This window comes from Coffea arabica, chromosome 8c (assembly GCF_036785885.1).
Source record: "Coffea arabica cultivar ET-39 chromosome 8c, Coffea Arabica ET-39 HiFi, whole genome shotgun sequence".
Taxonomy (NCBI): Eukaryota; Viridiplantae; Streptophyta; class Magnoliopsida; order Gentianales; family Rubiaceae; genus Coffea; species Coffea arabica.
Genome location: NC_092325.1, coordinates 7,097,783 through 7,241,961, shown reverse-complemented (window position 1 = coordinate 7,241,961; position 144,179 = coordinate 7,097,783). Strand labels below are relative to the sequence as shown.

The 144,179-nt window shown below is 35.8% G+C and overlaps 9 protein-coding genes and 1 non-coding gene across 15 annotated transcripts; 4 read left to right on the top strand and 6 right to left on the bottom strand.

The window, feature by feature from the left end:
• The first annotated feature begins 14,331 nt into the window (after positions 1–14,331).
• Positions 14,332–18,242, top strand: LOC113706751 (uncharacterized). Its single transcript, XM_027228726.2, has 2 exons — positions 14,332–15,343; positions 17,630–18,242. The coding sequence occupies exon 1, from the start codon at positions 14,516–14,518 to the stop codon at positions 15,323–15,325; it is 810 nt and encodes a 269-aa protein (XP_027084527.1). The 5' UTR covers positions 14,332–14,515; the 3' UTR covers positions 15,326–15,343; positions 17,630–18,242.
• On the top strand, positions 17,012–18,268 carry LOC113705744 (glucan endo-1,3-beta-glucosidase 13-like). The gene is made up of 5 exons (XM_072062614.1): positions 17,012–17,086; positions 17,558–17,567; positions 17,630–17,703; positions 17,812–18,037; positions 18,132–18,268. Exons 1-5 carry the CDS (start codon positions 17,012–17,014, stop codon positions 18,266–18,268), a joined length of 522 nt encoding a protein of 173 aa, XP_071918715.1.
• A 1,174-nt stretch (positions 18,269–19,442) lies between these two features.
• LOC113706750 (WAT1-related protein At4g19185) lies at positions 19,443–32,266 on the top strand. Its single transcript, XM_027228725.2, has 7 exons — positions 19,443–19,924; positions 21,335–21,397; positions 21,493–21,609; positions 21,739–22,024; positions 22,935–23,090; positions 31,352–31,503; positions 31,665–32,266. The coding sequence occupies exons 1-7, from the start codon at positions 19,686–19,688 to the stop codon at positions 31,843–31,845; spliced, it is 1,194 nt and encodes a 397-aa protein (XP_027084526.1). The 5' UTR covers positions 19,443–19,685; the 3' UTR covers positions 31,846–32,266.
• Positions 32,267–39,770: 7,504 nt separating this feature from the next.
• On the bottom strand, positions 39,771–44,693 carry LOC113706389 (probable carotenoid cleavage dioxygenase 4, chloroplastic). The gene is made up of 2 exons (XM_027228294.2): positions 43,103–44,693; positions 39,771–40,297 (listed from the first exon to the last, which is right to left on the bottom strand). The coding sequence occupies exons 1-2, from the start codon at positions 44,584–44,586 to the stop codon at positions 39,937–39,939; spliced, it is 1,845 nt and encodes a 614-aa protein (XP_027084095.1). The 5' UTR covers positions 44,587–44,693; the 3' UTR covers positions 39,771–39,936.
• A 6,280-nt stretch (positions 44,694–50,973) lies between these two features.
• On the bottom strand, positions 50,974–51,080 carry LOC113707568 (small nucleolar RNA R71). Its single transcript, XR_003452291.1, has one exon. It is a non-coding gene; the product is annotated as a small nucleolar RNA R71 (small nucleolar RNA).
• Positions 51,081–57,915: 6,835 nt separating this feature from the next.
• LOC113705746 (protein ALP1-like) lies at positions 57,916–59,058 on the bottom strand. The gene is made up of 3 exons (XM_027227658.2): positions 58,804–59,058; positions 58,473–58,698; positions 57,916–58,385 (listed from the first exon to the last, which is right to left on the bottom strand). Exons 1-3 carry the CDS (start codon positions 59,056–59,058, stop codon positions 57,916–57,918), a joined length of 951 nt encoding a protein of 316 aa, XP_027083459.2.
• A 24,303-nt stretch (positions 59,059–83,361) lies between these two features.
• LOC113706289 (uncharacterized) lies at positions 83,362–109,063 on the bottom strand. Of its 6 annotated transcripts, none has more exons than XM_027228158.2 (26): positions 108,757–109,063; positions 103,842–103,922; positions 103,470–103,607; positions 101,062–101,172; positions 100,853–100,903; positions 100,645–100,745; positions 99,865–99,958; positions 99,658–99,789; positions 98,830–99,081; positions 98,653–98,731; positions 98,336–98,424; positions 98,163–98,246; positions 97,535–97,609; positions 97,403–97,450; positions 94,251–94,346; positions 93,868–94,097; positions 90,144–93,670; positions 89,966–90,045; positions 89,672–89,752; positions 88,513–88,584; positions 88,329–88,434; positions 87,971–88,025; positions 87,170–87,298; positions 86,973–87,090; positions 85,742–85,824; positions 83,362–84,064 (listed from the first exon to the last, which is right to left on the bottom strand). In XM_027228158.2, exons 1-26 carry the CDS (start codon positions 108,919–108,921, stop codon positions 83,650–83,652), a joined length of 6,492 nt encoding a protein of 2,163 aa, XP_027083959.1. In that variant the 5' UTR covers positions 108,922–109,063; the 3' UTR covers positions 83,362–83,649. The 6 variants fall into 6 exon arrangements, 5 of the variants coding, with proteins under 5 accessions (XP_027083959.1, XP_027083963.1, XP_027083964.1 ...); XM_027228162.2 differs by having other exon boundaries at positions 103,470–103,603; positions 108,757–109,026; XM_027228163.2 differs by having other exon boundaries at positions 83,362–84,061; positions 103,470–103,603; positions 108,757–109,026.
• A 3,793-nt stretch (positions 109,064–112,856) lies between these two features.
• On the top strand, positions 112,857–118,065 carry LOC113706560 (protein NUCLEAR FUSION DEFECTIVE 4-like). The gene is made up of 3 exons (XM_027228487.2): positions 112,857–113,467; positions 115,988–116,880; positions 117,086–118,065. The coding sequence occupies exons 1-3, from the start codon at positions 113,159–113,161 to the stop codon at positions 117,555–117,557; spliced, it is 1,674 nt and encodes a 557-aa protein (XP_027084288.1). The 5' UTR covers positions 112,857–113,158; the 3' UTR covers positions 117,558–118,065.
• Positions 118,066–118,447: 382 nt separating this feature from the next.
• LOC113705225 (B3 domain-containing protein Os04g0386900) lies at positions 118,448–121,230 on the bottom strand. The gene is made up of 4 exons (XM_027227010.2): positions 121,063–121,230; positions 120,087–120,235; positions 119,162–119,374; positions 118,448–119,023 (listed from the first exon to the last, which is right to left on the bottom strand). The coding sequence occupies exons 2-4, from the start codon at positions 120,132–120,134 to the stop codon at positions 118,718–118,720; spliced, it is 567 nt and encodes a 188-aa protein (XP_027082811.1). The 5' UTR covers positions 120,135–120,235; positions 121,063–121,230; the 3' UTR covers positions 118,448–118,717.
• A 5,436-nt stretch (positions 121,231–126,666) lies between these two features.
• On the bottom strand, positions 126,667–128,618 carry LOC113706600 (B3 domain-containing protein Os04g0386900-like). The gene is made up of 3 exons (XM_027228532.2): positions 127,983–128,618; positions 127,506–127,718; positions 126,667–127,213 (listed from the first exon to the last, which is right to left on the bottom strand). Exons 1-3 carry the CDS (start codon positions 128,028–128,030, stop codon positions 126,911–126,913), a joined length of 564 nt encoding a protein of 187 aa, XP_027084333.1. The 5' UTR covers positions 128,031–128,618; the 3' UTR covers positions 126,667–126,910.
• Positions 128,619–144,179: the final 15,561 nt, after the last annotated feature.

Below are 144,179 nucleotides of genomic sequence, written 5' to 3'. Positions count from 1 at the left end.
AAATCGAATTGGGTAAAAAAAAAAAATCAAGTGAACAAAATAAGAAATTTTTTCAAAACGTTCAGCGGGTATTAGTATAGTTTGCCCAATTTAGTAAGTCTCCTAACTGGGCCGTTGGCAAGGAGCCCAAACGCCCAAGGGGCCCCTGTGTTATTTACGATGGTTTTCTTGGTCTCAGGACATATAAAAAAAAAATTCTTGAATCTTGAACCTATATATAGGGGGTTTTCCGGCGGCTTGGGGGGGGGCTTAAGCCCCCACCAGCCCCCCCTTAAATCCGTGCCTGGAAGTGCAGTTACATGCATGAAAGTCAATCCAAAACATGGTCTCATGTATAGTTAGGTTAATAGTTACATGAAAGGGGAACAAAAGTGCATTTGGAATTGATTTGATTAGAGAGGTAATGTTGTCTCAAATTGGTATGATATGAGCAACATTCTTGTGTCTTGAAGAGAGTATTTTTCTGGTCCATTTTCAACACAAATGATGACTTGGTAATCCAACAATGCTCTAGAGAGGAAGACTAATAGATCATTTATTTTCTGCATGAGTTTGCTTTAGAAATTTGGTCCAGCCGTTTGTGAGATAGTTGTTGTCATAATGTGGCTAGGCATGGATGTTTTGTCGGTGCAGTTGGATGATTGGAGCAGTAGTATTTTTGTGTTTTTTTTTGTAGTGATTCTGAATGGCAATTTTTGTTGGGAAATGCAATGAGTTAGTTTGTTTCTAGTATGAGCAATAAAATGGACAAAGTAAAAGGACATTATACCAGTTGAAGGATGTCTTCAAGGGTAAGTCGATGGAAAAATGCTGCGGTTAGATCTTGTGTGAAGTTGTTTGGTAAGCCAGTGACAGTATTTTGATAGATGTAGGTAGATTTGTCAAAATGCATGAGTGCGAATGGATCTACTTCTGCTTTGTGTATGAGTTGGCGTGGTCCATGGATATGTTCATTGTTGATAGTTTTTTCCAAAGATGGTTATATTGAACTCCATGTTTGCCAAATGTTTAAAGAGAATGACATCACCTGTCTTGAGGTCATGGTCTTTTGCGAAGTCTGTCCAACCCTGATTGAGTTCAAAGTTGGTCAATGTAATGAGCCATTGTTTGTCCTTTTCTTTGATGGCTAGAAAGATTTGTCTGCATTGTCGAACTGTTTGGATCAGGTCATTTGGAACTGGTTGCCAGAAAAATTGCGATTTTACTTGTTTGGGATAAAACTGTCTATTTATGCAGAGCTCTAGTATTGTGTATTAGGGCCTTACCAGTCTTTTGTTCTTTGCAAAGCAAATTGTAAAGTAGCATGGTTGTGGTCCATAGATGTGAGGATTAGCGTAAGGAAGGCTAGCTTCTGTGTTGACAATAATAGAATTAGTGATTAGTTGTAGTAGTCGATGTAAGTAATGGATGAGAGAATGACAAATATAAGACTTACCTAGTGGATATGGCGAAACAAATAGCAGAATTCGTTCTAGCCAGCGGGGAATTGACATAGTGTTCTTAATTTCGAGGATTCCTACGTCTTCAGTTAGGTCGGAGTGTTGATTCTGGAATCTTCTGTATTTGTGAAGAATTGGAGATGAAGTGAGTGATGGCCAAAATTGTAGCGTTTCAATACGGTGATATATTGTGAAGTTAATTGCATAAATAATTAAGCAATTTTTGTGGTGGATCTATGTTCTTGATGTCTTTGGTTATAAGCACATGTATTATATGAAAGTCTAAAATCTTTTTTCTCAAGAATAATAGCTATAAATGGCCGAAACAAGTAAATGGATGGTGCATGATTTTTGTAATAACGATAAGATTTAGTATTTAGGTTAGGGTTTTTAAAAGGATTGTGAATATAAATTGTGGTAATTTTGATGAAGCAAGTATCAAGAAAAGTTTGGAAACTAACCTGGTAAAAAGTGGAAGAAGCGTCGTCTTCTGTGTGAAGCTGTAAACGGTTGAAGTCGTGCAAATGGCTGAAGCTGTTAGTGGCCAAAAGTTCGAGAAGAAAGGTGCAGTAAATTCTCTGATGTGGTTGATTTTTTTTGCTGGTAAAATGGTGCTAAGATTGATGGGGAGCTTTTTGTCATAAAGTGGTAGAAGTTGGGGCAGAGTTAATGACATTTATTGTGGATAGTAAGTGGGGCAAGGTAGGGTCGATACTTGTTGCTTGTAAATGTTTGTGTAGTGGGAGATAATTGCGTTGGGCTTGGGCTATGTATTTTGTACGTATTATTACAATTGTCAATTGACGAAAATAACCTCCACATCCAACAATAATTGCAGCATAACCGCTTGACCAAAAATTACTATTCATAACCCAACACTCTCTTTTATATTGTTAGATGTTACTGCTCGTTAATCTGCTCAATCAAGTTGTAATGAGGGGAAGGAGAGAGAAGAATCAAAGAGAGCCCTTGACAACAGTTCTACATACACTTCAATGTCAGTCTCCACAATCACCTTCTTTGACTGTCTCCATATTCTTATGTCCATCTTCATTTGGCAACCATTGAAATTACAAGCCCATCTTCATAAAATCCAACCTAGTTTTGACTTGAGAGAAATTATAACTAGTCTCTTGAACTAGCAAGAGCAGCTGCAAGAAAGAATTAACATCAATTCAAAGAAAAAAAAAAGAAACGAAGAGACAGAAACTTGGCTAGAGAGAGAAAAAAGCTATAGAGAGAGATTTTGAAACTTGAAGGCCTCAATTGAATGGAAAAATGAAATCTAATTGGGATAAAATTTTAGCTATGCGATTCTATCAACCATACTCTACACATCTATAAGATCAACTTTTGGATTTCTCTTTCAAGCTCACTTATTTGAAATTGTAATTTTTAAGAGATGACATTATTGTTATTGATCTATTTGGTTGGTTATTAATTTATTATTGTCCATATGCTCCAAATAATCCTATGTATTCTCATTATTTTGTAGTGGAGCTTTTGGGCGAATTTCTCAAAATATTGTCAAAATTAAAAATTTTTAAAAAATTGGTGTTCTTGGAGGATGGGTTCTGAATTAAGGATTGTCGCATCATTGATGTGCGGTTTCTAATAAAAATACTTTTAATTTTCATTTATTTTGGGTTACTTTATTATTTATTTATTTTTTTTGGGCAAAAGCTTCGCCGCTCATTGGAATTTATCCTTTGACCGGCACTGCTCTACACGAAAAATAATGAGTGCGTTTGGATTGTTCTAATCTGAATAAATTACTGATAATGCACCTTAGGATGTTTGGACAGGTTAAATAATCCAGCAAATGTACTCACACCTGATTTTTTTCCCAACGCTTGCCACGTAAGTATTTTTTTAGTACTTTACCTCAACTTACATAATGGATGAACGGCTGAAGATTACTTCCCGTTATTTTTGTCCCTTTGTGTATGCACGTTGTGCCATAGTGTGTAAGGCCCAAAACAACCAATGCAAAGATTATAAACGAAACAATAAGTAAATAAAAAGAAAAGGATTGCAAACCAATTAACTACCCAACTCCTCTTGAGCTTGTAGATTAATTGAAACAAGCTACTTCAAGTTGATGAATTACAATCACTCTTGTGTACAAAGGAAGGTTCACCTCCTCCTTGCCCCAAGCAGCACTCGGTCAAGCCAAGACGTTTTACTATCCCTCAGAACAACCCTCACAGAGCTACACTCATGAAAGATTCACTCACAAATGAAAAGCTTACAATGAATCTCACACCACTAAAACTACAAATATTCTTTTTGGAGTATTTTCTCACTAAAATCTCTCTAAATCTTTTGTATTTTCAGTGTGCCAAAGTTATATGAAATATCTGACCAACCACTATTTATATAGGACCAAGAAAGAGCCTCATTAAAGCTTCCAACGGATAGAAAGTAGATGAAGAGTCAACTAGCCGTTGGAGTGTCGGACGTCCGATAGCCCTGTTTTATGTGTCCGACAGCAGACAGTGAGTTTCAGAGATTTTCTTCAATTCTTTCGGACGTCCGGTGCAAGCTCTTTATGCGTCCGACAGCAAACAAACAGATTTGAGAAATTATCTTGTTTCTATCGGACTCCGGTAGAGACATATTCAGCGTCCGATAGGTCCGATAGTTTCGTCGACTTCGAAAGATCCTATCGGACGTCCGAAGCATGCGTCCGAAGTTGTGCAATGATTATCGGACGTCCGATCCTGACATCTTGAGCGTCCGACAGTTTCAGCATACTTTGTCATCTTTCAATTGTACTTGATCATGGAATCAAATAACTTCATAACTGAAAATATATCTTGAAAAAATATTAGTATCATCCATTTATTTTGTAAACATCAAAAGATAGGGATCAAGATCAACAATCTCCCCCTTTTTGATGATGACAAAACAATGGATGGAAAGAAACAAAAATAAGTATAAGCTCCCCCTCAATCATTGCAACCAAAACTTTTAAGAGCCAAACTCATAATCTCAGAATAACTCCCCCTTACACATTGCATCCATTTCTCCCCTTTTTTGTCATCATAAGAGTAAAAATCAACTGCTATAATCCAGCAACAATAACAGAGAATTCAATATTCTAAGAAAAAATAGAGAAATGACAGCAATAACAGCAAATCATCATGAGATCAGCATTATTCTTTTATCTTTCTTTTTGACATCATATAGATTCAGTAGTATTCAAAGATATCAGCGAAAACTCAGATCAAAGTATCAAAAGAAAAAATATTCTGAACAAGAATCACTGCAATGATTAGACAAAAACTCCTACTTGTTAAAATTAGCATCATGTCTAACTATCCACATGCATTTCATGCCTTTTTTTATATTCTTTCTCACATAGCAATCACTTTTCATGTGACCTTTTTGATAACAGAAATTACACATAATCAGAGAATTATTTATATGAACAGGTTTAATAAATCTTACTTGTCTTCTCCTATGGAAAGCAAACTCATTTGCAGCAGAATTTATCTTAAAATGAGGTTTTGATTTATTACTTTCAAAACAGTCCTGTTTTTTTATGTTGAAGCAATTCATTTAAATCATCCATTCTTCTTTTTAAATCATCTTGTTCCCTTTTGAACATTTCACAAAAACTTGTTTTTCTATCAAGATCCAAGTGTAAAGCAGTCTCACTTTTTTTGAAGTAATCATTTTCAGCTTTCAACCTTTTGTTTTATTGAAAAAGATTTGCATTATCTCGAAGCAAAAAACTAATTTTCTGTTTTAACTCCTTGTTTCTAACATAATATTCTTTCAAACTATCATGCAATTTTATAATGAAAGATTCAAGATCATCATCATCTTCATCATCACTTTCAAATTGAGAGTTAGAAGATGTTATCTCATCATCTTCAATGGCCATGAAAGCCAATTGAGCAGATTGATCTTCCTCTTCAAATTCTCCATCGAAATTGCATTCATTCCATGTGAATTGAAATTTGTTTATTCTTGGTTTTCTTCCTTCTTTCTTCTTCATCACTGGACAGTCACTTGCATAGTGTCCAGGTTGACCGCATTCAAAGCACTGATCAGTTTGCTTTTTGTTGAACTCTAGCTTCCCTTTATTTTTCGAGTTGTTGAACTGATTTGGGAATGAATTGCTAGGTCCACCATTTCTGAATCTCCTCTTATTGAATATTCGTTTGAAACTTCTTGTGATGAGAGCGATATCATTGTCATCACCTTCCACATCTTCTTCATCTAGGGAGGCAGAATCATTTTCATCTTGTGAGGCTTTTAGAGCAATATTCTTTCGCACTTTTGCATCCTCTTCCTCTTGCACCTTAGTCTTAAGTTTCAGCTCATAAGAGGTAAGAGAATTAATAAGAGATTCAATAAGCATAGTATTCAAATCTCTAACCTCCTCAATAGCAGTCACTTTATTTTCCCAATCATTGGACAAGGCATTCAGGATTTTTCTATTTTTCTCACCAAGAGAATATTCTTTTTCCAGCACCTCTAAATCTTTAATGAGATCATTGAATCTACAATACATTTGATCAACATTTTCATGAGGTTCCATCTTGAAAGATTCATACTTTGTAACTAGAATGGACTTCTTTTGTTCTCTAACATTCTCACTACCTTCATGAATTTCTTTCAGTTTGTCCCAAATTTCTTTAGCTGACTTGCACCCTTTGACTCTAATAGATTCATTTGAGTCTAATGCACAATATAACACATTCATGACTTTTGCATTTAAGGTGAGATGAGCTCTATCCACAGCAGTCAGTTCACTTCTTGTTTTCGGTCTAGATGCATGAGTATTTTCATCTATAAGAGAGGCATCATATGGACCTTCACTAATAATAAACCACAATTCGATATCAATAGATTGCAAAAAGATAATCATTCTTTTTTTCCAACTCATATAATTTGACCCATTAAACACAGGTGGTCTAATAACAGAATGTCCTTCAAAAAACATAGCATTATTGGTTGTCATCTTTACTCCAAAGCCGATTGAGCTTAATCTCTAGGAGACCAAGCTCTGATACCAATTGTAAGGCCCAAAACAACCAATGCAAAGATCATAAACGAAACAATAAGTAAATAAAAAGGAAAGGATTGCAAACCAATTAACTACCCAACTCCTCTTGAGCTTGTAGATTAATTGAAACAAACTACTTCAAGTTGATGAATTACAATCACTCTTGTGTACAAAGGAAGGTTCACCTCCTCCTTGCCCCAAGCAGCACTCGGTCAAGCCAGGACGTTTTACTATCCCTCAGGACAACCCTCACAGAGCTACACTCATGAAAGATTCACTCACAAATGAAAATCTTACAATGAACCTCACACCACTAAGACTACAAATATTCTTTTTGGAGTATTTTCTCAATAAAATCTCTCTAGATCTTTTGTATCTTCAGTGTGCCAAAGTTATATGAAATATCTGACCAACCACTATTTATATAGGACCAAGAAAGAGCCTCATTAAAGCTTCCAACGGATAGAAAGTAGGTGAAGAGTCAACTAACCGTTGGAGTGTCGGACGTCCGATAGCCCTGTTTTATGCGTCCGACAGCAGGCAGTGAGTTTCAGAGATTTTCTTCAATTCTTTCGGACGTCCGGTGCAAGCTCTTTATGCGTCTGACAGCAAACAAATAGATTTGAGAAATTATCTTGTTTCTATCGGACGTCCGGTAGAGACATATTCAGCGTCCGATAGGTCCGATAGTTTCGTCGACTTCGAAGGATCCTATCGGACGTCCGAAGCATGCGTCCGAAGTTGTGCAATGATTATCGGACGTCCGATCCTGACATCTTGAGCGTCCGACAGTTTCAGCATACTTTGTCATTTTTCAATTGTACTTGATCATGGAATCAAATAACTTCATAACTGAAAATATATCTTGAAGAAATATTAGTATCATCCATTTGTTTTGTAAACATCAAAAGATAGGGATCAAGATCAACGTAGTGCAAATCACACAAAGCTGCAGGACGCTTTACTCTTTACAAATCAACCACCCGACATGCTGAGCATTTACAAAACTGAATTAAAGTCGTTTCTCTCCACCAAATATCCATAGCCATCGAACGCATGTGCATCTGAAGTACCTTTCGCAGCTGTCGGCAAGCGCATGGTATAGGATGAAGAGTTGATTTCTTCAATTCAAGGCAAAGCACTGATCAGTTAACAAATCTTGAGCCTTCATCGACGGATAATTTGCTAATTCGGCAAAGGAAAAAAGGTTTTGGCAGACAAATTCCAGCTAAATCCAAGGTATTTCCTCAATCTTTCACTTTTATTTTCTCTGTGGGTCAAGAAGCCTTCCTTTTCTATATCTGCACAGCAGGTGACCTTTTTTTAGCTTGCTAGGAAGTTACTCTTCGAAACAACTAATTTGCACCGACCCAGATTTGCATGTTTTGACCTGTTGTCATGGGCTGATGTTCTGATGAAGTATAGACCAAAAAACCTATTTTTAGATCCAAATAGTGGCGGATCCATTTATGCAGTGTAGTTGTATTAAGTTGGTCATTTATGACCTGTTAATTGTTGATGCCTTAAAAATTTTGGATATAATTTTAATTGTTTAACTTGTTTGAATATGGATCCTGGTGCTAGAGTTTGAAAGATTTCTCTGAAGTTCATCAGTTAGCAACAAAAATAATTGGATCTAACAAAAGATCTGCTATTCATAATTGTTACGCAAAGCAATTAACCAACAATTACATATCAACGGATTTCACATTGTAGTGCATTATTTCGTTTTCCACAAGGAAAGAAAAAACAATCCGAAGTAGGCCATATCTGTACTTATTTCTGTGTTTTGGCTGCCAGATAAACAAATTAGTTGAATCAACTAGATAGAATCTTTTCTGATATTATGTGGATAAAGCTAATAATTTATTTCAATACCAATGGCTGTTTCACTAGTAGCTCCCCATGTTAGAATATCTGCTTTAGAACAGTTACTTATTAATTGGCATATGGTAGTATTAGGATTTTGATTGCCAGTGGTACATGTTACACATCAATGGGAGTGGCTGCAGTTTATTATGCTCAGTTTTCTCCTAATAGAATGGAGAGGCTAGATAGTAAATTCTATCTAGAATTGTGGCGGATTTTTTTTTATTTTTTTGTATACTGTTGCTCTATTTTTTTTATCTCCAAACGGCTCAAGATTGCTTGGTTGTCTAATAGAGAGTTTATAAATTGCACGCTACTCTGTGGTAGCATGGTTGTCCAATTATTTATCCTATACCATATTTATTTATCCTGTAAATGGATGTGATTGGCATGGGTGTCTGAGGGGTCATATTTATTTGCATGCAGCCAGGGAACGATTATCAACAGAAATTAAGAGACTTGAAAGATTGATATATTAGATCCATAGGTCTAGAAATGTATATGTAGCGAGATGGAACGGTTTGGTATTATTTCTGCACAGATATTTGTTCCAGGTCATTGAAGCTAAAATTGCTTAAAAGTTAATTGAAATTGAAGAGGCACTAAGTTACTGTTTTTGTTGCTTAGAAATGAGACTGTTGTAGCATCTGTTAAAATGTATTCATTCATTTCTGCTTACACTCATAACGAAAAATGAAAAAATTGACTTATGAAAATAAATTTCCTTCGCTGTATTCGTTCTTTAGCTTGAACGGATATTTGGTGTGGACTTTGTTCAAAAGTAGGCTCAGTAGTAAAAGTAAAAAAAAAATTGACATCTGTTGCACCTGTTTTGGATATAGGTATTGCAATTTGAGTTGTTATGTGTTCGATTGGCTCAATGCATTGCTCATTCAGCCAATGACCGCAGCTAAACAAAAAATTGACTCCCATTGTAAGTCCCTCTAACCTTTATAAGTATCATATATTCGTTCATGGTGTATAACTGAAATCAATTCTTCTATTTGTAGCCTCTCCTACTAGCTACACATCCTTTGAGTCTTCTAGCTCATCCATCGCTTCAAATAACTATCAACTGTGTATGGAGAACTACAATCAGCATGTAAATCACGTTTGCCCTTAACACTACTACTATTCTATTTACTAATTTTTGGGGCAGAATTAGTCACATTTACCTGCCATGTTTTAACTTTTAATTGCAAAATTTGTGTGCTTATATGTAGTAGATGAATGAGAAATTGCAGTGGACTTCTACCATGGATTTCAACTTCATCACCACCTATGTTGAGTGGAAGCAAACGAAGAAATGGGACAATCACAAGACAAACGACCAGAATTATGATATGCTTGCCACATGTTTGCGGGAACAATTTGAGATGCAAGTCATCGGAGGCCAATGCCAATCAAGAATGTATAGGTTTAGGAAGAAGTGGAACGTGTTTGCCAATCTTCGTGGTTTGTCATCGAAAGCGGAGACTGGGATTGGCTGGGATGAAGAGAATAACTGCTTTACGGCTTCCGACGAGCACTGGGTCCAAATGGAAGCGGTAAGCGACTATTGAAATACCTGCTGCTTATCCTTTCTTTTTTTTTTGTGCCCAACTTGCTGCCATACTAATAGCTATGCAAACTAGTCTTGAGCCGAAGTGTATACCAAAACACTTAATCAATTTTTAGATGATGGCAGTTAATAATCAAACCAGGTTTGCTGCGTTCACCAACCAGTTTCAGCGTGTTGTATCGTTGCCCTTTTTTTTACATAAGCATATTATTTGAGAAAGTTTCTATCATATTACATGGGCGTACATTCCTCCTACTTCTCATAAATTTAAATGTTGGAGAAGAACTAACTTTTTTGTTTTGTATTGTCTAGGTGAACAAAGAGTACAAAGACTTCAAATTGGCTAGAAGTTGCTTCCTATATGATCTGTATACTCCAACAACATTGGGAAAAACTGCAACAGGCAGCTATGCACAATCTGCAAAGCAACCTGTCCTCGAGGGCGAACACCGACGGCCAGTTGTTGGAAAGCCATAAAAGAGCAAAGGAAAGGCTGCAACCTCAAGCTCAGCTGCCTCTGGCTACTAGCAATACCCTTGGGAGGGAAAGGACGTATACTACGTACCTCCGGTACCTGGAGCGTCATCTGGAAAGTGTCCTGCCTCAAGTCTTGGCACTCCCGGAGATCGTGAAGGATCTAGAGGTGCTAAATCAACAAAATCATCTAGTGATAGGGAAAGACTAGATGATGCAATCAGCAAAATCTCTCGTGTCACCACCGCTTCGCATGAATTTAATCAAAGTCGGTATGAAGAGGAAGCACAATACAGTGTACCGGTAGTTCAAAACATGGTGAAAAATATGCAACTTCTAAAATTGGTTAAGCTGAAAGTGACAATGTACTATGCCGAAAGAAGAAATGCGGGACAAAGATGTGCATTCGTATGCTTTGATGATGCCGAGCGCAATGATTACATTGAACTCATTATGGAGGAGTTTCGCTATGGCAAGCCCCCACAGTGAAGCATCAGATCTGTGCACAACGGCTTCTGTCAATTTCCTTTGTTTGCTTGTGTCAATTTCCTTTGTTTGGTTGAAATTTCTGGAATAGTGGCTGAACTTTACTTAGCTTCTGTATCGGTTGCTTCTTTATTGTGTGTTCTGGACTGCAATTCCTAGACTTGTGTCTTCAGATGTAGCATTTGTTAAAAACAATTGAGTGTACTTTCTTGAATGAGTGTATGTTGAGTGTATTTATTTGGTTATTCAAAATGCTGTCATTGTAGAATTAATGGGTGGCACTGGACTATCCTATTATGTATTTACAATTGAGTGTACTTATGGGGTGGCTTTAGTACTGCCGATAGCTTGTTGAGCTATTATAAATGGGTGGCATCGGGCTTCTAGCCACCAATTAATTGTACAGGTTTTTCGGCCTTAATGAACGGCCACTTGTTGTGTATTAGTGTAGGTGCTTGAGTGAATTGTGAAATTGGTAAATAAATAATCACGTGGCTTATGTTTGCTTGGTCTTTATAAAGGGGACATGGGAAGGATTTGTGTAATCCCAATAGTACGGTTGCAAGTGTTAGGACATTTCAAGGCTAGATATCGTACAATTGCACCAAAAGTCCCATACCTTCAATATTTTAACTTAAAATGGCAATGTACATTAGTTTGTCTTTTTTCTTAAAGCACTCAAGGTACGAACCTCAACTTAAAATGACAATGTACATTAGTTTGTCTTTTTTCTTAAAGCACTCAAGGTTCTTAACAAACCTTGAGTGCACGCATGTAAAGTACTAGTGTTTTGTCCATTCTACAAAATTCTATATTATGTGATGTAGTCACGATAGTAAAAGTAGCCTGGTGGGAGTGGTCATATCTGGTAAGGCGTGGCATGTGAAACAGTTGTCCAAAGGAATGACACCGACGGCCACAAGTTGGAACATGCATTTCTGGAACGGTGGCCTATTCTGTCAACAAGGGCCCGAGTAGAAGAACAATAATGCGCCTGTGCTTTGAAAAGATAGCAAGTCTCCAGAGCTCTATATGTTAACAAGAGCCCGTGTCTATGCATATCACATATTACAATTCTCTACTTTGGGGGAAAGCAGCAAGAAGCACTGCTTCGAAGACAAAGCTCCCGTTCGTCGAACGACATAACAGAACGCCCCGTGAGTAGAAGGTTTAAGTATCGGCTCTCAGTTTTTTTTAAATAAAAGCTCCCTTGTTCAGTTCTTGCTTAACTCCCTTGTTGTAATATTCAAAGGACAAAGCCCACTTGGTGTAACTATATACTCTCTTGCTGTGTATTTACTCCAGGGGATATGAATCGCTTCCGAAATAGTAGTTCAAGCAATGACGAAGCATCAGATGACGACCAGGATGCCTTGCTACTTGTACTTGCAGCTGAGTTGATACTTCTACATCCGGAGGCAGAAAGGTATGGAGGTCTGAAACTCAAAATTCCACACCATGATGGCTCACTCACAGGGCGTCAATGGGTTGAGGAGCTGATCAATGGTCGCTGCAAACGAATTATCGAAAATTGTCGTATTTCGGTTGACAATTTCCTCCTACTTTGTGACATACTAAAGTACAATAATTACGTACCTCAAAACTATCAAAACCGAGTGGAAATCGAGGAGGCACTGGCCATGGCTTTGGTAATGGTAAGTCATAGTGCCCGACAACGAGTTTTGGCAGAACGTTTCAATAGATCAACGGAGATAATTAACGGTAATGTAAGGGAGGTCCTGCGCGGTCTTTGTATGTTTGCTTCACAAATAATTCGCTCTTTTGACTACGATCAGGTGCATCCAAGGATCGGGAATTCGACAAAATACTTCCTATGGTTCAAGGTTAGGCTGTGAATGATCTAAATTCAAAATGACAAATTTTGGCAGTGATCTTCCATCTCAAAACTCACAACGTATTTGTAAGAGAGAAATTAAAATTTTATCTTGTTAGGAAATGCAGGATGCAGTGGGAGCAATTGATGGCACTCACATTCCGGCGTGTCCGCCCTTAGGTCACCAAATGGCATATACAAATCGACATGGATTTCAGTCGCAAAATCTACTGGCAGTATGTGATTTCGATATGCGATTCACGTACATATATGTTGGGTGGGAGGGAAGTGCACACGATGCCCGAGTGTTAAACTTCCCAATGGCACCGTCAGGCTTCCCAATGGCACCTGAAGGTAACTCTCTTGTATTATATCTGCTGCACCTATTTAAGTATATGCTACTTTTTGGATGGTGTATATAAATCATTTACTACACTTTTGTCACACATAAGTCCATAAAATAGTGGATTTATTTGTTTGGCTTGTGCTATTAACAACTACTTACGAATATAGCATTTTTGAAAGGTAATTTGAGTACTTTAAAAAAATTCCAGATATTTCAGTAAGATGCTAATTTTTTAAATTATAAATCTGTGTTTGTTCTATTTAAATTAGCTGGATTTTAAACAAGGTAGTATATTTTTTAGTGGTACTTTATTGGTCAACATCTAGTATTATAAAGCTTTCATAAAAGGTAAACTGCCATCATAAAACTGACACCTATCGTTTTTCGATTTAAGGTAAATACTACCTTGTAGATGCTGCATATAAGAATGTTCTAGGCTTCTTACCGCCGTATAAGAATGCAGCACGGGCCGGTCCAGAAAAAATTTCATTTAATACGCGCCACTCGGAACTTAGAAATGTCATTGAACGAACCTTTGGAGTTCTGAAGAACAGATTTAAATTTTTGAAAGGACCGGTTCCAAATTTTTATATGACCACTCAAGTCAATGTTGTTATAGCTTGTTGTGTATTGCACAACTTTCTTCACTTACACCAACCAGGCGACGCCCATTTTCAACTGGCTGAGGACGGCAATGTTGGATTAGAGCACCAACAGGGTGGCGGTGAGTTACCTCACGTGCAGCCATTGAATGCATCCCAAGCTGAGGTTATGGCTTGGAAAGCTAGGCGAGATGCGATTGCAACTGAAATGTATGGCGCGCAACGTAGGAGAAGGCGTTAGAAAGTTAGGGGCATAATTTGGACTGGCATAATCCTAAATAATGGCTGCACCGGGGCTGCTCAGTTGCATTTCTGCTTTTTGCAAGGGACGAATGGTTGCCAAGCTTTTATTGAGGGTATAACGAATAAACTTCCATTCCTTCTACTATGATGTATCAATTAGACTTCCCCTCAAATCGTATAGAAGTTTCGGATGTTCCATGTAATATTCGATAAGATGTGTGTGATTTGTATTGGATTAATCTGCTTTTATCCAAAATTGAAAGTTTATTTATAAACAATTTACTTAATGTGCTCCAAAGTGAATGGAATGAGTTTCCCATTGCACTTAAATAATTGTTAAGCTATCCAAACACTTATTTGGAATAAATTCGACAAATAATTGTTAAAGTGCCCCAAACACCTATTTGAAATATACTCATGTTATCCAAATGATTATCTTTCACCCATACTTTTCAAAAAGTCAACAAATAAATATTTGCACAATTATTCCAAATAATCCACTGTCCAAACGCACTCAAGGAATTCTACTTCCTAAAGGATGGGGCTGATTAAAATCAGTAATTAAGGTATGCTTGAGAGGGTACTAATCTGTGAGAGCTATTAGGTATTATTATTCCAAACTGGCTATTCGGGCCAGCGGCATGGAGTTCGTAGACCACTATCTTGTATTAGGGCTTCCGACCGGAGAAGCCGGAACTAGGTTGTCGGAGAAAGAGATCAAGAAGGCGTACAAGTCCAAGGCCTTGCTTCTCCATCCCGACAAACGACCCGATGATGATCCGGCGGCCGCGCGTTCAGATTTTCAGAAACTCAAGGAATGTTACTTGGTTCTCAAGGATGTCGAGGCTCGGCGCCAGTTCGACACTCTCCTGTTGAGCCGCTGCTGCCGGAGGCGGCCACGATCGGAGAATGTGAAGAACGATCCCAAGCGCCAGAAGATGATGGCTGATTTGCAGGTCCGAGAGCGCCATTGTTCTGATGAGGAACTTTTTCGGAGGGCGGAGGAGAGTAGGATTGCTGAGAAACTGAAGGGTGAGATTGCGAAAATTCGTGAGATGATGGCGGCCACTAAAAAACCTCCTTTGGATAGGGCTAGGGTACTGAGAGTGTCTTGGGAGAATAGCTGTAACCCTAATTCTTATGGTGCTTACACGGCGGATAGGTTGCGGATGTTGTTTGAGAAATTTGGGGAAGTTGAGGAGGTTTTGGTCAGCAAGAAGAAGAAGAATGGGAATGGGGGTTGTTCAGCTCTAGTAGTGATGGCGTACAAGGATTCAGCTGTTGCTGCCTGTTGGAGTGTGCTCGGTGATGTGTCAAATCCTTTGTTGGTTCAGCCACTGGATTCCTCCCCTCCTCCTCCACCTCCACAACCAGAACCTGCCGATCATAGCAAATTTGAAGAATTGGTCCTTGCTAAGCTGAAACAGGCTGCTAACAGGCAAATGAGCTAGGTGGTTGTTTGACCGCATGTATGTCTTCCTTTCCAATCAGAAAAGACTTGCAATTTTTTTTGGCATGCCTAATCCTGATCATTGACAGTATTCACTTGTTGTGAATATTAGTTAGTTGGAAATAGTTGTTTTCTTTTTTAAACTAAATCTGATTAACCAGCGGTATGTGAGTTTCTGTTTTCTTTATGACCCCTTTGTTCAGTTTATGTTAAATTTTGCTGGTGGTAGAATTTTATTCAATTCTTTTAAAGCCTTTGCAGTTTATAGTTGACAAGCTTGTGTTTCTCTTCGTTTACAGAGTAGTAGTATAGATAATACGTTTTGAAATTTTTTATATGCGAAGATTAAAAGGTTAGAGAAATAGACAGGTATAAGAGTAATATGTACTCAATAATATCAGATATGTCCTCCCTTCTTGCCAGAACCTACAATTTGGTCTACATAGATGCCAATAGCTCTCTCCGTGTCTGCGTAGTTGTCTTTCTTTAGTTTTTTGGTCATCATTCAAGATACACAGTTCAGCTGTGATGTATTTAATGATTTTGATTCAATTTTTAGCTGAAAAGAATAAGTATTAGTAGGGTAATAGTTTCTGAAGTTTGTTCTAAGCCTATTTTCAATTTTTAAGTTTGACATCCCTAAATTCTCCCTCCCTCCATATCTATCTATCTATCTAACACTGTTGTTTGATTGCCTGCAAATTTCTTTTGCAAACGGACTCAAAACACCTGCTCTGCGATGCTCTATAACAAATATTTTGCTAGTTTTAAAAGGAAAGTACTGATCCCTTCATTTCCATTGACCTTTCCATTTTACGGACCGGAAGATGATGTTCACTAATTAGTTAATGTACTCAAATGCACCTAATCTAATGTGTTAAATTATGCTAAAACCTTAAGTCTTCTCTCATGTGTCCTTTCATCTTAATTGGTTTTAACCTGAGCTCAAAATGACAAAAAAGAAATTTGCTTCTTTTCTTCTTCTTTTGATTTGTTTTGCTGATTGTCTGATTGGTAGAATTGCGTTATTTCTTTTGTTTCTCCATTGGGAATGAAGGTAAGATTTTAAGGGAAAAAGAGGGATTAGCTTATTAAATTACGTTTCATTATCTTCAAGAAATCTAATTGACAGTATGCAGCTATCACATAATCCAATGTTCATAAGATGAAAATCAAACTGCTAAAAGGTAGTTGGTACCTTTTTTTGGTTTTTGGTTCCTGAATGCAGATTAGATTGTGCTAATTGGAGTCTTAGAGTTATAATGTCCAAAAACTGTGTTTCTCAGTTATGTTGTTCCAGTGTTGCTTAAAGCACTTTTGATTGTTTTTGCTTTCCAGTCATGCCGATAGTGCCACTCATCATTCAATTGATGGTTTTGTTTAACTATGAAAGTTTCTGCCATCAAAATTTTCATCAGATCTTTTTCAGCCTTGGGATTTTAAATTTAAGTTTCAGCTTTTCTTGCTTTTCATGACTGTATTTGCTTATCTTCATCAATTAAGCCAGGTTTGAGCTTTTTTACTTTAAGCACAACTATTTTTTAAATTTCTTTTGGCTTGTTTATGTTGGTCTCCATTCCGTGTTGGTTGAACTTTATTTGAATTTGAAGAGACTATGACATTATTTAATGCACAGCACAATTTGAAGTGTGAGCATCTAAGAAAATTAATCATTCAAAACCTGGACATGTCTAATTTGTCTGCAGGGTTTTATGTGGTTTATCTTTACATCTGTAGGAAGTGCTTTCGTGTACTTTCGAAGGTATCATACGATGTCTTTGCTAATTTGTCTGCTGGGTTTTATGTGGTTTATTTTCTATGACGAGCAATACAAAACACTTCTATTGTTTCTTTTGGTGTTATTTTATTGCCTTAATAGCCCTTTTGTGGGTGGTACCACCTGAATTCCTGAATTCTGCGCTAGAGTAGTTGATGTGCCTAGATGATGGGGGAAATTAATGTTCTCCTTCGAACAAATGCAGTGTAAGAGACTATTGAGATGCAAACAATGATTCTTGGATATTGGTGTACGTGTCTTGTATTAGTCCATGCATTTGTCAGTAGATCACAGTCACTACCTCAATGACACTTGGTCTTAAAGCAGTTTACTGGAGCTTGGCTTCAAAGTACATGCGCTGATGCCGATGCAAATTTCTGATTGTTAAGATGTTTGGAAAGCACATGAATGATTGTGGACTCCTTTTTTTACTTTTTCTTTCTTTGTCTGCTCCAGTATTCAAGAAGTAAGTCAGATTAAATGTTATTTTTCTTTTTCTACTGAGACGTCACAAACAAAATTTGACAGGAGTGTGCCATCGGAGCAAAATTGGAGTTTGCTATGGAAGAAATGCTGATGATGTTCCCACACCAGATAAAGCTGTACAATTGATTTCATTTAGTATGTGAGGATTTATGACTCTAACATCCAAGTTCTGAAGGCCTTTGCAAATATTGGAATTGAGCTGGTGATTGGTATTCCAAATTCAGACTTGTCATCTTCCATATTATCCAGCCACAAAGATCACACACATAACAGTTGGTGCTGAAGTCACTAAGGTTCCCAATAATGTCTCTGCGATGGAAGTACCTGCTATGCAGAATGTTTTAACTGCTCTGAGAGAGGCTGGTCTTCACAAGAAAATCAAAGTTTCCACTACTCATTCTTTGGGTGTTTTGTCCCAGTCATATCCACCTTCAGCAGGGGCTTTCAATGGTAGCTATGCAATCTTTCTTTGACCCTTGCTGGAATTTCTTGCTGAGAATCAGTCACCTTTCATGGTTGATACATACCCTTGCTATGCCTACAGGGATTCATTCCTCTAGCAACGTTTCCCTGGACTATGCTCTATTTGAGCCATCGTCTGAAGTAATCGACCCAAATACTGGTTTGGTTTACACAAATATGTTTGATGCCCAAAGATTGATGCTATTTACTTCGCTTTGATGGCTTTCAATTTCAGAACCATTAAAATGATGGTGACCGAGACAGGCTGGCCTTCCAAAGGATCTCCTAAAGAAACAGCTGCAACTATTATATTTTTAAGGATTATCTCTTTGCTATCAAAATAACTTTCAAAAACAATTAATCTTATCTTAAAGATTTTTATTTTTATAAAATTGTTATAAACAATTACTGTACACCTTCAAAACTCAGGACCATTGAAATACATTTCTCGTGAACTACTTCCTCTCATTGCCGTATCATCATAGCATATCATGTTACTATATGACAAAACATTCTCCTGATTCTTATCCAACTTTTAGTTTCTCGGTCCTACCTAACTACGTGACGACTTGCACAGATTTAATTTCTATCTTCCTTGCCAATTTTTCTTTTTCTTCAGCCAATTGGTCCATCTCCTCATTGCCTCATTCCCAATCTTCCTATTTTCAAGGTAAATTTTTAGAAACTGTTATCTTATCACATATTTTCATTATGATAGACTAATTCAAATCCTTGCATTTGAATTAGTGCTTTAAATCCTTCGACTCAACAAAAATAAATTAAAATGAAACAAGGCATCAAAGTATTTCTCAACTCTTTTTTTGTGTTTTATCTATGATTCATCATTATAAACTCGATGTATTCTCTAGCTCTCGATGCAGGTGAATAAGTAAATGATGTGATTAAATTTGGAGTAACCATTCCACTGTAATATTCTCTTACAAACTAAGATTAGGTGCATCATTTACTCCATACTTTCTCATGCAACAAGTCACTTGTGAAAGAAATTGACAGTACAATATACCTGCGTCACCTAATGATTATTTTTTTTAATGCAACAAACCAATCATATGAAAAAAAGATTCACTATATAATGGAAAATTTAGTTTGTAAATACTTGTAATAATGAGTAGGAAATATAAATTAAATCCACTGTAATTACTGCACCTAATATTTTCTCCAAAACCCCAAAATTTTCTCATCTTCTAATTGCCCCAATATGATCATCAACTTACATTACCTGTGTAATAAATCTGCAAATCACACGATTCATTGCACTTGAAAAAAGATACTCAGTGCCGCATTTTCTGTGCATTCTTTCCTTTGGCATAACGTGACACTTGTCTTCACTTGTAAGCATTTTGTGACCCGAAATGCTCCCTATGCCTCACCTTCAAACCCCACAACACATCTTGAAAACAACGTTAACAAACTGTACACGCAGTACACACACAAAGAGACAACAATCCCACCTTCCACAAATCCTCTGTTTTGCTGACTTAAAACTCCAATCCAAGGACCACCCATCTTCTCATTTGCTACCACCTATCATCCCTTTTCTCAAAATTTCCGATTAATCAGTGGATAATTCTTTTTCATGTGTTAACGGTAGAGGGAAGAGCGGAGGAGGGTTTATATGGTGTTGAAGATGGCAGCAGTATTACCAGGAGTTAGTGCTGGTCCTATTAATAACGCTAACAACAATGAAGCTTGGAGAGCCCATCTGGCATTGGCTTTGGTTCAGGTCTTCAATGGAGGGTACCATGTGATTACTAAAGTAGCTCTTAATGTGGGAGTCAATCAGATCGTTTTCTGTGTGTTTAGAGACCTTCTTGGTCTCTGTATACTCGCCCCAGTCGCCTATGTTCGTGAAAAGTCAGTCCCTTTTTCCTGTATTTTCAATTGTTTGCTTTTGCTTTCTGTTTCTTGAAATTATGCGAGATGTAATTTATTTTTCTACTGGTTTATATTTGGATTGGAGGTATATGATTTAGGGAGGAGAAAATTCTTGGATGATTAGTATAAAGATAGGTGTAAAGAGAGGCTTTTTTGTAGTCAAGGATAGATATTTATAGATTTAACAGAGACATATATAAAAGAACTTGGGAGTGTCGAAAACTAGGTATGGAATTCTATGGACGGATCGACAACATGAACATGCATAAGGACATATAAGACAAACAGTATCTGGAAATGTTTAGATAAAATACGGTGGATTGGTAGATAAGACGTGGATTTGAGGAATTATTAGAAGAGGTGAGATATAAAACGGCTACAGATAACTAATAAAGATGCGGTTGGAAAACCTTATGGTGAAGGATCATGATAAATAGTTATATTCGGTCAAGTGCGATTTTTATTGTCGGTTAAAATAGATCAGTAGGGTGAAACATAAGCTCTCTGATTGCTGAGAATGTCAGTTCATGTGAAGATTGATAACTTCATATCATTACTAATGGGCAAACTTAAAAGGTTGTTCCCTGTCAACTCAAGGACTTGAAGAGGATGATTTTGGAAGGAAATAACAAGAACTTGTTTATGAATGGAAGTCTACGTTTTTAAAGAGGGTTGGGGGCAAAAGAAAGCTATTATGCAGTGAGAGCAAATAAAATTCCAACAAAAGAGAGGGAAAAAAAATTTCTTTTCTGTAGTCTTTCTGTTGTATGTCCCTGTTGAGTGTCTTGTAACAATGAACTCTTCAGATTGTATGGACATAAGCATGAGCATCTTAATTAGAAAGATTGGTTGTCTGTTTTCAGCTATGTTTAGATATTGATCCTTCAGTGTTAGTTGTCAGAACTGGTGAGAGTTGTCAAGAAAATCTATTAAAAGACCTTTGACATATTCTTTTTGTAGTTCAGAAATTTAGTTTAATTATATGGTTATGCTATTGTTTCTGAGCTGAATTGCTTAACATGTCCTCTAGTCCCTTGTTTGTATAGCTTCTGAGACCTGGAGTTCAAGAGTTATACGGAAGTGTCTTCAACTGAGATATGAGGTTTTATTTATATGCTCTCTAGTGGATTTTTTCTATATTGGTTATTGCACTTGTTGTTTCGGTGAAAACCTGAAGGCATGCACTACTGTTTCATTAGTTTGGCTGGCATATTATGCAGTATTGACAGAAAAAGAGCTTTAATTCTCTTTTTAATTAGTTGTGCACTTCCAAGTTTTGATTTTATTCATCGTGGTGCATTATTCTCTCCAAACAATGGTTCTTTTTATTTGTAACTTGTTACAGTGCTGTGTCATGAGATTGATTTTCCATTGGTAATTTAATTGCAGAAGAGTTAGACCTCCTTTGAACAAACGTTTACTACTGTCATTCTTTTTCCTTGGATTAACCGGGTAAGTTTAATGTTTTGACCTTGTTTTTTTTTTTTCATTTCTTGGTCCCTATAGGCAAATGTGGCCAATGTTTAATAGTCTTTCAATTTTTACAGGATTTTTGGGAATCAACTTTTGTTTCTTATTGGCCTTGGATACACTAATCCAACATATGCAGCAGCTATCCAGCCTGCTATTCCAGTCTTCACATTTATATTAGCTGTCATGATGGGGTCCGTCTTGTCTATTCACAATCTGATCTTAATGTTTTGTGTGTACTTGTGTCTGTGTTGATGCAAGATCTATTCCCTTGTTTATACTAGTTTCTGTATCTTTGTCTCATCTTCATGTTGTTTGTGCAGTACAGAAACGGTGAATTTGCTTAGAACTGAAGGTCAAGCTAAGGTTGGTGGCACTATTGTTTGTGTTTCTGGTGCCATTGTAATGGCTATGTTCCGTGGCCCTGTTGTTTTTGGATCTAAGGAATCAGAGTTTACAGTACAAAATGAAATTAGTGCCAAAGGCCAACCAGAGCCTGTTGGTTGGCTGATGTCCAGTTTTTTGGACTATGGGATTGACCACTGGCATTTGGGTGTTCTGTGCTTGATTGGAAATTGTATGTGCATGGCAGCTTTCCTGGCCATTCAGGTACTTGATTATTATCTCTTTTTGAGACAATGGTTTTGAATTTACTTGTTCTTGACATTTAAAGGATACTTTTTTAGTTTTTTTTTTGGGGGGGGGGGTGTGTGGATAAATTAGCATGGTTCAGGACATGTCTACAAAAATGGACACTGTCCAAAGAATATCCTTCTGCCTTTTGTAGGGCTGATACTGACCTGTAGTGGAAAATGACTTGGTTCTTGGTTCATATTCACCAAACGGTTGAAAATAAATCCAGAAGCCTAGAAAAGGAAATTTGAAATATAAGAAACTACAATGGTTTAGATAGTGCTAGTGTAGGTAATTTGTGCATAACCTATTGCAGGTGAATGGAGATGTGCTAAAGCAGTCTAAACTACAGGACTACATTCCTGTTTTACAAGAATTGCTACTGATAATTAGTCTTTCAGTTTATACACGCATGCATTTGGGATGGAGTCTATAACAGAAATACTTTGGCGAGATTTAGGGTTCACTTGGGAATATATTCTTGTGGTTTTCTTTGGGTAAGTTATCTTATGTATAGTTTAATCTGAACTTTTGAACAAGTTTGCATGTTTTCATTGGGCCCAAATGCAGATTTCTGCACTAAGAGAAGTGAGAAAGTTAGGAAAAGTAGCATGTGGTGCCACTTCTGTAAGTTGCTTGACCATCAGAAGTAAATTGGTGCAATATGAGAGACTATGGAAGGATATCTAGTAGGCAAGTTGGCCTTGTATGTGATAGAATGATTTGCTTTGAGGCCTAAATCTCATCACCTTACTATTTGGTAGGATTCTATGTAATACTTAAGCATTTTCCCATCAAGCCTGATAAATTTCTGAAATCTTGAACTATCTGACTGCGCTTCTTGTTTTTCTTTCTCATTTGGAAAACCTTTTCGGATACTTTGCAGGCTCCAGTTTTGGCAAGATATCCTGCAAGCATTTCAGTTACGGCATTTTCCTATGCATTTGGTGCTTTATTCATGGTTGTAACAGCATTCTTTACAACAAGTGAATCAACGGATTGGCATTTGACGCAGTCTGAGATTTTTGCAGTATGCTATGCAGTAAGTTTCTTTTCATAATATTTATTTTATCTATTATTCTGAGGAATGTTGATGGTCATAGGTTGTCATAACATTTTGGATGAACCAATAATTGAGAACAGGTATTTTAGGAGGAAAATATCTAGTCATCATATTATGAGTGACCAACTAGTATTTATAGGAGTGCAAACCTAACAAACTATTTACAAGAATACCCTTACTAATTTATTATCTACAAGAATACTTATATTCTCTTAACACTCCCCCTCAAGTTGAAGCATATATATCATAAGCATCCAACTTGTTACAAATGTATTTTACCCTAGAACCCCCTAAACTCTTGGTAAACAAATCAGCCAGTTGATCTACAGACGGTACATGAGATGTCTTGATGACTCCATCAAGCAATTTTTCTCGAATGAAATGACAATCAACTTTAATATATTTTGTCCTTTCATAAAACACTGGATTACACGCAATATAAACAGCCGCCTGATTATCACACACTAAATTCATAGGCTGTTTATGCTCAAACCCAAGTTCAAGTAACATGCTCTTCAACCAAACCAACTCACACACAGTGTGAGCCATAGCGCGGTATTCAAATTCTGCACTTGATCTGGAGACAACTGTTTGCTTCTTACTCTTCCATGACACTAAATTACCATCAACAAACACATAATATCCTGTGTTCGATCTTCGATTTGAAGTAGAACCAGCCCAATCTGCATTACTGTATCCTTCAATATTAGTGTGTCCATGATTTTGATATAGCAACCCTTTTCTAGGAGCACTCTTAAGATACCTAAAAATCCGTATAACCACATCCCAATGACTAGTATGAGGGGTCTCAAGAAATTGACTCACGACACTCACTGTAAACAAATGTCAGGTCTCGTTACAGTGAGAATTTAATTTGCCCACAAGTATTCGATATTGTCTAGGATCATCTAGTAATACACCTTGATCTCCTACTAATTTTACATTAGGATCCATAGGAGTATCCACAGGTCGGCAACCTAACATTCCAACTTCACTCAGCATATCAAGTACATATTTTCTTGGACATACATAAATCCCATCTTTAGATCAAGCTACCTCAATACCCAGAAAATACTGTAAATGACCTAAATCCTTTGTCTGAAAGTTTGCCTGCAGATTGGATTTAAGTTTCTGGATCCCCACAACATTAGCACCTGTAATCACAACATCATCCACATAAACAACTAATAAAATCTTACCAGCATTAGAATGCCGATAAAATACAGAATGATCTATTCCACATCTTGTTAGACCGAGTTCCATGACAACAATACTAAACCGGCCAAACGAAACCCAGGAGATTGTTTCAATCCATATAAGGATTTTTTCAGATGACAAACCAACAGCGAATTCTCCCCTTGAACAGCAAAATCAGGAGGTTGTTCCATATATTCCTCTTCTTCCAAATCTCCATGTAGAAATGTATTTTTCACATCTAACTGATGCAATAGCCAATTATAAGTTGCTGCCAAAGAGATAAGAAGACAAACCGAGGTAATCTTTCCAACAGAAGAAAATGTTTCTAAGTAGTCTATTCCATACACCTGAGTAAATCCTTTAGCTACCAGACGAGCTTTCAATCAATTAATAGAACCATGAGGTTGCACTTTTATAGTGTACACCCATTTACAGCCAATAACAGGCTTATCAGAGGGAAGAGGGACAAGATCCCAAATACCATTTTGTTCCAAAGCAGACATCTCTTCTTGCATAGTTAATCTCCAACCAGGATGATTAAGAGCATGAGTAATAGACTTAGGAATGGAGACAGAATCAAGTGAAGCAACAAAAGAAGAATATGACATAGAGAGACGAGAATAAGAAACAAAATTAGAAATAGGATGAGAAGTACAATGTCGCTTACCTTTGCGTAAAATAATAAGAAGATCTAACTCAGAGGAGGGCGTCATACCTGGATTTGAAGATTGAGAATTAATTGGTGAAATGCGTGGCATATCAGGAGCTTTCTCAACCATGGAACGATGAGAATAAATTTGATGATTAGGACGAGATAATCGAGATATGGAATCTGGTGGATTAGATAACTCAGGTAATAAAGAGGAAGGGACTAGTAAAATAGGAGAGAAAAAAGAGGGACACTGGTCAAACTCACAAGGCATATCATGTTTCATAAAATATGGAGTAGATTCAAAGAAAGTAACATCAACACAAGTAAAAAATCGATTTAAAATTGGACTGTAACATCTATACCCTTTTTGAGCTCGTGCGTATCCTAAGAAAATACACTTAATAGCATGAGAATATAATTTATCCACCCCGGAAGCAAGCTGATGAACAAAACACACATCCAAAAATACGAGGAGGTAATTTAAACACAAGTTTATAAGGAAAAAGAGTGGAGTGAGGTAATTGGTCTCCAAGAATATTAGATGGCATGCGATTAATTAAATAACATGCAGTTAGAATTGCATCACTCCAAAATTGTTTGGGCACATTCATGTGCAACAAAAGTGTTCGAGCAACCTCGATTAATTGTCCAATTTTTCTTTCAGCAATTTCATTTTGTTGTGGAGTGTGAGGACAAGAGGACTGATGAATAATATCGGACTTAGTCATAAAGGTATTAAAAGGAGTGAAAAAATATTCTTTCACATTATCAATGCGAAGTATACGTACAAGCACATCAAATTGATTCTTTATTTTTGTAACAAATGCATAAAAAATGGAACATAGTTCTGAACAATCTTTCATTAAATAAAGCCATGTAACTCTGGAAAAATCATCAACAAAGATTACAAAATATTTAAAAGCTAATTTTGAAGTGACTCGACTAGGACCCCAAACATCAGAATGAACTAACAAAAAGGGTTCAGAAACCTGTTTATTGAATCTAGGAGCAAAAAAAACACGATGATGCTTTTCTAACTGACAAGACTCACATTTTAATGAGACAACTGACTCAAGTAGGAACCAACTTTTTTAAATTTTGTAAAGACGGATAACCCAAACGACAGTGAATTTCAAGAGGAGAAACAGTAGCAGGACATGCAATCGGACCATTGGAGTTGAGAAAATAAAGACCATTATGCTCTTGCCCTTTACCAATTGTCCTCTTTGTCTTCAAATCCTGAATGACAACAAAATCAGGAGAAAAAGTAACTGAATACTGTAGAGATTTAGTGAACTTACTAACAAACATTAGATTAAAGGGCAAATTGGGTACGTAAAGAACAGAAGATAGCGGAAGAGATGGGTTAATTTCTACAGTGCCTAGTCGATTAACTTTAGTGGTAGATCCATCAACTAAAGTAACATGAGAAAAGGAAGTAGACTCTTGAAAATTAGAAAAATTTTTAGAGGTACCTGACATATGATCAGTAGCCCCGGAGTCAATAATTCATGAGTCATTACTTTTTTGTGCTAAAGAAGCAGAGGGAAGAGATGCGTGATTTATAGTTTGATACTGTAGGAATTTAACATAATTTTCCTCGGATATAGTAAAAGTCTTCTGGGATCCATGTGCTGTAAAACTTGATTCAACTTGGTCAGTGGTAACCGCATTAGCAAAATTTTCAACCATAGCGAATAGCACTTCAAACAAAAAGGCAGTCAAAATTTGCGATGAATAGTATGTGTGAACAGTACTTTTGAACAGTTGCATGAACAGTATGCGTGAACAGTTGATGAACAATATCGCGTGACGCGATGACCAATATTACGTGAACAAGACTTTTGCTAGATGTTTAACCCTAACCCTAGGACTTTTGCTCTGATACCATGAGAACAGGTAGTTTAGGAGGAAAACATCTAGTCACCGTATTATGAGTGACCAACTAGTATTTATAGGAGTACAAATCTAACAAACTATTTACAAGAATATCTTTACTAATTTATTATCTACAAGAATACTTATATTCTCTTAACAATAATAATTCAGAATCTTCCATAGGCTCCTATTCAAGTATACTCAGAGAATGCTTAATCACTATCCTTTTGTTACTTGTTGTATAAAAAACGTAATTGTCAACATAATTAATAGGCTAATCTGTGCAATTGGATGATAAGCTTGGTTGCGGTTTACCTACATTGGCACGTGTGGGACAGTCTCTGTGTGCGTATGCAATTTTTCTTTTTGTGTTTATTTTTGTTTTTCATTTTTGCTTTTGTCTTTGTCTTTGCTTTTGTTTTGTGTTTGTGTGTGTGTGTTTTATTTTTCTTTTATGGGAGGCAGATGATAGCTACAAGTTGCAACCAAAGGATCAAGGAGATTGTAATGCAACAAATTTTAGGCATTTCAGCTTCTCTATCAATGTCACTGAGGGTGTTCATTTTTTGCCTTGAATGGAGGGCGGCTTTAGAATGATACTTATTTTAAAGCTCTGCTTGTGCCTACTGCGCCAAGTAAAAGATCCTCAAAATGAGATTAAATGCTTTCTCCATAACAGGTTTTTCAAAACCTGTGCAAGTGGTGAGACAGACCGGCAATAATATTTTAAGATGTAGACATGGGATGCCACCCTTTTTAACAAATTTGATTACTACCGTGCTGTTTGGGTAAATTGTTAGGAGCAGGTAATAGAATATTTGGGAGATTGGGTGGGGTATGGGGTTCTAATGTGATTGCACAAAGTTACATCCTAGGGATTTTTTTTTTCTTGTTTTGCCAAAAAGAGTGTTTCGATTTAGGCTTGAGGATCCTATTTTGTGTATTTCCTGAAGCTCAAGTTATAGGGTTCCTGGTGTCACGGGCCAACTGTCGTAGCTTCACCAACTTGTGCGGAACTAGCATTTTTTCAGCCTTTCTAGCTCAAAGATCACTAGTTCAGCCTTAACCCCTTGTGTGCCCAAGTAGTGTGGGTTGTACGGAAGCGATAGAAAACGTTAAGTAAAGTTGAGACTACGAAAGGAAAGCTAAAGAGAAAGGCTTTTGCTCAAAAGAGCTTGCTACTTCTTGATTGCTTGAATGGTTCACTAATTCAATGGTTACAAATGTGGAGGTCTTGCTCTATTTATAGGCAAGCTTCAAGATTCAAGATTGCTTTAAACTCTTATACTTCTAAGCTACACAAGCTTGCTCCCTAGAACGTTCCGCTATCCTCTTGAATGTTCCCTGGCTCTTTACTACGCAAGTGAGAACCTCTAGAACGTTCCGCACCATCCTAGTCCTTAAGTTTCTTATGTACAAAGCTTCTAGGCTCTACTACTATGTGTAGAGCATTCCAGAGGTTATTTACAAGACTCTAAACACTTCTACAAACATATTAAGGCCCCAAAAGAAGTTCCACATCTTGGTTGTAGCCTCCATGGCTTTCCTCTTATGCATTGCATCAGGTAGTGCCTCTACTTCTGGTCCTAATTTTTCACAGCATAATCCTTAGGATAGTGCATGTCTTGGCTGGTCAAGTGCACGGACTCGTGCGAACCGTGTCACTAGGATATTTCTTTCTAGGAGTTTTCATTAGCTAGGTACTCTAGTGCTCTTTGCCCCAGAGATGGGTCCGCACTTCATATTATCTGTGTAGAATACAAAGATACTGTACCAATAGGAAATTGGTTTTCGGATTTAAAGTAGAATGCAGTAAAAATGCAACAATAAAGTCTGAAGAAATGTAATTTGGATCTGTGATCAGACATATTAGGTGAGGGATTCTAGTAGGCATCACATATGCTGTAACTTTGAAAGTTACAGGCATATATGAAACTCCGTCAACCACAATCATTGCTTGTATTGCTTGAGATTTTAATTGTTCGCGGGAGTGTCTGAAAATCAAGGGTGGAAATACCTAAAATATAGGGATAAGGAGACAGGGTAACGATAGACTTGGAAAAATTTGTGGACAAGAGTGGTCTGCAAATTCCAACGTTGCAGTATCTGTAACATTCCCATTTTTCTTAGAAATATAATAAGTGAGTCCAGGGAGGATGTATGGAACTTCTAGCTTGAAGTACAATGATGAAAGAAGAGTTAAATAGCTGCAGAGTTGAAAAAGAAAATATATGATTAGAAACCAAAGTGGCAGAGGAGGAAGTATTTTCCTGGTGCAGCGGGTAACAATTTGTAGGTCGGTTGCATCTAATCACTAACTATGCCTGCCTGATGCTTCTTTCTGATTCATAAAACTCTACTTATTATTGGTTACTTTACATTTTATTTGAGTGTGGATTACAGCCTTCTGTTCATCGAAACACTATGATTGGCTTTATGTTTCTCTGCTTGTGGCCATTAAATGTTGCTTGTTCTTTAACTCTTCCTTGGAACTTCTGGCTGTGGATTGATCTTGTTCTGATCTTAATAGTCTATTTATGGGTGATTTTGGGTATTCTCATGGTCTTCTGCTCTTGCACTTTCAAGGCTTACATTGGCACAAAAGGATTTAGAGAACTGAAAAGATCTGACTAAATATGATCTTTTCACTTCTACTGCTTACTTTAGATCCTGCCTTATTAATTGTGTTTGGTTAAAAACCCGTGTTTAGTAAACCTTTCATTTTCCAGTTCTCTTGATTTTCCGCCACAGAGAGGATGATATTACAGGCAAAAGGTGTTACACCCTGTAGTTTTGCAAAATGTACTATTTATGAATATTCCAGTAACTTGGTTATGCTTTTGAAATCTTGCTGATCCCAAAACATTAATTTTACATTTGACTTGATGACATTTCGTAATACATACTAGAAAGGATATAGGGAAGCTTTAATGCTCCTTTGAATTATAAAATTACTGTATTGACTTTATTTGAAAAGTAGTCCGGATATTAAGGGCCCAGAAAAAGAAAACCTTTAATTGAGAACAAGCCTTGTTCTCAGCACATCAAGAAGGTTTTATCACCTGTTCGATAAGCAGTCTAAAATGGACAAATATAAACACGATGTGAATGGTAGTATTAATGATTTCAGGGTTTAATTCTTACGAGGACCGTTTCTTTATCCTGTTCTTCTCTGCTTGCCCACGATGGTGATTGTCTTCTTTATTCTCTTACCAATTCTTCCTTTACTGTACCTCTTATCTTTCAGTTCCTTTTGTTCCATAACTACCCCTCCTCCCCCTCTCTCTCTTCCTCCATCTTACCAAATCTAAGTCCCAATCCTACCCTCAATTTCCACCCAGCCTGCTGCAGTATAACCACTGGTCTCCTCCAACTCTTCCATTGATAATCCCTTTCCCTATACCAAAGACCCTAACACCAATCACTCTTTCCCCTTTAACTTTATGAAATCCTTTTTAATTCTCTTGTTAGAATCTTTGTTGATGTTGGACATAACTTTGTTAGTTTGATTATTTGGGTATTCATATGCAAATTTAACGGTTATTATGTTGTTATTTTTTTTGGGCTTTGTGGGTCAGTATGTTGAAATTGGTGATACTGCTATCTTTTTTGGAGCTGGAATTAGGTTATTTTGACATTGGCAACATTCTTCTTTTTCTTTTTTTTTTTTTGTGCCTTTTAGTTTTGTGGATTTTGACCAATCTTAGAGTGGCTTGGAGACAGTCTTGTGGTGCTTGAAGATTGATAAAGATTGTTTTCTTTTTTGGTAGCTGATTCTGGAATTTGGAGTACTTATTGTTGTATTAGTAATAAAAAAAAATTATTTCAGGGAAATTAAATGGAAAAAATGGAAAAATAAATAACAAATTTTTTCTAACCAAGCACATTTAGTTTCACCAGTTTACGAAACAATCACTTTGTATCAAGCAAGTTATGATCTGTTTTAGTAAAAAATAGAACGTGTTTCGCTTCATGTAGAGCAAAAGAACATCAACCAAGGAACATAGACATATTACCCAGAACAGACGCTAAGAAATGTCCTGTAGCTCTGTGAGAAAATATGGTCATTTTCTTACCGACATTAACCACCTTTTACTCGGATATATTAGCGAGGTTTCATAGTTGAACTTTTGAATAGCAAAGTCCGCTTTTAGTAGGTTTTGACTTCACTAATTGATGCTGCCATATTTCATGAAGCACAGTTGTTAGATTCTAAATGTGAGTTAAATTTCTAGCCGCTTGGGGTTGGATATTTATTTTGTGCAGATGGTCTCTTAAGTTTGGATTGATTTTGGAGCTCGTCACTTTGAGCATATTGTGATGAACTCCACTTAGTAGAGCTGGATTGGATATGCTCTCTGTATTGATATGCCTACGCAGCTGAATGTCTGATGTGGATCTAATCTGAATCTTTGAATTGATTTGCAAATTTTGATCAATTGAGCTGTTTTTGATCTCACCTAATATTGAAAGATGTAAAATCCGTAATCCCTCCCGATTTTCTCTCCTACAGGGAGTTGTTGCATCTGCCATTAACTACGGACTGTTGACATGGTCCAATAAAGTTCTTGGTCCTTCTTTGGTTGCTCTCTACAATCCGCTTCAGCCAGCTGCATCAGCATTCCTGTCAAGAATTTTCCTTGGGAGTCCTATTTATTTGGGAAGGTTATGCTCTCAAAACCACTCTTTTCATTTGTCCTTCCATTTTAAACATCAAGCTCTTTTTTGATAACTAAAATTGAAATGAAAACCCTGATTTTATGTGATAGAACATAAGCAATGACTTTGTACTGACACTATTGTGCAATCTTTTAAAATGGAAGCAGCATTTTGGGAGGATTTTTGATTATAGCTGGGCTTTATGTGGTCACTTGGGCATCCTATAGAGAAAAACATGGAGCCACAGGCACAAGTCCTCACACTTCTCGATCAGAACCTCTCATTCCTTACCAGATAGGAAACATTTTCAGAGGGCCTTCCACCTCAATTCCAAAGATTGTGGATTGATCTACACAGGATATACAGAGCTGTCGTTTAGATTGTTCCGTAGCGTACCAGCGATATTATTCATCAAGCTTTACGAAAGTTCTCTTATACAAGTTCTTGATGTGGGAAGCCTTTGTTGCAGATTTTTATCTTCAATATCATCATAATCATGTCTGCTTTCGGTTATGAGGAGAGGCCCCTTAACAGGGAATTAACCTGGGGGATTGTAATGTCTTTTCACTTGGTCAATTTGTTTGCCTTGTTTGCAGAAGGTAATCATGTCATTTCAGCATTGCATCACCTAAATTAAGTTCACCAGAGAAATGTTAGGTTACTCCTAGTTCCAGCTTGTTGCTTGGAGGAGTTCAAGAGTAATAAGCTTGATAATAAGATCTACCTTTTGCATATATATCATCAGATAAGCCAACAGGTTAAGCTGTCATTTGACTGAGATTTTTTTCATTTTTATGGCAGCATATTAAGCTCATCTTTCTTGGAGAGAGAGAGAGAAAAAAAGAAAAGAAAAAAGAGGAGTAACCTAACATTAGCAACTCAGGTGATAAGCTAACAAGCTGATTTGTGGTTTATTATCTCTGTATTAAACAATGGTCAAAATGCCACAGTTGGTTAAACCTAGTTTGTAAATTCGTGCCAGCAATATTCGTTGACTTCAACGTTCAAGCTTTGGCATGGAATTGCAACAGGTTGTCTAAAAACATGTCAGGAATTCTACTTCACTGTATCCTGAAATTCTCCTGAAATATTGCATTATAAGCTATTTCAGATTTAAAAAGAACACCTATATATTGAAGTTGAAATTTGACCAAAAAAAAAAAAAGATTTAAAAAGAACAATTTAGACCTGAACTTTTCAGCTACGTTCCGTTAGTTTTAGAGGGACTTAAAAATCATTTCCTTACTTTTGCTTGGTGGACTTTTTAATATGTGTTATTGAAAAACTCTCCAGCTACTTTTTTATCTCACAATAAATTATAAAGAAAAGTGATCTTATAAACTTATCAAACAAATGCCTACCAATACAATCTAAACGGTAAAACATATAGCTCTGCACGTACTTCATGCACTTATGCACAAATCAGCCAATTAGATAAAGGATTAATTTTTATACGCTATCAGTGCATACGCTATCACCATTGGATATATGATACGTGTAAAATTTGAATTTGAAATTTGAAATTTGTTCATGTGTTATCCATCCAACCATGATAGTGTATACACTGATAGTATATATAAAATTTACTTTTATATAAATTAGATAGCTTTGCATGTATACTCTAGTTACTTGATCGTTAATTGGCAGTCAAAACATGAACATTTATTTTTCCTGTTTTCTACTTCACTTGATTAATGAATGTGAAGAGCAAAACGCGAAAGGGATCGAGAACAAAGTGGCTGGTGCATACAACCTTATTTTAGGACAAGAAACAAAAAGACACTAAAAAAAAAAATTACTAGATTACATTTGATTCTATACCGCACTCGACTCAAAGGATATGTCTTTGAAGATTGAGAAGTGAATCGCTTTTTATTTTTCATCATCATCTTCTTCTTCTTTTTTGAACACAATGATGTTTTGAAAACTTTGAGAAGATCATTGCTGCAATTTCTTTTTTTTTTTTTGTCTCCAAAAAGATTGGGGTGTGAAATTGGTTACCCACCACAACAAATCTCTCTTCAGACGTAATTGATAAGCATAATAAATGCATGAAGCAACTAACCTGTCACGAGACATCACTACTTGATCATTGAACCTTGTGAGCTAGGTACCACTCACTTGAATCTATTTTTCTTTTTTTTGTTATCTTTTTTGTCATTTTCTATTCAATAGATTTTTTTTTCTTATTTTTGTGTGTGTGTGTATATATATATTATCTTGAGCTTGAATAAGATCCATTTATCCCATTTTCGTTGTCAAATCTTAAAAATCTTCCTGGGATTTTTGGAGTGTCCAACAGGAAAATAGGCCTGAGGATGAGAGTGGCTAACAGGTCACTAGTGCAGTTAAGATCATTGAATAAGCAAGCATAAGCAAGTGATTTTTTAGAAACTACATCTGGAATGCCAATGGAAATGGACCACCAACGACATGTCCAGTGGAAAATGACTCGTTTATCAAACGAAGCGAAGTGGTCCTTTTCTTTCAAGCAATAATACTGCATGATAATTTTCTTTCTGTCGTTCTTTCTTTCTTTTTTTTTGGTCAGAATCACAAAATAAAAAGATGCAACTCTCAGTAGAGATGATAATTGGTGTCGATTTGGAGTTGAAATCTCATTTTTCTACTGTTGGTACTATCCTGGTTTGAGTTATGGAGCCTTCAAACATATCTATTGAGACTCATATATAGGTAATTTGTCGTCACTAACCTTTTTTGTGACGACTTTTGGAATTTTAGTGACAAGATTCAGTTGTCACTGAAGGCTCATTTTTTTGTAGTGAATTAAAGCTTAGAGCTTGAATTGGGACATTTAGTTTTTTTTTTCCATGTTCAACATTTGTTTTTTTTTTTCCCTTATGATTCAACTTTTGATGTCTAATTTTATAGATGGAAGCTCCATTGAAAAATTTGCGCTGTGTGGCCATTAATCAATTTTTTTCTTTCTGGACCTCAGCTGTATTCTTTAACTATATCTAGTCAAATTAAAGCTAAACTGCTAAAGGGAAAACATTACACCCTAGGATATGTGATAGAACTATTTTCTCATAGATTTATAAAGGATGCATCACTTCTTGATATGGCTAACCCTTTAAAGTAAAACTACAAACAAATTCTTTTGAGCAATCTTGAAGGAAAAAGCTTTGGTTTATTTCCACAAATTGGATGGAAAGCGATTGCCCAACAAGCCCTACTGATTCAAGGCCAGTAGCTATTCTGCCTAATCTAATCATCCCATGCAAACTTACAGAATTAGTTAAAAAATTTCAGGTCATGCAGAGGGTGAATTGCTTCATATCTAGAGTTTTTATCTACTTGTCCGCAATAAAACTCGTCATTTTGACATATTATTAATATAGAAAAAAGTTTTTTTTTAGCAAAAACAAATTTATATTTGTGTAACATTCTAGGATTCAGAAGTCTGTAGTTTCAAGTGTTGGATTCTTGTAAAATTTTCCTATGTTTTTATGAAAATGCTAAGAGTTGGTCAAGATGACTAATTAAAGAATAAGGATCCTCTGTATGACTATTAATAGAGGGACAGATGATTTCAAGTGAAGATGCTCCCATAACGATATGATAGAAGGAAGAAAGTCCAAATATCTTTATTTAGGAGGCAATATGTTTCTGACATAATAATTGTGTCTTACAAGTTTTATTTGTGCGTCATATCAAACATTGTTGCCACTACAAATATCATACTTCTACATTCCCAGCACCACCAGTTATATGCCAAGCTTATATGGTGTTGATATTGTCATCTTTCATTGTTTGCCTTTCAAAACACTCCACAAAATTCTTTAAGTCTTTGTATGATTGAGTAAGAGTTTTAAAGAATAACTGGAGAGAACACATAAAAGAATAAGTAGATTAATCTTTTTAATACGAATAACATATCGACTTTTGCTAACAGGTTTCGATGTATGCTGCATGTGCAAAAGGAGAATTTTAAATATAAATACATGTTATGTACTCTCTCCATCCCATTACTATTGTCATATTTTCACTTTATTGATGTCCCAAAATAAGTGTCACTATTTCAAATTTAACACATGCTTTGCAATCTTGTCATATGAAAATGTAACTTTTCAAAATTCTAATACACATCTATCAAGAGAATATTTTGAATTCAAAGAATACATACGTAAATTTATCAATGTCACCTTATTTAGACATAATGATTATCATGTCTACACAAAAAGTTGGATTCTCAAAAAATGACTCTAATATTGGGACAGAAGGGAGTATCATGTATTTAGATTTACTAGTGTAAAAAGATTAATATGTGTAACACTTTTAGAAGCAAATGAGAATTATTGATGATACATTTGAATCAAGTTGTAGCCGTTCATAAAAGTAAAATGGTGTACACATCATCTTAGATCAAATTATGAATTTAGCATCCTTCTTTGCTATTATTCCTAATTACGGTAGATGGGAATCTAGCTTCTGTAATCATTGATAAAGCTGTCCAAGCAAGACCATCGAAATCACTTGTGATTGAAGCAATGAACTTTTTAACACTTTCAAAACAAGGAAAAAAAAAGTATATCAATTTCTTCATCTTTCTGTGAGTAAGTTCTTTGCCATCTGTTGGGTGTAAAATTCATTGTTCTGGCTGCTTTATTCTAGTTAAAAAAAAAAGTGTCGGGATTTTGAGATGTGATTTTAGATAGGGTCAGAACGGTAATTCTATTAAATATTCGCAATATCACACGATTCAAAATGAAGGAGAAAGGGGCATGAAGCAATTTCTGACATGATTGTTCTGAATAATGTACAAAGCATTTCAAACATTGTAAATAATGGACAGGGGTAGGTACAGGTACGTTGTAGATTTCGTGCAATTGTCCAATTTTATACTTTCTCTTGTATATGGTGTGTGTTTATATAACTTTGTTGTACTCTTAAATTTTATTCGTATCCATCTTATTAATGCATAAAATATATCCTATCTCTATAAGCGTATACCCACATTATACATATATTACACATACAGTACACCAACTGTACTTAACCAAGCCTAAGCGAACCGCATTTGCTCCATTCTGGTAAATGATCAAACTATAGTAAATATGGTGTAGATTTTGGTCACTATTTAGTGGGCTATATGTACTTCGTAAAAAACAAGGTACAGTAAGTTAATCACACGTCCCCGCGTGAATGGTCCAACGGTAGCAACTCCCACAGGTGACCGTTAGATCCCGAGTTCAAGCCTCTGCTCTGTTGGATTCCTCTGCGCACTTAACGTGCTTAGGTCGGGTTGGGGCGTCGGGTCCGGGTCGCAGGGGATTAGTTGAGCCCCGTAAGGATTGATCCGGTGGATTCCTCTACGCACTTAACGTGCTTGGGTCGGGTTGGGGCGTCGGACCCGGGTCGCAGGGGATTAGTCGGGCCCCGTAAGAATTGATCCGGATACCCCTGTGTCGAAAAAAAAAAAAAATCACACGAGTACGTTTTTGGAAAGAAGAAATTTTCGACTATTTCCTAGTAGTAAATAATCACCGACAATTATCAGTGTCCTTTGTCCTGAATAAACAGGGTTGAATTAGTTAAAAGTTTATTGCCTCTTGTATACACTACTCGTTCAGAATTTTGTCTCTTTAACGGATTCTAATCATGAAAAGTGTTGCAGTTGTGGCGTGGTTGTGAAGCCTCAGCAACACAAGGTTGCAAGCAACCAGAAGGGAGAAGCAACACAAGTGTCTGGAGTGCATTACAAGTAATAAATTGCCTCAAATTCTGAGTGCTTACCCAACAAAACTGATGTCTTGCAAAGGCCACCTTGTTGTTTGCTAGGATTTAATGTTATACTTCTTTTTCTCGATGAAGGATGAGACCCTAAGAATTAAAGGTCCTAAGTTTTAATTTTCTGCTCTCTTCTCACTTCTTAAATTCCACCTTTTTTTATAAAAAATAAAATAAAAGATACTTCTTTTTCTTTTCTTTCTAGTTATGACAGTTGTAAAAAAAAAAAAAAAAGGAGTAGAAAATCTTGATGTGGAAAGAATCTAATAATGCTACTTATATAGGGATGAATCCAGATAAGTTGACAAACAATCTCGTCCTTCCAAGGCAATTTGTTGATTGGCCAAATTCATCAGCATGCATGCTGATGTCATAATGGATGAAATTCCTATTATATTTGTCCAGAGAAAATTTGTCAACTCCTATATTTAATAATAAACTTGTGGGACTGAAGTAATTTTAGAGTCTACCTATAAAAAGTCATTACGATATTACTAAGTGATAGACAGAAATACGGAAATTTCAAAAATCAATGAGGTGGCTTATCCTTTAGTTGGTTTCTATCACTTAAGACTTAGTATAGGATTTTCCTTAATTTTAAATTAAGGATGTCCAGAGAAAATTTGTCAACTCCTATATTTAATAATAAACTTGAGGGAGATTGAATTTTAGAGTCTACTTATAAAAAGCCATTATCACATTATTAAGTGATAGACAAAAATACGGGAATCTTTAAAATCAAGGAGGTGGCTTATCATTTAGTTGGTTTCTATAGTATCGGATCTTCCTTAATTTTAAATTAAGGAAAACTGCTCAGATAATCCCTCACATTGTGTTTGTTTAAGTTCGTCATTTTCAAAGCGATGCAATGTATAGTCACGTACAGGTAGGGATGGCAACGGGGCGGGTCCCCCGCCCCCCGCCCCATTGTCTATTAATTCCCCCCGTCCCCCGCCTCCCGCTCCCCCCCGCCCCGCCCCGCCCTCGCCCCGCCTTGCCCCGCTTCCCCCGCCGGGGCACCTGCGGGGTTAATAAAATTTTATTATATAATTTTATTATAGTTAAATTTTAATAAATAATCAAGTACTAAAATATCAACACATCACCAAATTATTATTCATTGTAATTTTACAATTGAAACTCATAAAAACAATCAAACAGAAGTTATTTGAATACAATCCAATATGATGAAATAAATATAACTAAAATAGTCAAGTTTTCACTTTTAGTACAAATACAATAACTAATTCATTATTGTGTTTGTGCTTTTTTTGAGAAAAAAGTGTTATTCTATTAAGTGTAATTAGAAATTTAGAATAAATGTATTAGTAAATTTAGTATGACTAATTAATAAATTCTATTAGTAGACATGTATAATTATTCATATAATTGATAATATCAATTATATTACATAAACTAATATACATTATATAATACATCTAACTAATAATATCATTATCATAAGTTTATAACTAATTAACTTATATATTATATATAATTATATATATATTTTTTGCAGGTGGCGGGGCGGGGGATGGGGCGGGGGTATACTCCCCCGCCCCCCCGCCCCGTTTCTAAGCGGGGGGAATTAGAAACGGGGCGGAAAAAATTCCCCCCCGCCCCCGCCCCCGCCCCAACCCCCGCCCCGAGAGCCCTCCGCGGGGCAGGCACCCGCGGGCACCCGCCCCCATTGCCATCCCTACGTACAGGAAGTACATTATTTTAGTCTCAAGACCCATCTTTAGTCACATTTTAGCTAATAAAAAATACAGTGATCTCTAGTGATGCATGTTTTAGTGGCAAAAAAGATTAGCACATATTAGGTAAATGCCTAATCCCACTTAAAGTACAAGACCAAAACCTAAATAGCACACATTGGCATGTGGGGGTATATGGGACAGGAAATGGCCTGTTGAGGCCTAATTTGCTATATAGATTAGCATCACATGGTTGGGCAACATGTGTTCCAACCCAAAAGTTATATAACAAAAATGGTGCATTCTCCTATGTTTGATGGACTAAATTGCATGATATTTAGAATCTAGGGCTAAAATTTGGTAAGAGTTCCTTTAGAATTACACAACTCAAATTCGTTTATGAGGATTCCTCTTCTCTTGATCTTAAAGGTCGTAACTGTCTACCTACAACTAAACTAAGCTACTCTTCGCCATGCAACATGCCAAAATCAAATTTCATTCCACACCTATCTTTTTGTCCTAAAAATAGCAAACTGGTGCACTATAACACGTAGCAGCTTGATAAGCTGAATTGATATCAGTTATTATCATTATCATCATCATCATCATCATCATCATCAAATTGTACAAGTTAAACTGACTTATCCGTAGTAGAATGAAAATTTCCTTGAACGATTTATTGTGTGTCATAAAATGGTCACTATTTCAGAGAAACTATTGGCAAGTAAGATAATCCCAAACTAAAGTGTATATCCCTTTAAATTAATTCACAACCATGAAACAATGTATAATTTACATACCTGTTTTAGTTACTAGTACCTGGTGTATACTTACTATAGCTACTGTTACATCTTCTTTGGCAATGATAATCCAAGTTCTGTACAAAATAAGTTCAATCAATTGATGATGAAAGCTAGGTCCCTCAATCAATATTGTCCCGTTGTCCTTCTCTAGGGGTTGTTTTTATTCTTCATCTACAGAATCACAGGAGTCATAACTTGTTGAGGTCATTTTCACTGACAAAGAGGCCATGAAAGCCATAAGGCACCCTTTGCGGCAATTTGACAGCAGCCACAATTTCAAGATTAGGTGATTTGGCATCCATAACCAAGAATCTGGACTCTCCTGTGTTTTCATCATGGACATAGGACACCACAAAACCATCATCTTCATCTGTGTTGGGGTTGTTAGGCTCTTTTGCAACGAAAAATGGTTCGCCTCCTAAGCACCCTGGTCCATACAGCCGGCTAGCAACGATGCAGTCGCGGCGGTCGCCTTCGGACACTGATACGTCTAGCTTCACCAATCCTGATACCTTTGGCATAGGGTCTCCAACTGCTGCATACACATACCTACAAAAGAAAAATTAAATGTTTTGCGAGTTAATTTAAATTGCATATATAGATAGGAGAGCCTCAGGAAGTATTCATTTCATTTGTTTTTTATGTATGGATAGAAGCCAAGGAAAAATGAGGTGGGTAAGAATCAAAACTTTGTTTTATGGCAAAAAATAAAGATTATTGATCATACGTTATATTTGATTCTTATACTGTGAAAATAAACTTATTTTCTTTTTTTATCATAATCTTTTCTCCCTTTTTTTTAAAAAATATTTTCTTGATCCTTGACTAGATTCCTTAGAAGATTAAAAGGTCTTTTGGGACTAATGTTAATACTTTTGTTCTATTTTGCGTTTCAAAACGATGATTCTAGTATTTGTGGTTGTTCCATTACTTTATATGATCAATTGGAAAAAAAAAGAAAGAAGAAAGAAGAGAAGCAACAATGCCTTGGAGAAACATTTACAGAGCACTTAAAAAACCAACTGACGTTAACATAAAGCCGAACATTTACAAAGGGAAACACAAATTGACGTTAACATAAAGCTACTCATTCTAACCTTTTCCTCCCCTCAATCTTCAATCCAATAATTTTCTGGTGCCTATTATTTAGGATATTTACAAACTAGCCTCAAGCCATTAAGCACTTTTCTATCAACAATCTACACTTTCAACTAACTTTTTTTAATCCAATTTAAATATATATATATATATATATATATATATATATATATATATATATATATATATATATATATATATATATATATATATATATATATATATATATATATATATATATATATCCCAATGACCTCCGACTTGAGTGTGCACAAAACATTAGTACATGTAAGGGGAAACAAGAACCTTTGTCATCCTAATGAAAATTAAATTTCAAAAAAAAAAAATTTATGTATCATATGTCTAACCACTATGCAAAGTAAAATTTAATGAAGTTTATATTCACAAGTTGACTTTTATTTTTGAAAATTTACACATGAAAAGTAATTTCATGTATCCTTATTTCGTTTTATATTTCGAGTTTGAATATAGTATATTTACATAGGCAGTAATTTCAAGTCAAATATTGTACCCACTGTACACAAATTGTACATAGCAAGAACACAAGCATAGATGTGTTTGGCTAGAAAATTATTTGAAAATTTTTTAAAATAATTACTGTAATATTTTTTTTGTGATATATTGAATATAAAATAAAAAATAATTAAAAAGATCAGAAAACGATTGAAATATATATTTGTGGTGCGAGTAATTGTTTCTTTTTGTGGCAAGATAACGCCTCAGCCCCCAATTTTGGACCCCATCTTTCCCAGAAAAATCCCACCCCATAAATGCAAAGCAACTACCGAAAAAGCCTAGATATTGGATGTCATGGGGTGGGGTGTATGTGTGGTAATTGTTTTTTCTTTTTCTCTTTTTTTTTGTGTTTTTAAGATTTTAAATGGACGGCCATAGCCAGTGGCAAGTGCAGTCATTTGTTTCAATACATGATACTCGTGACAAAATAAAAGTAGCTTTTGCCTAGTTTTAATACCCAATTACTCATTTTATCTTTATTAGATATAGTCCTAAAGGCAATACACCAAAGCAAAATTATGATTCTTCAATATTTCTTCTCTATGAAATGGTATTTATCTTGTTAATTAAACCGCTTCTTGATGATCATGTTGATAATTTGAGTTCAGACATATGGTAAAAATTATGTTTCAGTCGTTTATTATCGGTATAAAAATGAGAGTTTATTAAGTGGAAAATTATGTATATGATAGTAAATACTAGTGATTCAAAGCTTCAAAAAAAAAAAAAAAACTAGTGATTCATGCACTGAAAGTGCCAATTAGAAAGATAAATAGTAATAAACAGGTTACAATTTGGAGCAAAAGAATCTGAACAATAAAAAGAGAATAGTAGTTAATAGTTTTTTTTTTTCAACTTCTAACTCAGGATCTTTTTATTATGCAAGGTGAAAATACTACTGATATGACATGTACGTCTTTGGAGTAATAATATTACTACTGATGATAACATGTATGCATTTGGAGTAATAATAGTACAACTTCTGATGAAAACTGGCCACAGTTGAAACTAGATCATGGGAGATAAGAAGAGATAAGTGAAATATGGATATATCTACACTAATATAACCCAAATCAACTTTACCTCCTGAGTTAAGAACCTAGAAATCTTGAAGAGTAGCTTTGGAGTTACAAAAGGTGACAGATTTGACAGCAAAGATTGGATATAAATAGCAAGAGATTTTGGCATAAGGATCCTCCTTATTGGGCACCCCTTACAGGGTGATGTCCTTTCCTTATCCTGGAAGTTTACAATTTTATCCAAAGGACACCTTGTATAACGAAAAAGATTGGCTAAAAATTATTTAAGGTTAATTATTATGGACTCAAATGATTCTTTTTGGTGATAAAAATTCTCAATTTTAGTCGTCATTATTATTATAACGATATCCAATTATAGATACAAATGATGTATTAAAAAATTGTAAAATTCCATTATTGTGCAGAACAAGAAGTTGCACTTTAATTCACCTTGTAATATGTTTATGTTGATGGAAATTATAGGAAATTGACAAACTTGAAACCACAAAATAATTATTATATGTAAATCCATATCCCAAGTAAAAGTCCTGCTCATCTTTAATCTTTTAAATCAAAGTATGCTATTTTTTTTTTGGATTATATAGGTAAAAATTGTTAAGAATATATATACGAGTATATAATTTGTGTAAAATAGCAAGGGTGCTTATCATCTTTATATATTAAGCATCTAAATACGTACTTGTTCTTCTTGCCAACATAAGCCGGATTTATGACTGCAAAATCCAAATTCCTCGTTGAAATTGGATGCCTCCATACCATTCCTGTCTTAAGATCAATCTTGATTTTCTCCACGGATGCATGAATCAAATCCATCCGCTCCAAGGTATGCTCAACAGACAAAATATTAGGTGCCACAACAACAACACTATCTCCATCGTCTTCATCCCAAGCATTGATTGCATGAATAAAATTGAGTCCAGGGACATCAAACCACTTCATCTCAGCCTCATCCATAGCATACCTCGGAATAACCCCGAGTCGTGGTACTTTTCCAGGATCTGAAGCCACTGGAGATCCTCCAGCAATCATAAAAAGAGGGTTCATACCAATTTGTATCTCAGGAAAGATGGCGTATTTCTTGGTGATAGCAAAATCATGCAGAAATGAAGGACGCGTCATGGAGAAAATCGGGATGTCGGGTTCTTTCGTACCATCAGGTTTGATTCTGAAGAAGTTTAGAAATGGAGGCATTGGCCCGTACCTGAATGCGAATGCTTCACCTGTTTCAGGGTCGATTTTGGGGTGTGCAGTCATGCTCACAATAAGCTTACCATCAAAGTCATGACGGCCTATGGTTAGCAAATCTCCATTTTGTGTTAATTTCACTGTATAAGGAAGGTCTGATTCGCCTAAAGCGAACAGTTTCCCACCGAACAGAGCCAAGCTAGTGTTGGCCAGGCCGAAGCCCTTGGCTAGGTTAAATTGGCCGGTTAGCATTCGGGCAGCAGCCAGGGCAACCCTGGCAGCAGAGGGTGTTAGGCCGTTGAAGCCGGAGAACACGTTGGGCATCACAGTAGAGCCCAAGTCCCGCTCGATCATGTACTTGTAAGTTTTCACGTACCGGCTACAGAGTGTGGCTCTTCCTTGGGAGATTTTGATGGAGTGTATCATTCCATCGCCGTCGAACAAGTGGTATGGCCCGCGCGGGAGGAATTGAGGGTTTGGGCCGTTGCGGAAGTAGGCACCGTCGAGGCACGGTGGAAGGGAGCCTTCAACCACCTCACATTCGGTCGGAGGGAGTTCATCAACCGGTGCAAAGTTGTTCGACAGGAAATATTTGGGATCAACAGAACGGCGAGTTGGAGGATCAATAAAAGTGTTTATGAAGTCATCAACTGCATTAAAGAAGACAGTGGGCAATGATGGTTCTACTAGCTTTCTTGAAGGTTTTTGCCGTTGTGGTGATTGCGTTTTTGGTGGTGTGGATTTTGCAGGCGTATATTTTGTTGGGATTTCTTTTCTAAGGGGCTTAGATGATGGTGGTGCTGTGGTGGTGGTGGTGGTGGTGGGATTGGCATTGATTGTAGCTTGAGGCCTATCTTCAATTCTAACAGCTGAAACGTGTAATAAAGCAATGTTTAGTGATGAAGGCGTGATTAGAGAAGTTGAAAGTTTGGGATTTTGGGATAGTCGAGATAGGAAAGAGGAAGAGAAAGCATCCATATTAGTGTCTTTTGTAGTTGTTGTTGTTTTGGAACACTATTAGTATAAGGATGGATGATGAAGGGGAAAAAGGACCAAAGAGAAGGTGGAGGGGTCGAGTCTATAGTTTTGGGGGGGGGGGGGGGGGGTATTTATGCTGTGCTAAAGCGATTCGAATGGGAAAGTAACAATTCAGGCATTCAGCTCAAGTTTCCTAAGCCACAATTATTTTGATGTTGACGTATGGTTTCATTGATAGCTCCAATGGTCCCCATAGATTTCTGAATTGTTTTGTTATCTGAACATGAAGATGAGGTACTTAGCTTATTCCCAGAGTTATAAACTGGATTGTGATGAGCTGGGCTCGAACCACATGGTAAGCCTGTACATGAACAGAAGAACGCAAGGACAAAACTTTTGTACCGTAAAGTTCTTAATTCAATTGGACTTGGAGCCTTTTTAGCAAAGGAATTTTTGGTCAAGTTTTTTTTTTCAATAAGTTTTTTAACAACTTTAATTAGAATAATCTCAAAAAAAAATTTAAAATTTAAAAAATACACACTTCAAAATATTCAAAAACAAAAAAAAAAATTTTCCTTTCTTCTTCTTCTCCCCAACCTCAACCCACCTGCATCTGTTGCCGCCAGACCAGCACGTCCACTAGTGCCAGTGACCTTTTTTTTTTGTCCTTTCGTATCCCCTTTCTCTCTCTCCCCCTCCTCCTTCCTTGGTCTCAATCAAATTGAAGCCTTGGTATGTTTCAAAACTAACACAAGAAATTATAAAATTTCAAAAATTACACGTTTTATACACTATATATACGTATGTACATAAAAAAAAAGTTTTGCAACTTTATTTGCATGTAACGACGTAATTTAATCGAATTAAACTCGAATACCCATATGCTCGACTTTGAGTACAACTTTGAAATTTCTTATTTGAATTTGAACTTGAGCTCATCAAGCCTTTCAAATGTAGGCTCGATCTCACCTCGCATATTACTCGATTTGCGTGCAAATTTCCATTTTCTTCCGTGAAATCTTGTTCAATTTCAGCGGTCCACAAAAGTAGAACGCAAGTACGGTGATAATAGATATTTTGGCATTAGAGCTAGCATCCTCATGATGTGAATCAGTGCCAAAAATTGGCCAAAAAAATATCTGTCTCTTTACTTAACTGTTAGTTTTAAGATGTGAGGACTTATAAACACTCCAAGTAAAGTGCATTAGTTAATATCTAATGGTAGATTTCCTTAAGAAATTGTAAGCAAATTTCTTAATTTGTATAGCAAATTTCTTAACATACATCATTTGGCCTTGTTTCTTTATTTCTTAATTTGTCTTCTAATCCCAACCCAATTTGGTTATTCCTGCATACATCGTTCTCTTATATAACCTTAATAAAAATAATAGCCTCTTAGAAAAATTGAAGTTTTATTCTGTACAATTTCAAAACTACTGTTTTTCTTCCAATTACTTCTTCGTCCCATCAGCAAAACAGAGTACACTTCATTTTTTTTTTTTTGGGTTCTTTTTCTTATGCAAACACCAAAACCTATGTCGTTGTATTCCATGTAAAGCGTCAGTAAAAGATCCACATTTGAAGGCCAGTAGGTTATAGACAAATTACACTTCAATAAAGGCAACATTATCATATGGTATCCAGTTGCTTCACAAAACAAACTAAAATTAAAACCATAGCTTTAATAGTTAAATGACTGAAATTAATATTAGTTGAAGCTAAATCCTTAGAATTCTTTATCTTCCTACCTTTTTTTCTTGAGAGAAAGTCCTAAGAAGAGGTTGCAGGATGGGAGAAAGGAGGAAGGTTTGCAAGTAAGAAGGGACTGCCAGATGGAGGAGGGTGGCAATGGAATGGGTAGGGTAGCAGGTGGGATGGTAGAGGCGAGATGTGGTTGCGGGCTGGGAACTTGAGATATTTTGATTCATTAGGGATACAGTATGATAGAAGAAAGGTATTTTTCCAGAATTGAGAAAAAGTGATAGGTTGTAATTTTATTATTTATTTTATTACTAATTTTCCCTATTATCTGACTTGATATGGGTTAATTGTTGGATTCTACTTACTTTTCATAATTCACATTTATTTCAGGAAGTAGATCAAAAATATCACAATCAATATCACTTTGACAGTCATCGAAAAAGAAATTAAATAGAAGACTTGCAACAGCATTTTTTAAAGAAAAGGGACACAAGCCCTTTTCGGTCACTTTGGCCGAAATGTTATTTTCCCTGGAGCTGCCGCACATCAGAGGAAAAAGGGGAGCAATAGATAGGGGCTAGAATTAGATTAGCAGGACGGCAGCACTAGCTGAAAAACTTTTGTTGACTTTCTCCCTTAGGATTTACTTTGGCTTCTCTTACGCATGGCAGAGGAGCACTAGCTTAGCTTTTTGGGTTGTTGACTTTCCTTGGTTTCTTGGTAGTGGAGTTCTCCTGCGGATGGCAGGGGCAAATAGGAAGACATTGGAATTTGGAATAAAAATTTCAGATTTTATCTTGCTTGCATCATACACACAATTTCCAATCACCTTTTATTTCATATACTCCCTCCGTCCCACTTTGATAGTCCCGTTTTCCTTTTTCGTCTGTCCCAAATTGTAGTCCACTTTCTAATTGAAGAATGCAGTTGTATTTTAATTTTCCTAAAATACCCTTATTCAATGTAAGTTGTTGTTACTATAAACCTACCCCATTTAATGAGAGTTGATTCTTTTTTTACTATAAACCTACCCCATTCAAGTTTCCATAAAGTTGTACCATATTTAATGTGAGGGTATTTTAGGAAAATAGCAATCTAAATTTACTTTTCCAATAAAGTTAACTACTTTTTCTTAAACTGTGTGAAAAAAGAAACAGGACTATGAAAGTGGGACGGAGGGAGTACATCACATCACAAAAAGTGCTACAGTAACATGATCAAATAAATCATCCAAATAAATTCTTATCCAAACAAACTCATTGAATCCTACTCTGCAACTTTGTTTTGCTTTATTTCTTTGACCGAATTGAATTCGTGCATTTCTCAATTGATGGCCGCGTCTCTCTCTTCAATTTTATATGGGCTTTGTTCATCGAACATGAACTAATTTCACCACTTTAGTCAAGGAGCAACGAAGGCTCTGGTTCGCCTAAAAATTATGGGATCGATTTAATTTAATCTTTTCCTTTTATTTATTGGCATTCGCATATTCCTTGACTATTATATTTATGGTTATTTAATTAATTGATTGTCTTGGATCCGGATAATTAGTTGATTTGGTAACCTATTGTCAATTAGGGCATTAAATCCATAATTATTTAATTGTCCTGAAATAGTGACAACTGGCACGATTAGATTCGTGTCAGGGGGATACGCGGGTTAATCTGAAATAACCCTGGTAGTGCGTTATTTGGTTAGAATAGGCCTCCTCTAATACGTAAGGTAATTGGGGAATTAAATCTTACGGGCGTACCTAAGATTATTTCCTAATTAAAGCAGTGATTAACGGACGTACCTTAATCACCAACACAGTAAAGAGGGGTTGACTGTCATCGCATATTTGGTAGTTATAACCTATTTATTGATAAATAATTGGAATTGCCTCTGCATCGATGATCAATCAGGTGAACCATTGCTAAAGTTATTTCTTGATTAGATCTTTAATTAATGAGTCCGTTTGGATTCTTGTTTTTGGGCTTATTTTTGAAAAACTGTTTTTCACAATCCAAATGCTACAGTAAATGTGTATTTCAAAAACAACTCCAAAAACATCATATCCAAACAATATATCAAAAACAACTCCAAATACATATTTAATATGTTTATTTCAATTTATATATTTCAATTATGTATAGGATATATATTATATTAATTTAAATATATTTATTTATACATATTATAAATATTTTATTTTACATAAAATATAATTTTATATATTTATATAAATATTATATATTATATAAATTATAAATGTGTTATTATACATTTATATAAATGTTATATATTATATATATTTAATATATACATAATATATATTATATATATTGAACATTTATAAAAATGTACATTTAAACATAATATATATATTTATGTATATTTATAATATACACTTATATTATATTATATATAATATAATACATTTATACATTTATATTAATATACATAATACATAATATATAAAGTTATTTATTTATATAATATATAATAAATAAATATAATACACTTATTTATTTATATATAATATATAAAGTTATTTATAAATATAATACACTTATTTATTTATACATAATATATAAATATATTTATTTATAAATATTTATAATTGTATTATAAATGCATAAATGTATATAAATATAAAAACATAAAAATTATAAATTATAATATACGTTTATATAATATTCATTTATAATTTATACACATTTATAATAATATACATTTATACATTTATAAATATATTTATGTTATGTATTATATATAATATAATACACTTATAATACATTTATATATTTATTTATAAATATAATATATAATAAATAAATATAATACACTTATTTATTTATATATAATATATAAATTTATTTATATATATAATACACTTACTTATTTATAATAATATATAAATATATTTATTCATAAATATCTAAATATATTTATTTATAAATATTTATAATTGTATTATACATGCATAAACGTATATAAATATAAAAACATAAAAATTATAAATTATAAATTATAATATACATTTATAATTTATATATTTATAGTAATATACATTTAAACATTTATATATAAATATATGAATATATTTATTCATAAATATTTAAATATATTTATTTATAAATATTTATAAATGTATTATAAATGCATAAATGTATATAAATATAAAAATATAAAAATTATAAATTATACATTTATATAATATTCATTTATAATTTATACATTTATAAATATATTTATATTATGTATTATATATAATATAATACATTTATATATTTTTATATAAATATATTTATTTATAAATATTTATAAATGTATAATTGTATATTGTTATAAAAATTTAAAAATTATACATTATAAAAATACTCGAAAATATGTTTTAAAAATACATCTAAAAATAATCCATAAAACATCTACAGTAAAAGTTTTTTATATAATTTTTGAAAAACAACCCAAAAAACAACTAATCCAAACGGACTTGTATTTGAAAAACGAAATGCTACAGTGCTGTTTTCGAAAAACAACCCCAAAAACAACTAATCCAAACGGACCCAATTAACTTGATTTTAGTGAATTGCCATTTGACTTTTAGATGCCTACTTTATCCTATTTTTAATTGTTTTCTTTTTTTAATTGATTTAGCCCTTTAATTATTGTTACTCTAAGTTCAGTGAATTGTTGTTTAATTTCTAATTAGTTATTTATTTTTATTTTCTTATTTGAATTTATTTGATTGTCGTCGTTCCTACAAAATCACCCCCTGTGTTACTTTGGATTTCTTAAGAGACAAATATACACAATTCCTGAGAATACGACGCTACTTGCCCTGTTTACAAATTCATAATTATTTGTGAAAAAAAAAATCATCCCATTCGGGTATATCGGATCAAGCAAACTCTTCGGGAACAGGGTGAATCAAGTAACCCATTGCACATCTAGAGTCCCTGCTCCAGTATTTGGAATTGGGTTTTGGTCATTTTAACTGACAATTAGGTTTAATTTTATTATTGTACAGGCATCGACAACCTGTCAATTTTTGGCGCCATTGCCGGGGACTGGTGTCAGTTATTTGCCTCTTTTTAAATTCATTTTTATTCTAATTTTCTGGTGCTTTTCAAGTGTATGCCTCGTTCTTCTCGTACAGGTGAATTAATTTTTGACCTCAAGGTAGAGAAGACTGCGTGTAGAACAAGAAAAGAGACCAAACAGCTTAGAGAGGAGCACTCGAGTGCTGCATCTCTGAGACTTGAACCCGAAGTTGAACCAATAGATTCGTTTGGTGACATTTCGAGTGATTCGGAGCAAAAAGAAATCCCTATGGCTAATGCACGGACATTAAGGGAGTTGGCTGCTCCTGATTTAACTCAGCAGCCTTTATGCATCACTTTCCATAGTTTGACTGATAACACTACATTTGAATTAAAATCTGATATAATTCATCTTTTACCTTCTTTTCATAGTTTACCAGGTGAGGAGCCGTATAAGCATCTGCAGGAGTTTGATGTCGTGTGCAATAGTATGAAACCCTCGAAAATCATAGAAGAGCAGATAAAAATGAGAGCATTCCCCTTCTCCTTGAAGGATTCAACAAAAGATTGGTTGTACTACCTACCACCAGGTAGTATCACCACGTGGGACCAGTTGAAGAAAAAATTTTTAGATAAATATTTCCCTGCGTCCAGAGCTGCGAGTTTAAGAAAAGAAATTTGCGGTATCAAGCAGCATCCAGGGGAGTCGCTTTATGAGTACTGGGAGCGATTCAAGAAATTGTGCATTAAGTGTCCCCAACACCAAATAAGTGAGCAGTTACTTATACAATAATTTTACGAGGGGCTACTCTTCAGAGACAGGAGTATCATTGATGCTGCGAGTGGAGGGGCACTGGTGAACAAGACCCCTCGAGCAGCGTGGGAGCTAATTGAAGGAATGACAGAGAATTCGCAGCAATTTGATACAAGAGAAGATGTCCCGATACGCAAGGTGAATGAGGTAGAAACATCCTCTATCCAGCAGCAGTTGACGGAGTTAACCTCGTTTGTTAAGCAACTGGCTGTAGGGAACGCATCTCAGGCCAAGGTGTGTGGGATTTGCACTGGTATAGGTCATTTAACAGACATGTGCCCAATGATCTAAGAAGAAAGTATGGAGCAAGTGAACATGGCTGGTCACGTGCCCGCGCCAAGAAATCAATATGACCCATATTTGAACACCTACAATCCTGGTTGGAGGGACCATCCCAACTTCAGTTATGAAGGAAATAGGCAGTCCAATTTTATGCCAAGTAGACAACAAGAGTACCAGCAGCAGTATCAATTTTGACTACCACCACCTCCACCGAGCGCCAGTCCATCTTTGGAAGATATGATGAAATAATTGATGGCTAGTACTGCACAACACCAGCAAAAGACGGACTCCGAACTATGGAACATAAGAAGCCAGATGGGTCAGATACAAGCAATACAGAATCAGATAAGTCAGATAGCAATATCAATCAACCGTCTTGAGTCTCAAGTGAATGGAAGATTGCCATCCCAACATGAACTGAACCTGAAGAATGTAAGTGCAATGACTTTAAGGAGTGGGAAGGAAATTCAGGGGCCCGAACTCATGACTCCAAAGAATAAGGACGAAGAAAAAATTGAGAAAGAACTTCAGGCAGAGAATACAAGCACCAAAAATTCAGTAGTACTCCCTGACCCGATCATAGACGTTAAAACTAATCCCCCTCCATTTCTTTGCAGGTTGGAGAAATCGAAGAAGCAAGACAAGGAGAAAGAGATCCTGGAGGTGTTCCGCAAGGTAGAGATCAATATTCCCTTATTAGATGCCATCAAACAAGTGCCAAAGTATGCAAGGCTTTTGAGGGACTTATGTGTCAACCGAAAGCAGCTGAGGGGAGACGAAAGGATCATTGTTGGGGAGAATGTGTAAGTAGTTCTCCAAAGGAAGCTTCCACCAAAGTGTGAGGATCCAGGTAGGTTTACTGTCCCATGTACGATAGGTAACACTTTAATTAGGAATACCCTGCTGGATTTAGGAACATCGATCAACGTAATGCCTAAATCTATGTATGCTTTTCTGAACCTTGGTCCATTAAAAGAAACCGAGATAATAATTCAATTAGCTGACCGAACAAATGCATACCATGATGGGTTGGTAGAGGGTGTGCTGATTAAAGTTAATGAATTGATATTCCCGGCTGACTTTTATGTACTTGACATGGATGATGATCATTCTCCTGACCCCTCACCTTTGCTACTAGGTAGACCCTTTTTTAGTACAACACAGACAAAAATTGACGTTAATAAGGGTACATTGTCCATAGAATTTGATGGAGAACTAGTCCACTTTAATATTTTTGATACAATGAAACATTCTGTTAACTCTCACCCTGTGTTTGTTATTCATGCTATTAATCCCTCTGTGCAAGAATTTTCTGAGTTTGCTTGTAGGGACAAATTCAAATTTACTGAGAACAAGTATAAGGGGATGAATACACTGTATGAGGTGAAAAGGAGTAGGAAATTAAGAAAGAAAGCTGCACTCAAAGGCTATTTGGATCCTGGATGAGGGCCACCGATTTCCGGAAAAATTGAGTTACACCCATATTGAAGAGTGGTGTTCAATGTCTAGCCAAAGACATTAAAGAAATGCGCTCATTGGGAGGCAACCCAATTGTTTCTTTTAATTGTTTGTTTGATTTCGTGTGATAGTTTAAATATGTTTTCCTTGAATTTGAATGATTTCGAGTTTCAATTTTCGTTTTGATGATTTGTAGGTGTCCTTCTGTCATGATGCGCCCGCGTCATAACGTATGGAGAGCTCATGATCAGAATCGTCAGAAGGGGTTCCTGCCCTCATGACGTGCCCGCGTCATGACATATGGAGAGCTCATGGTCAGAATCGTCAGAAGAGGTTCTTGTCCTCATGATGTGCCCGCGTCAAGTCCCATGAAGATCTCATTGTTAGGGAGCTCTCTTGCTCTCATGACGCGGCCACGTCAAGCGATCTGAAGAGCTTCTCATCCCGTGCCTTCTTGACGTGCCCGCGTCAAGTTCGCGGAAAAGGTAAAAATTCAAAAGAACTCAAAAAAAAAGGGTATTGATTTTCTATTATTTTCTAATTTTTAATTTCGAAAATAAGTTATGTAATAATAATATTTTCCAAAAAAAAATAAATTAAAAAATAAGAAAAACAAAAAAAAGCCTTTCTGTAAAGAAAAAAAAAAGAGAAAAAAAGAAAAGGAAAAAAAAGAGAGGTCAACAATTTTTGAAAAAAAAAATCTGTTTTCTTTTTCTTCTTTTCTTTTTCTTTCTTTTTCTCCTTCCTTTCTTTTCTTTTTTTTCTTTCTTTCTTCTTCTTTCTTTCTCTTTTCTTTCTTTCGTCTACTCTGTTTTCCTCTGTGTCACCCGAAGCCACACCACCGCCGCCAACCAGCTCCTCCTCATCGCGAGCCATCGCAACCAGCAGCCCGCCGCCAGTGCCCTGAGCTCCCTCATCTCCTCCCACTCCAGCGGCCGCCACCACCAACTCACCTCCAGCTGTTGTGCCGCCGCCGCTGGTCCTCTACACGCCAGCCAGCTCCTCTCTGACCACGCGCGTGCCACCAGCCGTAGCAGCACGACCCCACAGCCCTCCACCGTCACCCTCCACTTTGACTCAATTCCAGGGGAGTTTTGTTGCCCTCTCCTCTACTTTTTTATGTTTACTTGCTACATTGAGGGCAATGTATCGTTTAGGTGTGGGGGGGTTGGATCAGTTGTGGTTCTCATTTTTCGTAGCTTCTAGTTTTTAGGTGTTTTTCCTTTATTTTTAGTTTGTTTTTGTTTATTTCCATTCAATCATTTTCTTTCTTTCTAGTGATGAGCTCTCGTGTGACTGTCAAAATTTGCTGGATTATTGCCTTTAATGCTACTATTGCCAAGTTTTAATAATAATAGTGTATCAAGTAGATGTGGCTGAATTTCAATACATCTCCTTGGTGAATATCAGTGATTGCTTGACTCTTTTGATTTCTTTGTTAACTTTTCCAGACATAGGAAATTACTGTTGGCATTTTTATGTGAATTAGTCCAGTATTGACTTTAGTTCTCCATATTTGGCGAAATTGAGGCTAGCTGCTCCTAATTTTTTGTTCCTAGCGATGTTAATTTGCGTTATGGTGTTATTTGGTTGTGAATAAGTTTAACTGAACTCCGCTATTAGTTACTACTGAGTAATCGGGGATCTTCACCTAAAAGTGTCGATGCGCGCGTCAAAAGGTAGTAATTTTTATGAGTACGTGGTCGTATAACAATAGGAGTTGAGTAACCGGGCTCCTTCATCTGAAAAATGTCGAAATTCACGTCAAAAGGCTCCAATGGCTAGCGACTAAATCTGTTGTTACCATTGAAAAAAAATTCAAAAAAAAAAAGAAAGAGAAAAATGTGATAAAAAAAAAGAAACGAAGAAGTGGAGGTTGTGTTAGTTGAGGTAAAAGTCGGCTTGCCAACTTATGGATTCGATATGGAGATTTATGGTTAATATTTGGACCATTTGCTGATAAATGCTGCGCGTCATTCCGTTTTCTTAGATCAGTTAACTTTGAATTGAAAGAGTTTGCGATTTAAAAGTTAACCGGAGTGATGTTCCTTGGACTTGGCCATTGATGCTTGATTATTATTTTTCTTGATATCTTAGCAACTTAGTAGATAGAGCAATAGCCATCATCAAATTTTGGTGTTTGTGTACTTTTCTTATGCTTGAGGGCAAGCATGGTTTAGCTGTGGGGGAAATTGATAGGTTGCAATTTTATCATTTATTTTATTACTAATTTCTCCTATTATCTGACTTGATATGGATTAATTGCTGGATTCTACTCACTTTTCATAATTCGCATTTATTTCAGGGAGTAGATCAAAAATACCACAATCAATGCCACTTTGACAATCATCGGAAAAGAAATAAAATAAAAGACTTGCAATGGCATTTTTGGAAGAAAAGGGACACAAGCCCTTTTCGGTCACTTTGGCCGAAATGTTATTTTCCCTGGAGCCGCCGCACATCAGAGGAAAAAGGGGAGCAATAGATAGGGGCTAGAATTAGATTAGCAGGACGGCAGCACTAGCTGAAAAACTTTTGTTGACTTTCTCCCTTAGGATTTCCTTTGGCTTCTCTTACGCATGGCAGAGGAGCACTAGCTTAGCTTTTTGGGTTGTTGACTTTCCTTGGTTTCTTGGTAGTGGAGTTCTCCTGCGGATGGCAGGAGCAAATAGGAAGACATTGAATCCTACTCTGCAACTTTGCTTTGCTTTATTCCTTTGACCGAATTGAATTCGTGTATTTCTTAATTGATGGCCGCGTCTCTCTCTTCAATTTTATATGGGCTTTATTCATTGAACATGAACTAATTTCACCACTCTAGTCAAGGAGCAACGAAGGTTCTGATTCACCTAAAAATTGTGAGATCGATTTAATTTGGGCGTTTGGTTCGCAACTTGGAATCGGATTCGGATTTGGAATCGGATATCCTGGGTTTGGAATGAAATCATTCATTCCAATACATCTGTTTGGTTCAAGTATCTGAAATGGGTATCATTACTATACTTGATGTTTGGTTCGTTGGTTCTTTCGGAATGGAATCTAATAAATTTCCAATTTTAACCCTACCTGTAAAATTGACAATAAACTTTGTCTTAAAGTTTCAAAAGAAAAATTACATAAATCTTATTAATAATCTTGTCATATGCTGGGGAGAGTTATGCAGGTTTTTGTACTTTTAATCCTACTGTGGTGTTCATTTTGTCAAAAGTTCGCATATGCTCATATCCTCCTTGACATGTTATAACAGGCAAATACGTAGTTGGCCGAACTTATCCATGACGAGAATAAAAATTCTTCACTTTTCATTGATCTTGGTGGCATACTGGTAGAGGCTGTCTCAATCATGGACGGAACTTAGGCCTCTTGTTACAGCAAATCTAATGCACTGAGTGACAATCCTATGTATTTCTTGCAAGAGCTAAAGGAGTCAAAAAAAAAAGTCCACTTTCAGTGAGAGGGTAACTGTGAGCATTATAATGTAACATAACAATAATTATTTAGAAATAATCAAATGACATAAATAATATATTGTCATTTCATTTTATCAAAAGTAGAAGATATTACATAGAATTCAAACAAAAAATCAACATGTTTATGGCATAACCCAAAAAATCATGAACAGAGTCACTTCCAAGATAGACAAAAAGTTCCCATCGAGTTTATCACCATGTTTACTAGTCATACTTTTCCAAACATTCATAATAAGGAGCCACACTTCATAAATTAGACGAAGGATAGAGGAGATTAATGACATATTGCCTTCTCATGTCAGCAGGAAGATTAAAGAACATATTTAGCTTTGCTATATCTGCTCCTATAATGTTGCCTGCTTTATAAACGTCTCCACTCGGTAATCCAAGATTGACCAACTCAGTAGGCAAATTATTGCTTCTATCTACAGCCAACTGTTCACGTTTATCTTCATTTGCCATGACAGCTGCCATAGTGGTGAAGTTAGTGGCAATACCTTCCATGAAGGATCCAAATTGTCCTGTTAATTGTCGAAATTGAACATCAATGGTTGGCTGTGTTGAAGTTGATTTCATCTTCTTTGATGGATTTCCTATTGTAGGTGATGCTTTTCTTTGCTTCTTTGATGAGTTTCTTGTACTTGTTGAAGCTGTTTGTGTTACTGAATTTGCTTCATCATCATCATCACCGTTATTATCATTCGTTAAGTCTATTTGAGCAGCAACCTCTTCCACTTCTTTTTCCATATTGTGGACAGCATCTGCAAAACCTTCAGCAACATCTCCAGTAGCTCTATCTCGCCCATATACTATGTCAAGATCATCCAAGTATGAAAACTTAACATCCCAAAGGCCTTTTGCTTCTCTATGCATCTAAAAAATAGTAATCAAATAAATAAGCAGAAGTTTAAATCTTCATACCATTGAAAATATAAATAATAGACTATTACTAAAAATTTATGGTTAGAAGTTTTTTTACCTTACACCAATCTTCATACCATTGCCTTTCACATTGAATTTTTTTTTCAACATCATTCCATTGACAGCCACTTTCTTTACACATGTCAGTGATTGCATGATATCTAGATTTCAACCATTTTACCTTTGACTCCAAGTGTGGAGAAACTTGTTTTTCAAAAGTAGGCAGCTTGCGTTGTATTATCTTGTGTAACTCATTCATGTAGTTGTTTCTGAATCCACCATCCGTCTTCCATAAGGGATCACAAGCTAACTCTTGTAATGCTTCAATCAATACCTTTACTTCATTATCATTCCAGAAGCACTTGTTTCTTCCTCGTCCCCGAATACTTTCATCTTTCTCCATCCTATCATAAAATATCACTCTAAATAATTATAAGAATAAACCGTAATGTCAACAAATAAACTCTAGTTTAAAGTAAATATCAATTCGATATATTTACATATTTATTACAACAAACTTTCAAGAAAGAAATTGTCAAATTATGAAGCAAAAGTTCATTCAAACTACAGGTAAATAAAAAATTTGAAATTGTAACAAATAATACACCAAAGATTGCATTCGGGGCTAAATTGGCTAAAGGGTGATACACTTTAAAAATCAACCATCAAATGTAGCTCGCCAGGTGGTGAACATTTCTTCAGCTAAATTGTTTCTAAAATTGGTCCAGTCATCACTTGGTGTAATAGTTGTTATATACTCCATTTCTCCATCGTCGACATCACTTTCATCCTCTTCACTGTCTGACACTTCACATGGCATTTGTTCTTGTGGATCATAGGACATGAACTTTCGAATCAAGTTATGCAATAAACAACAAGCCATTATAATTCGTACTTGTGTTCGAATTGTAAAAAATGAAGGTGATGCTAGAATTTTCCATCTTCCTTTTAGTAGTCCAAAACATCTCTCTATCACATTTCTCGCTTTGGAATGCTTCATATTATAAAATTCTTCAGGTGTCTCTGGTCGACGACCATGAAATTCATTAAGGTGATATCTTTGCCCTCGAAATGGGGCAAGAAATCCCTTTGCATTGCGATATCCAGCATCCACCAAGTAATAACAACCTTCAAGATTAAATCATATAGAAATTAATAAAATTTTTCTTGAAGATAATCATATTAGGATACTGGATATTCCAATGATACATTTACCTTGTGGTACTCTAAGACCATTAGGTCTAGAGATAGCATTTCGAAGCACACGACCATCATGTGCAGAACCTTCCCAACCAGGCAAAACATATATAAATCTCATGTTTGGGGAACAAACTCCTAATACATTTGTTGCAATACTTGCTTTTCTTGTTCGATATCTTGGCTTCTGATCACTAGGTGGTGTCACTTTAATTAAAGTCCCATCTAAAGCTCCAAGACAGTTCTATTATAGAACCAAACATATCAAATTAGTAACAAAATATGTCGTAAATCAAAGAAAATTTCATTAAAATTCAAAATATTTATGTCAATTTACAATATACAGTACCTTAAAATATTTCCATCTGTCGTCTGTGCACTCATCAGTAATAGGCTCAGGATTCTCGAGTAGCAAGTCATGTAATTTTAATACTGCTAGAAGACAAAGATTAAATTGGCGACTCACTGTTTCTCCACTTCGGAAAAATGTAAGGCCAATCGTTCTATTTTTTTCATGGTGAGCCAAAGTGTACACAAACATGGCAACAATTTCTTCTAAACTCATGTTTCTTGTGGGTCTCAAACCCCCAACATCTCTAACCATGTCACATAATATGCCGAATGTGCGTCTATCCATGCGAAGTATACTCACACAATGAATATCACTTTCTCTAGTGATTCTAAATAACCACTGTATTCTCTCTTTTTTTTTTCTTCTTTAGATTTTATTGTACGCCTCACATTGTACAAATACACCAAAGTCACATGGTACCACATCATGAAAACCACAATGAAAGTCATAAGCATTGCCGACATAATTCGAAAATTGCGCATTCGTTTCCGTCTTCTATTTGTAAAAGGAAGACGTGCCATTTATCTACAATAGAAAGTTACAAGAATAAGTAAAATTCTATTTCAAAAAATATATAATTCTATGATCTAAATGATTGTATTGAAGAAAATTACATGTCCAAGGAGGATTAATGTCCAAAGAGAATGATACATACATGGAGAGTAAATGTACCCTTCAGGAATTTAGAAGAGCAAAGCAGAGAAACATAGGAAATTTAAGCCGCAAGTGCCAGCCGAAAATTCAGCACTTGTTGCATTTTACTTATTGCCAGGCTGTTCGGAAACTATATTAAAATAATCCCTGAAGCTAAAACACAGATAATGGCAGATGACATTTTAGGAGTCAATTCTCAAGTTCAATGAACTTAACCATAGATGCATCACCCAATAACAACTTCCAATTAGTGGGGTCTGCCGAGCAAGTCCCTGCCCAATTCACCGCGGCCAAAGACTTATCTCCGGTCAGTTAATGGTTGGCTACGTATGTTGCTTTGAGTACGAAAATGTAATTTATAATATTCCACGGTCTGCACTTCTAATCTTGCACCAATATGAAGTAGGTGGGTTTCAAGTGATAACTCCACTCACAAAATCAATGGTTTGAGTAACGCCTAAATTCCAATTCGATTTGCGAGTGGGGAACCTTTGGTGATATGATGCAGATCCGTACTTCATCCGTTCGATACAAATCTGATGCTTATTGGTTTTGCATTCAGAGCATTTTTTGGGTTGCATTTGAGATCAGCATTCAAGAAGATGATGGAATAAAATATGATTTTCATTTTGACCCCACAAAGTCAATAGCGGAAGACAAAACAAAAAAGAGCCAGAACCCACAAAAAAGAAGCACTAAAGCTCAAGAATCATGAAGATCTCTGCTAACTGCTAATATCAGAAGAGAAAACAAAATAAGAAAAGTGTGCAGATTTGCCGGACCGTACAGAAAGCATAGTACGTACTGCTCCCAAGAGCAAAAAATCTAAAGAAACTAGAGATACAAACCTTTTAAGGAGCAATCTACAAGGGAAATGGAAGATTGAGAATCAGCAGAAGAAGAGCCTGAGTTATGCACAAATTATTCTTGTTTATGGACTTGGAGAATAGAGAACTTGGGACAAGAAAACAAACAGATCCAAACTTGCGTACCTCTCTAGTAGCACAGATGTGGTTTTCATTCGTTTTTTTTCTTCTTCCCACGGCAAAAGCTCCAGCTTGTCGTGTTTTTAAGGGGTAATTAGGGCAGAGAATTGGGGGGAGAAAGGCGACGGAGATAATGAAAAAGAGAGGAAGAAGAGGAACCGGGAATAAGATTTGGGTTTTGGACAAAACCCACGAACTTAGTCAGGAATTGAGAAATGACAAATTTTTAGATATCATTCCAATATTTCAATTCCAATACCAGTAAACCAAACATGAGTTATGGGGTTTATTCCATAACCCCATTCCGATACCCTCTTACCAAACGCCCCATTAATATTTTTCTTTTATTTATTGGCATTCGCATATTCCTTGACTGCTATGCTTATGGCTATTTAATTAATTGATTGTCTTGGATCCGGATAATTAGTTGATTTGGTAACCTATTGTCAATTAGGGCATTAAATTCGTAATTGTTTAATTGTCCTGAAATAGTGACAACTGGCACGATTAGATTCGTGTCAGGGGGATACGCAGGCTAATATGAAATAACCCTGGTAGTGCGTTATTTGGTTAGAATAGGGCTCCTCTAATACGTAAGGCAATTGCGAAATTAAATCTTATGGGCGTACCTAGGATTATTTCCTAATTAGAGCAGTGATTAACGGGCGTACCTTAATCACCGACACAGTAAGGAAGGGTTGACTGCCATCGCTTGTTTGGTAGTTATAACCTATTTATTGATAAATAATTGGAATTGCCTTTGCATCGATGATCAATCAGGTGAACCATTGCTGAAGTTATTTCTTGGCTAGATTTTTAATTAATATTACCTTGATTTTAGTGAATTGCCATTTGACTTTTAGTTGCCTACTTTATCCTATTTTTAATTGTTTTCTTGTTTTAATTGATTTAGGCCTTTAATTATTGTTACTCTAAGTTCAGTGAATTATTGTTTAATTTCTAGTTAGTTAGTTATTTTTATTTTCTTATTTGAATTTATTTGATTGTCGTCGTTCCTACAAAATCACCCTCTGTGTTACTTTGAATTTCTTAAGAGACAAATATACCCAATCCTTGAGGATACGACCCTACTTGCCCTGTTTACAAATTCATAATTATTTGTGAAAAAAAAAAATCATCCCATTCGGGTATATCGGATCAAACAAACTCTTCGGGAATAGGATGAATCAAGTAACCCATTGCACATTTAGAGTCCCTACTCCAGTACTTGGAATTGGGTTTTAGTCATTTTAACTGGCAATTAGGTTTAATTTTATTATTGTATAGGCATCGACAACCTGTCAAAAAGATAGGCAATTTTATGGTACATACATTGATACAAGGGATAATTTCAGAAACCTCAGGGGAGGTTTCTGACACTTGAACTGAGACCCTCCAGGTTTTAAAAATTTCACCTAACTCCCTTGCTTTTCAAATTTGGTAACAATTCAGTCCAATTAGAATTAAAATATTACTATCATGATAGAGATGACATTTATATTCCATGAATACCCTCTTCCTCCCTGTATTAGTACAAGATTGCTTGTTAATAAAAAGGTAGAGATGATTATGAGTATTTTATTCTGAATCATTTAATTTATGTTAAATATATAAATATTTGCAAATAAAATTCAAAAGCCGTTACACAAATATTTTTACGAAAGGAAAACTAGCATGTTTTGTATTTAATATAAATGAAGTATTTGAAAGTAAAAAAAAAATGTCCATAACATACCAGTTATTTACGAGTTTCTTCCATTATATGAATAAAGCACTAGTTATTTATGAGTATTTTACTTTGAATCATTTAATTTATATTAATTACATAAATGTTTATAAGTAAAATTCAAAAAGTGTTACACTAATATTATTACGAAAGGGAAACTAGTAGGTTTTGTATTTAACATAAATTAAATACGTGAAAGTAAAAAAAGAAATTACCCACTTTTTACCAACTCTTTATGGGTTTCTTCTATTATTTGAATAAAATACTAGCTATTTATAGGCATTTTACTCTGAATCATATAATTTATGTTAAATACATAAATGTTTGTAAGTAAAATTTAAAAAGTGATATACTAATATTTTTACGAAAGGAAAACTAGTAGGTTTTGTATTTAACATAAATTAAATACGTAAAAGTTAAAAAAAAAAAAAAGAAATTGCCCATAACATATCAGCTCTTTATGGGTTTCCTCTATTACACGAACAAAGTAATAGCTATTTATGAGCAAAACGAAATATCCCATAAAGTACCAACTCTTTATGGCCTTTGTCTATTATATGAACCAAGTACCAGATTTTTATGGGCATTTTATTTTGAATCATTTAATTTATGTTAAATACATAATTATTTGCAAATAAAATTCAAAAGCCGTTACACAAATATTTTTACGAAAGGAAAACTAGTATGTTTTGTATTTAATATAAATGAAGTATTTGAAAGTAGAAAAAAAAATTGTCCATAACATACCAGTTCTTTACGAGTTTCTTCCATTATATGAATAAAATACTAGTTATTTATGAGTATTTTACTTTGAATCATTTAATTTATATTAAATACATAAATGTTGATAAGTAAAATTCAAAAAGTGCTACACTAATATTATTACGAAAGGAAAACTAGTAGGTTTTTATTAACAAACAATCTTGTACTAATATAGGGAGGAAGAGGGTATTCATGGAATATAAATGTCATCTCTATCATGATAGTAATATTTTAATCCTAATTGGACTGAATTGTTACCAAATTTGAAAAGCAAGGGAGCTAGGTGAAATTTTTAAAACCTAGAGGGGTCTCAATGCAAGTGTCAAAAACCTTAGGGGAGGTTTGTGAAATTATCCCTACATACAATAATTAAACACACATGTTTTGGCCCATTCTATAGTTTGTTAAAGTGGCGCTGTTGCTTAATTACCCTCAATGTGTGGGTTTTTTTTTCATCACTTTTATTTAAAGTGGCACATTTCGGTAAAAAATAACACCCTAGCTCTTGAAGTTTTGAACTTTTCCTTTTTGTATAACCTTTTTTTTTTCACCAAATAATTTTTGTTTAATATAGAAACCTATGCATAACACGGAGTAAAATGCTAGTTCAAGTGTACTAACATAGTGAACCCCCATTAGAAAATTTTATCTTAATTTCAGAAAATATAAAATGCAAAATCCCATCTAGATACTTTAATTCCGAATTAATCTCACCCTTCTAGAAGATTGGCAAAATGAATTGTACATTTTATACTTATTTTACACGTGCATGTGAGGGATATGAAGTATTCAATTGAATCTTGAGGGGTTTAGGATAATGTCTTAGCAAGTGTCCTCACTAATAAAGTTTTCTAAATCTGCCATTGTTGCAGTTGTGAAGTGGTTGTGACGCCTCAACAACATAATATTCCTTCAGCCACGAAGGAAGCAACACAAATGTGAAGCAGCAATACATGCAACAACATCTGGAGTGCATTACAGGTTGATAAATTGCTTCAAAGTCTGAGAGCTTACCCAACAAAAGAGACGTCTATTTCATCACTCTAGGCAGAAACAATTATATCATATTGCAAGGCCATTTTGTTCTTTGCTAAGTGTTTAATGTTCCACTTCTTTTACTCTTCTAGTTATGAAAGCTGTTTAAAAAAAGTATAGAAAATCATAATAGGCAAAGAATCTCATGCCACTCGTACATAAATGAATGTTGATAAGATGATAAAGAATCTCATCCCTCCGAGGCAATTTGTGGATTCGTCAAGTACATTAGCATCCAACCACTAAGCTTTTGCTCAGTCACCACCAAAGAAGGACAAGTGTAGGTCGAGAGTTCGAATCTCACCTATAGTGAAAAAAATTTAAAAGAGGTGTCGAACACTCCTTTAATCTAATCAGATCTATATAGCTGCTAGCCTGTTACAGAGTCTATCTGTATATCTGCTAGCTCCTTACACAGTTTCTTTAGCCCCCCCCTTCCTACAAAATAGGATAAATTAGGTTACACAGTTTCGTTGCCAAAAAAATAGTACATTAGCATCTACTCATTATGGATTAAATTCCTATTATATTTTTCCAAGAAAAAATTTCAACTCTTAGAATTAATAATAGACTTGAAGGACTGAATTAATATCGAATTAAGGGAAAACTGGTCAAATAGTCCCTCACATATTCACATTGTGTTCACTTAAGTCGTCATTTTCAAAGTGATGCAATAAATCACTCATGCATATGAAGCATATATTTTTTAGTCCCAAGACCCATCTTAAGTCGCATTTTGACTTGTAAAATTACCGCGATCGCTAGGTGTTGCTTATTCTAGTGCAAAAAGGCACCACGATTATTTTGACCCAAATATTAGCACATTTTAGTTACATGCCTAATCCAACGTAAAGTATAAGAGCAAACTTAAAGTGGAAATTTGTAATCAAGCAAAATTAGACTTGTCAAGTTGGGGAAGAAAAAATTTTAAGAAATTGGAAATTTTCATTTTAATGGATGGTAAATCCCAAAGGCTTCCCTCTGCAAGGAGGTTCAAGTGACAATGAAATATAAAAATGGAAAAAGTAATATACCATTTATCAGATTCCAGTGATTTTTACCCTCCCCTTTTTGATGTTATAAGGTTGAATAAAATACCTATTGTAAAGTTGAAACTAAAAATAGTGATATTACTCAACTAAATCCGAAGTTTTCCCAACCATGCATGTATTTAATGCGTGAAATGTAATATATACTAGATTTATTAACATGAGCTATAGCTCATTGGCACTTGAGTTTTCTTTAAGGGTGTGTGATCTCAAGTTCGATTTTTAATTGGAGACAAATGTACCTGAAAAAAAAAATTTCGGCACAATTATTGGAAACAGGAATCTCACATAGAAAAGAAAATTAAAGTGCATTTCTATTTTAATTCATAAAATCTTTTGATTAAATTTTATATATACTATTAGTGTATACATGTATACACTATCACGGTTGGATGGATAATACATAAGCAAATTTTGAATTTCAATTCAAATTTTACACGTGTCATATATCTAATGATGATAGTGTAGATACTGACAGTGTATATAAGATTAATCTAAATCTTTATGTATAATAAAGAAGAGTAAATCTTGTATACACTGACAGTATATACACTATCACGGCTGGATGTATGACATGTATGCAAAATTTAGGTTTCAAATTCAAATTCAGATGATATGTCATACATCTATTGGTGAAAGTGCATACACTGTCAGTGTTTAGAAGATTAATCCAATAAAGAAATGCATATTAACATACCAAAGTTAATTTACTTACTACTTGATAGTTGCTACTCTAACATAATCACATGAATGCTGAAAATTTGGTCCGCCAAAGTCCCATTGCACTTCTCCTGGTGTGGTTTTTATTCTTCATCTTTAGAAACACAAGTCTTACAATTTTTTGAGCTCACTTTCTCCGACAAAGAGGCCATGAAAGCCACTAGGCACCCTTTGAGGCAATTTTACAGCAGCCACAATTTCAAGACTGAGTGACTTCGCATCCATCACTAAGAATCTTGACTCTCCCGTGTTTTCATTATGGACATCGGACACCACATAGCCATCATCTTCATCTGCATTAGGGTTGTTAGCCATCGTCTTCCAAAGCACTCTGGTTCACACAGGTGGCTAGCGATGACGATAACCTTCCGACTCTGATATGTCTAGCTTCACCACTCCTGACATCTTTGGCAAAAGGGTCTGCAACTGCTGCATATACATACCTATGAAGAAGAACAAATGTTTTGAAAATTAATCTGGATGGCCTAGAATTTAGTGGTGGAGCCAGGATTCAGCAATGGTTCAGAGATAAAGAGCAGCATATATGTTATTCTGTAACATAGAATTTGCAAATTTTTGTATTTGGCAATGTTAAAAGCTTTAATTTTGATTACTGCATTAGTCAAATTGAGTGTTTTTCTAGACACAAAAGGAAAAAAAAAAAAAAGAGTACAAATATTACACCCGTGGTAAAATACTACATATGGAAGTACAAAAGTTGCACCTACGGTATCAGACTATATGGTTAAAAGAAGAAAAAAAATCCTTTATGGACAAATTAATGATACAAAGAAAAAATCATTCAAAGATAAATTTAAAGAGGAGAAAGAATTGTAATATTTATGAGGAAAAGCTTAGACAGAGAAGGGGAGGGAGGGCACAAAGTTTCACAAATCCTTTGGGGGGACAAAATACAGAGTTGAAATAAAATTCCATGAAGTGTACTAGAGGTAAAACTATAATTTATGACGAGTATTCATTTTATTGATCTTTCAATAAAATTTCCTCTGCCACTAGTCGTATGGGAATATTCATTTTATTAATCTCTCAGAGACATTGACTTGGGTAAGAATCAACACCTTATTGAAATACAAAACTTAGGATTCTGCTTAAGAACTATCAAGTTCTTTATCATTTGACCTAACAATTATTGGTCATCCTATTTCTCTTTTCTTGTACATAAATACGGTACAACATGATGTATTAAAAAAGAGCAGCAATTAAATAACGGATACATAACATACACCGGAGCTAACCCCAGTTTTGATAAAATGGGTTGAGTTTGGAATAGACTAAAGTTAAGGGCCTTTTGACAATTTATTTGCTAGTATCAAGTTCCATTGCTTTGTGTGACGCCCCGAAAAAAATGAGTTTGAGAACCCGGAAATTTTCTAATTTTCTAGGGTTTATTTTTTAAACGCCCGCCTTTTCTACATTTTCTTGATTAGAAAAATTCCCCAGATAAAGTTTATGAGCAAAAATAGTTTTAAAATGATTTTTCTAGTATCGGTTAGTTTTTGAGAAATTAAGAGCGTATTTTGGACATGGGACCCGCAAGTGGGGTAAATGCATTATATTTTTGACAACTTGTTGGAATTTTGTATTAAGTGATATTATTTTACAATGTGTTAAGATATTTGTATTGGAGAGACAAAAAGATAAGTTTTGAACCAAAAGGTGACAAGTGTCACCTTGTGATTTAATCTTGGACTTTGACCATTTGACTTTACCTTTACCTTTACCAAATAAATACAAAAAAATTGATCAAAATAAGCTTCATTTTGCAAGCTTCTTGGCCGAATGTTCTTGCTCAAGAAAGAAAGAAAAGCTCTCAATTTCTTCCTTCTATTTCTTGCTCAATCTTCAAATCCAACCAATAAAACTCCAAATCATTCCATAAAATCTCTTTGCTAAGTGGTCTTGAGGTGTTTTGTGGAGTTGTTTGGAAAGCTAAGGTGGCTAGTTGCTATATCTCTTGTATTGCTAAGGTGAGTTGTGAAGGACCCCTCTCCTCCCTCTAATGATATTTAATTGATGATTAGTGGTGGTATAAGGTGCAACTTTGATGGATTATACCTTGATTTTGGTTGAATTGGTGAAGTTTTATAATTATTGGGGATTTTTCTGTTTTCATATGGATATGATTATGGGGTCATGAATGATGATTGTAAATGATGTTTAATGACTCTAGGAGGTGGAAAAAGTGATTAATTGCAACCAATTTCTGTTTTGGACCAAAAATTGAAAAGTGAGGGTTTTGTGATGAACATTCTGTCCGAATTTTTAGGTCCTAGATAGAGACCGAATTGGCCTTTGCTTAAAACATGAAAGTTGTAGGGAATGACATTTTAGAGGTGCCTACAAAATTTCAGGTCAATCGGAGTACCGTAGAGTGAGAAAAGTCAAAATTACTATTGCTATTCTGGTTTACCCGAAATTGGGATTTGCGACTGTAATTGGTTGTTTTGGCTGGAATTGCTTTCGAATTGGATGTTGAGGCCTTCTGATGAAATTTAGCCCTGTTTCTTAGCTTTCATCTGGTTTTGGAATTTCTGGATTTGGACTTGGAGAGCCTGAGTTATGATGTTTCCGCTAGAATGCGTTCTGTGAAGTTGTTTTTGTGATTCTGGTGTAGTTTCTTGTGTTTTTGACCTGGTTACACTCGAAACTGGGTTGAGTGACCTTCTGCAATATTGTAGCTCTTTCTCTTAGCTTCAAAACGGTGGGTCTTGAACCTTCATCCAACAATTGTAGCACCTTTGGTACCATTACCGCAAAATGACGTCAAAACTGTTTTTCTGGTTTTGAGCTTAACTTTCATTTCCAAATTTTTCCCTAGTTTGACTTGTACTAGTACTACTTGGAGTTTGCTGAATAGCTATTGGATGAACTTGTTGTTGTGTGTGTACCTTTGGGTTGGAATGAGGAAATCATGAAGCCATGACGGCTGGAAAAGTAAGCAAATTTAGGGGAAGTGCTGTCCGAACTTTTAAAGGATTTGTTTGCATTGAGTTTGTGATCTAAGACTTGGGTTTGAGCAAGGCAATGATACATGATGGATGATTTCTGAGCCATGGAGGTGAGTGACCTCAAACTATTTCTGAAGTTATTTATGAACCGTTTCCTGCATTATTTACTTTTGAGCTGTTTTCAAAGTTACTTTTGTACCGTTTTCTTGCATTATTTACCTTTAAACTGTTTCCAAAGTTACTTTTGAACTGTTTTCTTGCATATCATGCGTGCTTGCATGTGAGTGTTCCTTATTTGCTATATTTTCTTGACTTCATGACTTGTATTATTGATTGATAACGTGTTAAGTGTTTTGAATGATTTCCAAAACGAGCTTTCTAGACGAGTGTGTACTTTATCGCACTCGACCTAAATAACTGTGCAATTTTCAAGGATTTAATTATTGAAATGCTAGTTGAGCATGAATGTAAGCCGTTTGGCTGAATTGAGCCCTGCCCTTCGTTACCGATCGACTCGAGCGAGAAGCGGACTCGGTCGGGCGATATGGTGACCCTGGGTGAATTTGGTATACTCGAGTATTATCTTGTAGTCCGGCTATGTCCGGATGGGTGGAGTCCGGCTACGTCCGGATGGGTGGAGACCGGCCAACGTCCGGAAAAAAAAAAAGATGAACGAATAAAAAGATGAACGAGAGATTATGTATAAAAAAATGAACGTATCCTTTTCATGAATGTTACTCCCGCTTTCCATTGTACATGTTTCTTGAATTATTGATACTCCATATTTAATGTTTTGTAAATGCTGTAATCGTTTCTGGACTTATCATTTGATCTATGACATCATTGATTTATGACATCATTGAAAAGAAATATTGTTAAACCGATTTGATTACTGATTTTAATGGTTACTCGCTGAGCTTCTAGTTCACCCCAAAAATATTTTATTCCCCTCCACAGGGCTCGTGGCGAAGGAAGGACTTGTAGTACTTGTTTACGTGACTGGATGGCATATATCTTGTATAATTTGGATTTGGAATCATTTGATGTATAGTTGGGAATTAGTTTCCGCTGCATTTGTGACATGTAATTATTGGAAACTTGGATGTATATTTGTGGACCATGTGATGTATATTTGAGGTTTATTCTTGTAATTCATTTGAGGACTTTAGTGAACGACTAAATCCCGACGAGAGTCGGGCAGGCGGCCCGCCGAACCCTCTGGTTCGCCTTAGGGGAAGGTGAGGTCGTCACACTTTGAACCAATAGTCATTGGGGCAATTAGCCAGGGGTTTCATGCCCTGCCTTACAGATCAAGGTTCGAATGTCAGTTTTGGGGGCAGGAAGAGCTTAGGGGATGGGGGGCGAATTTCTTAGAATATTGTTAAATTTGAAAAAGTTCAGAAAATTGGGGTCATTTAGAGGGAATTGCCGGATAAGGGATCGCCGCAAGTGAGAAGTGAGGCTACTAATAAAAACAATTTTAATTTTCATTTATTTTGGTTTCATGTATTTTGGGTTTTTTTTTTTTAAACCCCTTTGCCGCTCATGAATCTTGGTCAAATTGCTTGATGAGCGGCTAAGCTTTTGTCCTTATTTGCTAATCCAATTTGGTGAATTTGGTGATGGGACGGAGGAGGTGACTTGCTCAAATTGCTTCGCCGCTCATCAGATGAGCGGCTAAGCTTTTGCCCTTTTTTCCTTTTTCGAAGCATTCTTCCTAACTTTTATTATTTCATATGTAATTTTTAATAAGTTATTTAATGTTTAATTTCATATGTAAAAAATTATTTATTATTTCATATGTAATTTTTAATAAGTGTCCCACTCATTCTAGTTTATTTTTTTTTTTGCGAAGCATTCTTCCTACCTTTTATTATTTCATATGTAATTTTTAATAAGCTATTTAATGTTTAATAAAAGGCAGAGCGACCAAGTTTTTCCTGGCATTTTTATGTAACTTTAAATAGGCGTAATTAGGATTTTACATTTTACATGAAATACTAATTTTCAAATTACAGTGTAACACTTTTTAAATTAAAATTCTTAAATCATATTACTAAAATTCTATTATAAATCAAAATTATAAAAAGTTTAAAATATATATTAGAATAATGTGAAATTTATAAATTAACATGATAATCGAGTATGCTATTAAACAATATTTATAGATTCTATAAATATTGCTAATACATAATGCAAATTATTGCTAATTATTACATTCTATAAATATTGTTTAATGTTGCATTATTTATTATTATTCAATTTAGCATTACCATTAAAAATTTTAAAAATATGACTTAGGTAAATTTTAGAATATTTTTAATACCATACCAATTATTTAAATCCTAAACTCTAATTATGCCTAATTTATTATTATTTAAGTTTATATAGTAATTATTACATTCTGTAAATATTGTATTATTTATCATTATTGATTGCAATAATAATATTATAAAATTTAAAAATATGACTTAAGTAAATTTTATTAGTAATTTAATAGCATACTCGATTATCATGTTAATTTATAAATTTTTCATTATTCTAATATCATATTTTAAATTTTTGATAATTTTGGTTTATAATACAATTTTAGTAATATGATTTAAGAATTTTAATTTAAAAAGTATTACATTGTAATTTGAAAATTAGTATTTCATGTAAAACGTAAAATTCTAATTACACCTATTTAAGGGTTACGTAAAAACGGCAGGAAAATACTTGGTCGCACTGCCTTTATTAAACATTAAATAACTTATTAAAAATTACATATGAAATAATAAAAGGTAGGAAGAATGCTTTGCAAAAAAAAAATAAATTAGAATGAGCGGTGACACTTATTAAAAATTACATATGAAATAATAAATAACTTATTAAAAGTTACATATGAAATAATAAAAAGGTAGGAAGAATGCTTAGAAAAAAAATAAAAAGATAGGAAGAATGCTTCGGAAAAAAAAAAGGAAAAAAACTAGAACACAAGGACAAAAGCTTCGCCGCTCATCAATTGAGCGACGAAGCAATTTGACCAACACTCCTTCGCCGCTCATCAGATGATCAGCAACATTCATGAGCGGCAAAGATGTTTTTTTTTTTTGTTTTTTTTTTTAACAAAAACTAACCCAAAATACATGAAACTAAAATATATGAAAATTAAAAGTGTTTTTATTAGTAGACTCAACTCTCAATTGCGGCGACCCCTTACTCAGCATTCCACCCCAAATACCCCCAATTTTGTGAACTTTTTCAAAATTGACAATATACTAAGAAATTTGCCGGGATGGGGAGAGGTAAAAAAGCGAAAAAAAAAAAGCATTGGTGAGTCGTGGACCATATTTTTCCATAACTTATTCCTAAGTTATGGTCCGCCATCTTAACATTTTCCATTCAAAAATAGTACCTAGTAGCATGATAGATGTTGTAACCTTAAGAGCTATACATTTATATAAAAACTTTCTCTTGTTATGTATATCACTTGGGACTTTAAATATTTGAAAATTGTCTAAAAAAGGTTAAAAATATCTAAAAGATAGGGATAAGCAAATACATAAATATAGATTTGAAAAAAAAATAGTGCTTAAGATTGAGAAAATTAATGGTTAACATTGAATTGTAATTTTCACAACGTCTATCGCATTTTTTTCTAAAGAATAAAATGAGTTTAATCAAGCCAGATACCCCATTAATGTTTCCAATTTGTTTATTTGTTTTAACTAGTTTGAAACTGTATATAAACTGGATTTGTCTATATATTGAGTCAAGGTCAAACAACGTTTTATTGAGCCTAGTCGAGAACAAGTAGCTCGAAATTTTTTTATATAAATCTCAAATTTCAAGATAATCGAGCTAAGTTTAATTCAAACTCGAAAGTTTAGCAGCCAAAAAATGATATTCATATTTGATTTAATTAATAGATAGACCAAATTCAAACGAACTCTTATCAAGTTGAACTCTATCAAAAGTTCCAATAGCTTGGTTCGAGTTTCATCCCTAAATATAATGAATAAAATTCCAGTATACAGTAATTGACCTCGCTAGTATGCTTTTTTTTTTTTCGAAACGTTAGAAGATATTCATTCATTTGGATAAGAAAAATTACATGTACAAGCAATGGCTCGAAATCACTTTACAACTAGTGCACATTAGGCACTGAGGAAATTCCATTCCTCATCCACTAAAATGCCAAAGGCATGAGAACTTAATTCTCTACTTCGTTTAATACTATCTTCAGTAGCCAAACTAAACAAGCACATTCGAAACAACTTTTGCATGCTTAGTATGTCCTCAATCAAGGTAGCTAACCTACTGTTAGAGGGGCTGTTGTGCTTTATCTGTCGCATAAGGTCCTGGCTTTGAGAACAGATCATGATTCTGCTCCACTGATGCTCTAAAGCTTTGCACAAAACCAGATGGACAGCCACTGCTTCATCTATGACTGAGTCCCCTTTACTTCGCTCCTTGAGTGCCCATTCCGCAATCCTAAAACTTGGGTGTTTTGTTGCAGTGACTCCTATCCCCAGTGTTGTCTGGCCATTCTGGCTTGTTGTAGCCACTTCTAGCTTAATGGAGCCGTCTTCATTACCCCCCTGGTATTGCTCTTCCTGATTCAAAGATGTTTCTCTTGTACTCAGTCTAGTTTTTCCTTTCATAGCTTCCTCTTGCTCCAGCCACTCTTTTTGAGCTTTACCAATTGTCAGAGCTGGAGAGCAGCTGGTCTTGTTTTCAAATTCCTTACTATTCCTTTCTTTCCACACCTGCCATAAGATATTAGCAGTCAGGCCTATGTGTTCCATCCCCCCTTGCCTATTCTTTGCTTCTGAAATTCTGATCCACCACCTTTTGAAGTCCCCTTTTTGATCAAAAGCACCGTCCCATTGTATTGGAGCTGCCTTCCAAATCTGCTGCGTGTGTTGGCAGTTTAGCATTAAGTGTTCAACTGTTTCCTGGTCTTCTCCACATAACCTACATACTGGATCTCCCAATCTTGTTTTCCTGAAAATTTCTGCTCTTACTGGCAGTGCTCCTGTTATACATTTCCAGATGAAAATCTTCAGTTTATGTTTGATGTTGAGCTTCCACAAGGTGTTCCACATTTGTCGAGCTTGCTGACCCTCTCCTGTGATGCTAGGGCCTGCTGCCTCTGGTGTGCTCTGCTTTGCCTTGGTACTCTCTTTCATTATACATTTGTAGCCTGAGCTAACAGTATAGATTCCCCCTGGGTTGTGTTGCCAATAAAATTTGTCCTCCCTCCCCATCAGACTTAAGGGAATATTCAGGATCTTCTCAGCATCGCTTGGACTAAAATGCTGAAATATGGTGTTCCTCTTCCATCTATGGTGACTTATCAGCTCATGCACCATCTTCAAATTGTAGCTCTGAGGTCCAAGAGAGGTTGGCCTACCAGAACGGGACCCTGGAATCCATCTATGACCCCAAATGCTCGTACTTCTCCCGTTACCAATTCTTCTTATCACCCCTTTCTCTATTGAACTTCTAGCTCCTATCAGTCCTTGCCATATCCAAGAAGCATTCTGTCGAGGTCTGCAAGTAAGAATTGACTCCTTAGAGAAGTATCTAGCTCGCATCACTTTACTAATGAGAAGGTTTGGTTTGGTGAGGATTCTCCATATCTGTTTACCCAATAAAGCTTTGTTGTAAGCTTCAATGTCCTTAAAACCCAAACCTCCTGCATTCCTGTTCATTGACAATTTCTTCCAAGATAGCCAATGCAATTTGTTTTTTCCATTTGCTTCCCCCTACCAGTAGTTAGCCATCAGAGCGCTTATGTCTTTACATAGCTTTCTTGGCAGCTTGAACACAGACATGGCATAAGTTGGCATTGCCATTGAGACTGCTTTTAGCATTACTTCCTTGCCCGCTGTGCTCAGTAGCTTGTTCCTCCAGTCTTGCATCTTCCTCTTAATATTTTCCTTAATGAAACCGAAGATTTGCTCTTTTGTCCTAGAAATCACCATAGGCAGACCTAGATACTTTCCTTGTTTCATCTCTGTCATTCCACCCAGTGAGCTGCACACATCTTGCCTTTGTCCCATGTCCATATTTTTACTAAAGAAGACAGAAGACTTCTCCAGGTTGATCAACTGACCCGAGGCCTCCTCATAGGTTTTAAGTATCTTCATGACTTCTTTAGCCTGCTGTTTGGTAGCTTTGCAGAAGATGAGGGAATCGTCTGCGAAAAAAAGGTGAGTAATGATTGGTTCTCGTCTACTTATCCTCAGCCCTTTTATATCATTTCTCTCTTCAGCTTTCTTCAACAAATTTGAGAAACCTTCAGAGCAAATTAGAAATAAGTAAGGGGACAGTGGGTCTCCTTGTCTTATTCCCCTCTTTGGAACTACAAAACCTCTGTTTTCCCCATTACAATTGAATGAATACGTTACAGTCTCCAAACAGCTAGTTATCCATGTAATCCATTGTGCACAAAAGCCCATCTTTTGCATCATTGCCTGTAAGAAATGCCACTCCACTCGATCATATGCTTTAGCCATATCCAACTTGATTGCCATGTATCCCTCTTTTCCTTGCCTTTTGTTTTTGAGATAATGCAAGTACTCATGAGCTAGGATTACATTGTCTAAAATTTGTCTGTCCGGGATGAAAGCAGATTCTGTATTACTAATGCACTTGTCCAGAACAAGCTTCAATCTGTTAGCCAAAATTTTGGAAATGATTTTGTAGATGACACTACACAGGCTAATAGGTCTAAAATTCTTCACATTTGTTGGATTCATGATTTTTGGGATAAGGGAAATGACAGAATGGTTTATGGATTTAAGCATGAATCCTGAACAAAAGAAAGACTGAATTGCTGGAACCAGATCTCCTTTGATAGTACTCCAAAAACGTTGGAAGAATAGAGGGGTCATGCCATCTTGGCCTGGGGCTTTATCAGGTTGCATGGAAAAAAGAGCTAATCTGATCTCCTCTTCCTCAACTGATTTAGTTAAATTGGTGTTCATTTCCTGAGTAATAGAGTGGGGGATACCTTCTAGCATCTCAGTCATATCACTCCTTCCTCCACTGGTAAACAACTCACTGAAATAGTTAGAGATTTCTGTGGTAACTTCCTCCTCATTCTCTGTCCATGAACCGTCGTCCCTTTGCAGATTTCTAATCTTATTCCTGGTTCTTCTCCCTTTAACATAAGCATGGAAGTACCTAGTATTTTTATCCCCATCTCTTAGCCATTCAATCCTTGCCTTTTGACACCAGAATTGCTCCTCCTTTTTGTAAGCCTCCTTCAGTTGATACTTGATCCCAGCTGAAACTTCTTTTTTGTTACCAGAATCCGAAACTCTCACCTCTTCCAGCTTTCTTCTTAGTTCCTCAATCTGACTTCTAGAATTTGCTTGGAAAGTGTTCCTCCACTTCAACAGTTCCACTCTGCAATTTCTGATCTTCTTAGTAATCCTGAACATACGTGAACCAGGCTCTTCCAACTGCCAACCTTTCTCCACCACCTGTTGGCACCCTTCCCTTTGAAGCCAACATTTATCAAAAAAGAACTTCTTTTTCCTTTTTTCCTTGTGTGGCTCAGTATCTAAAAAGAGCATACTGTGGTCAGAGGCAAAGGTATCCAGGTGTTGACATTTAGTCTTATCAAAAGTCTGGACCCATTCATAGCTAGCTAAACATCTATCTAGCCTCTGTCTGATTTCTCCATCTTCCTCCCAGTGGTTACTCCAAGTCCAAGGATGTCCATCATAGCCTAAATCTATCAAGTTATTCTGATCAATAAAGTCCCTGAAATCCTTAAAGCTTCTTTCTTCCCTGAGAGTTCCACCCCATTTCTCATCATTAGACACAATATCGTTAAAATCTCCTGCAATCAAGAATCTATCTCCCCACAGCCTACTTCTATTTCTGACAACTCTCCATTGTTCCTTCCTAATCTGAGGATCACAGCTCGCATAAATTCCTACAAGCCACCAGTCACAATGAAAATCTTGATCCTCTATTCTGATCTCTATGGTGAACGCTGTCTGATTGATTTCCATGATCTTAGTGTCCTCTTTCCACATCACAGCCATACCACCTGACTTGTGCATTGCTTCCACTACAACACTATTATCAAATCTTAACCCTTTAGCCATCCTGTCTACCACTAATTTCCTGTTCTTTGTTTCACACAAAAAAATCACATTTGGGGAGAGGAGGTTGTTAACCTCCCTCAGGTGGGGAACTGTCAAGGGGCTCCCCACTCCTTGACAATTCCACACCAAAGCCCTCATTTCCTTTGGGGGGCCCCATTAGGGAAGGACCCCACCTCCACCTCAGTCATCGCTGTATATTCAACTATCTCCAGAGCCTTAGCTCGTTTACCTGAAAACTCCTGCTGATGCGCATCTTCCATATCCTCATCATATAGCTGAACCTTTCTTTTCCCTCTTCCTTCAATGATAATATCTTGATCATTCCTCTCTTTCAGAGCCCTTCTTGTTTTCATAGGGGACTTCAACTTCTTGTAAGACCTTTTGACTTGCTTGTTAATAGCATCTTGCATCTTAGTAATACCTTGGGACTCTCCCTGCCTCCCTGCCATCTGAACAGGAATGTCTAGTAATCTATTCTCCTGTGCCAACCATCTTGTGCAAAGTTCTCTGTCCTCCTCTATATCCTCCATTTCAACTACGGACTGATTCTCAGCCACATTCACCTGAGCTAAAGGGGGGAAAACCAGATTCTCCTTGTTCAAAGATTGGGGATCTTCTATTCTTCCATGTTCCTTTCCACTAGTTTCCACACTTATATAGGAATCACTATGATTTTGCAGGACCCTTCTCTCATCCTCCTGTTCTTTCGCAAGCTCCTGGGTACTGCTATTCCCTAGCCCTGAGGTTCTAAGTGCCTTTAGAAGCTCCTCACCAGATTGACTCCTACTTTTCTCCCTCTCCACCATTTCTCCATTCTGAAACTTCCAGTATCTTTTATCCTTTACCATTTCATCCCTTACCACTCTTTCCTTTGTAGGGCTTTTGTTAATCCCTGCACGCATCCAAGGGCCATATTGGTTCTCTAGCAGCCCTTCTGGAATAGTTATACGTTCCTTGCAAGTCCGGTCCCCATGTCCTACTATTCCACACTTATAACAGAAATCCGGGCACCTTTCATATTTAAAAGCAACCCACTTAAGTGTCCCTGCTGCCTGCACCAAAGTACCTCTGAGCAAGGGTTTTGACAGATCAACACGCACTAAAACTTTCAAGTGCCTACCATCTTTTCCCCCTCCCTGAGGGATAACAACGTCCTTCACATCTTTAAACACAGCTCCTATTTTCCTGCCCACCTCTTTGGAGAGCCAATGCACTGGAAGGTTCCAAAACTGAACCCATAACGGAGCAGTAACAAAAGCACCATAATTCTCTTCTATCCCTTCAGACCATCTGTTCAACACTAAGATTTGATTATCCATTAACCACGGGCCCCCTGTCACTATTTTTTCTTTATCTTCCAGGTTTGGAATATTGAATTGGAACAGGTTTGGTCCCAATTCCATAACTGTCAAATTCTTGGGGTAACTCCATGCTGCAGTAACAAAATTCTTCACCCCGGTGAAGTTAACTATTTTCTCACCCATGATTCGTCCTATCAGACTTCCTTTACAGTCCTTAACTCCACTGCTTAGGTCCTCCAGCTCCAACTTAGCTCCAGAGATCTCATTCCCTTCCAGCGAAAATCTTTGTAATAAATCAGTTAAGTCACCCTCCATAGATATATACTGAGATGCTAAAAGGTAATCACGCTCTGAACTTAGAAGTAACACCTATTCAACTACCAGCTAAGAAAAGAAAACAGAAGAGCTCAAGAGTAGCTATTAAGTAAAGAAGCGAAGGGGAAAAACAGGGGACAAAAGCAAACACTTCTAGACCAAAACTTTCACAGTAAAAAAGGACCAGCGAGACTAACGACAAAGAACCAGAAAGCACAGACAAAAGATAAACGCTGTAAAAAACTAATGCATGTGTACCGGCCTTACCTCTGAAAACTGGAGCAAGGAAAAGAGATAAATCAAGTTTTACCTTACTTTTCTCTGATCATAAAGTGTAGGACTCGGCATATTTTGTGTTCCCCCTGGAGAGACATCCTTAAACATCCTTGAGTACGATGATAAAAGCTGCATTAATCTTTCCTTGAATACAGCCTCGGATTGGTAGTGGTGATGGATGGAATAATGTGTGAAAAAAAAAAGTGCGGGATCGTGAGAAATTTGAAAAAGTTTGAAAAAACATACTGAAACCCCCACCAAGGGGAGGTTGGCTCTTACCCCAAGAGAGAGCTTCCTCTACTAGAGAGAGGATTCTGAAATTCCGCTAGTATGCTTACTTTGAGGGAAACTATAGAAATTTGACAAACTCATAACCAAAGAATAACTATATTTATTTTTCATTTCCCAACTAAAATTCCTGCTTATCTTTAATTTGTTTTATATCTTTTCTTTCTTATCGATAGTATACAATTTGGAATACATACATATATAGAAAATGTTTTTTTTTCCTAAGGATATATGTGAGTTTATACTTTGTTAGAAAAAGGAGTGCTCATATAAGTACGTACTTGTTCTTTAAATTAAAAATTTTAACTCTCCTCATCTCCAAACAATTTAAAACATGTATTGTAGTAAATTTGATATAACATTAATTTCCAATATAAAAACAATTAACTAAAAAAATTAATTCCAATTTAAATTTGAACTTCATTTTTGTGAGACCTATTATTAGTGAATACAAGATACTACAAACTAAATCTTTAAACATTTCATTGCAACTCTGGTCAACAATGATAAGAGCGTAAAATGAGGGTCTAAAACAAGAATGAGCTATCCTTGCTCCAAATGTATCTAAACTTTACATTTATTTACGTTTTTCTTGCAAACTATATATACAAGCCCCTAATAACTGAGTTTTAGGGTCCTAAGTTTCGATTACCCCCATTTTAAAATATTTGAGCTACGGTGGTCATTCAAGAATTTTACATTTCAAAGTTATGACTTTCAAATTACTGATTGCAGTTGTAACAAAATGTTTAATGTTATACTTTTTAGTGACTTTTGCAAGTTATAATTAAAATGCCTTACATTTAAATAGAGTAACATCTCAACGATATGGCATATATGTTATATCTTTGAATCTAATATTTGATACCCAAATTTTTGGTGCATGGCATGTTTAGTGACTTTTGCAAGTTATAATTAAGATGCCCTACATTTGTATAGAGTAACATCTCATGGGTATGACATGTTATATCTTGAATCTAGTACTTGATACCAAGATTTGGTGCTTCACATGTTTAGTAACTTTTGTAGATTATAATTAAGATGCCTTGCATTTGTATAGAGTAACATCATATGGGTATGACAAAAATTTTTAAAAAAACAAAAGACATCTCATGGGTACGCACTATCGTCAAGTTTTCTTGCACTCAAGTGCTAACTATATTTGCATGAAAACACAAGGGACAAATACGTTTGTCCCAATGTCTGAATTTAGAGGAACTGTGGGAGCACTATCCTATCATTCTTTGGGGGATTGTTAGTTATTTGAGAGGGATTAGGCATAATAACTAAAAATGACCTGCCAAACTCAAATAATGCAAGGACCATGGGTTGGTAAACATCACCTATTTCCACCAAACTTGACCTCTGCAACAGCTAGTGTTGCTAAAGGTCATGTTTATAACTGAATTGTCACTTCATAGATTTTTGGGAAAAAGTAACGTCAAGGGCTCGTAACCTTTAAAGAGAACGTAATTTGAATGGATTTTAGTTTCCTTTCCCAATATAAAAATCTAGGCCTATCATACACCTAATGCAATTTTTAATAGCTCATGCAATAGAGTAATTTTTTGTTTTGAAGTTCCACGGATACAGCCTTTCTCCAAATTCTGAACTCCAAAAATTGAAAGATTACGCGTTTCTACCCTTTATATGTTCATGCATTTTCTAGTTGTCAGCTTTGGATTTTTGGTTTCTTGATTAATATTGGAAGAAGAGGCAGTTTTAGAATGTAACTCTATGATTCGTTGACATAATGTTAGTTTGGCTGGGGACACGGTAATGTTTCTTTGCTTGGCAGTCTAGGGACCAAAATCGCTACAATATTGTATCAAGAATTGAACAACTACAGAATAGAGATTGGGAATGTAGATCAAGCTAGCTTTAATCTGTAAATGGAGCTGTTTTGGAATCCACCAAATATGATTAGAGCAGTGATGTACAATCCAAACTTTTAACTCTTGTCTTGAAACTTATTACTAATGTGCAATTCTACAACCAAATTGGGATTCAGCGACAAAAATACTTGGCAAGCATAGGTAGAATGGCATCTAGAACAAACAAATTGTGACAAAAAAATACCTTTCGTGGCAAAAGTATATAGTATGAAAAGTATTAGCAATGGAACAAAGATCTTGTTCGCCAATACGGTCACTAAAACTGTTGTGGCAGACTATTCTTTTCCTCCATCTCATTTAGCAACCATTGAATGGGTATGGCAACCAAATTTTAATTGCCGAATATTTGGCTTTTCAGTCACCAAGAATTGTGGTTCATAAAAATCTTGTGTGTGTTTTTTTATTAATAATTTTTGTGACCAAAATAAAGTATTCACTAAAATTTTTGCACAAAATCTACTTGAACTTATTTAATTTTTAGTGAGAAATTTCGCACTTGATTGCTGCAATATCAAAAGATGGTGGTCGCAAAAAAGGAATTATGGAGCTATATTGGCAAATAAACACAAGGTTGCGTGTGCACAAACATCTTTGTCCCACTGTTTGAATTAAAGGACAAAAACAAGTACCATCCTGCTATTCATGTGTGATTGTTGGGTTAATTGAGATGTATTTGAACCAATAATTAAAGATTAGTTGCCAATATCAAATCATGCAAGGACCACGAGTTGGTATAGATCACCTTTTCTCATGAAATTAATCCATGCAAGGACTAGGTTTGTAAAAGATCATGCTCACAACAGAATGCCCACTTTATATGTTTTTGGAAAAATTATAGGCTTACAGATTGAAGCTTTTAAGAAGGACATAATTTAGATAAAGTACTATAAAAAATGATAGTTTCCTTTCCCAACCCGGAAATTAAAAAAATTAGGCATATATATCCACCAATTTATGTCTGCCTGCCTTCTAACTAAAGAGAAAAGAGTTTGCTTGATTGAACTGATAATTATGCCTTGCCACATAAATAGATGATCCAGCATCAAGTCATCAACACAACGGTTATATGGCTCAATGAGGATCCCAGAGTCCAAATAATTTGTAGTGAATAATGCGTTATGTAATATACAAAGCAATTCACATGTTAGTACGTCTGTACGTTGTAGAACACGAGACACTAGTTGTAAATGCAAATACATGGCCATGGAAAATTTCACTCTATGCTTGGATTGAACAATTGATGTAGAAGCCACCAAAAGAAGAAGAGAAACAATTTTTTCTTTGAAGTTTAAAAGAAACTTAAAAGCAGGCAGGTGCAAAATTTTCAATGCAATTGAGAAGCTCAAAGGGAGGGAGTGCAGGGAAAGGAAGTGTAAATGAGAGGTTCTGAATTCGAAACCTCCTGCTTATACTAAAAGAAAATTTATTGATAAGAGCTGGAATATTATTCTAGTAAAAGACATGGGGTATAAAAACTCAATACACACCCTAATGTCATAAAAAAAAAAGTAAAAAACAAGGAAAGTATTATGAAAATAGGAAAATGACCTCAAAATGGGCAAAATTTGGCAACAAAAACTGGGATGCAATGAAATTTGGCTATTCCATTGATGTAGGGCCATGGGAGTGTGTTCCAAGGTTGTATTACAAGCTCAAAAGTTCCTCATAAGCAAAAAGTTATATTGTGGCCATTCAAAGTTTGGTGCACATTTTAGATGTCTTCTCACCAAGACTCACCTTCAAAATAAATTCTGCAAGGCCTACAAACGCTTGATAACTTTCTTGTACGTGAACAATGCACACATGGGAGCATTTTACAAATTTTGTCATGACAACTAAAATTTTTTACAGAGATTAGTTTTTTGGGCCAATCTTGGCCATTTGGACTTTGGAATGATGACCATGTCTTACAAACATTCGTACCCCGTTTCAGCCCCACAATAATTCATAGTAAACAAGCATATTTTCTGCTTCCTAGAAAAAATAGAACTAAATTTGGAAAGTACATTATTCTTACTAATCATGCTTATCTTCTGTACTCTTGACATCGACCAGTGACTTGAATACAGTTGAAGAACATTTTGCTTGCTGCCAAAAAGGGGGGATTGAGAAGCACAAGGGAAAGGAAAATGAGGGAATCAAAATCTTTAAAGAATTAAAGTTGAACTCGGGCATCAGTGCTTGCAGGACACATTTATATTTTCATTAAGAACAAATGATTATTTGAGTTAAGTTGAATGATGATGATAATTGTCTTGAACAAGTGAGGAAATTTTTTTGTATAAATCAGCTGGAAAAAATAAATCTAATAAATATTCAGTACACAGCCTGGTAAAAAGTCATTAGATGTATCAGTCTATCAATTATTATATGACCTGAGCATAGAGATTAAGAAGTAATTCACATGAAAAAAAAATGCTGCAACACCAGATTTACAAGTAAATCTATACTTCAATCAAGACACATGCTTAGCTAATCCTATATTTATATTTTACATCACAACAGCGAATACAATTTAATGTGTATTATACAGCACCTATAAACACAAATCAATTGATTGAAAGAAGAATTGTAACAAAATCTACCAAACTAATTTCCTAAGCTCATGAAACTTGCCTCACCTTGAGACGGGCATCTGCTGATATGGTCTACCACAGCAATGCATCATCTCTTTTGAGGATACAGAGAGAGATCATGGGAGTTAATTGCAGAAACTTCAGGTAACAATACATACATACAATCATGCAAATATCTTGTCAATGTTTTCTTTCCCATTTTCCTTCTCGTCTGCTCTCTCGTTCTCTTCGCTCCATAATCTGCCGAGGTTTGCCACCTCTAGATCCATGCCTTAGAGAGGACCCCGAAACAATCGATTGTCCCTCAAGAGCTGAAACCAAATCTGGATCACCGATGCTACCTGAGTCACCTGAGTCCTTGCTTCCATCAAAATTTTCTTCATAAGTACTGCTGTAATCATCTGGCCTATCTTGTGATTGTAGAATGGTTGGTATTTGGCCTGAAAATTGCCTACCCCCTGATAGAACAACTTTCGGCATTGTTGCCATGGAAGAACTTGTAGTAGCAGTCTCAGATTGCATACTGCCAGTACTTCCTCTCAAGTTACCTTCACCTACTGCTCTGCCATTTTCTCTCTCCCGATATCTTGGTCTGCTGCATAAAGCAGTTAAAGGTAATTTTACCAAATTTAAATTCATCAACCTTGACTACTGACCACCCAATCACTTCACGTCAGCACTAATAGTTAGATCACACCGTGGATAAAATGCATGCTATAAAAGCTGTTTACAAGTGCTTGCAATGTCTAAGAGAGAGAGAGGCTATAGAGCAGACAAAAGCATAATTTCTTTGCGTTGTTAAAGTAACAAACAGCATCAGATTTCTAAAATTGTATCTACAAAACTTTAATACCTGATGACGTAGGTCATTTAATATGTTCCGGTATTTCTACTTGTTAGAATAACCAACATCATTCTAGCTGGCATGGGAAAAAGCAGTTGTTCTAAACACCACAATGACAGGCAGAAAATTCATAGAATAATCCATTTCACAACTATTTGTTTCTGGTGTTCTAATTTCTAAATCTGTAAAATAAGAAATGCACACTGGTTTAATCCTTCATCCTTTTATTTTCCAAAACAAACATAGAAGGAAAGAAAATGTGGCAAAAGGAAAAGCTGCATTTACTCGAGATGTGAAAATGGAACGAGCAAACACTAAAATTGCCTGCCTTTTAAAATTTAAAAACAAAATTCTTGGGCTCCTTCGGAAACCTCACAGCAGAGCTCCCCTGTGGTTGCAGTTGCAGGACCCTGCACCTATCACTCGTTCTGGTGGCCTATAACCACCTTGCACTCCAGCTCCACTAAAGCCCTCCTTTGTCTGTCCTCACTGACAATTCTAATATCAGTAGTAGAACAACCACCCTATTTCTGCTCAACCAGAGCTCAAACTCAGTAATCCGTTCCCCCTCCAAAATCCGCTTTCCCAATAATGGGTATTATTGATGTCCCAGTGTAGATATAAAACATTAAACCTTCAGTATGTAGCATCTATACATGTATGTATCTTGTATACGAACAAAAGATATACACAAGTAGATTCAAACAAGAAAATCACAGGCATGCACCAAAAAGGTGCATAATACATGAATGTCTATAAATAACATGTTTATCTCAGATTAGGCGAATACTTAGTGTATGATGCGTATACAACTGTATATGTTATATTCAAATTAATAGCAATGCTGCAATTGCAGAGAGTTCCAACTGTGACAATTGATATCATGATTCACTGATGGCCTTTGCAGTTGCAATAGTTGGTGAACTTTTTATAGCATTTGTAGCAATGCCGCAATTAGCCGAATTTTATACAGCATTTGTGCTCCAGAAAACTTGTAATTGATACAAGAATCAAGATATATCAACAATGGCTATGGTTAAGTTTCATAGGGGGAAGACATATGGAGATGTTTCAGGAGACTTGCAATTCTAAATTTACTTTAGTCTATCATTTTGCTGTCTTTCAAAAGGGGGGGAGGGGAGGCAATTAGAACAAGTTTTTCTGTTTCTTCTTTTCTTTGACACTATACGTTCCCAACATGTTTGTTCTCATGCCTATAAAAAGAGAAATCCTACTGAAGGGCCCAATATAGCACGCAGTTTATTGAAGGATGCAACCTCAACCATTAGCATCAGACAATTGAAGAAAAGCTAATTCCAAATTTTTAGGAGACAGTCAAACAACGAACAAACAATTATTAACAAGCACGTGAAAGTAAGATACTTGAGAAGTTATCAGATGTGGTCGTGATATTTAATGAAGCCCTACCTACTATGAGTGGACGAGGGAAATTCCCGCCGTGATGGTCGGTTTCCAGATTCCACTTGTTCAAGCTCCCGCTGGAGTTCTCTCTACAAGACAAAACACTCATCCGTATCAGATAAACATGTATCCATGTTCATGTACGCAGTCTACCTTTGGCACATATGCATGGTAATCTTTCAAGCAATCTTCTTCAAGAGATCAAGAAGAAAGATGGTTTAGTTCCATTCAAAAGGATTTTAGAGGCTATAGCAAGGATGCAACTGTAAAGTCTACAGCCTAATCAGGTATAAACTTGCCATCCACTCCTAGATCAGTAGTCCAAGTTAAAAGATAACGAATCCCAATAGCTGAGGTATACTCAGAATAAAAAGCAAAAATTGATACTGAAACTCCATTTTAGCCCAGCATCCCAACCAATTTGCCAAGATATTGGATAACTGAACGCCAACCCAAGTAAATACACTTAAGAATTAAAGTATAGATGTATCTACAAAGCATTATCAAAATGAGTTGTCTGTTGACCTTTTAACCAACCATTTCCCAAATCATTTCAGAGGACAAGCTTATATGATCATCTGCTGAGGTAGTCAAACAGTGAAAAAAGGAATTACCAAAATCAATTTAAAGATCAAAAGTTTCAATATAGACCAAAACAATAGTGTGATTAAGCTAAGGAGATCACACTAAGCTTTATATCTCCACTATTACAGTTTACAGCTTCACAGAGGGGTGAAGAAGATTGTCTTCAGAAACACGCTAAAGGATTTTGGTCAAGCAACTAAAAAGCATCTCAAAATTGGATTATTTATCTTACCAGATGGCAGGTAAGTAAAAGGGATCCAGATACAACTGAATAGGGAAATCCCAGATTGAATGATACTGATAAACTCACAAAGATGGATAACAGAAATGAGGCAATTCTTTCCAACAATAAATACATGGCTGGAAGAATATGGATATTTCTCCGTCACTAGGAAATTACACCATTCATGTGCATCATTATGTCAGAAGGCATTGGGGGAACTACATGAGATGCTTGACTAAGTTACTGACAACTAGAGAGAACATGGTAGTATGAGAAAGAATTATCTATGCAAATAAAGAGTTTGAGAAAGAACTAAAGATGCTAAAAATTGCTAAAGGGCTACATATCTCTGAATCAGGCGACATCAGATCGGATTACCATATGTAAGAACTGATGATCAGGAACATATTAAATGATCTTACAACTTACCTGTGTATTCTTCTCCCTCTCCATATCAAGATTATGCTGCAGTTCCCTGGTTTTTGCACGCTCAAGTTCCAACAGCTGCTGTCTCTCGACGTCCCTTTCTGCTTCAGAAGTCCTCTCTCTGATATGGATTCCAGCATCAACATATTCAGAACTGAACTGGAGTGAAAATAATATAAACAAGGAAAAGGAGGCAGAACCTATCAAGTTCTTGAAGAAGTTCTGCTTCTCGTAAAGCAGCCTCTTCTATGTACTTCTGACGGGCACGCTTTAGAAGTAGCTTCCTTTGCCTGCGAGCTATAATCTCCTCTCTGAGTTTTGTCTTCTCTCTGATTAGAGATTTCATACAGAACTTTAGCAACGTAAATCCATCAAGAAAAAGTGAAGCTAATACATCATTTGATAATAGTGAAACAGAAAAAAAAAATGCAGCAACATATATGTATAAAGTTGTTTTAATTCTGTGATTCCCATTGGTGAATTATCTAGAACCAGAAATCAGCAAAAGAATCCAGAAAGTATCATAGGTTCTCAAATTTATGGGAGACACAAAAATAGAGAAAGATATGGTAGAGGGAATATTTAAAGAAGGAATCAGAAGTGCATTTCAGTCTTCACATTTTCAAAGTACCAGTTGTTGCTGATTCCAAAATGGAACATAATCCTCTTGAAGCATTAAGTTCCTCAGTTCCTTTTCTTCTTTTCTATCCGGCTGCTTTTAGAAGAAGATGTTGCTCTTTACCATTTCAGGAATGTGATACATCTACACTATCTTTTTCTTTCACCAATGACAAATATTGTTAAAAGTCTTTTCACAAAAAATCTGAACATACAAAATAAGACATTGTTTGAAAACATTGCCTTCTGTTGCTCTTTCTAACAAAATGGGGACAAGAACATCATAACATGTTTCTGGATAAGAGATCCAAGTGATACTAAAACCTCCCTAAATACTAGCTACTAATCATAAAAATCCATAGAAATAGCAAGCTGGAGCATACAGAGATCTAATGTGATTCTTGATTTGCTGCAGACGGTTATCATCCTTTGCACAGTCTGCAAAGAGCAAAAGAGGTTGAATAAATGCCAGATCAACTTAATTAACTCTCACTGAGAGATTAGGTACTGTAAACAGCAAGCATTACACTATTAGTAAACAGTGTAATATAAGAAACAACAACTAAAAGGTCATTGATTTTAAAAGGGTCATCTAGTACACTATAAAAATAGTATAATGTTCATCACAACAACAAAAGGTCATCACTCGAAAAGAGCCTTCATTTGGTGCGTATGCCAAAAGTTACAAACAAGGTATAGTAGATTTCTATTATCGGACTATCTAGCAGAGAACTCCATTACCAGCTAGAAAAGGAAGCCGATGCCAATCTTTAATATCATTAGCTGATTCTGGTGAGGCATGCTCTTTCTGAAGAAGTTCCATTTCAATCTCAGCTTCCTCAAATTCCTAAAGCAAAACGCATATTTAGCTACAACAAGAGAATTGGCATATGAAAAGAACTTTTCCACGGATTTTAAGACTGACCAAGCACTTTTTATCCATTTCTTTATGGAAGAAATCAAAGTATGATTGGACAGATGTAAAGTTGGACATAACCTGTAAAATTAGACAAAAGGCGCAAAAGAAAGAGTAAATAATTAGAAAAAGTAACAATTTAGCGAAGTATTTCAGAAAGTGATAGAAAAAGTATGATGTGAATATAAAACAAGTCAATACTGCAATCACAATCACCAAATACAAATACGTTGAGATGATACCAAGAAAGGAATGTGACAAACTGGTGAACAAAGGTAAGCTACCAGTTCAACTTTCTTTCCTAAATAATTGTCTAATCCAAGTAGACACAAGAAGGAAATCATCTCACAATTCAATACTCCAAATCTTCTATCTGAATAAGAACTATGTGGAAGCATGAACAGATGTAAAGTAAAAAGTAATTCAAAATATGAAAGCTAAATAGCCACAGCAATCAGGTCAAATCCAGAAAAACAAAATTTCTGATAAGGCATGATAAGAAAAAAAAATAAACCAAACAAAAGATTTTCCAGAGCCCAGTTACCATGACAAATTCTCATTCCACATGAGAAAGATGATACAAAAGAAATAAACAACCCTCTAAATACAAGATCCTAGTTAGCTAAAGCAGTTGGTGAAAACCCCTAATGTACTGTCTAAATACGGTTGTCATCCATTATTCAATAGTATCTGTGTTCTGAAGAGAAGCTTCAAATGCCTCCATATAAAGATCCAATTCATGATCCAACCTACCCCCCCCTACAAAAATATTAACACCATCGCTGCCACTGCCACCAAAGAAAGGGGCAAAGAAAAAAAGGGTTATCTGCTAGGCCAGATCCTTGCATTTGTGCTAAACTCAAGGATTGGATCATAATAATTTAGCCCATTAAACAATGAGGGGCGAAAAAAAAAGAAAGAAAAACAACTAGGATAGGGTTTTAATCATTTACAAAGTAAAAGGCATTAAAAAAATTCCAAAAGAAAAATAATAAGTCACAGCTACAATACCAAGGTTCATTTCAAAACCTCATTCATCTCAACTCGCTAAACAACCTATCCACGCAAGAAAATAGGAGGTAAACAAAACGCCATTTACCCCCAGGGCATGATAATGGTATTCCACACTCCTGAATTGCAAGATGATAACCAAATAATGCTTCTGTACCTGGAGGATTGATTCGCGTGTACTTCTAAAGTCTGGATCAAGTTGTTCTGGAGAAGCTGAAGAGAGCACCTCTTGCAGCATCTTACACAGACAAAACAAATTTTCCCAGGGGTTAGGATAACATTAAGGCTGAGGTCTCTATGAAAACTCATCGAAAAAGAAAAAAGCTCTCTACCTTGGAAAATTGGACTAGAAGAAGACAGAGAAATAAAACATTGGACCATAGAAAGCCTTTGCTGCCTAAATTACCAACCTAAACCAATATGCCTCATCAAACCAAAGTCAACTGCTTACCTGCTTAGCCTCATCCCCTTCAGCTCTCAACCTACATAAGGCTTGGCAAGCCCTTCTCTCCAAGCTCAAAGGACAGCTTTCTAAAAACAGAAATGGAAATAAAAGCAAAAACATTAGGGACATGCTTAAACTGCTTCCATCTTTTCGGAAATATATAAAGGTAACCAAGAAACAATACCATTCTCCAGCACTCCAATAGATTCAATGTTTTGCCAAACAATTTCAGGTATAAGAGAAATATCTTCAGCAGGAGAATGCAAGCAACAATTTGCAAGGAGTGCTAAAGAAAATTTTGATACGGGGCCTTGACAAGTGGACCGTGTCAGATTTGCTAGGCTTGGGAGAGCCTGATCAGCTGCTGCAAGAAAAGACTGCAACTTCTGCCGCCCAGCAAAAGGTATGCAGTTCAGAAGAAGCGCCATTGCATGGGTTCTTAAAAGAAGTGATGTATCAGATGACACTAGGCAAGCCACCTGATCCCACATACCAGCAACCAGACTTGATAATATTGGCACAGGAGAAATAACCAAGTCTGAGTAAGCTACTCCACCAGTTGGCTTTAAAGATAAAGAAGCTGCTCCACCATTTGCATCTTCACCCATAAGTTTCCTCAAGTGTTTAAGTGCAATAAATCGTTGCTCTGGTTCCGGATGCTTAAGCATGGAAGCAAACACATCGTTTATAGGAGTTTCACAGTTGGGAAGAAGGTGGGTACCTCTCCTTAGCAAGAAAGACAGCCATTTATCAGTCTGCAACCGCCAGGCAATATTTGGTGCCCTGGAAGAAAAGCTTATTATTGCAGAACAGAGTTTATCAATCACACCATCTAAACTGAAGCATTCAGGCACTCCTAGTAGACAATCAAGCATCACTGATGCAACTTCCCAGCAATGTTTTTCCTGAAGCACCAGTATCATTTGTGCATATTCTTGTAGACTGACGTTCCAGCAATCCATGGATACATATTCAGCACTGGTTGGCATAATACCTTCCTTATCAATTTGCGAGGGCACAAGTAACCTTTGTCTGAACATTGACAAGCATTTTGAGTACACAAAGCACTCTGCCGAAGTAATAGCCAACCTTTTTGCCAGTTTACGGTGAATCTTGCAGCATTCATCTAGCGTTGGAAAAAGCTTATTAATGAGGCACTCTAACTCCTCTGAAAATTCAACTATTTCTTCAGAAGTCAATTTACAATCCTTTTCATTTATGTGAACAGCAGTATCTTTTTCCTTTTCAAGGTTCTCAGGAACCTCAGTCGAAGAAGCAAGGTTACAGACATCACCAAGAAACCATGAGCATGACTCAGAGCTGTCATCGAGAGATTCACATACTCTTCCATCACAATAGAGGGATGTCTTAAAAGGAATGATACCCAAGACTCTGGATGTCCCAACCAAAAAGTTTTTGCAACTTTCCATTAGGGTCTGATAGGAACAAAGATAATCATGAAATGAAGTCTTCAGTTCAGAAGAAGCAAAATCAGCCCAGCAGAGGGAGGACTTCAAAATTGTCATTTTGCAGTGGAAGGATAGATCAGGAAAAACTGTGGCTAAAACGAAAATTGTTAATGCCCTGGAATAAATTTTTTGATGTCCTTGATCATTATTGTTCTGCCTAATATCATCAAGAAGCTCATCAAAGCATAGAGACTCAAAATTAGAACATGAATCATCACTCAATTGGATTTCTTCTTTAGAGACCTTATGTAAAGAATGTGCTATGATTGGCTTTAGTAAATGCAATATAGAATCAAGGAACGTCACATCACAGTAATAGCTTCTACAAAGTGACGCCAGAACTTGCACCAACCTAGGTAATTCTGGTACTATTGCTTCCATATGCTCAGACAAAATGGATTCAAGCACAAACAGGATAACAGCCTTTGAATTCTTTGCCACAAAACCTTTCAAATTATCAGGATTCTTTTTAGAATAAAGTTGACCTTGTTCTTGTCCTAGAAAAGGCCATGAACACAAGTCAGAAAACCAACACATCAGATCAGGCACCACAGCCGATGATAGAGATCTCAGCTGCAACCTTACAGCCTCTAGTATGGATTCTCCAAAAGCTTCAAACTCTTTCTTTAGATCGGGAAAGAACTGACTAATCTCAGGGTATATAGCATGAAATGATAGATCCACATATTCTTGACTGGAATGTCCTAGCACTTGCTCATTGCCTGTGTCCCTAACTCTTGATTCTTCAGTCTTCTGCTTGTCGTTTTTCTGATCAACAATATTGTCTACAAGAGAAAGTTCATCAGAAAATATTGATATCAAATATGTCAACTGGGACAGATCTGAACCAAGGAAAAGGCGGTCTTTCAGATATTGTTTGGCATTACGAGACACTGCCATCCAACCAAGATATCTAACCAGAGGAGAGGCAGAACAAGAGAATACAGATACTTTCTGCAGCCACGCTGATGGTGGAATAAGGTTTGCAAGCCGGAAACCATTTTGAACGCTTATGGAGGTACTTGATTCCTCATCGGTGCCACTTGAAGCAATTACCAATCTCCGAAGAAGCACCCATCGACGTTGTACCTCATGCAGCTTGCTCTGATCCAACTGCAAATTTCCTTCTTTGAACTGATAATAAATTGATTTCAGTAGCCCATTGAAGAATTCAGCAAAGTTCAGTATTATATCAACTATACTCTCAGGGGCACAGAACAGTTTGGTTGCTGAGTGCAGCACAAACAAAACACATTGCATGAGAATCTCATGCACAGACTGCTCGTTCCTTTGTAATCTCTGAATTAAGAAATTGCACAAAAGTGCTTGATTCTGCCGCACTAAGGTGATAGCATCTGCAAACAGAATACCATCCGGTGCCAAACTTATGACTTCCTCGCGCTCTTCAATATGTGAAGTATCAATTTCCGCATCCAATGCTGTTTTCTGATACTTTCTATCCAACTCTGCTGCCTCAAGCAGGAGTTCAAGAACAGCTTTATCTCTTTTTCTTTCAAGACCGTCTACTATTTTCAACTCGGTATCTTTCTTTTCTAGAACCCTTCTGACATCTGTCAGTCCATAGCTTTCAGAGTTCCTATTCACATTGCCTTTGTTAATATCCTGAGAAGTGTTCCTGAAGGGCATCATAAAGTAAGGATTAATATAACACTCTGCTGCCAAGAGCAAAGCATCTATGGCAGTATTATGACCTTCTGGAGCAAGAGGACTTTGAGACTGCAGATCAAGAGCAAAACGTCTAAATTCAGAAGCCCTCAACTCACAGTCTCGATAGTTGATAAGCTGCAAATAATCAGCTTGTAAATTAGAGTATTCTACCACAAAAATGTTATTTGGTAGAACATTATCTTGTGATTGCTTGTTTGAATCCTTTGGAATATTGTTTCCCTCCATATTAACATTGCAAGAGTCGGAATCTGACTGTTTTAGGTCTACACTGCACGAAGCATTTGTGAGAGACAAACTAGCCAATTCTGATGGGGCAAAAAGAGCATTTAACTCCTCAGTAATATCCATCTTCCCTGTGATATCAAAATTATCTGTCCTTCCATCACTATCATCTTGACTGTTTGACTTGGCAGAGGCTCCTCCATTTTGGGAAACAGATGCATAAGATGAAACAGTTAATGACTGTGTCTCTGGTGATTCACTAACAGGAAATTTGCGCAGGTCAATACCCACAGGTAGCTGCATGTGAGGCTCTAGGATTGAGAGAAGTACACTGCAGAAATATTTATCACACGAATATGAGCTTATTACCATGGAGCAATAGAATAATCAGTGAAAAGTTCTTGGATACAATACCAAAGCCATCCCACTAAATCATAAAGATTGCAAATTGTATATAAGAGGAAACAAATAGCGAAATCCTAAGAAAAAGGATTTTCACAGAAGATTCTTAGTAAGTTTTCCTATTACCTGGGAGCAACTGATCCTCGCCTCCACTCAGCTTCTAAGGATGGAAGCACAGCAGGTTTTCTCGTGGCAGCACGGATCACGTTCAGTGCTATTGCACAGTTATGCTCCTGCTTTTCAAGAAATGTAGAAGAGACATTTCCAAATGATATCACACTCTTCACTGGAGTCATGGCCGGATCCAGGAAAGGTTCCAGCATTTCTACCAGAAAAAGAATTTGGTGCTTCACATCCTGGAAAACACAGTAATTATGACAGAAAATGGAAGATATGACATTTGGAAACCATGATGCAGAATAAAAAATGTCAAGCACTATTGAAATATCAAAATAACCGCAGAAACTATAGGAGGACTAAAACATCAGGAAATTTTACCAAAGCCCAACCTTGTATTTGGCCATTATATCATCCACTTTCCCAGATAATGCCAACACTAAATACTTGAGGGCTGCACGTGCACGAGCAAATAAGACTTGAGCACCCTGACAAACAGGCCAGATAAAAGGTGTAGGTTTAAGATTTTTTATTGTAGGAAAAGGTCATTCTGCAAAGAAAAAAATTGTGATGACAGAAGCTACCCAAAACAGTTCAAGCAATAGCAAAGATGGTGTTTATTTTGCAAGCAAGACACCAAGGCAGCTGAGGAAATTTGAACAGAGCTATTCAGGTACAAAGAACTCAAGTGAGACAAGCAGCTATAGACTTTCAACATCTTATAATAAGCTACAAGCAGCATTTTTTATTTTGGAAAAAGCTGATCTTGGGAAGCAGGCCTTAGTTGATTTCCAAAGACAGCTTTTAGCTTTTAAAAACATGAATAACAGAAATATGTTATTAAATCTTTCAACAAATTTCCAAAATTAACTTTCGCTATGTTTGGATTGTTATTTTATATACTGTAACAATTTGATATATGTGAGATAAAGAGGTGATTAAAAGATGTATTCACAGAAAAAGTAGAAATTTTTTGACAAAAAATCACAATCCAAACAAGGCATTTATTTTTTCAACAATAACTTATCTCTTGATAGTTTTTCCTAAGCTGTTGAGAACAAGCCCTCCAGAAACTTTGAATGTGTAAATAAGATGTGCATGGCTCAGCATTGGCTCCAGATTGCAGCACATATATGATTGACGAAATATCTTGAAATTTATGTCAAAGTAACAGGTGTAAAGGTAAATGAACTTTATTCTGGTGGAGTAAAAATAAAAGGAGCAATAGGTTCTGACATATTCAATTTTGGTTGAGCAAATGATTGTAATTGCTTTCTGTAACACCAGATATCTGTTAGCAACTTTCGTGTTCAAATATCCATGTTCACTGAGTGTACACCAGGCACCCAAAGGTCAGCAATGGAAGGCCATGATTTTATCTTTCTTCACCTGTCCCTTTTCATAGTTCAATTCAAGATAAAGGCCCGCCAGATGATTTTGTCCGTCCAACAATCAAGAAACATGAAAGAGCACCTCTTCCCACATGTAAGTACTATTACACACCCTGACAGATAATTTTGTCTGCATACTGTAAATTCTCAAAACCCAAATGTACAAGAGTTGAAAAGGACTTCATGTGGCCAAACATTTAGAGTAGGGAGCTTAGATGTCTGACCTAAACATGCTAACGACACGACAACCCAGAATTACAGATTATTTAAAATCCTGAGACATTTGACATGGCCATAAATTTAGACACTGGTGTTCTAGATGTGTGATCTAAAGACACCCATGAAGGGAGACAATACAGACTTCCTACCAGAAACTTCACCCATGTGTGATCTAAACATGCTAATGACACAAGACAACCCAGAAGTACAGATTATTTAAAAACCACAGATGTCTGACATGGCCAGAAATTTAGACACTGGAGCTCCAAATGTGTGATCTAAAGACAACCATGAAGGAAGACAATACAACTTCTTAACGGGAGCTTAACAGAAAGAAGACTGGAGGTGTTACAATTGGATGGTAGTATATTTTAACATATTTGCTCCTATGGGGTAAAAGAAATAACCATGCAGCATCCCTCAAGCCAACCAAGGTCAATAAGTTAGTTGAAAGAAAAGGTTATAAGCTTTTTTTCCCAAGCTTAAATACAGTTTTCTTATTCTGATATCCGGAATCTTCATATTGGTCCATTAAAGATGAATCTAAGATATGTCAACAAAGTAATCTGAATATTTTATGCAGTGGTATACCTTCCACAGTAATTTTTATTGCAAATCTTTGTCTATAAAAGACACAGTTGTCTAACAAAGACACAGAAGAAACGGTCATCCTTTTCGTTTAACTTGATAAGCGTACCAGCATGTACCAACATGGCATTACAAATGTAGAATTTTTTAGCAATTATGCAGAACAAAAATCCTTAGTGTAGAAATTTGTTGTATATTTAGTCTCCATATCAGTACTTGTATCTTAAAAGGGAATTCATAATGTGCAAGACTAGCAGAAAAACAAATTACCATCACATGCATCTTAAACAGATCATTCTCTGGTTAAGCATTTTACTGTATTCCACAAAGCAAAAATTAGGAAAATGCAATCCATTAACATATGCCAAAGAAACCTAATATCAGACCAGAAGACAATTGACTAATTAATGGTAGATAAAAGAATAATGCTGAAAATCTAGGGTAGGGGGTTTGCCATGGATTGAAAAACATGTGAGGCCGCAAGGACCTATCGATTTTTGGAAGATATTGTGCATGAATCAGGTATATCATGGTAAATTCTTCAGAAAATTTTCTCATCCACAATGGAATGTGACAAGTACTAAAGTATTCAATAAGCAAAGAAAATTCTTCATTATTTCCCCTACAATTTAAGTAATATATAAAAATAAAAAGTGTTGATGGCCAAAAACTCAATGAAGCAATTGTGTTGCCGCTCTCATGACTAATATCCAATACGCAAATAGAATTTAAGGAATATATAAAAAATAAAAAGTATTGATGGATAAAAACTCAATGAAGCAATTGTGTTGCCGCTCTCATGACTAATATCCAATACGCAAATATAAAAAATAAAAAGTGTTGATGGCCAAAACCTGAATGAAGCAATAGTGTTGCCACTCTCATGACTAATATCCAATACGCAAATATAAAAAATAAATAGTGTTGATGGCCAAAAAATAAATGAAGCAATAGTGTTGCCACTCTCACGACTACTATTCAATATGCAAACCATAGTATAAATGATCAAATGTGCAGGACAAAATGTGACTGCACACTATCATAATGATAGAAAATAAACCATTTACACTGAAACAGAACTATCAAAACAGTCAGAACGTTTTGGAGTATTCGTGCATGAACACACGACATGAATTTCCATGTGTTACAGCACTATATATGCATGTTAGTACATAGAGAAGGAATCAGCATGGTTCTAAATTTATAATGCAAGTTGATAATAAAGTTCAAAAATGTAAAGACAGCTCTACTCTTATCTGATTCTTATAATCATACTAATCAGTAATTCTAACTAAAAATTATTTTCTAGCTACTAAAATTATTGATAACTCAGCACTGCCATATACCTGTAATTCGGTGAAAAGGTCTTCCACAAGCTCCACAGCTAAGTCAATCTGCATTAGAACCAAACTATCACTTCAGAGATTTCACTAAGAGACCAAAAAATAATGGATGCAATGGATCAATGCATATCTTACCTTCGCAACCACTTGAGCCATCCATGGTGCTAGCACACAAGAGCAGAGATCAATAAGGACACATGCTGCCTTAGCCTGTAGGAAAAAATGACACCAAAATGCTTTAATTTCTGGAAAGTAATGAATCTGTTGACCAGCAAAGCTAAGATGTACATGGCAAAGTAGTTCTAGCTCCAAGGAACAATAGTGATATTGTTTACAATTGCATATATCATGCATTTTAATCTTTCTTCCCTCACGTTTACATGGAAAAAAGTATCACAAACTACTTATGCTTGTTTACAGCAAACGTCTTCAAATAATTGAGATTGCCAAGAACAACAAAGACCTAAATCTACATATTACACGAAAATCTTATGCAATTCACTCTCCAAGAATTATAAATGGATATAACATTCTACTCTGATATGCTCTATGGGCTACTTCCAGATTAATAAAAATAAGATCTAGGCTTTTGGATGCTCAGGCCCACAACATGTTTAATTAATAAATGGATGTATTGATGTGCGTATGGGTGCATGAGACAAACAAGAGGCTTCGAAGATGAACCCATATTCTCAAGCAAAAAGTGCATCATCACCTCCAAAACTAAAATTTAGATGAGAAAAGAAACAGGAGAAAGACAAACATGTGAAGGGGAAAATGATGCCAAGTAGCCTGCACAAGCACGAAGAAGAGGACGATAAACTGATGAAGATGACATTGCCACAACCTGCAATTTTTTTTACACAAAGCCAAGAAGGTTCTTTCATAGGGCAAAAGAATAGAAAAATCATATCAATATCAAAACCACCATAATACCTCTGACAGGGCACGTTGCACAAAAGGTTGTTTCCATTGTGAGAAGGAATCATCTATTTGATCTGGACCATTGACAATTGGACGAAGTGCTACAGAAGAAATATAAATTTATGTTAATAAAAAATGTCCAAAACTCTCCAACAAAAAATTGAAAGACTATTTAGATAGCACAAAATAGTGACATTCTTGAAATTGTGGGAAGAATTATAGAATAAGGATATGCACTTGAAAAAATTTTCACTATCAATTGGCATTGCTGCTAATCTCATGCATTTGTTATCCACACTCAGACAGATCCAAAATATGAGGTCTAAAACCTGGAAGCAGTGCTTGTACTAGAGGTAGTGCCAACCAAAAGTCCGAAATGCTATCCGCCAATTTGCTGCAGAGACGAGGCTGTGAGACACCAAATTTAAGTATTAATTGACGCCCAAAATAGGAGGCATTTAGCAGTAAATAGTATTGGTTACATATGACAGGGTGTTGCAATCTACCTGGGAGGCACAAGCATACAGTAGGTGCAACAGTCCTTCTTCCACTGTTGCAATATCCAAGATATTCAAATAGTTAGGCTCAGGATTACAATCTGGTGGGATTATTTCTTCTCCGAACAAGGTCGAGTAATCAACAAAAGAGAGAGGCCCATGAGTTTCAGATTTAGATGCTTCATCAGAGGCTATATCAGAGGCAGCACTAGGACCTTCTTGCTCTGCAGGATCTGTCAACTTCAACAGAATTTGAGATGCCTGAAATAGAGCATGAGAAAGGCCATCAGGATGAAAATTTAGGCCATTCAAAAGAGCATACAACTTTCCAAAATAAATCCCTTAGGTCATGAGTGTCAGCTTATTTGCATAAAAGCCTTGCTAAACCATACAAGTGAAGAAGTACAAGACATCGAGGGAGGAGACAAAAAAATTGGGGGAGCAAGTAGTGGAGCATTGTTTCATTTTGCATGTTGACTTCTAGATTCCTAGTCATGTTTCATTGAGTTAATCATCTTCCTTTGCAAAGCCATCACACGAGGCCTCCAAAACAGAGCCTTTTTCATCTTACTTTGTTCCAAAACTTACATTTGATTATATGACTTATGGCCCTATGATATCAATATATCATCAGCCTCATATATTTCGTCATACTTGAGAACCATTCAATTTTCATGCAAAGGTCAAAGGGATATTTAAAAGATGCGACTTTAACATATAAAATAACAGACATTTAAAGTTAGACTCCCAAGAGAAGTAACCTAAAATGAAATTCTTTTAGTTTTTCAACACAATGTACTTTTTTTTAACAAAATAAAATGAAGAAAGCATAATTACCATTGCACAAACTTTTCCCAGGTTCTGATCTTTATAAGCTAGCCTCAACAACATGAAGATTGCATCTGGGCGAAAAACCAAGTAACTGGAGGAGGGCAAGGTAGACGCAGATGCACTACGTAATCTCCTTGGCTAAATGGATGATTAAAAAAAAACAGTAAGTCACAATTAAATAAAATTTAAGAGGAAGCAAGAACTCAAAATCACCTCAAAGTTAGAGGAAACAGTGAAGGCCACCGAAACTTGACTATTCTTAGAAGCTTCATAGTCTGAAACATTGCCTGCAACCTTAGCAGCTTCCCTGCAAAAGTTGGAAAAAAGTTGCAAGGAAACATCGCTTCCTGAAGTTAAATCCCCACAACTCTACTTTTCAGTATGCAAAGAATCACTCAAAACAAAGGCCAATCATACAATCATCATCAAAATCTCATCCCTGGATGCACTCAAGCCAACAAACTTTCGCTCCCCTTTCTCTAAAGGAAATGATATCTGGAACAATTAACTCTAATTCAAAAAAAATTTTAAATTTCTATAGAGAGTCAAAAAGAAGGATAAGCAGCTCCTCCTTTTAGTTGAAAGGCAAAATAAAGGCATGTGACAAAAATATGAACAGACCGCACTTGATGTATATTAACTTTTCACTTTAAAAACAAATCAATATTCAGCAAAATAGGTCTATTTTTGAAAAGGATAATTACTAATTCCAAACGTGTGCAAGAAGATATAAATACATATCCAGGTTGACATACAGATATATGTGCATACGTTGATGTATGTGACACCGTGACTATACACACAACACAGACACGAAGGAAGAGATATACATATACATGTGTGTATGCAATGATGCGTGCAGCGTGCCCATAAATGTACTCATGTTCATGTGATTTATCTGTGTGGGGAGAGAGAGAGAGAGAGAGAGAGGAAAGCAGCTGATTTGAATGTCATCACAAAATTTTTAAAAACATGGAAAGCAACTCTACCGACCTTTCATTTACAACACGTAGGATTGGATAAAATGGACCAACGAGCATAGCAAGAAACCTTAAAGTAGGTTCGGCAGCTTCTGAAAAGCCATTAAGATCCACCTGCATGCAATCAAATGGCATTCTGAACACAAATGAAGAACTTTGGATGGAAGATCATGCTTATGAAACTTTAGATGTCTAAGATTTACAAATTCAGAAAATTGTACCTCTAGCTGAGGAAGGAAGGTCACCAATCGGCTAGTCATCCCCTGAAGCAACTACAAGGAAAAAGTTTAGAAAGCAACAAGAATTAATGATACATATGTACATCTGTAAGTACATATGCAACTGTTTTGCATGCAATTATATATTACAAAATCATGAACAAGATCAAGATTCATGCTCACTTTAAGTTATGTTCGATTAAATGTCTCACCTGGAGATGCATATCATGAGCATCCTGCTTGTGAGACATTATGTGTGGAAGCAGGTAATTAACAATTGGTTGAAACTCTGGTTCAAGACCAGGTATAGAAATCCCAATCAACTGCAGAGAAGACACAGAAAATAGTCAAGTAGTAGAAGCTTAGTCAGCATGCAACCACAAGTATAAAGAGTAAATGGGGATGATAAGATAAAAAAGAGCTGCTGAAAACTTCATTTACTTGGAGGTAAAGCTAAAAGTAGGAATTAAGTGGTGTGACAACAAAAAATGCATCCAACCGAGGTTGCAAAAAGCTTGCAAACTCATATAATGGAAGGAGCCAATTTTTGTTTAGTTCCATGATAAAAGACAGACTACTATACAAATTATATCCATGGCCAGAGACATTAAGAAGCACCAACGAACTTCATATGAAAAGAATAAAAACCGGATTTTGCATCTTCAATGAATTTTTTTTTATAAGCATTGATTTGATTTAACGTTCTAAGCATAGCACTTTAACCATTGACTTTATCATATGCAATAAATTAATCCTAAATAACAATCTTACATTGTAAGGGAACTGGAACTACAGCTTTTCAACAATGATACAGGTAGCCAAACAGATTTCCAACAGTTACAAATCAATACAGTAAGATACCCTATTTAACATTAAAAATAACAACAAAATACAAGGCACAGTTTAAAAAGAATAAACCACCAAACCATCAGTACAATACAATCAATTGCTTGTTAAAGATGGCCTACACCTATGGCTGAAATATTGCTTGCAATTTTCCATCTAATACTCAGTTTTAAAACTTCAAGATAACTCGACCTTTTTCTGCTATGATCATAAGATACCTTTTTGAAGTTCCTTTGTGTAACATGCAGCTAGTGGAAATAACATTAAAAATAACAACAAAATACAAGGCACAGTTTAAAAAGAATAAACCACCAAACCATCAGTACAATACAATCAATTGCATGTTAAAGATGGCCTACACCTATGGCTGAACTATTGCTTGCAATTTTCCATCTAATACTCAGTTTTAAAACTTCAAGATAACTCGACCTTTTTCTGCTATGATCATAAGATACCTTTTTGAAGTTCCTTCGTGTAACATGCAGCTAGTGGAAATGGATGAACCTTTTCTGGTCATTACACAAACTTAGCAATTCTGTGTAAAACCCAGGGAACATTAATCTTACCAAACAAGCTCATGAATTAATTGGATGCAAATCAAACACCAGCCACATAAACGAGATTTGCACAAAGTTGATTGACTTTCCTGATGAAACAACAAAATTCTTATTTTTTTTGTGTTGTGGGGGGGGGGGGAGCAGGGAGGGGGGAGGACACAATTAACCTTCCATGAAATTAGGCATCCTTCGCTTGATCATATAAGCAGAAGGTAGCAATTGAAGAGAACCCAATTCTTATAGAAATATGCACCCATCTTGATGCACACAGAAAGCTAAAAAGATTGTGCCACTCAAAATCCCAGTAATCCATTCACCATAAGTTTTTGGCCCAAACGTCATGAAAGGTGTTAATAATCTAGAGCAACTGAGACAGGTATATCTGGCTGGCACCAGAAAACAATGGAAAATATTTTGTTTCTGTTTGTTTTTTCCTACAAGACAAGTAAACTACAAAACCCTAAGCACAGCCCAAAATAAGCCAAGAGAAAAGGAAACTACAATTATTACACTACACTGACTGATTGAAACCAATCAAGGGCCCATGTACAAGAACTCAAAAACTATGGATCATGAGGAATGCACATCCTAACCTGCAAGTAAAGATGCTCTTTCCATTATTTAAAAAAAAAATTCCACTTTTCTTATAACCGCATGCAACAGCTCCGAGGCAGCAGTGTAGACAAACCCATTAGAATAAGTTAATTTAAGCTATTTTATAAGCTTCAAGTAGTTTTAAGGCGTTGGGGTTTACTTATTTAAGCTATTTTATAAGCTTCAAGTAGTTTTAAGGTGTTGGGGTTTACTTATCACCTATTTTAAAATTATTTGAGCTCAAAAGAAAATATCTGGAGATGCTTTCAGAAGCTATTTTAAAATAGCCAGATAAGGAAAAATAACCTTCTCTTAAAACAGATTCTTCAGGAAAAAAATTCTGAATCAGCTAAAGAAACAGGTAAAATCCTTAAACTCTTTCTACTATTTGACTTAACAATGATATATATAAACATGGGGAACTGTAAAAAAGACAAATGAATCCTCAAATGTAACACTGCTCAAGCTATCAATTAAAAGCTCAAAAATGCTGTAATAAGAAAGGAACAAAAGCAGAGAAATGCAAAGAAAAGCAATTGACAAATAACTATGCACGATCAATACACACACACATATATATATATGTGTGTGTATGTATGTATATGTATAAATCCAAATCTGACCTGAATGAAAAATATAGCAATCGGGTTTCCCCGCAAACAAGATATTCGAACAAAGCGACAGGGACTGTAGTTCATTGGGTAAACGATGTCTCGCCGAGGTGCTTCACAGCGGGGTCGAACTTTTAGAAATGTCTCTGGCTATGAAGAAAAATTCATAAGACTCCAATTGCAATTCAGGAAGGAAAGAAAATTGTATTTCTGAATCAAAAGTTTAAAGGGGTTTCTGTAGCCACCAAAGAGAGGCAATAGAAGTCTTGTACAAACAGCCACTATCAAGTACACAAATAACCATTAAATTACTTTCTTTGCTGGATTTGAAATTTAATTCAATTATTCAATCAATTCATAGGTGAAAGCGTATAATTAACCAACCTTGTATCGCAAGCCCACTGAAATTTCCCATTCCAACACGGATTTATTGTACATCCGTACATGTGAAAGTAGGCATGGTTCCTGCAATAAAGGCAACATCAGAAAACAAAAGATGACATCTAAATGGGGATCCCTTTAGGCAATCAACAAGTGCAACCACTGGAATAAATGAAAGGAATTACTTTCCTTCAAGGTATAATAACATCCTGAAGATGCAAAATCATTCATACAATCATCACCAGATGACTATAAACCATCTAAAGCCATTTATCAAAAGTCATGTTAGGACTTATCCATATCTCACAGTGTATTCAATCTAGTGAAATATGAATTTTTGCATCAATAATATTTTGCTCAATCAGCATTTACTACAAAATAACTGCTAAGGGGAAGCGCACACCATTTACAGCAGATACGCTCATGCATCAAGCAATTAATTGGAAAGCAAATTAGTTTTTCTAACACAAAGGGGGGGAAAATTCCTGGAGCACCTCAACTGTAGAGTTTTTAGCATGATATTCTCCTTTCTCTTTCTTTTCATCTTTTTCCACATCCTCCTACTCCACTGATACACATGCACCCTTCACTTGGCAATGTCTAGAAATGGTCGACATGCTTGTTTTTTCAGAGCTACTTCAAATCAATCTTTTCTGTCACTAGTTTAAAAACAGCTATGGCACACCTCTGTAGTAGCAATTGCATCAGCCACAATATTTGTTACAATAGTTAAAGATACCTTGCTTCCATTCAATGGAAGATCTACATCAGGGGCATATGCACAGAAAATTATATTGCTATCCACAAAATCTTAAAACAATTTAATTTATTTCCCCCATTAAGTTGTTGAGAAGTAAACATATACATATGACTGAACTTGTAATTTGATGGAAATGGAGCATCAAAGAATCCAAAAAAGCCTCTTGCTTCTGCCATAAAGTTCTCTTAAAACTTCTTGTTTTTGCACTCCATTGGTGTGGAAACATATATATATATGACTGAACTTGTAATTTGATGGAAATGGAACATCTAAGAATCCAATAAGCCTCTTGCTTCTGCCATAAAGTAATCTTAAAACTTGTTTATGCACTCCATTGCTGTGGAATTTTTTTTTGTTAAACTCCATTGTTGTGGACTTATTTTAATTTAAAAAAAAAAAAGTATTATTATCTTAGTATGCCTATAACTCCAAAGGAGATATATCACTTCTACTTGTTATTTGAATATTGTCACTATGTCTTACTCCTAAAAAACAAAAATAAATAATTAATATTGTTATTGCCCCTACTTCAAATCATTCTTGGCTCTACCACTAATTTCATGTCAAATGAAAAGATGCTCATGATTGTAGTGGACACTTTTTTCGTCCCTTCTGAGAAGGAAGGACACATAATTGTATCAACAGCATTGATGATCTGAGTTAAGTATATTTCTTGAGTGTCTGTCTGCCAGATAAGGCAAATTTGTTAGGAGCAAATTATCTTGATAGCCATTAAATTTTTCGAATAATCGAGTTTTGACCATTCAACTATTAATAGTATGTTTTTACCCACTAAACTATTAAAAGTATAAATTTTGGGCCATTCTATCTGATTTTCCCTTTAATTCTATCAAATCTAACAATTAATAGTATGTCTCGTAACTCATGCAGACCCTTTGATCTAACAGAGTTAACGGTGAAATCAGACGGAATGACCCAAAATTTACACTTTTGATAGTTTAATGGGTAAAGACGTGCTACTAATAATTGAGTGGCCAAATCTTGACTGTTGAAAAAGTTTAGTGACTACCTGGATAATTTGCTCATTTGTTAGAGTGGGGTCATTATTGGAAACAAAAGGTAAAATGACTGATCTTTTAGGTGCCAAGTATTAGAGGACAATTCAGAAAGGCTAATGAGGCATGGGGAACAGAAAATTGGATATAAAATGTAAAATGACTGATATTTTAGGAGACAAACATTATGAGACAATGTGAAAAAAACAAATGAAATAACCAACCTTAAAGGGATATACAAGTAGATAAGGTTATAAAATCATGTAGGACGACTTCAAAGTTCTTAATAAACAGTGTGCCGAAAATTAAAGAAGAGAAGCAGTGATAATAGCAGTCTTTCTAAAGAAAGGAAAAGACTAAAGGCTTGACCAACCTAGTTTCAATCATTAACAAAGAATTTATCAGTACCTGAATCAATGATGGTGGATTTTTTTTAAATTATTTGATATTCATGCAACTAAATTGTGATTGGAAGAATTCTATTTTAATGTGCTAGGTCAGAATTTCTTTTGGGTTGTTCAAAAGGGCAGGATTGCCGGACTTTTAACAATCAATCTGTGCGTGCAGAGTTACTGTAGAATAGAATCAACTTCTGTATTTGCCATAGGCATTAGAAAATGTGATTTTTGAAACATCTCGCTAACATATTTGTAGAACCATGGCAAGCAATACGCGTACTACCTTTTGGATTGTATTTTAGTAATTTCTGATCCTCCCATTTTCATCTCTTCTCCAAATCAATTGAATTTCCTCTTTTAAAGAATAATGAGTTAAATACTTAAATAATAAGAACAGTTTCACAATCCCAAGTCTCTGTTAAGCAAAACAAAGTAAATCTATTTGTAAGTTATGGCTTTACCGTGAACTTCAACAGTTTCTCAAAAGATTCGAAACAGAAGTATAAACATCTTCAACTTTTTCCGGTCAAGTAATATTTTCAACCAAGTAAATCAACAGCTAAACCATTATTGTAAAATCAATACAATCATACAAATCTCTTCCTTAATTTCTCTCCAGTACTTGGTCTTTGTTTTGCTTTCCAAAACCTACCAATGACCATATATGGAGCAAAGATATCCAGAGATAATGACAATATTAAGGCATAACAGACCACGTAGAAAAACTTGATTGATACAACTTGGAATTTACATTGAAGTGCATCTAGTTAGTTAATCATTTAAATAAATAAAAAGGGTATAGTCTGCAAGAAGGAAGCACTAGTTCCAAGTTTTAATTACTTAAACTCAGAATTTTTAGCGCAGCAAAAAGAACAGAAAAATCAGCTTTTGGCTGAAACAGATTACAAATAACATTAGGGTTGTCTCAAATTATCGCCTTAAGCTTCACTAGTCACCTGTCATATTGGAAGTATAATAACAAACAAAGGACATTATTCGCGAAGAAGAAATGAAAATCCACCAATTATGGTATTCAGTAGTGTCCTTGCAAATAGGAGATGGAACAGCAAAGTAAATAATACCATGACTATTCCTGTCCAGATAGTAGCTTTGACAGCCATGTGCCCATTTATGGTAGCATTTGAATGGTATTTTTAACAACTGATCTGTCCAATGCAGCATACTCGTTACCAGTATTCTAGATGGTGACATTGGGGTCAATTACACTTGTCGCTGGACCTCAAGTGAAAGGCAAATTGCCAGAGGGCACGTGATTTTAGATACTGAGGCAACCTCCAAGGAATGGAAGATGAGTTCCTTGTGCCTTTCAAATTTAAGGCGCCCACCACGACTCATTTCATAATAATTTATATGCATTGAAATTTATCATCATAGTTTTCATAATAAGCCGGCATAAACCTCTTGGAACCAAGCAAACTACTGGTTATAATTCTTCTATTAATACTAATTGACTTGCAAACCTATTCATAAAGATAGAGAAGCTGAGTACTGATGAAATGAAATTAGGTGCTACTGATTAAAAAAGAAAGAAACAGGAATACATGGATAATGTTCTTAAAAAATTGACCATTACACTATTCGTTGGCTCTGTATAAAGAGTTTGAATTTCTCCAAAATAGACAAGCAGTGAGACTTCAAGCTAAATAACAGACAAGCGTACTCACAAAAATTCTGGCATTTATTAACTTTCATTGTTCTACTTTGCAATATTTCAAGGAAAGCATGTCATCTCTAGTACATAAGCTTACATCATGCAATGATTCAGTATCACCATTGTCACTGCTTGTTCAACTTCTCTCAAGATACTAAACAATGCATACGTAAATAAAAAGGAGCAAAGACGAGTACATCTATTACTTAATTATTCAAATCTCTTAGAGACAAATCCAAGGCAAAAAGAATATTCAGTAAATACAAAACCAGAAGCAAGATTTTCACCTGATACTACCATATTAGCAGACATACTCTTAAGTTGACAACCGTACACCATTTGCATCAAAAAAAAAAAAAAGACAATCATACACAATCGGCATGATTCAATGTAAAAAGACCAATAACACCTGCAACATGAAAAACACCTTTAAAAATTTTCTAACGATAATTGATGATATTTAACAAATATCAGCATAACACTCAGAAGTTCCATGGGTAGCAAATCAGTTCTTCAAGTTTGAATCCATAAACCCTACAACTCCAGAATTAGACTTCCTTTGGTCAAGCAATCGACACCAACAAATATGGCAATGTAAGATGATACTGGAAATGCTGATGGGTTACCAATAAACGTTGGTGAGCATGTGGTCATTGTCCAAAATAAATACCTCTAAATTCAGTGCCACCACAACTTTGATACAACATTTATCTTTTCAAATTCTGGGAGCCTTCTCAAAGCTTCAGGGAACTTAATTCGCCATCTTATCCTATTCACTACTAGTTTTCACAGCCTCCATCAACCACCCGCACTCAATCCACTTCTACTTAAACTCCAAAACACGCCCGTCACAATTCAACTCAATCAAAAAAGAGATAACCGCTTTCTAACCCAAAAACCCTAAACTTTCACCAACATTAACTAAATTTCAATCAACTCTACCCTTTACGATCCATCAAACAAGAAACAAAACTAGCAAAAACCCAGTTCAAATTAACTATCTCAAAGCAAGACAACAAACTCAAACCAAAAAATTCAACCGAAAAATCAGATTAAATAAGTGTATCCTTACATCAAGTTCAAGAAGGATCCATTCCTTGGTGTTGGTCCCCGTGGACCAGTGGTTCCGGAGGTCGGTATCCAAGACATGGCTGGCCTTCTGGGAGGGTGATTCTCGCGAAATAGCCTTTACTTTGAATGGTAAAGGCTTCACTCTTGGCTCCAATTCCACCTCCATTGGTGAGCTTAGTGTGTGTCACTGTGTATTTTATGGCAAAGGGTTATGCATGAGGAGAATTTGGGGGAAACGGGTCGAGTTTGGTCTGAAGATGATCTAAAAAACCCGGATTGATATTGGACTTGAATTTGGGCTGTAAGAAGTAAGGACAAAACTGTAGAGTAGAAATTTTTTAGTGCGAGTGATTTACCTTGATGCCTCTCAGTTTCACTTTATTGCACATAAGGCCCTTGGGTTCTTGTCACTATTTCCATGTGCAAGAATCAAGATATTTTTTTTTCTTTTCTACTAGGGGAGATGTGGGACTTAAGAAGCGAAGAAAGAAATAAAGGGATTTGAACTAAGAATCTCTGATTCTTGAGGCTGAATCAAGATCAGAATTTCTATAACCCGATCTAGTGAATGGATTATTGTACCTAACTTGGTTAAAATTACTAGTAACTTAGGCTCCGTTTGATAACACTGAATCTGAATTCTGAATTCTGAACTCTGAATTCTGAATACTGAAATAATTAATTTGCTGAATTTTAAGCACTGAAAAGAGATATATGAATGTCTGAATCTTAATGTTGAATCTATTTATACTGTTTGATAAATATTCATAACTTAATGCCTAAGAAGCTAAATTATACAATTTTGCCCTTCTATCTTTTAATCCAAAAAGGAAATAGAACCTATGATTTAATTAATTTAAAATTGTTAGGTATGAAAATGACAATGATTGTGAAGAGCAATGCATACAATGACAATATTTCTTTGTGTGGGAAAAGGGTATGGTTTCATCGTTTTGAAAATAGGAAAACGAGTTTTTAATACTCCAAAAGCATGTTCAATTACATTTCTCAATCTTGCATGTGCTTGGTTAAAGCGTTATTCTTTTGATCTTGGACGAGAAGCATTTCGAAAATCAGACAACCAATATCTAATATTTCGATATGGTGTCATAAAGCCACGTGTGTGTGGATAAGTTGCATCACATAAATAATATTTATCTGCACAAAAAAATATATATATCAAAATATAAATGTTTGTGGATGAAAATTATTACAAAAAAATACTATTGTTAAAAAAAAATTTTGAATAGAGAATATCAGGTTGTTTTGTTTAATTAGATAAGGATTTTAAATAGGAAATATTAGGTTGTTTAATTAGATAAGGATTTTGAATGTAATTAACAAACAGGGATATATTTGGTAGATAAGATAAAGTAGTTGAAGTAAATCTTTTGATTCTTATCAAATTAAGCATTCAGCTACGATTCTTGTGCTGAAAAAAATACATACAAATTCAGTACCACTTAATAAGTTCAGCAGATGAATTTTTATTTATCAAACACCCACAACATCTGAATGCCTGAATGAATTCAGTTTCAGCACTTTTTTATGTTATCAAACAGACACTTAGTTTGATTCACGTTAGAAAATTTGTGTACAGTACAATCATAGGTTTGATAAAAACGATTATGAAGGTGCACTCCTCTTTGTATGAGCTTTCTCTCTCTTGGAAAGAGTGCTTTTTTTCCCTTTAGCTATGTTTTTTTAACTGTTCCCTCTATCTCATTAATAATGTCGTGCTTTTCTTTATGATCCATTCCAAAATATTTGTTACATTTCCTTCCCCATTTGGCAAGTTTGCAGTTTACCCCTACTTGAGGAAATAATGAATGGTCCAACTAAAGCAATTTGAATTTGATAAATGCAAATGGAGAGTGAAAAGATTGACAAGTCGGGGAAGGGATATGTTGAGTAATACGAAAGAGAACGAATGTAAGTGAAACTTCTCAAATTCGGGGGTTTCTACTTAAAAAATAAAATAAAAATAAAGTTAACAAGTTAACATGTGGCCTAGCTTTGCCGGTATTTCTCACTCTCACTGGAGGATGTGAACTGCTGTTTGCTGGCATATTCATGTGGGTTCCAGTAGTTACCACTACTGCATTAGTATTGTTGAAATAAAGGGTAAATCTGAAACAAAAGCTTATCCTTATCCATGGGGAATTAAATCACTGTGCCCAAAAAAAAAAAAAAAAGAGTTGGAGTTTTGAAAAGCGTCAAATTTTTCGGGACGGAGGGATTTAATATTTTTCAAACTTTTTTTTTAATTCTAGAACCAAAACTTAGATCTTGTAGAAATTCCATTATATCAAAGCTATTAAATACTACACATTTAAAACCTTTACACTTTTAATCCTTATTTCATCTTACTATGCCCTTGTTTGGCAAATAAGTTTTTTCCTAAGTTTATCTGTTACAAATTTTTTAACAACTTTAACTATAGCAACCTCACAAAATTTCTTAAAATTTTTAAACTATACACTTTAAAATATTTCAAAATTTACATACTTTAAAAAAAATTTATAACTTTTACAATAAATTATAATAAAATTTTAAATAAGCATTTAAAAAACTCACTTACCAAACGGAGCAGTCTCACCCTTGCTTTCGACCCTATGTAATAAATCTGGTCAACTACTCCCTTTGGTCAATCCAGAGAACCCAGCTGAGTGGAATGGAATGTACTGTTGCTAATGCAGAACAAATTTACTTCCTATAGGACTAAAGGAAGCTAATTTTACAACTACACGTTACAATCTCCATCTGGCGAAAGTGTTTTTTTTTATGTTTTGTTTATCTTTTAAATTAATTTTTGCTATATTGTCAGTGTATACATATATATATATATACTGACGGATCTGAATATATGTCATAGAATTTGAATTTCAACATTAGAGTTTGTATATATAACATGTATCTAGACCTGCTATTATATGTATTGTCAATACATAAAAGATTTACTCTTTTTTTTTGTACAAAAAAGTTTGAGCGGATTCAACTTTGATCACCATCATGTGTCAGAGCATGTCTCTAGTAACATACAAGGTTCTCTCAAATTTCCGAGTAATACAATTCTCATATCTGTAACGAGATTTGAATATATTACCTTTTATGAAGAAATAGCCCGTGTTCGTTAACTGAGTTAATTTATGTTGACCGCAAAACTGTGGCTTCATATCGGACTGGGGGAAGCTAATTTCACAACATATGTCATGATCTCTGACTAGCCAAGTTTCCTTTGCTTTTTTTTTTTACAAGTGTTGGATTTTTATTTTGTTTGCCTTTTTTTTGGTGCCGTTACATTTTCATTTTGTGCAATTGCCTGCCGCCGATTGCATTTACGCTGACAAAAATGTTGCATTTATAGTTTTTCCTTGCAAATCTCATTAGATTATTGTCATTTAATGTCAATAAATTATGAAGCCCCAAAGTAACTCATTAGATAATTGTCATTTTCTAACATGTTAATTGATTTAGCTGATATTATGCAGAGACTTTTCCTTTCTAACAAAGAAAAATGGGTGGTGATCTAGCAATTATATTCTATGGAATAAATATCACATAAAGACAATGAGAAAAGACAAGATACAGCTCCGTTTGAATTAGCTGTTTTTTGTTGCATTGATAATCATACCATGTTTTTCCATGTTGGAATTAGAACGAAAGCTAGAGCTTTGTCTTTGAGCAAATGGCAAGAGAAAAAATGAATCGGATGCAATTAACAAACATGTAGTGCCAATACCATCCCCTAATTTGAAAACTCTATGGTACCTTTTGAATATCATATACTAGCAAGTATAAATTAACTGTTGGATATGTAAAAAAATTATCAATCCTCAAATTATTTAGGAGTTTTAATTATTAAACGATGTGATAAAAACTTATTGAATTACAATTATAGGTATGGTATTCAAAAGGAACGGTAGAATTTTCAAAATTTTGACCTCTATAACAATAAAGGGATTTCACCATCATCATCATTTGCATTGAAAAAATCCTCCAAGTCAAAGGCTTTTCATGAAAAGATTAAAAAAAAAAAAAAAACTTTTCTTGAAGGCCTTAGGGTATATACACGCATGAAGATGTATATTCTGTGGAAATCCTTGCATAAGGCGTTGTATGATGATGGACCATCAATAGCAACTTTTGCAAATGTTCTGTCAATTCTCTCGAGTATCTACCCAAGTTTCCACCCAATACAACTAAGCCTCCAAAAGAACCTCCATTAATTAGCTTGCCTACTCAATAGTCATCATGCGATAGAGGCTGCCTATAAAGCATAAAACTCATCCTCCTGAACATTAACATATAACCTACCTTCCCTCATGCCATTGCTTCGAGATTGAGTCGTAGAAGAATCCCTTCTTACATATGATTGCCTTCTCATTCTAGCCACTCAAGAAATGGTAGGACAATCAAGAAAATGGATGATTTTGGCAGCAAGTGTGTGGATACAGGCATTTACAGGAACAAATTTGGACTTTTCGTCCTACTCTTCAGATTTAAAATCTGTTCTAGGCATTTCACAGGTTCAGTTGAACAATCTGTCCATGGCATCAGACATGGGCAAAGCCTTTGGATGGTGTTCTGGAGTTTGTCTCAAGTATTTGCCATTATGGGTTGTCATCTTTCTTGCAGCTTTCATGGGATTTCTTGGTTTTGGCCTCCAATGGCTTGTCATTCAAGGACACATCTCCTTGCCTTATTCCCTAGTGAGTTTCCTTTTCCCTTAATTTCTTAACCTCTTTTAGAAATTCATCTCTTCTTGAATGCTTAAAATTGGCAGATTTCATCACTTCTTACTAGTTTTTCTTCTTCTTTCTACTCATATACTACTTGGATCAATCAAAGATTTGATTTTGCACAACATTTCCAATCAAACAAAAAAAGAAAAAAAAAAGATATTCCTCTCACTTTTTATGTAGCTTAAAAGTTAAGGTTGGACAGAGTTTGTTATTGTCATTTCATTGATGTGAGTTCCTAATTTGTTGGGATTGTACATAGCCAACTCCACTAACTTGTTTCAACTACCATAACCAACATAGAGAAGAAAAAGAAAAAAAAAAGTTGTTGCTTGAGGCAGGTGATAGGTATAACATAACCATCAGTACCAATATTCTAATGCATGAATCCATTGCCATTTATTTTGTTAGGTAGTTGGCTTTTTGTATTCTTCATCATATAGGCATAGGATAGTCACACTGAAAAATGTGAGTCCACCTCATAATTCAAGTATTATCTCCACTCATTTTTTAGTATACTTTTACATAAGAATTTTAAACTTTATATCTCCTAATGCACTTGACTTCACCTTTTATGCCTTGCCATACCCAAAATTTGCCTGCATTTTTATGTAGGAATGTTGAATTTTTTTTACAGATAAAAAGTAACTGATTTTTATTTTTTTGTGTGCCAAAACACTAGAGAGTTATATACCCTCTACTAAGTATGACTGATAACTCCCTTTGGATAAACATAATTTTGGCATTATTTTGATAAAAAAAAAAAAAAGGAATCTTTCTTAAACATCTTTTTGCATCATAATCGTACATTTTTTTTTATTATTATGTTATATACCCTTCATTATACTCTATTTGAATAAACATTACTCGGGTATTATTTATTTTTAATATTTTTCAAAGTCACATTTTTATTTCACATAAATCACATTATGAAAAATTGTCATAGTAAAAAAATTTTCTTGAAAACGCAATTCACACTTTTCAATCTCTTTACCATATTATATTACAAGCAGTTGTCCTTAAGGGCACTTTATGTGAATAATAACAAATTGATATATTTTTGTTATCAAGAGGACAAAAAAATGGCAGTTGATCTAACACTCTGACCTTTGATGCAGACTCCCTCACGAAAGCCTGTGGAAAAATATTAGATATCACATTTTAGAGAAGTCAAACCCAGTCAACCACCAACTAAATACTCATTTAGATTGTTATTTTCTAAAATTTTTATTAAAAAAATGTAGATACTCGATTTGACGTATATAAGATAAAAAGGTGATTGAAAAATAAGTTCACGAAAAGTAAGAATTTTTTGAGAAAAAATGACAATCCAAACAAGGAATTCTTGTATAAAACAATCTTGGAAAGTGCCCATTAAGTTAAGCTAGGCAGTTGGTATAGAATAATTGCAGCATGACAGCACGTAAATAGGAAGCTGAATTTTCATTTTTTTTTTTTTCAATTTGAAGCAAACTTTACAAGGACTACATGATTTTTCCAAAAACTGATATTGGTATAATAAGCACTTCTTATCAAGCAGCAGCTGGACTTGGATTGAAAACAATAGATTGAAGAAGACATTGGAATTTTTCTCTCCTACACTTTCTTTTTGAGTTCATTTAGTGCTAGATCATCCAATTTATATGTTCAAAGATACTTAAGTCTCATATCAGGATATAACAGTTGTCCATCAAGCAGCAAAAATGTAGTGGCATTTTGTAATTTATGGATTTTTATTGAATTGATAAATCCTGAAAATGCATTTTGCACTAGACAGAAGCTAATATTTTTGTTGTTCCAGCACACCTTTTAAGCTTATCAGGGATTAGTTTTTGGGGGGTTGAAGGGGGTGGAGAGCGAGCGCAGATAGATTAATATTTGCTCTTTTTTCACTTAGGGGTATCCCAGTCTTTCGCCCAGATTAATCCCCTAAGGCTGTGTAGAGTCTTGCCTCAAGGATACACAGCTAAGCAGCACACAGGAGTCAATCACAGGACCTGCTGGTAACTCCCAGATTACGGAACCAGTCGGATTGCCCTAATCCATGCCCCTCTTCTTAGGGCAATCCGACTGGTTCCGTAATCTGGGAGTTACCAGCAGGTCCTGTGATTGACTCCTGTGTGCTGCTAATATTTACTGAAACTACAAAGATGTTGATAATTAACTTGTTAGTTATTAGGGGTCAATCAAATATGTCATCATCAGTGTCATATTGAACATCATCATTCCAAAAGATAGCCATCACGATGACAATGCAGCATCCTTAAACCCAAAATTATATATTTTAGATCAGAATGTGGCCATGTATCATATAGGTGATAACAAACATGTCCATGAAATATTGTTTGTTGCTGTTTGTTGCGGCTTTATTTTAACTCTTTCAGGTGCCCTTAAAACTTTGTGCATCATGCTTACTCTTTTCCCCTCAGATTACTTAATCCATTGCAATATTGAGCACGCTAAAAGTTGCTACAATCTGATACCGTTCAGGTAATTCTCTTGAGTTTGCTTGCGGGTTGTAGCATCTCCTGGTTCAACACAGTCTGTTATGTCTTGTGCATAAACAACTTTCCTGCAAACAGGCCACTGGCATTGTCCCTCAGCATCAGTTTTAATGGTGTAACTGCAGCTTTATATAAGCTCATTGTCAATGCCATCAACTCCACTGATAGCACATTATATCTCCTCCTTAATGCTATCATGCCACTTATTGCCTCAATAGGCATCCTTGCTTTGGTCCTTCAGCAACCCCCTCCTCAAGCCCTTTCTGGTGATGCTATTCATCGCGAGTCCAGTGTTTTTCTCCATCTAGTTATCCTAGCAGCTTGTACCGGTGTATATCTTCTAGTCCTTGAGATAGAATCAGTAACCAGTAGTGCTTCCACGCTTGGTGCAATATTATTCCTAATCCTGCTACTAATTACCACCAGAATTTTCTGCACTCAGGAATGGGCTCAAAGAACAGAGAATTCAAGCATCGAATTACAGGGCACAAGTTTCAATTCAGTTGACTTAGGAGATCTTGATATTAGACAAAAACTTGTGGAAATTGAGGCCTCAAGCAGTCCCTTGATACGCAGCAGTGGAAATGCGTATGATCCAGAAGAGAATAGATCCTGCTGTGATCAAAAGTTCTTCAAAGACCGTTTGTCAGTGCTAGGAGAAGAGCACTCAGTAAGGTTGCTCATCCATCGATTGGACTTTTGGTTATACTACTTGGCATACTTCTGTGGTGGAACAATAGGAATTGTTTATGGTAACAATCTTGGCCAAATTGCACAATCACTTGGATATGGCTCAGGGATAAGTTCATTTGTATATCTGTACTCTGCTTGCTCATTCTTTGGACGTCTGCTTTCTGCCATTCCAGACTTGCTGGGAGAGTAAGTTTTTTCTATAATTGATTTTGGTTTTTCATGATATTGGGGACAAAGAAACTAAAAAGGAATGTTAAGAGTTGCCGAACAGCTAACCAATAGGAGGTGAAATTCCTGCACAAGCAGCAGCACCTTTTTCTGCTGCCTGACAGAAAATGCATTTTTACTTTATAGTAGCAATCACATGATGTCTTCTTTTTTACTAATGCAGCAACATGTATTACCCAAGAACTGGATGGCTTGTGCTAGGACTGGTTCCAACACCAATTGCATTTCTTTTGCTTGTTTCATCAGGCAGCCAGGCAGCACTGAGAACTGCCACAGCCTTCATTGGATTAAGTTCTGGTTTTATTGTTACAGCAGCAGTTTCAATGACAGCAGAATTGTTTGGACCTGTCAGTACTGGAGTCAATCATAACATTCTTATAACCAATATCCCTCTGGGATCACTTCTTTATGGTCTTCTTGCTGCCTTGCTATACCAAAGAAACATAAGGAGCTCAAATTTGCTGGTTTTAATGGATGGATCAGCGGTATGCATCGGTAGGCAATGTTACAGTGAGACTTTTGCCTGGTGGAGCTTTATTTCTATGTTTGGTGTTGCTTCGGGTTATTTGCTTTTCCTTAGAACTAGAGCTGTTTATAGTCTTGAGAGGAACAGAAATTGGATGCAGTACCCTTAATTCACAACCTTGACGCCCACAATCGTATATGTATTGAAATTAGAAGATCACCAGGGGATTCCGAGATCATGCATACAATAGCAAAAGAGAAACAGCCACATGCTTGACAGTTTTCAAGGGAGATAGTGTCAATTGAACACGACAAAGATGCCTATGCACGGCCAATAAGAGAAAATCAGAAGCTGTAAGTCTCCCAAGCATGTAGTCGTTTCCCCCACTGAAGGCAGGATGGAGAAAAAAGAAACATAATAAAATTATGAAAAAGTATGAAGGTGAAGCCAAGGTGAAGAGTTCAGGAAAAGAATGCATGCACATTGTTAATGTGGTGATCTGCAAGGCAATACCTTCCGCCCTACCATGCAGATCCCACAGACAAGGATAAATTGTTGTAGCAATACCATGGATCTAATTTTTAACTTCTTTGGCAGTTTGCAAAACCTATCAAGTATATGACATCAATTCTAATATTTCAAATGAAGAAGAAAGAACTGCCTGCAATCTTGATTCATTTTCGACTTTTATATGATCCATACCTGATTAAAATCCTCTTCAGTTAAGCTGAAAATTTCCCCTTCCTCACATAGTTGGAAGGCCGTATAATTATTTTCCCCGCAAATGCAAACTCAAATATCATGAGCTCAGAAGACCGTTCCTACAGATCAAGCCACTAGCTAAGTCACCTGAACATAGTAATGGAACCTCTACAAAACTTTAGGGTAGATTATTACTGATGATCCCTCGAGGCTTTCATAATTGTCGAAACCTGCAGTTGTACTTTGTCAAATTATAGCATCAACCTTACATATCATGTTACAGAAACCTTTGTCGAGTCATAGATGTTGATATCAGGAGGCAAAGGAATCCAAAATTTGCAGAACTCAGTAACAAGATGACATAAGTTAGATTGCAACAAGAGCAGAATCAGGCCAATGCAACATAAACCCCAGGCCAGATCCTCCTCATCAACAAACTATACATTACTCAAGCCATGGCATTGATATCCTACACCAAAAACGTTTATATATTCAAAGCTGCTAAGCAGTGCATGATATAGAGTGAGCTTTATAGAAATTGTGCATATTGGTGCACATAAGTTGAGGTCCCAAAAGCTTGAGATACATCATGACAAAACACAAAATCTGTAGATCTAACGGATGGTTCTATTCAATGATGATCGCTTTCTCTGGGGTCTCACCATCTCCTTCAGCAAAACGAAGGACTGGCAGGTCACCTCTCAGAATAATAACTTTAAACTTGATTTGTGCCATTGTAGACTCCATGAGCTCAAAGAAACAACAATCTCCAGTCTTTAGCTCATTATCTGATGCAAATTCTTTCCAGCTGGGGCCAAACCTTTTGCCTGTCCTGTCTCCATAATAGACTGTATTCCAATTCTTGCCACAACAAGTCAGAACCACAGGGACCATAGCAGAAGGAAGCGCTGGGACAATTGTGGTTGGAAGGAACTGAGAGTGACAAATTAGAATTTCTTGAGATAAGTCGTAGATTTCAACATAATCTAACTTGAAACGAAAAAATCAATGCGGGACAAAATCTTTTACTAGTATCTAATGGAAACTAATTTTAGCTAACAAAGAAATTACCAGTTGAAATCTGGGACCAACATGTGATTTTGTTAGAATTATATCAAAATACGGCTTCTTCCCAGAGATTGTCCAATATTCAATATCATCCATTTCAGCCATTCCAGAACTTGATCCAGACAGAAGCTGTGAGTTCTCTCCACTGGGCACAGATTTTGAGTTAATAAGGTCTACATATGGCTTCTCATCAGTGTCTGAGTCTGTCATAAAGGGCTGCGAGGAATAATAAACATCAAAGTTAAAGGCATTCCACAGGACAAAACAGAGATATGTTGAATGCAATAAGTGCATCATAACAATGCATTTTATCCAAATATCAACTTTACAATACCTATTTTTCCAGGGAAAAGAAATGCTACTTTCTTCACTACATTGACCTCTAAGAATTCCACATGAATTAAACATTAATAAAATGTGTATCATTCTTCAACTTTTTGCAAGTAAAAAACAATCCTATTCCACTACCTGGTCCTTGTACACAGGACATTCACTTTCTGCCAACTTACCATCAATTAAGTTAATTATGACAAATCCTGAATTCAAATTTTTTCTAATTGAATTATACCACTTCTGCAATCATCATTAGAGGCAATACTGAGCTCTACATCAAGTTACAGGGATACCGTGGACTCACAAAATTAAACTGACATAAATAAAAGACCAAAAATTTCTTAGATGTATACCATGATCTGTAACTGGTAAAGAAACTGAGCTACAAGAATGCATCAAAGAGATCAAGAAATTCTTTGACTTGATAAATTTCTAGCCCAATAAAGACCAACTTCTTTGGCATGTTTCTTTGTTTTGGTAATCATAGGCTTCATAGCACGCCAAACAGTACAATCATGCCTAATATAAAGTGGTAATTATTCAAAACAAAATTTTCGTTCATCAATTCGAAATGCTAGAAACCAAGGGTGCATACCTCCTCCTTGACAGCGCAAAGAAACGGCTGTACCAGCTGATTAGACATCTCTACTTCAACACAGTTCAGTATTCTCTTTTCATTGATTTCTCAGGGATCCACTAAGACAAGATCAGGAAAACCACTACAATCTTGTTTATTTTATGTTCCTGATTCATAGTAGAATTAAAAAAATAAACTAGAGTGAAAAACACAATAGCATTGCAGATTAATTTGAACCGCCTGCAGTAACATAGAGAGCATTAATACTAACAAGACATTTTGAAGCACCTATCGAAATTCAAAACCAAGAAGCATTTGTACTATACAACTCTGACATTATTACTAACCCCTAAATTGCGTATTTATGTTGGTACAAAATTTAAATTTTACAACCAAGTTACACAGATTTATCCTCTGGCCTTATTTTGGATAATATCCCAACCGGAGGAGTTGGGCTTTTGATCCTTGAACAATAAAATTTCTTTTTGTTAATGGCATTACCCTTCACTTCTTTAATTGCCTTTTCTGTTTCATGGCCTTTTACATGTTTTAATCTTATACATACATTACATTTTATATCGGACAATAGAAAAAAAAAAAAAAAAAAAAGATACGGCCTTTTTACCCTTTTATGAGATTCAAAATATGAAACTGAAAAAATAAGAAAAAGAGTGTCTTCAATTATGAAACTGACTTGACTAACAACAGAAGTAACTAAGAACAAGCAAAATGAAGAGAGCAACAACGGACACATGCAGAGATTAAATTTCTTACTACCAGAAAACAGAGCATTATCAGAGTAATGGGCAAAACATCACATCACATTCATCAATGATATCCCTATTAGAAGGGGAAAAAAAGATCAAACATTGTTTTACAACTTCTAAATAAAAGCATGCAACATCACTGATGGAGTATTTCTTAATATCCATAGCCGCATTTGATTACTTTAATAAACTGAAAATAAAGGAACCGCAACAACTTTGTGCCTTACAGATGTGCAAAGGTGAGAGAGCTCTTCGGCTAAGAGTGTGTTTTGTGTGTATTTTCTCTTTGGTTGGACTCGGAGAATAAGCTAATGAGGTGGGAAGGAAGACAAAAGGGTGTTTAAAGGTTCAAGAAACGTTCGTCCGCACGAACCTCTGTAACTTCAATACTATTGAATGCTAAAAGTGGTAGGATTGAGGGCCTAGACCTGACAAGTGAAGGGCAGACCAATGGGCTACTGGCGTAATTATTATGGTTGGGTGCTTGAATGTACGGGTCAGTATAATATTTTTTAAATTTAAAATTTAGTAATTTTTGATACGAGATATGTGGAAAAGACAATAATAGAATATGTTCTAATAAATTTTAACTATTTTTTAAAGAAGTTATAGCATATTATTATTGTGAGACTTGAAACAAAAAATAGTTTAAATAATAATTCACCCAACTTCCAAATGTAGAATTTAATTTTTGTTTAGTTTTTATGACATCTTTTTTAATCTTCTTTACAAATTTCAAAGTGTGAAATTCTAATGGGTGTCTTGATAATAAATTCTAGCAATATATTATTTTGGTTTACTACTATGCGAATTGGGGTATTGGGGGAGGGTAGGTTGGGTGTTAAGGGAGAAGTGATTCTAAGTAGAGATTCTGTATTCAAAATCTTCTATTTACCAAAAATAAAAAAAGTAAATTGGGGTGTTTAAGTCTAACTCAATGTTCTGAAACTCGGATCGGCAAGTAAACCAATCGAGCTTTTCAACTGATGGTTTGATCAACTTGACCCTAGTATAATGATTTTGAATAACATTGAAACAAAAAAAAAATCTAGTGGGAGCAGGTAAGGTGAATTCGAACCGAGTCAAACTCAAGTAACACTATATTCGAGTTCGAGCTCAAATGAGTAATAATTTGCAAACTCGAACTTGACTTGACAAAATATTTGCAGAGCTCGAAACTCGACTCAATTGTGCTCAAGCCCCAGATAATCAAGCTCGAGGACTTGAAGATACTCAAACTCGATAAAATTTTTCCGGAAGCAGTCTGCATTCTGCAATTGCTATTGCACAGTTTTGTAAGCTCCAAAATCAATCTGTTTCAAGCCTTTCATCCATTTATAAATAAACTTCCAATCCAATGTAGTACTAGAAAATTCACACCAACAAAGTAAATAGCAGAAACAGCAAAAATTCATTCCCTTCAACAAAGGAAACAAACTTCCAAAAATACAAACATGCACTAGAAAATTCAGTTTATCTTAGCACTCCTAACTCCTCTCAATTCCCAGAAGTGCAATACTCTCTACATTGAAAACCCCCAATTTGCATTTATGGTTTACGGTACCAAAAATTTCTCCAATTTCATCCATTTTAGTTTAGGGTTTCTAGACTTAAGAGCTCAGGTGGTGAAAGTGGCTCAGTCTCATTTAGGGTGGAAGATTCTGCTGCTCTACCTTCGACTGAAGCTGAAGTCACTAGTCGCAAGTTACCCAGTACCGACTGCAAATTCGAGCAGCTGAAGAAGAAGAAGAGTTGCGTGTTACTAGTTAAGTCTTGAAGAGAAGAAGACGGAGCTGTGATTTGCAAAATGAAGAGAAGAAGATGGAGGCCTGTTTGGAACCTGAGTTTTTTGGGAGTTTGTTTAAAACTTTACTGTTGTGCACTGTAGAAGTTTTTGAAAAAATTTTGTAGAAATTTTTGTAAGGCGAAAAATTTTGTAGAAACTTTTGTAGGATGAAAAACTTTTTTTTTCCTTTTCTTTTTTTTTTCTTTCTTTTTTTCTCTCTCTTTCTTTTTCTTTTTCTTTCTTTCCTTTTTCTTTTCTTTCCTCTCTTCTTCTTCTTCTTCCTTCCCCCTCCCCCTTCCCCGTTGCCTCCGCCACCCCCAGCAACAACTCCACCAATGCCGCCTCCCGCCACCCCTCTCCTCCCTTTCCCCTTCTCCTCCCCTCTGCCCCGCCACCTCTTCCCCCACCCCTGCAAAAGCTCCCCCGCCACCCCTCTGCCTGCAACCCCCCTCTCCCACCCCTGCAAAAGCTTCCCCGCCACCCCTCCCTCTCCCTCTCCCTTTGCCGCCACCTGAGTTTTGCACATAAGTTTTGCACAACATAAATGATTTTTTTCCAATGTTCTATCTCCTTCTCCTCTCCTTATCTTGCCGACAGAATAAGCAGTAACAGTCGAGTGTAAATTTTATTTATTTATTTTTTTTTGCAAATTTCCTGCTCCCCAAGCTACGAGAGGGGGAAGGTGGCGGGGAAATGCAGAGGGAAAGAGGGGAGGGAGAAAGAAAAAAAAAGAAAAAAGAGATTTTGAAAACCAACATATCGATCAAAGGGAGAGGGGAGGGAGAGAGAGAAAAAAAAAGGTCGGCAAAAGTTGGCCAGAATAGTTACCAGCGTCGGAAGCGGTGGTGGAAGTGGTGGCCGGTTGGGTGGAGGAGGAAAAAGAAGAAAAGTTGAAGGGAAAGTTTTTTGTATATTATTTTGAAGTGTGTAAGTAAAAAACTTTGATAAGTTTTTTGGGGTTCCTGTAGCAAAAGTTGTTAAAAAATTAGTAGCTAAAAAACTTGGTCAAAAACTTCACTTCCAAACAAGCCCGTAATTGTTGAAGAGAAGGATCTAAGACTCTATGTGAGATACAGAAATCTGAATAAGACTGAAGTGTACAATTTTCCCCTTATTGCGATTTTTGAGTTATAAATTTCATTTATGAAATGTATGTTAGCCTTGATTAATATTATAAGAAACGGATGAAATGTTGTAAATGATCGAACTTATAAACCTAAAATAGTAAATTCATTAATATATATATATATAATAAATATCTAATTACTCAAATTGGCTCGTTGAGCCTTTGAATGCCTATTCGAGTTTGAACTAAATATCTAATTACCCAAAAAATCAAGTTTAAACTCGAATTGACTGTCTATTCGAGTGGCTTCAACCTGAAGCCGAACTTGGGTCGAGCGTTTGATTGAATAGCTTGCGAGATACTTGGATTGCCTGTACCCCTAGAGGCAAGTTCAAAAGGTTGGGTTTTTATTAGTTCGACCGAATCTTAACCGAGTTTGATTAGTTTCTTTGACTTTTTGGACTAAATGCAGAATTGAATTAGAACCATGACCGGTTCGTAATTTAATTGGTTGAACCGATTGGAGCGATCCAGTTTTTAATACACTGGTCTAGCGAATTACTGAAACCGATTGGGATCCTGGCTGAACTAGTCAACCCATTAAAAGCCACCTAGTATTTTGTCAAGTCAAATCATCAACCAGCCTAATTGAATGGTCAGTTCACCAAATTAACTTTTTTTTCTGTCAAGAAGTCATTGACTCTTACTGACTCAACAAACCTAAACCCCAGAATATACTCCAAAAGCCGGCAACTCTTGGAGCAACCCCAGGAGACTTATCTACCCAGCAATCCCCAACCCCTTCCCCGATGTGGGACTAGAACTCACACAACCACCCTGCTACTAAGAAGTTCACCAAATTAACTAATCAACCAGTAAGTTGGTTCGGATTTAATAACTAGGTTGGGATCCTAGCTGAACAGTCAGTCCATTAAAAGCCAACCTAGTATTTTTGTCTAGTGAAATCATTAACCAGCTTAATTATATGGTCAATTCACCAAATTAACTAATTAACCAGTAAGTTGGTTCGGATTTAATAACTACCGTTTTAGATTGCTAAATTGTGCTACATTGCTTATCAATTGGAGAGATAATTCTGAGTTTGAGATTGGATTTCAACAATTATTTAAGCCAATTTGTCAAATTGATATGTGTACATATACATGTAAACATGTATAAACGTCTTTGTAACTTTGTTTTGTGGTTTTTAATAATAGAAGGGGGTGACGTCCCTCTCCCGCTTATGAGGTTAGTAAAAAAAAAAACATATACATGTAAATATATAAGTGTACACCAACATGTAGGTGTCTACAAAAATTCATTTGGATGCACACAAGGTTTAAGAAAAAGTTACACCTTTTTATTTCTCTACGTACCAGTTGCTCACATTTCTGCGCATTTGATCAATATAGCTTAGATCAATCCACCATCACCTAGTGAGTTTTAAGTGGTTAAATAGGTGTCTTCAGTGTTGAGGAAATACCAACTCCAAGATTAAAAAGGCTTTTGCCAAGTTTACCCATACTTTTAGAGCAAAATGCAAATTCAACATTTGAAGTACAACTCCAACAATGCATTTCAAAAATGTACATGAAAATCATAATGTAGAGATACATAACCATATTTTGCAGCATTTATAAGTTTCAGTTATAGTAGCGGCACATATCCTTAGCGTTAGGGATAAGGTTACAAACAGAGTGTTAGTTTAATTAAGCCCCTGTTTGATAGCCCAATTCAACATTCAAATTTAATAGATTCGGATCTTAACATATTAAAATTGTTTGATAATAAAAAAAATTTTTAAGCACTGAATTTTTTAGGCAAAACTTACTCAAAAAATAAAATGATAACCTATTCACTTATTGCTAAATGTGACATGCACTTAAATGTATTAGATTTAATATTTAACAATTCAATAATTTAATGGATTCAGACTACAGTTGTGAGACTTGAGTTTTATCAAACGAATCCAGAGTAATTTATTGAAAATTAGACACAATACATTATTGGAATTAGGAGTTCTGTTGAATTTGGCAACACCAAAATCCATAAACAGGTTGCACATGAGCCACTCACACTACTATTTTGCACTTTTTGGAAATTCCTTGGCTTTTCAGTACCACTTGGCAGTCCGAAAAATCCTCTTTTGACACATGAGAGGATTTGTCTTAGAAAATAGAATATATGGAAGAACTGGAAAGTGTCCATAACTTGTAGCTAAGTTGTCGTATGAAACGTTCCTATTTTATTTAAGTTGCAAAACAGCTGGTGTCATTGCTGACTCGACGAGAGGATTCTCTGCAATTCTCAAAAGCTATCATTGGTTGCAATTTTTGAGGCAATTGATAGTGATATTTCCTCAAATTGAAATTTGTATGGCTTGAAATATTTCTTGTCCGAACCTCGCATGAGGATCCTTGCATTAGCTCAAATTGATGAAGATTTTAATGATACACAACAACCAGCAACAAAGCAGAAGATTTGAATAGCCTATCAGTAGTTGAAGGGGAGAAGAGAGGCAACTATCTGCAGAATTGGCTCTGAATCAATGTCTGATAACCTGCTCTTTAGGCGAAGCTGAAAATTGCAGCCAATTCAGCCTGCCACAGCTTATTCTTATTCACATGCCCCAGGTAGATTAACAAAATAATGATGGTTGAAAATTTAGTGCCAAGACTGTTATACTTCCAGAACAACTTTACAAGTATTCATCTCAGAAGCCCTGGTCATTACAGAAAACATGCCGCCAGCCAATGTAGCATGGCAATCTCAGGAACAACGTTTTCTTAGCAGAATTGCCTGTGTCCCTGTTGTTTCTCATGTCAAGATGCTTCAAGCTCTAAGGATCCAAGACAAAGTCAGAGACACAGAGGTCTTTGGATCATTAGTTGAAAAGGGCATCTGCGAATTCTTTTTCTGAATATTTGGCAACCTAAGGCATTTGCAGTAGCAAGCCAAAGCATCTCATAACTTTCAGAATTCAGCCGTAAATGACTTGTCAGGTTAGATGGTTCTCAGATTATTTACCAAGTGTAGACAGATGACAAAAACAAATGAATTTACCTCACAGGTCTCATCCGGGTGGATCTAGAAATTTTGTTACATGAAATGTTTAGCATCCAGAAAAGGTGATAAACTGATAATCAGTAAATAGACGTGGGAGCTCTAAATGGTTGAAAGATCCAATAGCTATCACAGGTAGTGATAAATCTAATGGATTGTTCTATTCAATGAAGATTGCAGTCTCCGGAGTGTCACCATCTCCAGCTCCTTCACCCAAAGGCAGGGTACCTCTGAGGATGATAACTTTGAATACGATTTTCGTCGTGCTGCACTCCATGAGCTCAAAGAAACAGCAATCTCCCATTCTCAGATCATTATCAATTACAAATCTTTTCCAGCCAAATCTTTTGGTTGAGCCTCGTCCTCGTCCATGGTAAAACGTCTCCCATGTCTTGCCACAGGAAGTTAGAACCATAGGGACTAACTTAGAAGGAAGCTCTGACACCATTCTAGTGGGAAGGTTCTGAAAGCAAGAAATTACAAATTCTTGATCATTTTATCTGCTTTCCAGGATACAATACCATCAAAGTATCTTCGACTTAAATTGCCTCCATGAGTATTTACAAGATGTACAACAATCACCAAGTCACTAAGTCTAGAGGAAACCGAGAAATCATTACTTGGTTTTTATCTATGAATTAAGCTCAATACATCACAACATTCACCATTTGTATAGCCATGAATGAATTGATAGTCTGCTAAACATTCTCTATCACTATCTAGCTGCATATGAATTCAGCTAAGAAAGACATTACCAATCGATATGGAGGAGTGACATGTGTTCTTGAAAGAATCACATCAAAATACGGCCTTGTCCCAGAGATTGTGTAATATTCAGTATCATCAACTTCAGCCGTTCGACTGCTGGATCCAGGTTGAAAATTTAAGCGCTCTCGATTGGCAACAGAGGTCATGTTCATCGCATCCAAACATGGCTTTTCATCAATATATGGCAATATACTAAAGGGCTGATAGAAATAAGAACTTTAAGTTTCTTACTGAAATCAAACCAATATACGTATTGAGTATAGTGTACAACATTGCTTCTGGGATAACTGATCCGTATGCCATTGCTCAAACTACAGGATTGTACTATTAAATGAGTCCATGATCAGGATTGTACCATGAAACGCATTGTACCATGGATTGAGTAGAAACCACATAGTAGAAGGGCCAGAAATAAAAGTGCATAATAGATCAAGGATGAAAAAGTCGAGGGTGTGGGTCTTTACCTCCTCCTTGACGATGCCATGAACTGGCTGAACCAAAGGGCCAGACATCTTGCCTGAACAAAACTTTCTTTTTGGAAAACAAAAAAAAAAAAAAAAAAAAAGATACAGAAAAACTAAACAGCAATAACAGCAGTGATATTCAGGAGCAAAAAGCAAAAGAAAAAACTAAGTACTACCTCTCTCGACTTGAAACTGCCTACAAGAAACGATGTAATCCTAAAGCCAAATTTTTTTAATAAAAGTTAATATATGGATCACGGATTTTTAAAACTGTTTAGCAGAACTAGGGGGAGAGGGGGAGAACAAAAAATACAAAAATAAAAAAAAACATATAGTTGCGATTGGGAAGATGGAAAAAAAGAAAGAGGCCTTAGACTAGAGACTTTTTAAAAAAGGGTGTGTGTGTGTGTAATGTGTGTTTTGGTGGAGAAGAAGAGGAGACGTGAAAAGACAGATGAGAGATGAGGCGTAAAAAAGTACCACGTACTAAAGAACCAGTACAATGGATGTGCCTTTCGAGTTCTGTATTGATTTCTGTGCCATGGTTTTGGTGGATTGAAGTCCTCTGCAGTCTTACCACCCGGGTGCAATTGTAGGTGAGAGATGAGGCGTTTTGAGATTGGATAGACGAGATTAAATGCAAGACACAAAGTTTAACGTGTCAAGAACATTTATTGTAAACTTATATCTTTCCGTTTGGTTGATGGGATGATATAAAATTAAATTAATCATCATTTATCATTGCATGTTTGGCTGTATTTATTAGAAAATTTGGTTAATTTCTTTTAGGCATCCTTTTTGTTTTATAAGTAACTAGTTTTTTAATTGATTTTAATTACTTAAAATAGTAGCTAAAGAATTTTTTATTTGTATAAGTTTAGGAATAGGAGTTTTTCTTATTCTAAACTAGATTAGGAATTAGCAGTTATTTCCCGTTATTATTTGAATGTTGGCCAAATAATGTAGTTTATAAATAAGTAGAGTTGATATACTACAAGAGACACACAAGGGCGACCTGTAACCCTATACATGGGATGAGAGGCGATTTTTAGGAGATGAGAGATGGTATACAAGGGTTGGATTTGGGTTCAAGATGTATTCTTGTATACAATTTTTCTCTTATAATAAAAAATAGATTTTCTTTCTATGGATGTAGGTTTAGTGATGGGGCCGACCTACATTAAATTTTGTATGTCATTTATCTTTTATACTGGTGACTTGTTGTCATTAAATTATTGTGTACTTTATATATCAATAGTTGATTGTTCTGCTCTTAAATCCTAATAGCATTTTAGATACGAAATGACACATTCCAACTAACCGAATTAATCCCCCATTCATGGGATAAAATAATTCCACGGAGGAGGTGGTCTTAGTTATCGCGGGATGACTAAGAGGTAGGACGATTAAATTTTAAACTAATTTATTCTTATAAATAATATAAATTTGTACTCTCATAATTATATAACCCTATCCTTAAACAATAATATAACATGAATGGATTAATTTGCCCATACTAATTAATTTAAAGTTTTTTTGACTAATTTAACCCTACTACCAACATAACATGTGGTTTGTTTGGATAGGGTATTATTTGAAATATTATTTGGAATAATTACTGTAGCACTTTTTGTGATGTGATGTATGTGAGATAAAAATGTGGTTGAAAATATAAAAAGGTGGGTTGGAAAATGTGTTTATGATGCAAGCGAAATATTATTTGGGATAAATTTTATATCCAAACACACTTGGATTAATTTGTCCTTGCGAATGATACAAATTCATATTGAATATTATATAATTATACTTTCGCATAATAATATGATAATAAATGGACTAACTTGTCCCTACTAATTATATTAAATTTTTTGACTATTTTGCCCCTATTCATTATTTTAAATTTTTTGACAAATTTACCCCTATTAATTAATTTACTTTTTTTTAACTAATTTCCCCTAGTTACATCATGATGAAAGGATTATATTGCCCTTACTAATCTTATTTTCTCAACCAAATTCTATATAATACATAAACTTATCAATTGAGCATTGCAAACGAGGGTTTCAATAAACCCAAGCTCCGCTCAAAGAAAAATCTTCTACATGAACTTGAGCTTGGCATGTTTAAAACTCTTAAATGGGTTGAATTTTGTTCAATTTATCCATAGTTTAGCCAAAATGTGGCCCATTATTTAATTGAATTTTAAAGTTAGTTAAAAAATTAGGTTAAAACATATTTTTAAGGGCCTGAATTGGCTGAGTTTGAGTGAATGCAATTTTTTATATATCAAAATCCTTGATTGACTTTACATTTCTAAAGTCTCAAATTACTTTATTTTAAAAAAGTTATAAATCATTAACTTATTTTATTAAAATGACCCTACAAATTAAGGGGTATTTTAGTCATTAAAATAGTAATCTTATCTCATTCAATTTCCAACTAAACACATGATAGGATTATTTCTCAATATATGCTATTCAATCTAGAACCAACCAAATACTAGATGGCGGGATTATTAATTTAATGACGGGATTATTAATTTAAGGATGACTCAACCCAAGATTAATAATCCGATGATGAGTCATCCCATCATATCCAATCTATGAACCAAACGAACTCTAGCGCCTACATTTATTTATGTTAATGTTTATATCAACTATGATATTATCTACATACGGTACAATTCATATTGGTGACAAAGAATCAGATTTTGGGGCTCAAAAAAATGTTAAAATGTTTTAGACAATTTATACTCACTATTTTTTATCAAGAAGAAATAAGAATATTACATAGTGACGTCTTTTTCAATACTAATAGCAAAGTGACTAAAAAACCTTCCAAGCGATTTTTGTTGTCCTTCTTTCACTTGTGATTACCACGTGATTTTTTATTTTGGACCTTTAGTTAAGGAAAGACATCCGATTTTAGACCTTTGGTTCAGGGAAGACATCGGGAAGCATGATACTTTCTTTGCTTGTACTTTTTTTTTTGTAGCAATAATTATATGCTAAGTCCGGTTGATGAACAGGTATTTGTACTTTTAGTAGTTGTTGCTTTATTGACTTTTTGTGTAATTCATTTGTTTATTGAGTGTAAGTTATTTATTTATAATGTGAGAAATGATTGTAGTTGTTGGGAGTTGTCTCAAGAAAATCGATTAATTTATTGCTAAAAGTCTATATTTGTTGAATATTAAGTGAGTAAATACAACATTATACCCTACTTTAATTACATAAAATTTTATCTTTTTTTTTTTGCATCCATATGCTAAATAATTGTCTTTGACTTTGATATCCCAATTGCTCACAACTTGGATATAATTGGTCAAATCTTATTAACAAATATAGTACATTCACTATTACAACAAATAAATTATAATTTTTCATAATATTTAAACACAATTCTATTAAATATCAATGCATTTTAGAAAAATATTAACCTTCATGTTAATTAATTTTGAAAATATTCACTTACTATTTAATAAAAAATATTAACATAATTGCATAATCATGGGCACTATAATGTGTACAAAACCGTGCATTGCAGGGTTTTTGGCCTCCTAGTGTATAATAAATGCGTTTTGAGGCAACTCGAAGCCTCTTCGCCAACAAATTGATGGTCACTCACACGTGCATATTGTATGTACAAAGGAAGGATAACCACTGGGCCAATGGCTCAGTGGTCACCAGGCAGGGACTGAAGTCAGTAAAAAATCTAAAAATTGTGTCATAATATTTTTTTGGTCTAGTTGGATCGTATACTCACTAACCCCTTACTACAGCCTCCTTAGACTCCCCCTCCCCCCATAAATTGGGATAGAGTAGGTTATACCGTTACTGAAAAAAAATGTACAAAGGAAGGATGAGATGGTCTTTTGACTTTTGGTACATACTCGTGCATCCTATGCTTGTACAATTTGCTTAACCAATTGACTAATAACAATTTGAATTCTTAACTTGCCCCATACAAGGCAGATGAAAATTTGTGAATAGTGACACACAAACTCCCCCTTATATATATCAGAATCATTTTTTTAAAAGTTTATAGTATCCGTTATGCTTGAAAATAGGTCCAAAAAATCGTTGAATTTGATACTTGTCAGAAAGGATGGTCAAAAATAATATTGTGGTCCTAATTTTAATCAAGAGGATTTAAAATCAAGGCCATGTGCCTGAGTTTGAGTACAAAGTAGAAAGTATAAGCAAAGATAGTTGTATAAATTGTGCATTAATTAGAAGGAATTTTAGTCTAGTGACTAAGGTTAAGACTTCAAAACTCAGAGGTTCTAGATTCTAATCTTCCTATCCCGCTCTCGCTTCTTAAAATCTCACCCTTTCCTGTCAAGAAAATTAAAAAAAAAAGATTAAAAGGAATTAATTAATCTTGAGAAGCAAATGAATCAATTAATCATTGAATATTTGCACATAGACTCAAAAAAGCCTACGGATACAAGAGAAAAATATGAAAATGGTACTGAGGAAAGAGAAAGAAATAATTTTGTAAAGTTCAAAGGACATAGCTGTCCAAAAGACGCGCAATGGAAAGACGGGATTGAAAGCCATAAAAATGCTATATTTAAAGTGAAATTGGAAAATAAAGAATGAATTAAGATGGGATGTGTTGAGTAGTTGTTTTCTAGGTAAAAAAGTACATGGAGCCCTTGTGGCATCATCGCAAGACACAAAACCGGTGGATTACTTTTCTATTCTTTAAAAATCCTCACGTAACCGCAAGGGATTACTTTTAACTAAAATAAAATTTGACCTTTAACCAGTGGATTATTTGCAGGTGACATGAGACTTTACAAGGTTTAAAAGGAAAAATAGTCAATCGAGGACTTGTTTTTTAACACTCGAAATTAATGGGTCAAATTAAGATTTTTAAAAGAAACATAGTCAATTGAGGGACTCTTTCCTTACAAATTCAAAATTAATGGGTCAAATTAAAATTTTTAAGAGTTTTCATCTTCTTCTCTAGTGGACGATGGCTGCAACTCCCTAGCCATCTCTTCCGCTGCCTTCCATGGCTGCAAGTCCTCTCTTTTGCTTCCCTTTTTACACCATCACTACATGCCACCTTATTCTCCTCTTCCACCTCCATTGCCCTACCCTCCCCGTTCTTTCTCCTCTTCCTTCCTCTCTCCTCCTCTCCTTCACTTCCTCTTCTCCCTCTCTCTCGTTTCCCACTTCTTCCCCTCTCTTCCCTATTTTTCGATGAGTAGATCTAGTCTTTGGCCACGATTTGGTCAATTTTTTTGGTTTTGAAACTCATTATAAGTGCGTGTTTTGCTTGTTGGTTTCATATAATAGAACACAATTTTCTCTCAAACATTAATTGCATTTCAGTTCCTTCGGCGCCTTCTTTGTCAATATGATTTGGACAGGATGTTAGGTTTCACAAAATTAGGGACATTAATTGGTATAAATGGACAACACATGCAAAGTCGAAGAATTAGACACTTGCCACTGTGATAAATGACCTGCCTCCAATGGGTCCAAGAGATTCTGCTCCTTCTGCTAATAATGTTGTTAGTGATGCTAAACAACACGACAATCCTAATTTTGGTGAATGGTGTCATAGAGTAGGAATTGAAACAGGAAGAAATAAGCTGAAGGAGTGGTTCCAGCAAGGAAGGCATGAAACGAAATGGGAAAAGGCAAGGTCAAAAGTGCGGCAACAAAAGCACGCCTTCACTGGAAATCAACATAACAAATGTGAACGAAGCAGCTACTATCGTTTTCCTAGAAGAATGCTGCATGCCCTTATGTCATTGATGCTTTTGATTGTTAGTTAGTTAGCAGTAGCAATTATATAGCCAGATTTGCTTTGTAATAGGACAAGAGGAATATTTTGTAACCAATAGATTTGGGAGAATCATTCCCATGTCTAATTTCCCTTTTTCCAAGCTTTTCCTTCTTTCTTTTTCACCTTCTTCCTATCTCCATCCCTCTCTAAACCTATATTATTACTTATTTCAATATAAAGCAATATTGAGCTTTGTCTTAATTTGAAGGCATATTACTGTTTTATTCATTTTTGCTGTTTTGATTCATCATTCCCTTAGCTTGGCTCGATACCATCACAGTAGTATCAAAGCACAGTTATGAGCCATTGGGATGACTGAATCAGACAATGAAATGTTAAGAAAGGATCTGAAAAAGTTGGGTAGTGCAGTGTGAACTTTTGCCAATAGGAATGAGGGCCTGGAATAGATTGTGAGAATAATGGAACATAAGCAGGAGATTAGCAAGAAAGCTATTAAAAACTTGGATTAGAAATATGAAAGCATGATGGGTATGATGGCACAGATAATTACCAAACTGAGTGATAAAGGTAAAGAGGTGGAAGATAGTAGTTCTAGGAGTGATCAAAAGATGGATTTGGTAAAGAGGAAGCCTGCAAAAATAGAAAAAAAAAAGAAGCTAAGCTGCCTAAGATGGACTTTCCTATATTCGATGGAGATAACCCCAGGGAATGGGTTAGGAGAGCAAACAAATACTTTCAGATCCATGGAGTGGAGGAAGAGTTGAAATCTAATATTGGTCAACTTCATTTCAGAGACAAGCTAGACATCTAATTCTATGGGATGTATCATGAGAAGGGGCAGATTCTTGGGATGAACTATCAATGGCTGTATGCGAGAGATTTGGAGGAGGATCACTAGAAGAGACCATAGAAGAATTCAACAAACTAGTACAAAATGGGAGTGTAACTAAGTACTTGGAGAACTTCAAACTGCTGAAATCACTGGTAATGCCTTCCCTCCCTGCGCAAACTGACTCATATCATAAATCATGTTTCTTAAGTGGATTGAAAAGTGAAATTGTGAACATGGTAAAATGGCCAAACCACTCATTCTAGAAGTTGACACTAAAGAGGTTGCTAAATTACAGAAAATGAATTTGGAAGCTATCAGAAAAACACAGAGACTTGTAACTCAGAAATATCCCACAACTTCACCCTACTGAATACTAGATAGAACTCTACCTCACAAACGAAATATAGGTAGCCTAATAACCATGGTAAGAAACTAGCAAATTCTAACAGCAAGAGTAACAAGGTAGGAGAACTCTCACTAGATCAACTTAAGAAAATCATCTCCTCAGAGTTTAATTATAGGAGAGAAAAGGGGTTGTGCTACAAGTGTGCAGAATGTTATATTTTGGGGCATGTTTGCAAGCAGTCTCATATGCATTTCATTTGATTGATGACCACGAGGGTACTAATGAAGGCCAGGGAGAGGATAATGAGGAGTTCTATTATTATCCTGAGAGAGAGTTAAGTAATGAGAATATAGAGGTATCCATTCATGCTCTAGCATGAGGAAGTGAGCATAAAACCATTAAGATGAAAGGAACTATAGGAGGAAAACGGGTTTTGATACTAGCAAATAGGGGAGTACACACTGCTTTGTTGATGAAAGGCTAGCTACAACCCTTCGGTTACATGTATCTGGGGCTCCCTTGGTGGTTAATATAGCTAATGGGGAGAAGTTAGAATCTAGACAACTCAACAAGCCTTTCAGGTGGAAAGTGCTAGGCTATGAGTTCCAGCATCAGTTCAATACTTTAAAACTAGGAAGCTATGATCTAGTGCTAGAGGTGGATTGGTTGGCCAAATATAGCTCCATTGAATTTGACTTCAAGAGGTTAACCATGAGGTTTCACAAGGGAAGGAGTTAGTAGAATTGAAGGGAGAGATTGGGGAATTGAAGTAGATTGCCATCAATGGGAACAGGTTGGTTAAATGGAAGAGAAGACAAGTATATGGGATCACTGTCCAACTGTGTAGTATAGAGAAGGATCAAAAAGCACAGGAGAAAATTCCAGAAGAAATGAAGAGGGTATTGGATCAATTTAGTGAAGTATTTGCTGAGCCACAGGGATTACCTTCTAATAGGAGTCATGATCATGGGATTCTACTAAAGGAGCAAAACCTTTCCAAATTAAACCCTACAGATGTCCCTATGTACAAAAATCTGAAATAGAAAATTTGTTTAGGGAAATTCTATAGATAGGGATTATTCAACCTAGTAATAGTTCATTTGCATCACATGTACCATATTAGTAAAGAAGAAGAATGGCAGTTGGAGGTTCTGTGTAGACTATAGGCAACTTATTGAGCTTATAGGGAAAGACAAGTTTCCTACGCCCCCGATTGATGAACTACAAGGGTCCAAGTATTTTACCAAAATTGATTTGAGAGCAGGTTACCACCAAATGAGAGTCAAAATGGAGGACAGACACAAAACTACATTCAGGACTCACCAGGGGCTATATGAATTCAAAGTCATGCCATTTGGTTTGACGAATGCCCCGACCACTTTTCAAAATTTGATGAATCAGGTTTTCAGAGAGCAATTGAGAAAGTATGTAATTGTGTTTTTCGATGACATTTTGCTATACAGTTCCTCACTAGAAAGTCACTTAAAACATATTGCAGAAGTAGTGAGTGTTTTAAAATAGAATCAATTATATGCAAAGAGGTGTAAGTGCTCATTTGCACAACCACAGATAAAATATTTAGCTCAAATAATAACTGTAGAATGGGAAATGGCAAATCCAAAAAAGGTGGAAAGCATGATGAACTAGCCCAAGCTTGTGAATGTGAAGCAGTTAAAGGGATTCTTAGGGTTGACTAGATATTATAGGAAGTTTGTGAAGGGATATGAATCCATTGCAAAACCCCTCACTGTATTGTTGAAGAAGGGAGGATTCCAGTGGAATGAAGAGGCTGAGAAAGCATTTCAAAAACTGAAGATGTCCATGTACAATACTTCTGTACTGGCCCTTCTAGATTTTAACAAACCATTTATAATAGAGATGGATGCTTGCTATGAGGGAATGAGAGCTGTTCTTATGTAGGATAAGTGGCTGATGGCCTACTTGAATCAGAGCCTAGGACCTAAGAATATAGGATTGTCTATATTTGAGAAAGAGTTGCTGGCACCAGTGACTGCAGTATCCAAATGGAGGTGTTACTTAGAGGGGCACTATTTTATCATCAAAACATATCACTAGAGCTTACAAAACTTGCTGGAGCAAAGGATTACTACTCCACTTCTACAAAAATGGCCCACCAACCTATTGGGATTGAGTTATGAGATTCAATACAAAAAAGCGAAGGAGAATGTAGTTGCAGATACACTATCCAGGAAAGCCGGCAAAGGAGGAAAAAAATTATACAAATTGGTTTGTGTTACTCTTAAGTGAATGAAGGAAGTGATTGAGAGCTATAAGGAGGATAAAAAAGTTCAAAACCTCACTAGACAACTATTGCTCACTCCAAGCAATCTACCAGACTACTCTTATTAGGATGGGGTAGTGAGGTACAAAGGAAGATTAGTGATTGGGACAAGAGGAAGAATAAGAGAGAGAATCATTACTGCATCACATGAGTCATAGTTAGGAGGAAACTCTAGAGTGCAAACCAACTATCTCAAGGCCAAATAATTATTTCATTGGCTGGGGATGTACAAGGATATTAAGACTACGGTGTTGCGATGTGACACCTGCAGAAAGTGCAAGGATGAACATACAACATACCCTGAACTCCTTCAACTTCTTTCCACTCCTCAGTGCTCATAGAGTCATGAAACTATGGATTTTATTGAGGGATTACTAGTTTCAAGAAAGAAAGACATCATTATCTGTGACGACCACATCGCACCCAGAGGCGTACCAAAGGGTTTAGCGGACCGTCTGCCTAACTCGCGCCAGGATTCGAAAACACAAAGTAATGAAACTATTTAAACCAAAAGAGTATTATTCACAATATATATATTTCAAAAGAGTTCTATTTACATTCTCAAAAGTAGATATCTAGACTACCACATTATCCTATGGTAATAACCAAAAGCAGAAAGTAAACCCGAAAAAGGGTTTTTATGCAGATCACCAAAACAAGAAGAAACATCTTAATTGTCCAACTATGATAACCTGAAACTATCTATACTAGTGATAGTGCCAAAAGGGTCCCCGCGTCGTCCCCTGATAAGGAAAACAAAAGAAAAGAGTAAGATAGAAGTTTAGTAAGTAAACAGGGGTAAAAGTGTAAATTTCATAATAAGACGAACAATTACGTCACAATGATGTCAAATCAAGAGTACCAAAGTAACAACACAAGTTAAAGATACAGGTTGGCTTCAAAGCCAAATCGTGTGCTACGGGTAACCTCCTGTCGACATTCCGTCGATCACAAATAAGGGTCCGTAGAACTCCACTTGTACTCCCACCGTACCCCTTATCACCCTCACTGGCTAGTCAACCACACAAAATGGCTTGAGCAATCAAAACGAAAACAAACTTGGTTCACAAACTTGTGACCTCAAGACTAGGTTGGATTGATTTCGACCAAATTTCGGCCGGCTCGAATAGTCCGTCTAGATCTTAAGATCGGACCCCAATTTTATCATAGTTCACAAATTCACAAAAGTCACCCCGAATTACAAGCTCAAGGGGTTCAGTCCCAACACAGTTCATATACACATGTCATGTACAAATATATATGTAAATTAGGATTTAGGTCGAGTGTGATAAAGTACACCCTCGCCTAAGTACCCTTTCATTCACCTCAAAACACGTAAGCAATTTATACATAGAAACGGCCTGAATACTTACACACAGAAAAAGGATAGCAAAAGTGTAAAAATCGCGTCGCGAATGATAGCTAGTAGGCCTCACTGGCTCCGTCTAACTCACCACCGTCTGAAATAGAAGATTGCATCACATTATTTCACAAACAACTACTAAAAGGTATAAATCAAGCAAAACGGCAAAACGGACACACACGCGCGCGGAAACGGTAAACGGAAACGAAAACGGAAACAGTCGGCAAAATGGAAACGGGCAGATTTGCCGTCCCAAACTGTTTTGACTACAAGTTAGGATAGAAATATCGGATTAAAGTGTATGAGATATAGTTTCGAAGCTAAGAGAACCAGTTACAACTTTCATGAAGGCCCTGTAGTCCAGATCGCAACGGAACTAGGGCAAAAATGCACAAGACAGTCCTAGCTGTTTCAATTCAGGTTACCAAATAGGCCCTGTTTGAACGACCATAGCTCATGACTCATAGATAGAAATTAAGAAATTCTAGAGGCATTGGAAAGGTCATTTATAGGGTTTTAACTTTTGTGTTTTGACCAAAAGTTGAATCAGTACAGAGCATAGGGAAAAACGGGTCCAAAGTTCATGCTTAGAACTGACCGGCTTCAACGGCAATTCTGACACCTTACATTGTTTTGGGTATAACTAAAGTTACACTAATTGGATTGGACTGAAATTTTGCAGGAATAACCGAGACTTAAGAAGCTACAACTTTCATGTTTTGAAAAAACCCTGAATCAATACGTAGCACAAAGGAAAATAGAGCCAAAATTCGGGTTCTGGGCTGCTCTGTTTTCCAGTTTGAACGGTTTCGCTCGTCGCAAACGCATGATCCGTTTCTATGATTCTCATTGCAAGTTTTCTAACCAATATTATACCAAATAAACATACATATACTAGCTCTTAATTGCTTCACAAGAGACCCAAAATTCCTTTCTCAACCTAACCTCAAAATCTAGCAAACACTAACCATATTCTATACTTTTAATCTTACAAGTTCAACTAATCTCCAAGCCTAACCAAGCACACCCTAACCATCTAAGCCCTAGTTAAGCCAAACTAACTCCCCCTTAAGCTAGGGTTTCATGGCCAAATCTAATTTTGCTAAGAATCAACCATACAAGGAAACTTATCACACCAAAGATTTCATTTACAAGTCAAACCATCAACCAAATCAACTTAAAGAACCATAAAGCAAGAAACCCTAATTTTTCATAGCCTTGACCGAAATTTATGCAGCAATAAACCACTAAAATAAACCATTAAACTACTCAATATTCACCATATAAACCATAAAAGTGCACAATCACAACAAGAGAATCACTTTCATGGCTTCAAAATTCATTCACCCAAAAACCAACTTCCAAGTGAGATGATTTACCTTCAAGTAAATTTTGTAAGTGATGGAACTACAACAATCAAGTACCAAAGTTGTTGCCCTAAGCTCCAAGATCAAGATGGATAGCTAAACTTGAATGAACTTGGAAGAAATTTGTTTCTCCTCTTCAAGCTTCAATCTCGGCTCTCTCTCTCTTTTTCTCTTTATTTTTGTTTTGTTCTAAGTCTTATGGTTATCTTACAATTTCCTATGATACATATAAGTCAAAGCTCATAAGAGATATTTTCTACTACAACCAATCACACAAAAGTTTAAATTTTGCTCCTTAGCCCCTACAACATCACTTTCTCTTTCTTACACTCTTGCTCATAAATATATAAAAAACTTTCAATTAACTCCATAGGTTACAAACTTAATCTAGTCCAAAACATGTAATCATACTTAATTGCTTCACTAATCACCCTCCTATTTTAACCACCTTTACTTAATCATACCTTATCTCACATAAAAGCAACGAAACAACAACTTTCTTGTCATAGGCAAAATTAGGGTTTTAAACCCAACTTAGGACTTCTAATAGATTATAACACTAAAGGTTTTGCTCATTTAGGGTTTTCTAACATTTTTAAACCTACTTATTTTTTGTAAAATAAATCAAATCCTATACTTACCTGTACCAAAATACACACTAGAATACCTAACATGAATTACAATTCAAACTTGTGATTAATATAAAAACTAAGGGCTTGTTTGGAAGTGAAGTTTTTGGCCAAGTTTTTTAGCTACTAGTTTTTTAACAACTTTTGCTACAAGAACCCCAAAAAACTTATCAAAGTTTTTTACTTACACACTTCAAAATAATACAAAAAAAACTTTCCCTTCAACTTTTCTTCTTTTTCCTCCCCCACCCAACCGGCCACCACCTCCACCACCGCTTCCGGCGCCGGTAACTATTCCGACCAACTTTTGCCGGCCTTCCTCTTTTTTTTTCTCTCCCTCCCCTCCCCCTTTGACCGATATATTGGTTTCTAAGATCTCTTTTTTCTTTATTTTTTCTTTCTCCCTCCCCCCTCCCATCTTTCCCTCTGCCTTTCCCCGCCACCTTCCCCTTCCCGCAGCTTGGGGAGAAGAAAAATTGTAAAAAAAAAAAATTACACTCGGCTGTTGCTGTTTATCCTGCCAGCAAAATCATTTCTGTTGCTGCAAAACTCAGGTGGCGACAGAGGAAAAGGGAGAAGGAGAGGTGGCGAGGGAGCTTTTGCAGGGGTAGGGGAATGGGGTTGCGGGCAGAGGGAGAGGGAGGAGGAGCTTTTACAGGAGGTGTGGCGGGGGGAGGGGGTGGCGGGACAGAGGGCGAAGGCGCAGAGGGGGGTGGCGGTGGAGGAGGTGCTGGTGAAGGAGCAAGTGGTGGTGCAGGAGGTGGGGCTGGTAGTGGAATTGGGGGTGGAGCAGGCGGGAGAGTAGGAGGAGGGGCTGGTAGAGGCGTTGGTGGTCTTGCCGGAGGTGGAGCAGGTGGAGGCGTGGGAGAAGGGACTGGAGGAGGCCTTGGCAGAGGTGCTGGAGGTGGAGCAGGCTGTTGGGTTGCTGGGAGGTTGCTGCTGCGTTGCTGCGTTGTGTTGTTGCTGCGTTGCTGCTGGGAAGAAGAAGCAAAGGGGAGGAAAGAAAAGAAAAAGGAAAGAAAGAAAAAGAAAAGGAAAGAGAAAGAGAAAAAGAAAAAGAAAGAAAAAAAAAAGGAAAAAAAGTTTTTCCACTTTACAAAAACTTTTACAAAAAAGTTTTTCACCTTAAAACTTCTACAAAAATTTTTCAAAAACTTCTACAGTGCATTACAGTAAAGTTTTAGACAAATTTCCAAAAAATTTAGGTTCCAAATAGGCCCTAAAGTTTTAGTCATAACCCAAATTAGGGTTTTCTATATCATTAGTACAAAATAACAGTTAATACTCTTGAATACCCATAATATCAAAATGAAGGACTAACCGGGGTCTCACATCATTATGGTGGTGGTGGATATGTTTACCAAGTCAGCACACTTTGTTAGCTTGTCTTATTCATTAGATGCTTATTCAGTGGCTAGAATCTTCTTGGATCAAAACTGCAAACTACATGGTGTTCCCTTGAGCATGCTTTCTGACAGGGATAATGTCTTCACTAACCAGTTTTGGACTGAACTGTTTTCCTTTTTGGGGTCTGAACTGAGTGTGAGTACTACATACCATGCATCCTCAAATAGATGACTAATTTGAGAGGGTAAACTAGATGTTAGAAATGTATTTGAGGTGCATGACTCACCTAGAACCTAAGAGGTGGAATGCCTAGCTCTCACTTGCTGAATAGTGGCATAATACTACCTATCATACAACCATACACATGATCCCCTTTGAAGCTTTATATGGGATGCCACCCCATCAATTGGCTCTTGGACATTATGCTCACTCCAAGATAGTTTCAGTAGAAGATCATTTAAAAGACAGTCGGAGACTGGATGAATTACTCAATAGAAACTTACAGGAAGCTCAAGATAGGATAAAAATGTATGCTAATCAGAGGAGGAGTGAGGGGAAATTTAGTATGAGAGATTGTATTTACTTAAGATTATAGCTATACAGACAGACTTCAGTGAAATTGAGAGACAACACCAAGTTGTCTGCTAAGTATTTTGGTCCATACCAAGTAATATAGAAGATAGGAAATGTGGCATATAGGCTCAAATTGCTAAAAGGGACCAAGGTGCATTTTGTGTTCCATGTATCTTTGCTGAAGAGGAAAGTAGGACAGAAGGCAGCTCCAATGCTTCAACTGCCCAACACAGATGAGAAAGAACATCTAATGGTGGAACCATTAGCTGTATTGGATCAAAAAATTGTCAAAAAGAAGAATGTTGTAGCTATCCAATGGCTCATTCGATGGTGGGAAACCTCTATTGCTGAAGCTACATAGGAGGATGTAGAAGCTATTGAAAGAGAGTTCCTTGGATTTCAATCTTGAGGTCAGGATTGATTGAAAGGGGAGCAATTGTCATCGAGTAGGAATTGAAACAGGAAGAAATAAGTTGAAAGGTTGGTTCCAGCAAGGAAGATGTGAAATGAATTGGAAGAAGTCAAAGGTGTGGGAGCAAAAACATGCCTATACTAGAAACAATGTGAATGGAGTAGTTGTTGTTATTTTCCAGGAAGAATGCCACGTGTCCTCGTGTCATTGATGCTTTTGATTGTTAGTTAGTTAGCAATAGCAATTATATAGTCTGATTTGCTTTGTTAGGACAAGAGGAATATTTTGTAACAAGTAGATTTGGGAGAATCATTCCTATCTCTAATTTCCTCTTCTCTTTTCTTCTTTCTTTCTCATCTTCTTCCTATCTGCATCCCTCTTTGAATATGTATTGTTACTTATTTCAATAGAAAGCAATATTGAGCTTTGTCTTAATTTGAAGGCATATTATTGTTTCATTTATTTTTACTGTTTTGATTCATCATTCCCTTAGTTTGGCTCGATACCATCACAAATGGTTGGTGGGAGAAGAAGTTTTGGGATTATTTGAAGGATAGTATTATGCTAGAAAAGAGTTTGATAAGGAAATGGGTTGGTACAGGTGGGTCTATGAAGATGTTGACTTTGAAGATCTTGAATGGAATGAGTTGGAAGAAGTGCTTCGTCCGTTGGATATCATAGTGCCCTTGCAATCTACAAGATGGGAGTAAGAGATTGGATTTTGACCAATTTGCAATTTGAGTAATGGTGGGTGGTGGGTGGCAGGGGAGGAAAATTGAGGAAGAGAAATGTCACGCCCCTAACCCGCACGTGCAGTCATGTGATATCCAACGTATCCTTAAGTTCCGCTCAAGAATACAAGGCAACATTAAACTAGACTAAAATTTAGAAAGTACTAAATAGCATTACTAAATGTAGTGTGGTGCAAATTTCAAATGGAAGATAGTCTACAAGTATCCAACAAGCTCGTACAATTATTTTCTAGATGAGACAATGGAAAAGAAATTAAATAAAACTAACAGCCAAAAGTAGCTAGACTGCTAATTTTTGTCCACTTAGAACTAATAAAAATCATTCTCAGGGTTTTCAACATAAACCAACTCATATTCTTCAGGATCTGCAAAAGTGGTAAAAATTGGGTTGAGCGATAAATCGCTCAATAAGTAGCATCTACCCCTCTGTTGAATCATGCAACCATAGCTTTACATATACATATATATAAATATATATCAAATTGTTTACACACGATTCACATGCATA

What these genes read in the sequence shown, in the direction of transcription:
- LOC113706751 (XM_027228726.2), top strand. Translation starts at nt 14,516, where the DNA reads ATGGAGTTCGTAGACCACTATCTTGTATTAGGGCTTCCGACCGGAGAA.
- LOC113705744 (XM_072062614.1), top strand. Translation starts at nt 17,012, where the DNA reads ATGTCTAATTTGTCTGCAGGGTTTTATGTGGTTTATCTTTACATCTGT. An exon ending in TTCCCACACCAGATAAAGCT is followed by an intron (nt 17,704 to 17,811) that starts GTACAATTGATT and finishes TTCCAAATTCAG; the next exon opens with ACTTGTCATCTTCCATATTA. An exon ending in TTCAGCAGGGGCTTTCAATG is followed by an intron (nt 18,038 to 18,131) that starts GTAGCTATGCAA and finishes CTATGCCTACAG; the next exon opens with GGATTCATTCCTCTAGCAAC.
- LOC113706750 (XM_027228725.2), top strand. Translation starts at nt 19,686, where the DNA reads ATGGTGTTGAAGATGGCAGCAGTATTACCAGGAGTTAGTGCTGGTCCT. An exon ending in GTCGCCTATGTTCGTGAAAA is followed by an intron (nt 19,925 to 21,334) that starts GTCAGTCCCTTT and finishes ATTTAATTGCAG; the next exon opens with AAGAGTTAGACCTCCTTTGA. An exon ending in TTTTTGCAGTATGCTATGCA is followed by an intron (nt 23,091 to 31,351) that starts GTAAGTTTCTTT and finishes TCTCTCCTACAG; the next exon opens with GGAGTTGTTGCATCTGCCAT.
- LOC113706389 (XM_027228294.2), bottom strand. Translation starts at nt 44,586, where the DNA reads ATGGATGCTTTCTCTTCCTCTTTCCTATCTCGACTATCCCAAAATCCC. An exon ending in TATGTTGGCAAGAAGAACAA is followed by an intron (nt 40,298 to 43,102) that starts GTACGTATTTAG and finishes TTTCTTTTGTAG; the next exon opens with GTATGTGTATGCAGCAGTTG.
- LOC113705746 (XM_027227658.2), bottom strand. Translation starts at nt 59,058, where the DNA reads ATGGTTAGAGATGTTGGGGGTTTGAGACCCACAAGAAACATGAGTTTA. An exon ending in ACAGATGGAAATATTTTAAG is followed by an intron (nt 58,699 to 58,803) that starts GTACTGTATATT and finishes GTTCTATAATAG; the next exon opens with AACTGTCTTGGAGCTTTAGA. An exon ending in TGGTCTTAGAGTACCACAAG is followed by an intron (nt 58,386 to 58,472) that starts GTAAATGTATCA and finishes TTAATCTTGAAG; the next exon opens with GTTGTTATTACTTGGTGGAT.
- LOC113706289 (XM_027228158.2), bottom strand. Translation starts at nt 108,921, where the DNA reads ATGGAGGTGGAATTGGAGCCAAGAGTGAAGCCTTTACCATTCAAAGTA. An exon ending in TTGCTATATTTTTCATTCAG is followed by an intron (nt 101,173 to 103,469) that starts GTCAGATTTGGA and finishes TCTTCTCTGCAG; the next exon opens with TTGATTGGGATTTCTATACC. An exon ending in CCTTCCTTCCTCAGCTAGAG is followed by an intron (nt 100,746 to 100,852) that starts GTACAATTTTCT and finishes GATTGCATGCAG; the next exon opens with GTGGATCTTAATGGCTTTTC.
- LOC113706560 (XM_027228487.2), top strand. Translation starts at nt 113,159, where the DNA reads ATGGTAGGACAATCAAGAAAATGGATGATTTTGGCAGCAAGTGTGTGG. An exon ending in TCTCCTTGCCTTATTCCCTA is followed by an intron (nt 113,468 to 115,987) that starts GTGAGTTTCCTT and finishes GATACCGTTCAG; the next exon opens with GTAATTCTCTTGAGTTTGCT. An exon ending in ATTCCAGACTTGCTGGGAGA is followed by an intron (nt 116,881 to 117,085) that starts GTAAGTTTTTTC and finishes TTACTAATGCAG; the next exon opens with CAACATGTATTACCCAAGAA.
- LOC113705225 (XM_027227010.2), bottom strand. Translation starts at nt 120,134, where the DNA reads ATGTCTAATCAGCTGGTACAGCCGTTTCTTTGCGCTGTCAAGGAGGAG. An exon ending in TTTGCGCTGTCAAGGAGGAG is followed by an intron (nt 119,375 to 120,086) that starts GTATGCACCCTT and finishes TATTCCTCGCAG; the next exon opens with CCCTTTATGACAGACTCAGA. An exon ending in TTGGTCCCAGATTTCAACTG is followed by an intron (nt 119,024 to 119,161) that starts GTAATTTCTTTG and finishes TGTCACTCTCAG; the next exon opens with TTCCTTCCAACCACAATTGT.
- LOC113706600 (XM_027228532.2), bottom strand. Translation starts at nt 128,030, where the DNA reads ATGTCTGGCCCTTTGGTTCAGCCAGTTCATGGCATCGTCAAGGAGGAG. An exon ending in ATGGCATCGTCAAGGAGGAG is followed by an intron (nt 127,719 to 127,982) that starts GTAAAGACCCAC and finishes TATTTCTATCAG; the next exon opens with CCCTTTAGTATATTGCCATA. An exon ending in TCACTCCTCCATATCGATTG is followed by an intron (nt 127,214 to 127,505) that starts GTAATGTCTTTC and finishes TCTTGCTTTCAG; the next exon opens with AACCTTCCCACTAGAATGGT.